This window comes from Centruroides vittatus, unplaced genomic scaffold (assembly GCF_030686945.1).
Source record: "Centruroides vittatus isolate TY-2023 unplaced genomic scaffold, ASM3068694v2 contig_357, whole genome shotgun sequence".
NCBI classification, from domain to species: domain Eukaryota; kingdom Metazoa; phylum Arthropoda; class Arachnida; order Scorpiones; family Buthidae; genus Centruroides; species Centruroides vittatus.
The window spans coordinates 1,076,890-1,199,669 of record NW_027122180.1 but is presented as its reverse complement, the minus strand read 5'-3'; the positions used below and the strand labels follow the sequence as shown (position 1 = coordinate 1,199,669).

General features: G+C 30.9%; 3 protein-coding genes across 7 annotated transcripts; 2 read left to right on the top strand and 1 right to left on the bottom strand.

Annotated features, from left to right (window-relative positions):
- Positions 1 to 14,932: 14,932 nt before the first annotated feature.
- On the bottom strand, positions 14,933 to 87,809 carry LOC136974823 (AP2-associated protein kinase 1-like). Of its 4 annotated transcripts, none has more exons than XM_067269775.1 (15): positions 87,479 to 87,809; positions 74,528 to 74,695; positions 71,381 to 71,499; positions 68,088 to 68,193; positions 60,672 to 60,811; positions 53,974 to 54,095; positions 53,327 to 53,408; positions 37,778 to 37,910; positions 37,531 to 37,634; positions 33,171 to 33,253; positions 29,827 to 30,002; positions 23,796 to 24,156; positions 21,499 to 21,701; positions 18,656 to 18,765; positions 14,933 to 15,534 (listed from the first exon to the last, which is right to left on the bottom strand). In XM_067269775.1, exons 2-14 carry the CDS (start codon positions 74,640 to 74,642, stop codon positions 18,662 to 18,664), a joined length of 1,848 nt encoding a protein of 615 aa, XP_067125876.1. In that variant the 5' UTR covers positions 74,643 to 74,695; positions 87,479 to 87,809; the 3' UTR covers positions 14,933 to 15,534; positions 18,656 to 18,661. The 4 variants fall into 4 exon arrangements, with proteins under 4 accessions (XP_067125876.1, XP_067125875.1, XP_067125877.1 ...); XM_067269774.1 differs by having other exon boundaries at positions 18,670 to 18,765; positions 87,479 to 87,753; XM_067269776.1 differs by lacking the exons at positions 74,528 to 74,695; positions 87,479 to 87,809 and having other exon boundaries at positions 18,670 to 18,765; positions 68,088 to 68,188; positions 71,381 to 71,504.
- An 8,103-nt stretch (positions 87,810 to 95,912) lies between these two features.
- On the top strand, positions 95,913 to 117,918 carry RpS24 (ribosomal protein S24). Of its 2 annotated transcripts, none has more exons than XM_067269793.1 (5): positions 95,913 to 95,960; positions 105,063 to 105,131; positions 110,550 to 110,759; positions 112,951 to 113,067; positions 117,845 to 117,918. In XM_067269793.1, exons 1-5 carry the CDS (start codon positions 95,958 to 95,960, stop codon positions 117,845 to 117,847), a joined length of 402 nt encoding a protein of 133 aa, XP_067125894.1. In that variant the 5' UTR covers positions 95,913 to 95,957; the 3' UTR covers positions 117,848 to 117,918. The 2 variants fall into 2 exon arrangements, with proteins under 2 accessions (XP_067125894.1, XP_067125893.1); XM_067269792.1 differs by having other exon boundaries at positions 117,633 to 117,918.
- Positions 97,064 to 98,448, top strand: LOC136974868 (putative nuclease HARBI1). The gene is made up of 2 exons (XM_067269847.1): positions 97,064 to 97,380; positions 97,458 to 98,448. The coding sequence occupies exons 1-2, from the start codon at positions 97,147 to 97,149 to the stop codon at positions 98,373 to 98,375; spliced, it is 1,152 nt and encodes a 383-aa protein (XP_067125948.1). The 5' UTR covers positions 97,064 to 97,146; the 3' UTR covers positions 98,376 to 98,448.
- Positions 117,919 to 122,780: the final 4,862 nt, after the last annotated feature.

Below are 122,780 nucleotides of genomic sequence, written 5' to 3'. Positions count from 1 at the left end.
AAAATTTAAGGGGTGATAGAAAACATCTAAACAAGCAATTTTCACCATACATGGGCGGAGAGCAAGCGGTGAACCGCTAGGACGGGTCGCCAACAGTTTTTGCCCCCGGGCCGAATTGGAAAGAAAAATTTTTTCACGGGCCGAACGAAATATTAAAATTAAATCATGTTAAATACAATACGCTGACCCAGGCGGCAGGTCAGGTTTGTTCGAACAAAGTTCCTGACGTATGCGCAATGTCATTTTACAATGCGAAGAAACGTACAAGCAAAACAAAAAAAAAAAGGTCGACAGGCAGGCGGCGCTGTGCGTCATACGTCAGTAGAGTACTCTACACGTCAGCATAGAGTGACATTGCGGAATGGCAGATGAGTTTCAGTGAGTCTTTCGTTCTTCAAATAGTGTAAATTTATAACAGACGAATACAAAAGTTGTAAATCTCTACAATGGAATTTAAAAAAAAAAAATGAAGTATCGCGAATCATCCATTCGACCAATTATTGGAAGTTTAGCAGCTAATATTGAAAAATTAATCGCGGGCCGTATGTTGATCACCCCTGCGCTAGGAGGTATCCGTTACTGTCACATGAAAGAACGAAACACCAAACGGATATGTATATCCGCCTTTTCCAAATGCATGTCTTCCTTTTCATGATTACTGTACGTCGCCATGCCTTCTGAAATCCACGGTAGAAATGACGATGTGTAAGAAAACGCGCGCTTTATGCTTTCCACTACAACGCCGTTTAGCGGTTCACCGCTTGCTCTCCGCCGATGCATTGTATGGTGAAAATTGCTTGTTTAGATGTTTTCTATCACCCCTTAAATTTTTGCCCATGAGTTTCGAAACACCCTGTATTTGTATTGGTTGTGACCCAAATATTTATAATATAAAATTTTTAAAAATCCTGGTAAACTGGAAATAAATAACTAAAATGAATGAAAATGAAATAATCGGCATTTTAATGATTCGTATTTTTTTAATGAATGTTATTTTCTCTTGACTTTTCGAATTTTATTAGGTATAATCAAGTTTATTAAATTGACTTGAAATAGTAGGATACGAAGACGACATGCCTTGGTCTTGATCCTGATATTCATGCTGCTAAAATACTAGCTTCCGTTTTTTTCATATAATTCAGAACTGTAGCTGATAAAAGTAAAGCGATGTATGACGTTGAGCGGCGAAAAATTAAAATTCTTAGAGGATTTTTCCCCCATTAGGTGTTGCAGAAAAAGGCCCAAGGAGTTAAAAAAGCAATTCCTAGTTATTTCGTACGGTTTCGAGTTATTTTCTACGTGAGACTTTTTTTTATGCGGTCCCTATTCACCGCATAAAAAATTTTTTTAATTGTGTTGCGAAAACTATTTTTTATAGCCACTCGTGAAGTTTCGCGCGATTTTTTTTATGCATTTTCTTTTATGCGGTCCCTATCTCCCGCATAAAAACAGGTTTGACTGTATAACTATAATCACAAATTTTTTGTGCATTTTTATAATAATTGCTTAGTTTATTTTTGTAACTTTAATTCAATATTATTGCCACATTAATTCATAATTCATATTAATATAATTCATTGTCATAAAAAAAAAATCTGTGGCACCGGGTATTAATGAATTGTCAAGAAATTTTTGGACAAGTGGTTGAAGCCCCCGGAGCAGGCGAATGCAGTGAGTGAGAGGCGAAATCCCTAGTACAGTATTTATATAAATATTTAAACAAACTTAGATTTGAAAGTTAGCTTAATTTTGCTTTGCCGTACCAGACCACGTGGAACGAATATTCTCATTAATGCAGTTACAGTATACCAAAGAGAAATCGCCTCTGTAGAAACACTTAAGAACATCCTCATTATCCAGCACAACTAGAAGAGTATGGCTTGAACACAATTTCACAAACAATAAATGCATAATAAAGAGTATCTTTTGAATAGGGTTGGGTCTTCAGAAAAGTTTTCATGGTTACAGAAACGACTTTTTAGAAATTAAAGTACAGTCAAACCTGTTTTTTGTGCGGTCTTTTTCTGTGCGATTTGTTTTTTGTGCGGTATATGAAAATTTCAATCAAATTGGAACATAATTGACTCCTGTAAAATTTTTAAAAACTCTATTGGTTGTTTTCTATGACATCAGCAGGTTTTTTCATTTTTTATTCAGTAAGATTTTTTTCTCATACGTTTATTTCGGTCCCCTCTTATTTTAATAGCATAAAAACCATAATTAATTTGTTATATTTGAACAGATGGGGTAAGTTAGCTCCCCTCCGGCTTTAGACTGCAGGTGTGAAATTTCACGCCTTGTTAAATGAAATAACACTTCCTGCAGCTATATTTATAAAATAAAATCATTATTTAACGATTATTTTTAACTTTTTAATGTTAGATTCGTATTTGAGTGGAAATAATTAATTAATATAAAAATTAAAATTTTTAGAGGATTTTTCCCCCATTAGGTGTTGCAGAAAAAGGCCCAAGGAGTTAAAAAAGCAATTCCTAGTTATTTCGTACGGTTTCGAGTTATTTTCTACGTGAGACTTTTTTTATGCGGTCCCTATTCACCACATAAAAAATTTTTTTAATTGTGTTGCGAAAACTATTTTTTATAGCCACTCGTGAAGTTTCGCGCGATTTTTTTTATGCATTTTCTTTTATGCGGTCCCTATCTCCCGCATAAAAACAGGTTTGACTGTATAACTATAATCACAAATTTTTTGTGCATTTTTATAATAATTGCTTAGTTTATTTTTGTAACTTTAATTCAATATTATTGCCACAATTAATAATAAGAACGATCTAAAGATATTTTTTATCACATTGAGCCATTAATAAGCGTCTACAACGCGTTGTGGCATTTTCAGATCGCATTCTGGTTGATTATTAAAATAGTCTGACACGAATTTCGCTTTGTGGTCTTATTGAATATGCCAAAACGCGTTGGGTGCATTGTTGAAAGTGTCACGACACAAAACTCGCGTTGTAGCTGGATCTGAGAAGTCATAACGAGTTGTGGTCGATTTTTTCGCTCATTGAGCCTAACATATACAAACCTAATATTTCTTCCCAATATACTGTTTAATAATAAAAATGATGATAACCATATTGTTATTAAGATTTATCATCATTAATAATATGGTTCTAAGATCTGAATAATATGGAATATTTGATTCATAATTTAAAACTTCATTGTCCAATTAGATATTTTTCCATTTGTATTATTTATATCAATTGCAATTATTCTTTGTTCTTTGCCTTATATCGTCATCCGTATTATCCGTCCGGTTTCTGTTTCGTTGAGACTTGATTCCTCATATCTGGTTACTAGCCATACGATGAGTAGTCCAGTGGTAGGACCAATCTCACGAATATATTTGTATCAGAATATATGTATTAAATAAGCAGAGAAATAGATCAGTAAAAAATCTGAAGATGCAATAGAATACAAACGCCACAGAGCAATTGCAAAAAGAGAAAAAAGGAAAAGACAACGACAATCATGGACAAATTATTTCACAACTCGAATCAAATCTTTATAAAATAAGACCAAATGCCTTTAAAATATTAAAATTTATGAATCAAGAAATTAAAGAACCCATTAAGATTAATTGTGGTGTGACAAACGACCAGTTTCTTAATTATTATCAAACACTTTGGACAGATCCTACATATTGTGGTAGTACACCAATATTTATTTGTATATTTCTAATATATATGTATATATTTCTATACTTTCTTCCTTCTTTGTTCTCGATTCTTTTGTCTTTCAACTTCTAGAAGCTTCTTAGTATGGGTGGTGAGTCACCTACTTCGAACACAAAAGAAAGGTGGTAACCCTGAGGGCAAAAGTAAGAAAGGATAAGCTACTTTTGGCTGGGACGTCGAAGGAAGAAGACGCAGGGTAGTGTTCTCCAGACTGTTTTAGCATCAGTTGGAGAGACATTAGTCAAGCTAAGACTGAATATTTTGATCTCAGAACTTCTGGAAAGTTATAGGAAAGTTTTTGATTGAAGATATTTACGTCATTTTTCCTCAACCCTCAAGAAAGAAATATTTCGGCCACCACCACCACCAGAGTGTTCACCAATTTTGGGTACCCTTCTTGTTTCATTCTATCGATATACTCATCCTATTCTCTATCCTTTTCCTTCTTCTCTTTTTATTTGTTAGCATAAGTAGTTTTTAGTTTTTTTAGATATAAGACTTCTTTGTACCGCGGTAGATTTATATTGATCGTTTATCTTTATTTTTTTGTCGCGGGAATCGCGTCAACGAGTTCTGTCTGGGTTTAGTGTTAATTGATCGTACAAGAGTACGAACGGACTACGAGGAGCATCGGAATCTATAAGAATCCTGATTATTGTACAGACCACGGGTGTAAATAAAAAACGTTTTTATTTTATTTCTTGGTATCTCTTTGTTAGATCATAAATCACCACGTGCGTGTTTTAACAATATACAAACAAGATTTTTGAAAGCAACAATCAAAATAGGACTTAATTATCAAAGGAAGAACTGTTTGAAAGTTTAACCAAAACAAAAAATGGAAAAGCAAGAGATGATGGCATAAATGGAGTTATACAATATGCTGGTGATAAATTCCATAAGAGATTATTAACATTCTTCAATATTATATATTAACAAGCCTGTATACCGCTTGAATGAAAGAAGAGTATTGTACTGCCTATTCATAAAAAAGGAGATAAACGAAAATTAGATAACTACAGAAGCATTAGCCTGTTAAATACCTGTTATAAAATCTATGCTAGAATTCTAAAATAAGGTGAAAAATTTCTTTTGGAATATCAAAATGGATTCTGAAAAGGCAGATCTTGTATAGACTTCTCCTTAAATTAAATTCTCTTTGTTTCTCTAGTAATAATCTGAATACACACTTAGCTTTTATAGATTATACCAAAGCTTTTGACATGATAAAAAGACCCAAACTTTTTGATATCCTACAAAACAGAAGCATACCAAATATTTTACTTCAAAATATATGTAATATTTATGAAAATAATACTATACAATTTAAGTTCAACAATGCCACTTCAGAATATAGAAGAATAAATTAAGGAGTAAGACAAGGATGTCCACAATGTTACCAACACTTTTTAACACCTATATAAATGACATAATACATCAATGGCAGAAAGAATATACATTAGGAATTCAGCTTCCAAACAATATAAAATTCAATACCATGCTATTCGCGGATGATCGGGTGGTAATTGCTAACTCTGAAGATAATTTACAAAAAGGTTTATTTATCTTAAACAAAATTTCAAAATAATACGGCATGAAAATTTCAGCTGCTAAAATCAAAGTAATGGCATTTAGAGGCACAGAGCCAATACGTAGCAAAATCGTAATTGATAATACAATTTTAGAGCAAGTTAATAATTTCCTTTATCTAGGATGCAATATTTCTTATGAAGGTGAGAATGACATAAATAATCTCACAAAATTTTTACAAATATTAGGAATAATAAATAATACTTTAAGGCCGCGACTCCACTAGCCGTAAAAGGGCCGTAAAAGCTTTTAATCACGTGACTATGATATTTTACGCCTGAGCAGGTCGTAAAACCAACGTAAAAGCAAGTTGAGCAGTGTTCAACTTTCGAAGTGAATACGACCGTAAACCGGTACCATCCACCAATCAGAAGTCAGTTAAATCTAGGTCATCGTGACACGGTGCGAAAATGGCGGAAAACGAGCTTTTGTGTACGTTCTCTCGTGGCTACTCTAGAAGATCTGGAAAGATTTATCGAAAACACCCGATAGTATTCGTGTATCTATGACAAGAGGTATCCCGATTATAATAATGGATGCACGCGATATGAACGGCCAAAGGAAAATCCTTCAATTTAGAGGAGTATATAATAAAAAAGCTAAGCTTATAAATGCTGTATATTATCTTAATAATATAATAATAAAAGTCAATATATGAAAGTAAAGATATTACTTTTACTATATTTGTAATTATAGTATAGAGAAAACTCATCAATATAAAGACAATAATTATATTCTACATATCACGTATACACCGTAATAGTACTGTCGCCGTAAAAAGCTTCGCTAGCCGGACCTCCACCAGACCTCGGATTGCCCGAGCGCAAACGCAAATAGGTCACGTGATTAAAAGCTTTTACGGCGAGGGGTTTTACGGCTGTTTCACGGCTAGTGGAGTCGCGGCCTAAAACCACACGTTGTACAAAAACATTCCAGTGAGTTGTTCTTTGTTGCAGAGGAAGGATTTTGGAAATAATTTATTCTTTACTCGGTTAAGGAGATAAAGATATCTGGAGGTAGAAAACCCAGCATTACGTACCGCCTTGTTGATAAGTCGTAATTCTTTATCTATTAGTGTTTGGGTGGAAGAAAAAAAAACATTCCAGACTAAAATTATATAAAACTCTGACTCTCCTGTACGGAAATGAAATCTGGGTCCTAAAGAAGAAAGATATCAAAAGATTACAGGCAGCTGAAATGAAGTTTATGTGCGGAACTGTTGGATGTATGCTCCTGGATCATCGTCGAAATGAGGATATTTTGGAGAAACTCCACATACGGCCATTAATTGAAAAACTCTGCACATACAAAGAAAAATGGCTACATGTATCTCGAATGTCGCTGGGTAGGATACCTCATGCAGTTTTACAGTATCAACCACGAGGACGACGACAATGACCTGGACGTCCACAAAACCGACTCCTAGACCCCATCTAGCTGAGACCGAAATGGGTCAACATAGCCTAAATTCGTGAATGGTGTATGATATTATTATTTATATCTTTTTAAATTTATAAATGCATAGTTTTGAAGAATATATTTTTAAAATAAAAAACAGCTATCATATGACATTATGTTTTATTTCTATTATATTTTTGATCATAAAGTTAAACTTGTTAACTTCAACATATAATAATTTAAATATAAAAAAATTTTTAAGGATAAATGAAATATTAAATTTATGGTTACAAAGTTACTGGCATGTTTTTTTCTTAAAAAAAATAAATAAAACAAGCTTCAAACAACTTTATCTTCTTTTTATGAATTAACTTAATTCACAATTATCTCATGAAAAATAATTATTGTAAAATAATTTTATAACAATTTATTTTAATAGGAATTTTAACAACAACAACAAATGAAATGTTCATCTATTTTAATGTATGTACTTAATTCTGTAATAAACAATATTTTATTACATAATAACTATGCACAACATAAAAAACACAGCACATTCATAACAACATTCTCTTTTTACAATAATTTCTTAATAACTAAAACAAAATATGTATAATTTGTCAAACATCATTCCATATGCAACTAATCTTTTTAAGTAACAATTTTTGCAAATATTCACATATATTTATTTACATTTATATATATAGTAAATTATACTTTATAATGATAAATGAAATTTACCTTAAAATATCAATACAATTGGAAGAATATTTTTAAAACTAATTATTATAATTTAAACATTAAACATATTTTAAATTTTCATTATTCTTAAAACAATAAAGATTCATTAGTAACAATTATTAATAAACTATACTGATACCTAATAAAATTATATCTAATCTTATTTTTATTTAAAATAATTTATATATATAGTTATGCAAAAGAAAGAAAATTTACAAGTTATAAATTAATCAAAAATTAAATTAAGAATTAAATAAACTAAGCATTTATATATTTTGGTCCATTTTGTAATATTGATATGATTCTTTTTCAATAATTTCATTACTAATTTCTAAATTTATTCAATTTTAATAAAATATACAATAATTCCTAAGGAAATTTTCCTTTTGCATAACTATATATGCATATAGTATATATTTAAATATTTGGCAAATTTTAAATGACTTCATTTTAATTTTATTGTTTTAACTAAAATTTAAAAATTTATCTATCATAATAATTATCGTCTTAAATAAACTTTTTGGGAAAACTTTTAAATAATTATTTTTAATTTTAACAGAATGTTTACAAACTAAATTAAAAGGAACTAATTAATTTATTGTAAATGGAATATCCAATAAACCAACGTTAATTGGTTATTCCATTTATAAAAAATGTGATAAAAAATTTGAGTTTTATATACAATATTAAAGTAGTGTGAAAATACAAACTTTTCACATTTTAATTGATATTTACTAAAGGCACTTGACAATATTAACATAATTACTTTCAGTGGAAACCTGATATAAGAAAACCTGATATATATGTAATGAAATATTTGACTATGAACATAAATCTTTATTATTTCATCATCTATATACGTAATACAGGCTTTATTTTGTTTAAAATTCAGTCATTTTCAAATGACCTTCATACATAAAGTCTATTGTATATACAAGTTAAAATATTTCTGAAATATGAAAGAATGTATGTGTATTTTGAGTAAGAAAATGAGATTTATTTTATTTGATAAATATAAAAAGATAAGAATATTAATTACTAATGCAGTTACTTTTATGATAAACAAAAATTTTAAACATGAAACACTTTCTACAAATGTTAAAGCCCTTCTTACAAATATATATTAGAAAATGAAAAACACAAAATAAATTATATCCAAAGGATATGTTTTAAAGAAACTGTTTTTTCATAATTACTGTTACTATTGTTATCTTTATATAATTAGTTCTATTTAATTCTAAGCCATATCTTAACTCATAGTATAAAAACAAACTTTTAATTTAAATTTATAAATATGATATTTTTTTATATTTAAATGTCAAAAGTTTAAATTTTTGCTTCTTACAATTAATTCTGTTTACAAAAATATTTTTACAATAATAAATAAAAGTATATGTAAAAATTCTAAAATAATAATTGCAGGATATGAAGATTATACAGAATACAATTAGCAAATGCTGTACAATCGAAATACAGAATTAAGTTTATATTCTAGTATATACTTGAGTTAATTTTATAGTGTCTAAATTTACATAAAATATAAAATAATTTTACTTAAATTTACACATTTATCTGTAAAAATAATTTTAAAATGTACAGGTTTGATGATAAATTAATCATCAAACTTTTACCTTTTAATTTTATAGAACAATAGAAATTTCTTATAAATAAAAACACGAAATTTCATTTGTTATGCATACAAAATAATTAAATATGAATAAAAAGAAAATATTGCATTTTATTTTTTAAATATGTTTAAAAATTTTCCATTTAAATTTAATATAAAATATATTAATTAAAAAAAAAGATAAATCAAAATCAACTACTATAATTACACATTTTGGCAAATTTTCTGTTTGAGTAGATTTGATCAAATATTTGTAATATGTGGCAGTTAAATATTTATTGGCATTTGTTAATAAATTTTTACATAATCACAATGCTAGTTAATATACATTGAGCTGTATAATAGAGAATTTCGTAACAAGTAACCTCATATCATTATATTATTAATGAAAATGGTCAGAGGAAAAATTATGAAGCTAAATATAATTACATAATTTTTTAGAACAGAAAACTGACCTTAGCAGTAATATATTGATTCAGATATTAATGTGTCTGTACATGCATGCTATAAATAATAGTCTGGTCCAAAATCAAAACAAATAAATTCTATGATATAGAAACAAACTTTTAACAAATAAGTAGACAGACTATCTAAAGTTTTAAACTATTGACCTACATTTAAATCCTGATAAAAGAATCAGAAAATATAATTTTCAATTGGTATGATAAAATAATTGGTGTGATCACAATGTTATTGTCTGTTATCATTGATATGTTAAAACTAAAAGCAACTAACTATTTGCTATCAATTTCTGTCAGTTTTAAATTCACGTCTTTCAGTTTCTTGACCAAGTTTTCTTAATCATCATCAAAATCTTCAAAAATGAAATAAAGTTATTCTTTTTTGGGAAAAGAATATATATACAGTGGAACCTCTATATCAGTAATATTTGATATTCGTCACATTTTGATGACTTTTTCCTCCCCCATATTTGTCAGTATTTTCTATATTCATCACCATTCCCAATACTGGTACTGATACTACAATCACACACCGCACTGACCAGCTAGTTGTGTTAGCTTAATGTTGCCAATTTAGCTAATTTTTTGCTAGATTTAGTGGATTTATGAAAAATCTAGCTATGCAAATTACCTAAATTATAACGGCCTAGCTACTTTTATAATGCTACCTAGCTATAAAAAAAAAAACAATTTTAATGGAAACAAAATGATTTGAATATTTTTATTAAAATGTCTGGCTATAAATTTGAATTTTGAGTTGGCAACACTATGTCAGCTAGCTATAGTTAATCAGTCTGCTTTGTGCGGTCATTGTATGTGTTCTTAGTTTCTCGTGTTGGTTATTTTCAAAATCTCAAGTTCCAATGGCTCCAACAAAGCACACTGAAGAAAAGGAAAGCTATTAGAACAACAATACAGATAAAATAGTTATTGCCAAATCTGAAAATGGAGAAAATAGAGAGGTTGTGGCCGAAGTTTTGATCTGTCAAATGTTGAGCACCGCCATCTTGTAATCCTAGAAGTTTGACAGTGGCATTTGGAACGTCATTGGAATAATGCTTGATGTTCCAAACGCCACTGTCAAACTTCTAGGCTTACAAGACGGCGGTGCTCAACGTTTGACGTTCACGTTTTACAGATCAAAACTTCAGCTGCAATCTCTCTAGTGTTTTCAACTTAGCCAAAGAATTTAATATGTCAAGATCATAACTGGACTTATCTAATGTTTTAATTGATGGTATGTCATCTTCTAAAAAATAATAACCTTACTCTTCTTCCTCTTTCTACCACTATATCGTTATTGTACTAAATAAATATAGTAAAGTTTTACAAACAACAAAATTTTTATTCTTTTATCTTTTTTTAGGTTGGGAACAGATTAATTGAATATCAGTTATTTATTATGAGAAAAATTGTTTCTATATTTGTCATTTTCCATATTCGTTAGATCCGGAGGTGGTGTTGACTGTCAAGATTGCTGGAATGTTTTTTGACGAAGCTTGTCTATAGTTTTTTAACCTACTATTTGAAATTAATTGTTTTGGATTCTGAACAAGTCTCATAATGTGGAAATTTACTAACTGTTTAATCCTAAAATTAATTATTCTAATAATTCTAATAAAGGCAATCCTGGTCCTTTCCCCTGTTCCACTCAAGTGATGTGCCATTCCAATATGCAAAAGAAGGGGCAAGGCCAGCCTCAGAAAGAAAGTGTAATAGAATTAAATACAGAATATCCAGAAGAAGAAATATTGAGTGAAGAATTTTTACAGCTTGAAGAGGATTCTATTGGATATAACTCTGAAACTTTTAAACCTTCAAAAATCTCTGAATATTTTGAACCATTATCTGCTAAGGAATCTCAGGTACAGACAGATTCACCATATTCCTTAAAATCAATTTATGAATTAATACAAAACAATTTATCACAGTTGAGCCATGACATACAAGGCATTAAGAATGAGCTACATTGTATGAAGGAAGAGAATAAAAGGTATCAAGGAGAAATGCAGAAATTATTGCAAGAAATGAAAAAACTAGATGCACTAGTTAAGTACAATAGTCATCTAAAAGGTATGTTGGAGTTTGAATTAGATAAATTGATTAATGAAAAACTAAAAAACAATATTATCATTATAAACTACCCTTTTACTATGACTGATTGTACAAACGAAATTAACCAATTTATTAAAGAGAAATTAGAAATTGAAAACTGTTAATTAGAGAGTTTAATTAGGTTAAATGATAAAGGTATTAATCCTATGGTCAAAATATCAGTAGATTCCAAAAGCAAAAAAGTTTACAACAATTTCGGAAGACAAATTTGACCTATTACTTGACGAAATATCTGCCAAACCAAAAAATATATAGAAATATAATTAAAGCCAAAAAGAAAAAATACTTTTCTACTATAAGTCACTCTTTAACAGGCCAAACGGATACCAAATTTTTTGGAAAGTTATAAACGGTTTTTGTAAATATCCAAAGGCAACTGACAGTCTAATAATTCCCCTGAAAATTGGTACAATTATTTTAACGATTTTTTAATTTGTTTTTCAACTAATAACAGAATGAGTGTAATTTATAATGATCAACAAAATAATCAACCATATGAAGAACTGTTTAATAGGGAACAAATTAATGACAAATATAGAGGTTCCACTGTATTTAAAAATACAGCCCAGATAAAAGAATTAGAAAATTAGATTATGCAAATAAAATTAAAGTAATTTTTACATACAGCAGAAATTATTTTTTACAAAAATCAGGAAAAAATTGTTTCAGCTGAAAGATAATAAAATATAAGTAAATATTATAATGGAAATATTAAGGATATATTCATATTAAAAAATATTAATTGAAAAGCAGAGGACAAAATGAAATTACAATATTTAAAAGTAAAAAATTCTATAAATTCATTTGTTAGTAGAGGAATAAAGTTTACTAATGGAAATTTTTTACTGTAAACAGTTAATAAAACCCAAAAATAATCACCAAGATTAAATGAATGCTTTCAAAAATTATTAAAAATTAAACTATAAAAGCATTTTTACACAAGAAATAATAGATAATATATGTATATAGGTTAGTAATTTATACAGTATGATAAATTAGCAAACTATCAAATTCATCAAAGTATGACAAAAAATTTGTTTATTCAAAAAAATAAAATCTTGTTTATTATATTAAAAAATCAAGAGAACAAAACAAAATATTAAATAATCTCAGATTATATACTCTACTAATTTTTATGAATTTTGTAAATCATCACTAATGACATCAATTTTAATATTGCTCTACATCAAGGGTGGCAAACCTTTTTGAGCACACATGCCATATACTAAGCATACCTAGTTTTAAAGATGTTTATGCACGCCAAAGTTTTAGATTTGGAATAATGATATTTAAATAAATTAAATGAATATTCTTTAATTAGAATAAATGTAAAAAAGCTGATTAAAAAGAGATGATCAGGTGATAAACTGAAAGGATGATTGAAAAAGACAGATGATAAATCGAAATTGTATAATACATTATGTGCCAGATGATTTCTCCTTATGTGCCACTTTGGGCATGTGTGCCATAGGTTCATCATCCCTGCTCTACACATTTGGATAGAAACAAAATCATTTATAAAAAAATACTTTAGAGTGAACATTCAATAATAAGCCTAATAAAGCTCATTTGAGAAAAAAAGCTCCATTTTAAGTAAAAACTGGTGAAACAATTTTGTGATAATATAATCAAAGTAAAAGAAAAAAAAAATGCATCTGGAAGACTGGATATCTTTTATCTAATTCTGAGATCGGTTAAACATTCTTTGGCATTAGTTTATGATCTTAAAATGAAAATTCTGAAAATACTGCAGTTCAATTATTAAATAAGAAGATTATACTTAAAATTTAAGAAATAAAGACAAATTCTTCTGAAATATTGTAAAAACAAGAGCACTTATAAACAGTGTTGACCCATATTTACAAGATACTCTTCAGTTCATTAATATTCTTGTTTTAAAAAATTGTATAGGTAATAAATAAAATTTATTCTCAAATAATTTCCTATAAAAATGGAAAAAAATATATAAACAAACCACAAAACCTGATAAATCTGTAAAGCCAAACAACAACAACAGGATTACATCGGGCTACTCTTCTGTGATTATATTTAATTAATTACTAAATAATTCATAACTAGAGGAAGGCATTAAAGCACCACCTCTTATTAAATTTAATAATTATAATTAAATTAATATTTATTAAATAATTTAGAATATTCTGAAAGAAAAGAATTGACCCAGAGTAGGATTCAAACCCACAACTCCCTCTTACCATGCAGATGAATTGCCAGTTATGCTACCCAAGCCTCCAGTCTGATCTCTTCCAGACATATGACAAGGGTGCTGAAGGCATCTCCACTCAGCACCATATGGATGGTTATATCATATTTATATATGTCTGGAAGAGGAAATCAGACTGGAGGCTTGGGTAGCATAACTGGCAATGCATCTGCACGGTAAGCAGGAGTTACAGGTTCAAGTCCTGCTCCAGGTCAATTCTTTTCTTCCAAAAAATTCTAAATTATTTAATAAATATTAATTTAATTATAATTATTAAATTTAATATGAGATGGTGCTTAATGCCTCCCTCTAGTTACAAATTATTTAGTAATTAATTAAATATAATTGTGGAAAAGTAGCCTGATGTAACCTGGTAGATGTTTGGCAAAACAAATATATTCTCTACTGGATTCATAACCCAAACGTTAGTACTAATTGTTAGAGAAATTTTTAAAAATTCACATTTAAAAAAAAAAAACTACAAATAATATGTCTCTTTTGAAATAGATGAAGGTATTAGAATTTAAAAATAATGACAATTTCCTTTAAATTCCTTCATTTTAAAATTATAATATATTTTGTATTATAATCATTCTGCTTAATTACAATTAATATCCATTTATTTATTTTTAATTATAGTTTGGTTATATTTAAGTTTATAATTAGGTTATTTAATTATAATAATAATAATTCAACAGATTTCCAAATCGTAGAAAATCCAATTCCAATTCAGATAAAGAATCAATATCAAATTTGAAATGTTCTTGTTCTTAATAATAAAATAACATTTGTTTTAACTATACAAACATTTATTGATTAAACTCCTAATTCTGGCTTGTGACTTAGAATTGTGAATAAAGAGTTAAAGATAAACAGATCTATTTGATCGTTTTAATTTGTGCCTTTTATCATTTACTGTAATTCAGCTTTAAGGGATATGTAACCTATTCAATTACTTCTTCTACAGTTTACTTAATTTAGTTAGTGAAACCTAATTTCTAAATTCTAATAATTCTAAATACACAGATTTACACACTTTTTTTTAAACTTTACATGTATTAATTTCGTATGTACTATGTGAATATCATCCAACTTACCACAAATAGTTGTAAACTTAACTTTAATTTTAGTATTTATTTCTGATCTTATTAAATTTATATACAATATGAAAATTTAAAAAAAAATCAATTCTCATAAAATTGCATAAAACCATAGTCTCAGTCAAATATGATGATATCAAATTAAGAATATAAAATACCTTCATCTTTCATATGTGTTAAACTTGTAACATTCAGTAGCCATTATAACTTTGTTTAAATTTGAAAAATACCATGTTTACCATATATATATCATATTTTAATAACTGGTAAATACAAAACTTTGATAGATAGACTAAACATTTTTAAGTATTTTGTAAGTATGAAAATTCTATGAAAATAACCATATATATATATTTATAAATTATTTGTTCTGTTTGTAATCAGTCTTAAATTTTAATGATAGTATGTTTCTATAGGATTTATTATAACAGGTTTCTACTGAATTTAAAATTAATAATAATACTTTTTTGAATATGTACATCATTATTATTTATTATGCTAGTAATTAATTTCACCTAAAGCTAAACTGATCTTGAGCCAAATCACTATTATGATAATTCACTATCTTCACTATATGATATATCTGTAAAAAGAATATAAAACATATCAGCATATCAATAATTTTTTAAATAAATTTTCAAATTAAAATTTATTATTATATTAATAAAAATATAATATCAAACAGTAATTACAATAATCTGATGTTGTTAATAACAAATTGATATTCTTCAATATATATTAAAATTGTAAGCAGCTATTTAGAGAATTTTAATAACAATGCTTATTAAAAATTTTCAAAAACATATTGCCATCATTAAGTAGTATAATTTTTTAAAATTTTAAATAATAAAATAAATTAAAGAGAAAAATTATTATATTTTATTTATTCATGATCACTTATAAGTATTGTATTTCATAGTTAATTTTAAAGCATCACATAATAAATCACTGTTTACCAAATTGTGTTGTCTTCATGTTAGATTGATTATAATAGGCAAATAGGGTGAGGCCCTGGAGGTGAGAATGTCTAGATTTAATCTTAACACCCCTTCCCTAGTAGTTTTGTAAATGAATGCACATTTTTTTGTTTAAATTATTTGCACAGTGTTATGATAGGAATAAACAAATAAATGTTCCTACTATTAGACCGACATTCCCAGTAGAGAATTTACAAACAACGTTCAGAGCTATGTTAATAGCTATGGATGAGAAAAATGAGAAGTAAACACAATGTCTGATCTAAAACAATGGAGATCCTAAGATCTGGCAAACATCTGTGATTGGGATCAAAGTGTTAAATTAATATCAACCTTTCATGTAATCTGAAATGGGTCTCAATTTTCATCTGGAGACAGATGAAGACTAACCAGATCATGGTAAAAACCAATTTCAATGTCTACTCAATGGACTCAATCTATAAAAACAGTTGTCCCAAGGACATTGGAATCTTTTTTGTTCAGTTCCTGTCCAGCCTGCTGTCTTGTTCTCTGTTAACCACTAGTTCTTCACTTGTTTGTGAATTTTACCAAGCCTCTTTTGTTGCTGACTGAAAAACCAACTCAAGAGTAGTGTGACAACACCTGATTCTCAGAGTTCCTCTACCAACATTGTGTCTATACCTTGAATATCTAAAACTTTCCTTTAGTTACTTGATTTTAAGACCTTCAGGGTTATCCTTATGAGAAAGATAAAAGTAGGAGCAAACACACCCATTATCTAGGAACTTTTATATAGGTTATAGATACTTTGATAACAGATATTGTACAAACCAACATTTCTCTCTCTCTAGAATAGACAATATTTTAAATGAATTTACAAGTCATTTCTCATCATGAATCCATGCACCTCACATTTGTGACATTCCCTTTAGATTAAAAAAAAATCCAAAAATTTTTTCTAATTTTAATATCTGGGGATCAAAAATCCTGTGAACTCAACAGTAATAACATAAATCATATAAACAATAATATGATTAATGTATATGAATAATATAAAATTAATGACAATTTATATTAGATTCAAAGAAAATTCAAATTCTGATTACATAATGATGATGCTTGATGAAAAACTATTATTAAACATGATGCTTTATTAACATAGAACATCCTGAACATAATTATAATATTATATCAACTGGATCGGCAGTTGCCAACTGGTGGTCTATGAGAAAATTTTGATAGTCCATGGAGAAATTTGGATATTGATCAAGTTAAAGTTACGAGAAGTATTACAAAAGGAATGCAAAATGCTTGGTTGCTTTTTCTCACTCATCGGGGGTTTTTTATTCAAATCTAAAACTAAACACAAAATGACTTATCAATAAGTAATAATGTCAATAAATCAATAAATAATGTTGTAAGTGCAATTGTCACCCTTCATGAGAAAAGAGCCAAGAGATCCATAAACTTATTTTAAATAAGCAGCAACTTGTTATAATTAAACAAGTGAATTTCATATTAATAAAGTAAAATGGAACTTTTGTGATCATTATTCTATAGATGTTTGTATTGTGTAAAAAATTCATGATAGTGGTCTGCAGAATTCAAAATTGATTTTAGTGGTCTTTGAGGTCAGAAAGGTTGGCAACTGCTGATCTAGATTAATCAAAAAGTATGTTATCTAAAAAGAACATTTTCAGATAATTATTGAGATTCAGTACTCAATAATATTTTTTAGTTCATAAACTCCTATCAGACTCCTGCTATTTATCAAAAGTCACTTAACCAGTTGTAAATTTTCATTTCTATCAAAAAAGATGACAAGAACAGATACATGTGCACCCATAACAATCCACCATTTTGAAAATGTATGCAGTGTGCCCCTCTCATTTTTTTTAAATTTTGCTACATTAGAAAGATGTAAGGAGCAATTCATGATTAACCAGAAATCCACTGGTCAGTCATGATTGCCTCTGTCAAGAGTTACAAGCATCTTTTGAGGTCCTAGTGAAGGGACCACCAGTCTTTCAAATAAGCTCCTTTTCCAATGCATGGTTAAAGGTCTTCCTGAGGAGCAAATACAATAAAATAAAAGAATAGTTCATAAAAAAAGAGCTAAAAGATTTAGAATAAATTTTAAAATTTAAATGAACAAATTCTAATATATTTAATTACAGTAGAGCGTCGATAAGTGGAACGTCGGTAAGTGGAATGACCGGAAAGTGGAACGATTTTCAGTCGGACTGTGTCGTGCTGAATCGAATGTTTTTGATACTAAATTTACTTCTAAAGTATAATTTTCATGTTTTTTATATTCTTTAATATATTTATTTTGTTTGTACAAAATGCAGAAATAATTTTTAACGATACGATAGCCTCGATGATTATTATAAAAATTTTTGTTAGGCTTAAAATTGGCGAAAATTCAACACGAAGCGACACGCAACGGAGAAAAATTCAACAGGAAGCGATACGCAACGGAGAAAAATTTGAACATCGGACGGGTTAATGTATTTTTTCGTACAAAGTCGGAAACTGGAACAAATCATTAACTGGAAGGACCCCAGTCCCCAATTGGTTCCACTTATCGATGCTCTACTGTATCTGAATTATACATTAAATGAGCACATTTCTATAAAGACGCTAAATAAACACATTATTATACTTACAATTAGTACTAAGTATCAATAAATATATTAAACATACAAAAAATAATATAATACATGATAAAAATTAAAGAACCACGAATTAGTTAACTAGAGCTCATTTATGTTAATTACCTTGTGGATTAAATGGCACAGCTCCAAACAAATCTACTTGTGACAAATTTGAAGTGCTCATGACTAGACGATCTTGGTTTTTAATGAAGTATACATCTAATGCAATTTAATATTAAAATGTGAGACAATTTATAAATTATATTAATTATGTATAAATAATAATGTGACGATCGGGATATTGTGAACTTTATCATTTAATTATATTCATATAATGTGAAAATGTAATTAATTCATTTCATTTCTCCTGTGAGTTACAAAAACATACTTAAATAGAATTATAACAGTTATATTTACTACAGTCTTTTTTGAGTGGATAAAGACCCGAACTCTCAAATGGATATGGATGTAAAAGAAAATGTTGTAAGATCCCATTTTCCAATTTTAAGAATTTTTATAATTTTAATTGGACTAACTCTGTTTTTTAAAGAACATTTTAATATTAGATGGCTAAGTAGCCTATAAAGGAAGGTCTGGTCATCTAAGGAAAAAAATTGTTCTAGAACAAAATAAAAAATGGAGATCGTCTAGGAAGGAATTTTTCCAGAATGACTGTGTCTTAGTTTTTTAAACTAAAAATTTAACATCCGACGGAACTTCAAAAAAGTTATATTTACATTAAATAAATTATTCATATGAAAAAATATACCAAATTCATCAATAAATTATATTAGGAAATGTTATTACATAAACATAGCATACAAAGTTATGAATTATGACATATGAAAGTATATGTATGCCAATAATGCTTGCAAGGTCCTACATATGAACAAATCATTTCCTGCCCTAGAGTTTACAAAAAAAAAAAAGCAAAAATTTATTAAACTAGAAATGTTAGTACAATAGAGCATCGTTTATTCGAAAGCTTTCCAGTTGGACTGTGTCGTGCTAAATCAAATGTTTTTGATACTAGATTAACTTCTAAAGTATAATTTTTTTTGTTTTTATATTTTTCAATATATTTATTTTGTTTGTACAAAATAAAGAAATAATTTTTAACGATACAATAGCCTCGATTATTATTATAAAAATTTTTGTTAGACTTAAAATCAACGAAAATTCAACATGAAGCGACACGCAACGGAGAAAAATTTCAACATGGGATAGGTTAATATATCAATTATCCAAAAAATCAGTTATCCAAACAACCCCAGTCCCAATTGATTCGGATAAATGATGTTCTACTGTATTGGACTTTCTGACTAAAAAACAATATATATACACTACAACAAAAACAACAACAGTTAAAACACTCAAGATCAGACAGAATGGAGTTTATGTGCACTAAAAGTATAAAATTAAAAATGAATAAAAAAGCAACAAGACAATTATTTTTGTTAAATTTATTTACTAATAAAATGTGTGTATGTATATGTATATGTTATATGTCAAAACCCATTTTTAGTTAGAATGCGTTTTAACTAGTTGAAACTAGTTTATACTGGATGTCTTTGTTAAAACCCGTTTTGTCTAGTTAAAACTAGTTTTCTCAAATTCATTTTTGACTAGCAGTAAATTCTAGTTTTAACAAAGACATCCAGTATAAACTAGTTAAAACACATCCTAACTAAAAACTGGTTTTGACTGCAACATATAAAGTGATTTGGGGTAAGATGGTAAGCGGGGGAAGATGCCTACTTTTTGATATTTTCAAACGGTGACATCAGATATTGTCATGTGTTTGTATAATAAATCGTTGGGCCAATATTGAGTGCAGAAAGCTGTAGTTGGCTACCGTTACCTCATTTTCTACATCTGAGAAGAATAAAAGCAAGATAAGAACAAAGTTTTTGTTGTGAAATGTTTCTAGAATCATTTTAAAACTAAAAGTTAAAATAGAATTTATTAAAAATTGCAAAAAACAATTAATGTGTGATGTACTTAAGGTTCCAAAGTTTCCATTGTGAGCTACCACCGATCCCAATCGGACATGCTAGAACACATGACTCCACTAGGCATCTTACCCCAACAAATGGGAAAGATGCCACATTTTTTCTTGGATAACATGCCTATTTTTTGTTAATTGAATTCCAATATGCCTATTTGTAATAAATTTTTGTTTTTTCGTTTTATTGCAGGATATGCACAGAAATTTTATAAGGACTTCTCAAAAAGGTTTTTGGACTGAAAAGAGCTTTCAGCTAGCTATAGAGCACTAGACTATAGTTTTAACTAGACAAAACCTGTTTTGTCTAGTTAAAACTAGAAGTTACTGCTAGTCAAAAATGAATTTGAGTTAAAACTAGTTTTAACTCAAATTCTATATATAATATATAGAATTAATAATATATATATTTATATATTTTATTAGTAAATAAATTTAGCAACCATAATATATGATATTTATATCATGTTGTTTGTTCCAGTCTTGCTATATCTTAGGCACTCATTACTGAACTTATCTTAAATTCTTTTTGATTCAAATTATTCTTTGACTATACAAGAAGATAATTTAAACATTTTGATATCATGTAAGTAAAATCTAAAGCAGTTTCAATATTAAGCTTCATAAAATACAGTTTATTAAAGCATCATATTTATTTATTAAATAATAATAAATTAGACATATTTCATTCATGTATATACCCTACAAAAAAAATTGCTAGAAATGAAACCTTTGCATAACCCACTCCACTGTATGCAGCAATGGCTGTTCCATAGGCAAGAGCTCTTAATTGCAATTTAAAACCAGTGTGTAACCTTTCCCCTCATAACCTGTATCCTCTTTACAAATTCTTTTTTAAATACACAGCCAACAGGTTATAAGTATTAAAATATAAAAATTACTTTTTACAATTGGATAATATAATTAAAAAAACTTAATATACTTACTATTATGAGATTGACTTTTAATTTTTTCTAATTCCTGACCTATAATATGTTCTTCTGTCATTTGATTAAATGGTACTTCATCACCAAATGGATTCAGTTGAGTAAGATTCTGTTGAACACAAGAAATACTAGTGTCTAAACTAGATTTCTTGCAAGGTAATCCATAAGGTGCTAAAAATTGTGATGTTTCCTGAGCAAATGTTCTGTAAATAAATATTATACTAAAATATTTTGATCTTATAAATTTGTAATTAAAAAAATATAGTTAATATTTAAATCTTGAATTTGCATAGAAGGTATCTTATTTTTTAATTATTTTTTTTCACATTTTAGTTTAATAAATTACTTGATTCTTAAATACATTGGACAAGTACAATTTCAATTAGATATTCAAACAACCTGATAAATATTACTAATCATATTAGCCTCACAGTAGCCCAATACAATCTGACTGTAATGTTTGTATTTACTTAATAACTGAAATTAATCAGTGAAAACTCAATCTATCATTCCTGGATATGTTGCTTTCCTTGAAATGTTTAATTTCTAAGGTCCCTGAACAAATCTTATTTTAAACTATGGAAATTAAACCAACATCAATTACTTCTCAATTTATTGTTTTCCTATATCTATTAATCATAACTTTAGCCCTGAAGAATGTTAATCTTGAACTCATCATTTTTAAAAAAAGAGAAACACCACAGACACAAATGTTAGTAGTCATCTGTAGTAGTAATAGCAGTTGATGATTTGAAGCATGGTGTAGCAGGTTGCAGTTTGAACTCTATACTTAAATTTAAAAGCTGGATGTCATGCCTATCTTTTTACTAAATTAAAAAAGAAACTTTCACAAAAAGACATTAAATATGTTTAAAATAACATTTTATTGTTGCTAGCACATTCCACATATTATAAGGCATCATCCTCAGGCAAACATAAATTGAAATAAACCTTTTAAAGCTGCTTTTTTTAAATTTAAAAGTTAATGGCATTAATCATTAGCTTTTAAATTTAGCTGGGCAACCTTGTATGAATCCAGAAATAGGTAACAAGCTGGAAAATAAGGGTGATGGTGGTGGTAGTTGTGGTGAGAGAGCATAGTCCAGATGGAAAAAAAAATATCTATTTGTGTGTAGTCTTGCCACATCTGATGACTAATATTTAGTATGAGATGCAAGATTTTAAATAATGAGTTGTGAACAAAATAAAATCTTTATGAAGAAAAATTTAAACTCAATAGTTTGTGTAATGTCCACTATTGGTCCAGATTCGACCAATCCTGTTGAGACACAAGTCGGCCATGACAATCTGTCTCATTCTTTTATCGTGTTATACGAGCCTCTTAGCGTGTTATACGAACACAATCACAATTTTTCCGCCGTGTCATACGAATTCGTCTTATATGAACCCATGTTATAGGGGGGGGTCTACTGTATTTAAATCATTATTACAGTCTCAGGTATTGTTATAATAATGTAATGATTCAAATATCATAAACTTAAATATATTGCAGAATTGCATCCCTTATTCTATTGCTTTGTACTTTGCATCTGAATGAAAATTTTTCTATTTTTCAAATACTTTCCATGTGTAGAACTCTCCATAACTCAAAATGGCTTTTTTTTTGGTCTCTTCAAGTTCAAGAAGTTTTATTGTATACACATACCATAAAATTCACATTTATATATTTACATACATAAAAAGAAATATTACATTATAATGTCATACCAGTATCATAAATGACTGATTTGTCACAAAGAGTTGAATTAATTTAAGTGTAAGTGTTTATTTTGATTTTATTTTAATATATATCTGTTAGCAATAAAATCACACAACAATTTTTATGAAAGGCTTTGATTTTACTTATAAATAATTACTTATAAATAGTTAAATAATACATTACTTTTAAATTTTAATAGTTATAAAATATCACTAAATAAAAAAAATTATTAAGATAATTATTTTTGTCAAATAATTAAATGTAATTCATGAAATTAAATGATTCTGTACATCATTTTAATCATTGATAAATTAGAACCAAATTTTGTGAATTAAATATATTATTAAATTTAATTTTTTTTAATTTTAAATATATTTTTTTAACAATACTTCTTACTGTAAACTGGATGAATTATAATTCTTTCTTCCACAAAAACGTTAGCAAGTTGTATAAACACCTAACACTGGATTGTCAAGGTTTTTGTGGAAGAAAGAATTATATATTTTTAAACTTTATAAATAGAATATCATCAATTTCAAGATTTACTGATTACATAAAATACTTTAAAATTACTTACTTATTGAAGGCAGAGGTATCGCTTACATTGCGCCGATGTATTCTATGTGAATGTGTAGGATTAGGTGAAGCTGGTGGAGTAACTGATCCCAATAATTTTCCTGAGTTTTCTCCAATAGTCATAGCTGATTTAAAACCTTGTGTAGAACATGGTACTAATGGTAACTTAAATGTTGTTACATCACAATTACCACGGGAGTTTGGATTTGAGTCAATAAAGGGATTGAAATTAGATGAGTGAGAAAGTATAGCTTCTAGTGATGCAGTTCTATTAGTAGAAGTTGATGGCTGAATTGTAAAATTAGCTGATTGTTGACTTGGAGTAACAACTGTTGAACAAGGTGCAGAAGCTGATGAAAAACCTGAAATTATTGCAACTGTTTTGTATAAAATATATTTAAATTAAAAAATTAAGTAAAAAAATATATATTTTAGGATAATTTTATTATTCTTATAGTGGTTTATTCACACTCTAAACCAGCAAGCTTTGAAACAAATTCAAATAGTTGTGCAAAAATCTGCCAAACAGGTTTTCTTTGGGATATATAAATTTCCTTCACTGTTTTTGATCTTTTGGTAATTGTAACACATTATAATTTATCATGTTATATTATGCTTGCGGTAGATATATGTAGCTTCTTACATTTTATTTATGTAACCTGAAATATAATCTAGCTGATTCATTCCTGAAAAGTATACAATATAAAAATAACAAAATAAGGGAATTCCTAAACATACAACAATGAAAGCAAGGAATGTTATGATCAGAACAAAATTTTGATTTTAATTCTAAATGATACAACATTGAAAAAAAAGCAAACTAGAATAATATACAGGCAGTTTAAAAGTTCCCAGAATTGCCCTCCAGATGGCAAAGGAAAGATAAGATTGTATGTGCATTGTTGTGGGGAAGACAATTACAATGTCTGCTTTCAGCTACAACTGGTCTGGACATGTTCCAGTGCATGGTGGTATTACTGTTTCATTTTATTTTGATGTGAGTGTTTGTCTTTCAGTGCCAAGTTGCAATTTGAACAATGTGCCAACATCAAGTTCATGTGCAAATTGGGAAAATCTGCTTCAGAGACACTATTGGTCCTGTAGCAAATTTATATTGAAACTGCATTAAAGAAATTTACAGTTTATGACTGGTTTTAAAGTTTTAAAAAGATAGGAAACATTGCAGGATGACAAATGCAGCAGGAGACCATTCACATCCAGAACCAAAAAAAAAAAAATTATTGCCAAAGTGGGACAATTGATTCATTTTGATCTATGAATAACCATTGTGGAGTTAAAACAAGAAGATGGTATCTCTCATGAATCTATTCATGCAATTTGACAACTTGAAGTTGAGACTTTTGTTCCAAGACAGCTAACCATGGATTAGATAGCTGTCACACACTGCTCACTGCAGATCTATTTGAAAAAGTACACAGGACTCAACATTTCTCACGAAGAACCAAGATCATCATTGATGATGAGTCAAAAATGTTCACTTACAACCAAGATCAGACTGGCACACAGCATTGTCTCCCTGACCAAAGAAATCATGCCTTATCAAATCCAAAGAAAAAATGATATTCATTGCATTATTTGACATGAACAGTATATGCACCATGAGATCATAATATCTGGACAAAGTGTTAAAGGTCACTTCTACATGCAAGTTTTGCATAGGTTATAAGATGCAGTTTGGAGAAATAGTGAGACAAATGATGAGGAAGATTGTTTCTGCACCATGATAATGCCCTAAGCCACTCATCACTTGTTGTGCAGCAATTCCTTGCTGACAAAAGACTTCCTCTCATTACCCAACCATCATACTCATTGGATCTCATTCCAAATGGCTTTGGATGTTCTCTAGTTGAAAATGGGTCTCCAGGAGATATATCTTGCAACCATGGAAGACATCAAATCTAAGTTGATGATCAAACTCCTGAATATTCCAAAAGAAGTCTTCCAATGGTGCTTCTAACATTAGTAGGATCAATGGATCAAGAGTGTGTGTGTGTGTGTGTGTGTGTGCACGCACGCACGTGCATGTTCTGAAGAATTCTACTTTAAAAGTGATTAGGTAAGTGTTCCCATATGTCCTACCATTAAAGTGCTATAACTCAAACAAGCTATACACTGCTATTTCAAGAACTTTTTTGACTGTGTTCAAAATTAATCTTATATATTATGGAAACCATATTTGATTACAATTCTACAGAAAATAATTAGATTTCCATATATAGACATTTTCTAATTTATGATGGTCTAAATTATATTTTACAAGTATGATGATCTGCAAAAATTGCCAGAAATTCATAAAGCAAAAAACAAAAGAAATTTTACTTCAATAATTCTAAAACTATATTTACAGCAAAAGTGTATAATTCTCTCAACAGATGTCAAAGCAACTGTCAAACAAAATCAATAAAGGGGTCTGACAGTAGCTACTACAACACAAGTGTTCTAATTTAATTTCTGTTACTTTTAAACAATTATGGTACATATATTTATTAAAATGTATATTTATGTAAAGAAACTATTAAAATATTCATGTACAGTTTTAATTATCAAAATATTATAATTAATATATAAAAATATTTTAAAGGCTGGAACATAACTCATACAAATACATTATAACTTGTATTCTATTTACAATGAGTTCATTTATAATACTTTCTCCAGGATATAATCCATCATAAATCAGGAGCTGTCTGTATTTAATTTTTCATGATGGTATAATGATTACATAATTTTAAAAAATACATCTACTAAAATTATAATAAAAAACAAGTAAAATGGCAAAGCCATTCTTGGATGAGACTATGTCTTAGAGAACACGAGAAATGCATTTGCAATTCTCGCACTCGTGCCTGTTTGTAGAAAAGTCTAAGCATTTTGTATTTTATTTTGACCCAGTTCTTGGTCCCCTGACTACCTACAAGTCTGGTTTATTTTGTGTGTGCATAATTTGGGCACAAAATACTCTGTGCCAAATTGCAACTTCCGACATGTACCCCTTCATACCTCCAAGGTGTGCAGCCATTGACAGCGGTGCAATTTTAGAGATGAGACATAGTCTCGTCAAAAATACAGGAGATTATTTTACAAAACAAAAGAAATTACATTCTGTTCATTAATTTTATTTCATTTTTATTCATTTTTCCAAATAATGCCTTAGATATAAGTTTATAAGATATATTAGATATTACCTCTATAAATAATATAAAATACAATAAAACCTCTGATCTCAAATTCCTCCTTGAGTTGAGCTAGATTATTGGTCCTGGCAAATACCCTGTACTAGTGATGTGCAAACCATGGTTGAGACCCCTCTGGGGGTCATAAGAGAAATTTTTTGGGGTCACCAAATTCAAAGAAATTTATTTGACAACAAAAAATATAGGCTTTTCTTCAACAAGTATCAGGTACCAGTATAATAGTGAAATAAAAATTATATTTATTTTATTTAATTATATTTAAATTATAGAAATCCCAGAAAAAATTTCACTTTAACTACATTGATGATTAAAAAAATGTCTACTGTCTATCCAGGGGTCCCGACAAAATTATACACAAAATGGGAGAATCAGAAATGAAAATAGTTTGCACACCATTACCCTATACAATATGAAGTATTTTTCTAAATTAAACAAAATTTTACATATATCAACATCATCCCTTCTTAAATCAAACTAGTCAAACTCAGCAAGAACTGGCCAATGTATTAAGTTTTGTAAATTTTTTTAACATGTTGCCTGGTAAAGCAGTTTTAACACAGCTGTAAGCCAATAAGAGCCATTCCATTTGAAATGAACTTTGCCATTGGTTTACTTATCCAGCTGTATTAAAGCTGCTTTACCATGCAACGTGCCCTTTGTTCATGAGTAAGGATTGCCAATTTAGCAGAAAACCCGCCAGATCTAATGAGAGTATCAAAATTTGATGTAATTTTTGTTAATTTTCCACTTAAAAATAATGAAATGACACATTATTTTTAAAAAACATGACTTAATTTGTTAGACAAATAGATAAATACATTTAAAAAATTTATAAAGTATCTATTCTTTCTTAATTTATTTAACTCACCAATCCAAACAATCCTATACAATAGCTAGTTTGAATAAGTGAGAGTGCACTGTAATCTCTGATATTTAGAAAAAGTAATATCAGAAATGTCTTACACAAGATATTTGTTATTATATGAAATATATAATCTCCACCAACCTCAGGATTAATACAGCAGGTATCAATTTTTCTAATGTTTTCAACCTATATAAACATCCTGAAGCCTGATATTTTAGTAATATGCCAAACAGTGGATTAAATCTGGCTACTTTACTGCTATTATTACCTCTAGTACCAAATTATTTAGAATTTAATTAAAAAATAATAATGGTAAAGTAGCCTGATTTAATCTGGCAATTGTTTGGGTTTTCAACCTACTCTGAAAGTCTTGTAGTTTCAAGAAAATACGAACATATTGTAATGTTCAATAAATTTTCAAACAAGAAATGTAATCTTGGATCAAACACAAATCAAAAGACCTTTGGAGTAAATCAAAAACATTAGAAAAGCAATATTTTTGATGCCTGCTGGATAAATACTGAGGTTGCTGGAGATTATATATTTTATATTACATTTCTCCAGTTCAGACTTTGAAAAATTGTTACTATACCTTGCTATTATAAAATCTTAGTCTCTTTAAATTATCATTCTGATGATAATTTTTTAAGTTAAATATAAAAAAAAGAGTAATTAATAAAATAACTAATCTACTTTAACTATACAGTGGGTGATCGGTTAACGAACAGTTTGGATAAACACTTTCGTGAAAGATTTTTATGTTCAGACAACAAACACATGTTCAGATAACGAACACTTCACAAAACATACAGAAAAAAAAGCAACATAAAATAGTAAATACTGATTGGTCTTCCCTTGTCTCCAGGTGACAATTTGAAGCTTTTTGGAGCTTTGGAGATGTCGACATCAACACTCAACCCAATACCGATTGGATAGTATTCCTCCAAATTTTGGAACTCTCCCTTTTAATTCCAGCTTTTTGTTTACCTTTCTGACAAATAATTTTTTATAGTCTTTGCGAGACTGTCGGGTGGGTACTCATTAAATTTTGCATCGGTTTTTATTTATGAAAAGTGAGAGTTGAACTGTCCCATCAGATGTTTGTTAACGTTTTAATACCAAATTTCAAATTTTATCTGGGCCTTGAATTTAAATAATTTTTTGTGCACTAGTGGATTTTTGTTCTCTGAATTTTTGTAAGTGCTTTTCTGAACTTATTTAAAAAAGAAACTGATAATATTATGGAGCATAAAAAGAGTGGAGTATCAAGAACTGTGCTCACCGGAGAAACCAAGCAAGATATAATAGCCAAGGTAGAGAGTGGGAGGAAAGATGTCTGATGTTGCTAGGCAGTATGTCTTGAACAGGTCTATGGTAAACACAATCTTAGCTATGAAAGATATATCAAGAAGTCTCTAGCAATTAAAGATCTTCTGAGGATGTCAGAACAACAGGCATCCAAATGGCATCCAAACCAGAATGAGATTAATAGGCTTGGAGATCTCTACAATTACAATGCTATTAATTACTTCCGAAAAATCCTGAAGAAGAGAGAAAAGCAATCAACGTTGGACAGATTATTTAACTCCCACAAACGGAAAAAAATAAAGGATAAAAATACATATATATACAATATATGTATTTTTATTATTACATATATACTTCCTTACTACATTTATTTATATTTTTTATTTTTTGGAGTCTCCAGAATGAATTAATCAAATTCCCATAAAAACCTATGGTAAATTGATAATCAGTTAACGAACAATTCGGATAGCAAAAAAAGTCTTGAAATGGATTATGTTCCTTAACCGATCACCCACTGTTTACTAAATAACTTAATAACTAATTAACATTATCTATGAAGATAAATATAGTATATAGGTAAACAATTATAAATAATTTCTAAGAAAAAATGATAATAAAGTAATTAAACTGTCTTTCATATTTACCTTTATTAGATATATTTGCTTGTTGACTTGGTGAAATACTTGAATTTGAAGGATTTAAAAGATTTGCTTGCGGTAATAATGGCAAACTTCCTACTGCAGGTAATACTTGATGGCCTTTAGGTCTTTGCCTGGGTGCTACTGATGTTCCTTCCAATATTGGTGTTGATGTCTGAAGTCTAATTATAATTAAATATAAAACTTACCACTATTCAATATAAAACAAGTTAAATATCTTGAAATTGATCTATAAATAAATAAGATATTATTTATAGGATAACTTGATATTGTCAATCTTTTCATGTCTATGTAATCAACATCATGTGATGGATGAATTATGAACTACACCAAGCTCACAATAGTAGTGCTGGATAGGACAGTTCATTATGTACAGTACCTGTGCAAGGAGCAAGATCGGTCTGCGGAAAGTTGTGTGTCAGTGATATGTTTGAACATGGCAGTGTCTAAACAATACATATAACATGTTATGCTTTATGCATTCCATTGGGGACATTCAGCAACCTTAGTAGCACAAAACATCAATGCTGCATATGAGCATAAAATCCTTGAAGTTCACAAATGTCAAAGATAATTCAAAAAATTTTGGGTAAGAAACACCAGCTTACTGATATGCCACAACAAAAAAAGACCTGCTAACTGGTGAGTAGCTGTTGAGGAAAATCCACTGCAAACAGTTGACAAATTAGCCACAGAACTCCATTGAATCCCTTCAACTGTTCGACACCTGTATGACCTAGATTGTGCGTCCAAACTGGGAAAATGGGTATCCCATGTATTGACACCAGAGCAAAAGCAGCAACATGTGAACATTTGTAATTCCCTATTGACCTGTCATAGAAGAGAGCCATTTTTGGACAAAATAGTGACATGATATGAAAAAATGGATCCTGTACCACAATGTTAAATGCAAATGCCAGTGGGTGTGTAAAGACTATGTTGAAAAACAAGAACTCCACCCACAGAAAGTAGTAATGTGTATTTGATGGGATACGTATAGTATCATTTATTTCAAATTGCTGCCACCAAACAAGATAATTCATGGCAAACATCTACTGTCAGCAGTTGGAACAGCTACAGGCTGCATTGCTAGAGAAACACCCTGCACTGGTCAATCATAAGGGTGCTGATTCAGATACAATGCTCACCCATAAACAACAAGAATAAACAGCACAAAATTACAGAAATTTCAATAGGAGAAAATTCCCCACCTACATTATTCAACAGACCTTACACCAACAGATTTCAGTCTGTTTCATAGTTTCCAAAGCCATATAGACAAGAAAACACTAAAACATGGAGAACATGTGGTAAACAATGTCCAAGATTTTTAGGTCAAAATCCAGAGATTTCTTCCACAGATGGATTCAAAAACTGGTTGACAAATGACAGAGGGTTGTGGCATCAGGTGGCAATTATTATGCTGATTGAGGTTGTGTTCCAGATATGTTTGCATTCTTCCTTACCATCAGAAAAGAATGTTACTTATGGGATGACCTGATATTTAAAAGTGCATTTGTTGTTTACATTTATTTCTTTATATTAATTAACAAATAAAAACCTAATATTAAAATGAACAATTATTTATTGTGACTGGGGCTGGTACTAAAGTTTATGCCACCCTGGGCAAGACATGCATTTGACGTCCCTTATCTCCCTACACTAGGTATTTTCTAGGAAAACAAAACTGAGCTCTGTGTCATAGGCTTTTCTGTTTTGGTTTCACATGAAAACACACATGGTGACATGCTTCTAAGATTCTGTCTAAAGCAGTTTAAAACATGCAGGATCTGGAAATCAAAATATATGCATATAATGTAAATTGTCAATTTTTAAAACCCATCTTTCAAAAATTTCAATCATTATCCATGCTTCTGTGCTCGACTGATATTCAATTGACTTAGTTTTAACATTTTTGAACCATAGTGGTTTGTTGCCTTCCCAATCATCATCAAATTAATTTTTTGGATCCATCCATATTTGTTCAAATTAAAAGCATTGTTCTTTCCTTGCTATGTTTACTTCCACTACAACACCCATCTTTAAAAACCAATGTTTTGTCTAGGGTACATTTATAAAACAGTCCGGTTTCATCATCAACATTAAAAATGTCCTTGGCATATCTATCTTGAATCATTTCTACCAAATCACTTTTCTACCTATCAGCCACCTTTAGATTAACAGCTCTATTTTCCCCACAGACAGATTTGAAAGAAATGCTATTTCTTTCTTTAAATCCATAAAGTCTACCAGTGCTGGTTTAAAAGCACTCCTTCCCAGGTCACTAGCAAATTCCTCAGCTTTTGCTCTAAGGATGCTCTTGCTTTATCTTTGTCATTCTGTTTAGTCACACTATTCAAAATTTTTTTAAAGTTTGAGTGAATTACACAAAATACATTATATTGGATAATGTATTTGGTGTAATTCTAAAGCCTTTTTCAATCTGAGATTTCTTTTTTAATCTCTTTCAATTCATGTATAACTGCTACTCTTTTGGCACAAGTTAATGTTTTGTATTGCATATATTTTGTTTTTGACAAAGATGACAGGAAAATTCACAGAATCCAATAAAAACTGCAAAGTAAACTTACAGTAGCAGCAAAGCAATACTTTTCATCTTTGTTATACACAATGAAATAGCTCACTAATACTATATGCAAAAATCACAAAAAAGGAAAAAGTTTGCAGCAATAACTAACTACTTCCCGTAAATACAAGGGTAGACTGATCAGCCACAGTGACAAGTGGTAAGACACTAACATAAACTTAGAAATATCTCCAGTTTGGTAACAGTCATTGTGTAATTTGTAACAGTTGTAATTTTAATAGTCATTTAGTAATTGTCACATGTAATTTAAACAAAAGGTTTAAATTACATGTGATTTTTTGCACGTTTTTAATAAAGAATTAAAGGAACCAAGGAAAATTAAATTCAAATTAAACAAGTTCAAATTAGCTATGTTTAACTGTACTATCAAAATATAATATCAAATTTGCAAAGCCTCTAAAAGCACGAAACCCTAGGCATTGCCCTTTTGCTTTTATGTATGGTTGCCTCTGCCAATCATTGTTCATTTTCTTGATAAAACAAAAAACTGATCAGGGTCTTAACTATGTTTAAATTAAATTATATTGATTTTGTAACAAAACTTAATGTGTATCTAAAATGTTAGCATTTTCTCAAGATCACATATCAAAATACTATATATGCTAAAACTCATTTACTCACTTGAGAAACTATTAAAATATTACATGCAGATTATATAAAAATGAAAACAAGACCCAATTCTTAACTAATATACATTGAAAAAAGTAAATTGAAAAATTACCTTTGTTGTGTTGATATTGATTTTTTAGATTCATTTTCAGAGAGGGGAACAGGAAGTTTATTTAAATCAGGAGTAGGTGTGTTCTAGAAAAATATTATTATTAAAAAAATTAATATTTTAAAATAATATATTTATGTTTTAAGACTAACAGTATGTATTTTTAAAAATAAATTATGGAAGATCAATAAACAATCCATCTTTTACTGCATCAAGTCAAAGTTTTTTCTTTCAGGAAAGAAAATGTTACTTTATATATTTTGTTTTTGTTTATAAATTACATTTTGGACATATTGGGTTAACTTAGCAGTGGTATCTTATTTTTGGAAATTTTCCAATGAACAGTGCAAAATATGTATTATACTAATCATCAATGCAACAATAGATGAAAAATTTGTTTCCAATAGAGTTTTTACAATATATACTCAATAAAAAAGACAATCTGAAAATTTTTGGGTTGTGCAAATCATACATTGGTTATGCTAGGAATGGTTTGGTTTGTGTTGGCAATCTGGACAAAAATGTAGGAGTTGAAGTTACTCAAATTTTGATGAGAAGTTTTCACAATTCTGGCATGAATCTAACAACACAGTTTTTTTCACAAGTTCTCTCTAGTTACCTACTTCAAAAAAAAAAAAAAAAACATTATGTCTATTGGCAAATTGAGACAAAATAAGATATTTCATAATAAATGAAATCAACATGAAATCATTTGCAGTGAAACCTCCATTAACAGACACTCCCAAATAGCAGACACTGCTACTTAACAGACATTTCTACAATCTCCATACCCTTCAAATAGGACATCTATTATATTTATCTCTACTAAGTAGCAGACACTGTCATCCATAACAAACCTCACAAAAATGCAATGTACAGCCTTCAGTATTCTGAAACAATTAATTATTAATACATATGAAATATTTTAAAATGAAAACAAAAACGTTGGTTCAAATACTCTTTCAGATGACAAATTTTGACCATAGGTGTCAAATAAAGACCGGCCAAAAATAAGAATAGGAGAGGAGGGCACATTGTGAAAAGCTGAACAATACTATTTAACTGTTATAGAAGACTAATCTGGTTAAGTTGTCAATCACTACTTATCTTCATACATATTACTTGATAACTACAAAGCAGACAAATCACTATATCAATTTTCATTCATCACTCTATAAATGCAAAAATACTGAATACATTTCCCATCTCTTGAGGTGACTGACAAATTGCTTTCATAACTTGACATTCAAACTGTCACTGCTAAACTGACCTTCGTTCACTCTTCTGTTCATAACAACTGCTTCATTTTTCTTTTTTGTTATTTCCACCCATGTCATTTTTGATGAATTAATAATTAATCAACGTTTATGTTTTGTCATAATTTTTATGTTCCATTTAAAGTATCCTGTCCAATTTATTTGCTATTTAGAATTCAATTAAAATGAGATTTTTACAGCTAAAAAGAAATAATATACTGTATATATATTTTAATTATATACCCTACTTATACTTTTTGGTATATTCAAATTTCTAACATGAATTTGATGTTTTCATAATCCATCTTATTCTTCATTATATGATGAACAGGTTAAAATTCAGTATAGCATGTACCTCTTAATAGCAGACAAACTACTTGGTCCTGATGGTGTCTACTATTTGAAGGTTATACTGTAGTTTATTCTTCAATGTTATGTTTTCAAAATAATACGTCCATTATCAGTCCAATTACACATACTGAAGAGAAATAAATGTTATTTTATTGAATACTACGCTTTATGACACTCCATCAATGATAACAAGAAAACTGCAGGTAATCCTATATTATAACAAACAAAATTTAATGTATCAAAAGATAACCACATATATGTGTAAACAGCAAACTAAGCATTGGTCCTGGTATTCTTTACAAATATCATTGACAAAGCTTCATTGAATGCATTTATTGTATTTACAAAATGTAAGGTCTGAAACCCTCACTTGGCTTACATGTTTTTTCAGCACTCTTTCTCTGTGTAAATGGTAATTCTCTGTGAGTTGTAAATGGTAATTTATGTCAAATTCAAAGTGGAAGAGACAGCGTCATGGTAAGAAATTAAGCTGGGAAAGTAGCTGAGGAAGAAATTGAAATTCATAAACAGGTAGCTTTGAGTCTAAATACACATAAGAAAAATGAGGAAAGCACTTTACATGTCAATTATGCAATTGGTCCAGATGGCTTAACTCTCAAGCAATAGAACACCTCCTTCCCTAATTATGGGTTATTATCCCAGGGAGTTTGTAAGTACTGGCGGAAGTGATAGCTTAGCTTGGGAGTGAGGAAGATACCCATCCCTTCCAATCCAAATTCGGTTCCTAGCAACAGAACAGGAGCCAATAATGGAAAAAGAAGAATCAGATAGTGACCAATTGAAAATGGTGATTTGAGTCAGAGACAGATCCCCAAGGACACAGTGGTGTGCATGTGTGTTTGTTTCTCATCGATGGTTATTGTTAGTGAGTAAAAGGCTCACACACTCAGTAGTGTCATCACCTCAGCTGCAAGGCACTTTAAACCAGTTAAGCTGAATGAGAGATCAACTATCTTCCAATTTTCAGCCCAACTCCTCAAGAGAGAGATCAATGACCTCCATCGTGTTGACCCACCATCTGCATTTCAACCACCAAGCATCTTCCAATTATCAAGTTCAACTTATATCAAGCCAATGTCACCTCCTACCTGGACCCCAAAATACTTTGGGTGTCAACTTTGATTGTTTATAAGACCTTTTTCCTTCAAAATAAATGCAATTATTTTTGTATGTCTGTGTACATGTCTGTCTGCCACCGCTACCCCCTTAGGTCTTCATTTTCTTGTGTCATACTAACAGAAGCATGAGAGTGGTAGGTAATCCTACTTTCTAACTTATTGTAGGGGCATTTAACAAACAAGTCATTGTGTATTAGCTCACAAAAAGAACACTAAAATTATAATCATGTATCATAGATTATTTCTTCATGATTTGGCAGAACAACTGATATTACTACTAATGCAAAAATCTGCAAATCCTACATTGTGGCATGGAACTGTGAACAAAGCATTTTATAGAATTTGCTGGATTGTAACCAGTGCAGAATGAGAATCAGAAAAAAAAAATTGTTCTATGCACCTTTCAAATAAAAATCAAAAGTAAAACAGTTTACAAATTGTGTAAAAAATAAAATTTGTCATGAACATTCAATAAATTATGTCTAGCATGTTACAATAAGTAATAAATTTTTAAATAATTGTTATTTACAAAATAATTTGTTAACCAAAATATATTATAAAAAATTTCATTGTTTGATTTCATATTTTAAGTCTAATGTATTATTAATAAAATATAAACTAGTTTGGCCTATAAAGCCTGGCTTTTGTGAATCTTTATACCCAAATGCTATCTGCATCTTGAGGTTAAAAATGTTTAGTTTTAACAGCTCAAGATGATAAAAGTCATTTTATTAACTAATCACCATGATTACAAATTCTGTCAACATCAAAAAGAAAACTGAAAACTGAATAATCAAAAAGTTTAATTATTAATTGTAAGGTATTAAAAAAAAACAATTTCTTTCCAGAAATGTGTTAAAGATATTCATTTGTTTCTAAAAATCTTTAAACTAATGTTTTCCAAAGTAGGGCAATCATTTGTTTTAATTGCCATGATTCTTTGTTATTTAAAAAAAGAAAAAAATTGATTAGTTCAAAAGAAGCTGCTGTGTAGCAATAAGCTTATTCTAATAAATTTTTCAAACTTTTTATGATTTCAAAGTTATTAATCAAATTGAGTATTTTTGATTCCTTTCTGCTAGTGATAAGGTGAACTGATATTAGCTAGGCAAGCAATTTGCTGTAACAAATTATTTTGCTTGTTATGAATAGCAAGAATATTCAAGAAACAATAAGCAAGAACAATTATTAGAATAAAATGCTTACATTTTAAGGTTGCATTGCAAAACTGATAATCAATTTTTTTTAATACCTACAAAGGAGCTGAACTAATTGAGCATTAGAGTACATAAAACATGGCAGTATGATAATGATAAACTTTAGAAACAAAAATGCTTTCTTAAGGACAGTTATTTATTTTGGAATGTTTAGTCTCATTTCAAGCTATCTTCAGAATGCTATAAATCAAAATGAAAAGTAAATCAAAGTTAAAACAACAAAATAGAATATTTACTGTTCTGTAAATATTTTATTTTGTTATTCTTTGATTTACTTTTATGCTCAGAATGAGATAAAGTGAGGCCAAAAATGTTTCAAAGAATTTTTTTTCTGTCCTGAGCTAACAGCCATTTTATAACATTTATTTTAAAACTTAATAAAATTTTATAAATTTCTTACATTAACATTCTTGATAGGACAATTTCTATTCATCAATTTAAATGCTACATATGAAACTTGAAATATATCTGGTCTCAAAGCAGGATCTGGTTCCAACATATATCCTGTAAATAAATAATGTGAAATTTTATCCATTTAGTCACTTTATTTTTAAATATTAATTAAATTCAATATTTATCATTTTTTAAAATATTTTTGTAAAATCTATGTACTTTAATATAAATGTTATTACGAAACAACAACTTACTTATTAGACAATGTAACTTAAATGAATATGGCGAATTATTTGGAATAGAAAATGTTCCAGTTTGAATAGCCAAGACACTTTCTCCAAATGGAAGAGTGAAAAAACAAAGTTTGTATAGTAAACACCCTAATGCCTAAATAAAATATAATAGTATTATGAACTGAATTTTACATTTTAATAATGAGCAGAATAATAAAATAATGAAATTTACAATATAAGAAGTCATTCATAATATTTTGAATGTTTATATTATTGATTTAATTTTTACATAAATCAAAATTTAATTAAGAATAATTTTAAAGAGTGCTGTGATCAATCTTAGATACATTGCTTCTTTGATTTTTTAAAAATTTAACTTGGTCCTACTGGCTTTAAGACAATATTTTATCATATTCATCATGGATTTATTGAAACCACAATATGGGTAATTGGATCTGAGAAATGGAGACCAACCTAACCAAGAAGATTCTTAAGATAAGCCAGACTCAAATCCAGGCCTGCAGAATATCAGAGGAGTGCTTTACTATCTCAACCATCTAGTTCTGCTTTTTGAACTGATGTGGCATAGAATGGCAACTATCTCAAAACTTAAGATCATTCTAATGCAACTACCTACTAAACTAATTCAGAAATTATTCTCAATTTATTACATTTATTAATTGAGGAATTATCCTGGTCAAGATTTTTAGTATTGAGCAAGATTATTTTCACTGTACAGGTATCCCTTGATTAGCACAGTTAATCAATCCCTCAATGCTACCACATATATCAAAATTGCATTAATCAAATAAAACGATATCTCATAATCAACCGAATAATCATGCGAGGATCCGAAACACCCCCTTTCCCCCTTTTTTTTGAATAGTATCGTTCTTTTTATAAACCTTTAATTCTATGGAAGAATGTGAAGTAAGAAAGTTAAAGAGGCCTTCCAAGGTTAACAACCGCAACGATCTTTACAAAATAGCTGTTAAAAATATATATAAACAAGAAGGAAATAATCATTTGTATTGCAGTAATTCGATAAACGATAGAATCAACAAGACGGGAATAAGCGATGTTCTCATCCCCCTTTTTTGTTGCACGTGACACGTGCAGCTGCAATAAATCCCATAGATCGTCGTCGAAACCAACATTGGACATAAACAATATCGAAATTGTAGACAAGATTGTAATAATTATTGTCAGCTACACGCTAATTGATGGGTGAGAGCTGTCATGTCAATAGAAATTTATATTTTAAGTTTACCTCTGCGAAGCACTTAGGTCTGTAATTAAAACAAACATCTCAATTCCCGGCATCCGTACCAACAAAATCCAGACATGACCACAATAACAGGTGTGCAAATAAATCCTGGCTATATAACAGTTCACACCCCTTGAATTACAGTCCCTGGCCAAATTATTAGACGCACTACAGATTTTTCATAATTCAAGGTTTCATACCCGGTTTGGTGTAGGTCTATCTTATAAATCATAATTTTGATAAACGAAACTTATTTTTTAATGTCATTGTATACCTATATTTGTTATATTTCATTACAATGTTAATATATTGGTAGATATCAGAGCTTAGACATTGAAGTATAGCGTACAAGTACGAACGTGTTTCAGTCGCGTTCTCGCTTGCTACTGGTGTGAACGTGTTTCTGTTCACCTCTTGTATTTAGGTCATGGTATACAATTACGCAAGTGTTTGTTTTCTTCGATAGTAGTATTTTTACCAACCAGATATAATAAATTGTGATCTTTTGACATGGGGAAAAAGGGAGAGCTTTCACCACGTAAAAAAGCTGAAGTCAAAGCCCTCGTTAATACAAAAATGTATTCCAACTGTGAAATTTCACGAAGGTTGAATGTGTCTGAAGCTAGCGTACAACGTATAAAGAAAAAAGTTGAATCAGATCAAGATCTGAGTTCGAAAAGAAAAAATAAATGCGGCAGAAAGCCAATTTTCAATCCAAGGTCAGGAAGATGTCTTAAGAAAATTTGCTTAGAAAACAGATTTGCTACCACTAAATCAATAAAATCTCAATTGGAAGATGCAAAAGTGAATGCTTCTGAGTGCACTGTTCGCAGAAAATTGAAAGATCTGGATTTTAAGGCTTACCGTCCAGCAAGAAAACCCAAGTTAACAGTTGCAATGAAAGCAAAGCATTTGAAGTGGGCCAAACAGTGGCATGATAAGGATGTAGACTTCTGGAGATCGGTAATTTAACATTAAATAGATTATTTACTATAAAATAGACAAATTAACAGTAGATACTTGATTCATAAGATATATTTTTTTTGTTTTCTCAGGTCTGTTTCAGCGATGAAAGCACATTTGAAATTTTAGCCAACGAAGCTCATTTTGTCCGTCGTCGTAGAAATGAAAAATTTCATTCTGACTGCATCATTCAGACTGTTAAGCACCCCACGAAAGTAATGATTTGGTCTGTCATCAGTGGCAAGGGCACTGGGCACCTGTACGTAGTAAAAGGCACCTTGAGGCAAGACCAATATAAAGAAGTCTTGCAAAATTGGTTGCTGCCACAGGTTAGAGAATGGTTCCCAAATGGAAAACCATTTATTTTTATGCAAGATGGAGCTCCCCGCCACACAGCCAAGTCTGTGAAAACATATCTACAAGAGCAAAATATCCCTCTGTTGGATTGGCCGGGTAATAGTCCTGACATGAACCCCATAGAAAATGTGTGGGAGCTCATGAAGAGGGAAGTGGCCAAAGAGGTCATCACAACCAAAATGCAGCTTTTGGAAAAAATCATCCATGTGTGGAATCATCATCCACAAATACAAGAGACAGTCCAGTCTTGCATCGACAGCATGCCGTGCCGGATTGAGGCTCTCATAGCTGCAAAAGGTGGCTCAACAAAATACAAAATTGCCATTTAAATTTTGTATTTTTTTACTATGTTAATAAAAACAAAAATTTTCAATAAATATAATGATTTATTCATGTTAGCACCTATGTAATAAAGTAAACTGTACATTACAAGTTAAATTCATTGGTAATAAATATTCAAAGAACAAATTGTAGCAGCTGATAATTAAAATTTGCATAAAAACTATAGCGCGTCTAATAATTTGGCCAGGGACTGTAGGTATAAAAAGGTGTTCACACCCCCACTAGTGTGTGTGACGTCAAGGATCTCGAATAGAATTAATCCACAATCTTCCTCCGTGCCCTCCACTCGAATTGACGCCGACGACTTACGGATAGCAAGGTAATTTTTGACCTTTCATACGGAAATCTCTCTCCCCCCTCAGTTGGTCGAGGTTTAGTAATAATAGACAGAGGAAAGGGTTATAAATCTCTCAGAATGCGAGTACGAGCATCAAACCCCCGCTAGCCACCTCATTTGTTATTCCGTGAAGGATTATTGTCGCGTCTAAACTATTATTATTAGTATAACCATTACTGTCATTTTTAGTAATGTATGCATCTTTTATATAATATCCTCATTAAATATGTTTAGAATCTTAAATAGGTGTGATTACTCGAACGCAGCCAACACCTTATCGACTTATCCACGACCTCCCACTTGATTTTTGCCCTCCTAAATTGCCATCCATTGACCACGTGAGCGGGAATCACCTCCCCGTTGTCGGATAACGGGTTAGACCTCATCGCGTAACCCCCGATTCTCACAATCATGACCCACTAGAACAAATTATCGGTTAACAGCAAATATTTTAATTTTAATTTTGTCATCTGTAAAGAAGTTTTCTATGATAAAAATGAGTAATTAATTTAAAATGAAATTTCAGAGCTATCTAACTTTGTCAGACAAAATTATACTTGATCCAATTTGTTTTTTCACTTAATGCATGTGGAACACAATCATCATGTAAGTGACACTAAGATTTGCTGCAAGTTCACAAGTTATTTGTCAATTATAACAATTTCTTCCTGAAATTTCTTTGTTAATGACATTTGGGTGCCCCATACATTTTATATCCTTTAGATCAAAATTTCCCAAACAAAACTTTCAAAACCACATTTGACATGTCTGATGTTTAGGAGCACCTTCCCCATACATACTACAAATATTTTTTGCTGTTTGTATAGCATTACATCATTTACAAAACCTAAAAAGCATACATAATATGCTTTTTATCTGCACACATTTTGATTTGATTTTACACAAACAAAATGAAGTAAAAAGTTTTAAAATAAGCTTCTGAACACAATCTTAAATTAGCAGTAACATGTTAAATTTTACAACTATGGTAATCAAACTACAAATCTATGTTAAGTAAAGACAGCTGTTAAAGGTGCATTAATTAAAACTTCTGCTGCATGTAAAGGAATTGTTGTAATTAATTTTGCATGTTAATCAAAACCATGTTAAGCAAGGGATACCTGTACATGCAATATTTTTGAAAAATAAAGACAACCAATATTAAATAATGAATAGCAAAGAAGTTTTATATGAAAAATTTGTTGTATGTAGTACTTAAATTGTGAGTGGCTAAGAAAATAGTCACAAAGTTACAAAAAATAATAGATGACATATGTAAAAAAAATATTTTTGTTATAATTATGTAAGTGACTAAAAACAAAGATTCACAAACACAAACTATTTATCAAAAAAGATAACTTGCATATAAATTCTCATATCATAAAACCAATTACAAACCTTTTTAGTGAAAATCAGCAATAGGCATTGAAAACTTCATACTAACTGAAATGATAACATGCACTCAATTTCCTGAATGTCTGCTCCCATATGCTTTATATATGGGAAAAATTTCTTTTGTGGTTTCGGAGAAAACATTAGAAGATAAAATAATTTCTTAAGTATTTCAGTTCAAAGGTTCATCAGTTTATTCAGGAAATGTGAATGCATGTTGTCATTTCAGTTAGTATAAAGTTTTCATTGCCTGTTTTTGGGTTTTCATTGCAAAACAAATTTTAAATGTTTTATTATATAAAAATTTATTGGTGCATGCTATCTTTTTTTGATAATTACTTTCTGTGTTTACATGTTTATAGCATGTTTTTTGTGTCATTATTATGCTGAAAATTATGCATGCAAATATTTTAAAGAAAATTGAAAGAAACAAGAACCTGTAGTATATCAAAATTCACAGTATATCTGATGCTAATTATAACAAAAAAGTGATATTATAGGAATTTATTCAAAATATTAAAGATATATTAAATTTTTAGAAGCAAGACCCTTAGAAAACTGCATTACAGAAGAACACTCATAATACACCATTAGTCTGAGAGCAATTAACTTAGTGAAAATATTCTGTGTTCCTCAGAAATAAGTAACAAAAAGCAAATGTTAAGCAACTTCTCAAATATTTCATAGAATGTGTACTAAGTATCAAAATGATTAATGCATTTTATATTTGGATCTGTAATTGAGTTATAATGAATCATGTTATAACAATTTCAATTTTATATTAAACAAATAATGAATAATTTTCTAATTAAAGACGAATTAAACAAAAAAAAATCTTAAGAGTTAGAAATACTATCATCACAACTTTGTTATTTTGTTGCTTTTATTGATGTATTTCAAATTTACAGTATATTTTATAAATAATGCCTTGGAAAAATTTTCAAAAGCTTAAAATTATCCAAGAAAAAAAAATCTGGTTATATTAATTTGCAATATCTTGTATATATGTAGTATATTTTGTAATATTTGTCTAATACATTAAAACTTATAAAAATATGTATATGTATAAATTGATTTGTATATAAATAATATTTAAAAGAATTTCAAAATAAATGTATAAAATTTTTTAGAACAAAACATTCAAAATATTATTTTTCTGACAAGTACGGCAAAAATTTCTAAATTTTTTCTCTGCAGTTTAATTAAATAAATTTCATTAGAACTTTAAATATTTTGAAAAAAGAGATCACATGTCCCCTGCACTTAAAAAGTTTTTTGAAAACCATTTGTCAGGATTGTGGCCCTTCCCTATGTCATCATTAGCTTGATCAACTAATGTTGCTCTTTGTCATAGACCAGATAGAGCAATAACCTAAAAAAGGACCATGAGTTGAACTCTTTCCAACACTTATCAATGAGCCTTTCCAAAATAAAAGAAGTGTAAATAAACAATATAATAACTTCATGTGAAAGATACCTGTGTGCAAACTTAATGTCTTTCTTAAGATTGTTTGAGGCTGTGTCTGTCTGATCAATTGTTATCGATACCATTTGAGTCAAAAATGTAAAGAAAAGAAATTTGTTTTTATGAAGAACTGATCAGTCCCTTATTTGGGGTAATTCTTATGTAGTTATTATGCTGTATATATACAGTAATACCCCAAACTTATGCGATAGGTGGGACCGAGCGATAACTGTGCAAGTCAAATTCACGTAAGTCAGGGTATAACTTCACATATAAATACATACAAATTATTTTTAATTGGGGCTGGAGACTAAAGAAAACAAATTTAGAAAAAAATGTTTAATAAAGTCTTAGATAACATTGTTTCCATCTCGGCGATAACACCGTGACGTTTACGAATGATGCTTGTATTTAAAGATTGAGCATTTTTCACAGCTTCGAGAATTTTTTCTTTACTTTTACAATTGTTCTGATCGTTGATTCCAGTAGATCAAACTTCTTTGCCAATTCACAAATTTTCATTTTTGTATCGAAGTCTTTAATAATGGTAACGTTACATTCCAAAGATAAAGTTTTTTTTTCTTTTTTGATGCAGAAGAATCAGTTCTACTTCATTTGGATGACATAGTAGAGTCTCTCAAGTCTCTACTATGTACAAGTAGATAAAACAAACACAAAAATAAATAACACAAAATAAATTGTAGCTATGCGTCAATTCCGTGCGACACATCCAAACATGTAAGCTGAACAATAATGTGGGGGGAGTGAATAATCAAGAGTTGCGTGGCCTCAAACAAAAGACGAATCATCGAGATTTAAAAATCGCATAACTCCGGGTTCGCGTAAGTCGGGGCAGCGTAAGTTGAGGTATTACTGTATTCTTTTTTTATTTTATTTTTACTGGATTTTTTGTTACAAAAGACTACAAAAAGAATACAAAATATATATATATATATATATTTTGTATTCTTTTGTATTTGTATTCTTTTGTATTTTGTATAAATATATATATATATATATATATATATATATTTTTTATCTTCTAATCCTAGAAAAAATGTATTGCTTATTTTAGTTAATTAGACAAGCCTCTTTGACAAAACCAATAACAGTTGTAGAAAAATGCTCTTCTATTCTATATAATGGTGGAAGCTGATGATGGGAGCTAATATCTCAAAAAATGTTTAATTCGTAAATAAAAATGTCTGTGGATACCTTGAAATTTTTTTTTTTTAGCATCAGTGTTATTCAGTTTATATTGTGAAGTCAAATATTATAATGAATAATTTGTCTTCATTATACTTTCACCTTTTTTCAAATATTAATTTATATCACATTGATATTAAATGGTACTGTATGTGTTGTTAATGTAAATTGTAAATAAACTGGCACTATTTGCATTTGGTATTTTTAATTTATTCAGCACCCACTTCAGTTTGTTAGAATCACTAATTGTTTCTTTTTGAACTGTATGATTGTAGGTGCTTCTTACTATTTTCACTTTGCAAAAATTTAATCTTTATCACTCACCTTTACCCATCAACAGTGATGAGGATGAAGCCTCCTACCCAACAACCCACCATAACTTTTGTCACTTATTGATTGCCCAAAAATTGATAAATAATCATCTTGCTTTCTATTAATCTTTCTTAAATACATGTATATCTCACATTTATTTTAATGTTTAATATCAAAGTGTCTGAATCTTTATTTAGAAATTTGATGTCAATAAGGTACCTTACGAAACCGATGACCAGTATGCAAAGAAAATTGGAAAACGAAAATTCACCATGAATGTTTTTGAACTCCCCAGAGTTCTTCAGGCATTAAATGGATGTCTGATAGAACATAAAAGCTTTGGAATACAACCATTTGAATCAGACATGAGAAATTTTTTAAAGAGCCATGTTGCGCTTGATCATTCAGATGCCTAGCAGAGACCAACATTCAAACATTGGTGTCAATCAGTGCCTGCCAGGCCATCGACAAAACCAACTCCTCCTAATAATTAATGATGTAGAAATGATGCTAGATTTAAATATGTGCATGGCCTCCAACCATCTTAGGTGTTCAGTGGGGGTGAAGCGAGAATGAACCTCGCCCGGTTGAAGTTTGTCTCAATGTCTGGATCCGTGATGAATATCTCTCAGCATGTCAACCGCATTGACACACTGAGAGATAATCAACCCAAGGACAAAGAACAGGTCTCTATTACATTTAATCCGTACTTAAACTCGTGTACTGAGATTGCCAAGAAACACCGGGTTCGTGTCACGTACAGGAGGTGCCTAACTATTTTTGACATCCTCTGCTATGGGAAGGACCCTCCTAACCCAAACAGACTCCCTAGCATATACAGTGTCCCCATTAGGGACAATAGGTACAACAGGGACCTAGTTTACATTGGCTCAACTAAGTGCTCCTTGGGAGTTGGATTACAGGAGCATATCGCAGATATACAACATGTGAGAACTACCACAGCCCTCACTACATATGCTGTGGATCCAGACATTGAGGCAAACTTTAACTGGATGAGGCTCATCCTTGCTTCACCCCCCCCATCGAATACCTAAAATGGTTGGAGGCTGGGCACACATTTAAATCTAGATTCATTTCTACATGCATTAATTATGAGGAGGAGGTGGTTTTGTCGATGGCCTGGCAGGCACTGATTGACACCAATGTTTAAACATTGGTCTCTGCTAGAATCTGAATCTGCAAGTGTGACATGACTTTTAAAAAATTTCTTGTGTCTGATTCCAATGATTGTATTCCAAAGCTTTTATGTTCCTTTGGACATCCATTTAATGCCTGAAGAACAACTCTGGGGAGTTCAAAAACGTTCGTGGTAAATTTCATTTTTTCTTTGCACACCAGTCATTGGTTTTGTAAGGTACGTTAGTGACTATATCCCGGTGTTGTGTGTTGTGGTTTGATGATATCTTTGTGACCAGAAATATACTGTAAGAACATTCTACAAGCATTCAGATACAACTTTACAGAACAGCAGAAATGAACCTTAACAGTATATAAATGTTTATGTTATTTTACTGAAGCTGTTACTCTGTATGGTAGGAACATAACTCTTGTTTGTATCAATTAGCTTATGATAAAATTGGTTTCATTATACATTGTTTCAATAAATAAATAAAAAAAAAAAAAAAAAAATCACAGTTTCCAAGAAGTATCAACATTAAGTAAGGACTTACTATTTAAGAACTTACTATATTCGCAGTTCTAAACATTTTGTGTGAGAAAATCATAAACTGTTTAAAAATAACTTAAAATAACAGTTAAAAGCAAAATGAATGAGCTTATTAGTCTATGAGTAAACTAGTTCTTATTATACATGATAAGAATCAAAGAGATAATGCAATATGTTTTAAACCTGTAATTCTATTATGCGAGATTAACAAATTAAATTTTAAAGCATTATATAAGTTATATCAAAACAAGAATACTAGTTCTATACTATATCAATCAAAACATTTTAAAACAAGAAATCTTTGCTATCCAGTAGTCTTTTCATTAAAAATTGAACAAACATTTTCAACCATCTTAACTATCTTCAGGTTCTAGAATAGAGGGCCCCCAAACTTTTTTGATTGTCAACCACTTCAATGATGATGATGATAATGATGATGATGATAATGTTTAATGTTAATAATAATAAATAGTTGTGGAATGTATACTTAATATTATTATTATTATGTTGGGTTAAGTGAGATATACTCGGTTAACACCGGTGGCTGTGTACTATGCCGGACCAGAGTCAAGGCATAGTAACCAAAACAAAAATTAAAGAAGTGTATCAGTGTGTGTGTCTGTATTCAGGAATTTTCTCACAATATGACATGTATTCAATATAGTGGCCTTCTGTAGTGTGATGTATGTGTTTCTATTCAATTGTAATGTGCCCAGGCTTTTGTGTAGTGTGTGGGGTATGACACCTGTAGAGGAGAGAACAACAGGTACAATAAGCACCCTATCCATCCTCCACAGATGCCTTATTTCCTGGGCGAGTTCTGTGTACTTGCTAATTTTTTCAGTGCATGCGTTTTGTATATTGTGAGTGTTTGGAATGGATATGTCTATAATGTATGTGATTTTATTGTGTTTGTCAATGAGTGTGATGTCTGGTCTGTTGTGGTAAATTGTTTTATCTGTGATTATGGCTCTGTCGTAGTACATTTTGTGCGTGTTGTTTTCCAATACTGTCTGTGGAATGTATTTGTAGTATGGTTCGTGGATGTCTACTAATTTGTGTTTCTTTGCAAGCTCTTGGTGTATTATATTTGCTACTTGATTATGTCTGTGTAAATAATCTGTCTGTGCCAAGAGCTTGCAACCAGAGGTGATGTGTTGTATAGTTTCCGGCATGATGTGACATTTTCTGCATGTGTCATTTGTGAGTGTTGCATCTTTGAGTATGTGTTTTCTGTAGTTTTTAGTATTTATGACCTGATCCTGTATGGCGATCATGAATCCTTCCATCTCCCCAAAGAGGCATCCCCGAGCTAACCAGCTGTTTGACGCAGTTTTGTCAACAAAATCCTGGGCCAGATCATAAGGATGCCTGCCATGGAGTGCCTTTCGAGCCCACGATTGCTTAATGGTGTCTGTGCTTTTTATATGTTGCGTTGTGTCCATATGATGTGAATGTAAGTTTAATGGTGTGTTATTTGAGTCTGCTAGAGTTACTGCTTTATGTAATTGTGATGTTTCTTGTTTCTTGTAGAAAAACTCTCGCAGTGATTGTATTTGTTTGTAGTGAAGGTTAACTATGTCAATCAGGCCACGTCCGCCATCTTTACGTGGAAGGGTTAATCTTTCTGTGGCAGATTTAGGATGATGTTGTTTATGCTTAGTAAGTGTTGTTCTTGTTTTCCTTTGGAGTTGCTCAAGATCTGTGTGAGTCCAATGTATAACTCCAAAAGAATATGTGAGTACTGGGATGACATATGTGTTTATTGCTTTAACTGTGTGTTTTGCATTTAACTGTGTTCTGAGAATAGCATTTAACCTACTTTGGTATTCTTTAATTAATCTTTGCTTTATTTGTGCATGTTCTGTTAGTTTGGCCTGTTGGAATCCTAAATACTTGTAGAACTCGCCCTCTTCCATGGATTCAATAACGTCTCCATTTCCAAGTGCAAAATCTTCTTTCTTCAGGATTCCTTTTTCTATGTGAAGTGTTTTGCATTTATCTAGGCCAAATTCCATTTGTATGTCCTTGGTGTATGAATGTGTGATTTGTAGGAGTTGATGAAGTTGTTTTTGTGTGGATGCATAAAGTTTTATGTCATCCATGTACATGAGATGTGACAGTGTATAGTGTGTTGTTTTTTCATGCCTGATATTGTAGCCATATTGCGTGTTGTTTAACATGTTGGATAATGGGTTCAAGGCTAGGCAGAACCAGAGAGGACTCAAGGAATCTCCTTGAAAAATTCCTTGCCTAATAAAAATTTGGTTTGTTCGTATGGAAGTGTTACTAACCCTGAGATGTAGTGTTGTTCTCCAGTGCTGCATAGTGTTTTGGAAGAATGCAATGAGTGATGGATGTATTTTGTACATGTGTAGAATATATAGCAGCCAACTGTATAAAACACTGTTGAATGCTTTTCTGTAGTCTATATATGTCATGTGTATGTTTCTGTGTTGTTTATGTGCTTGCCGTAGAACGACTGAATCTATGAGTAACTGTTCTTTGCATTCCGTGGTTTCTATGGCAACCTTTTTGTTGTTCTGTAAGAATGTCGTGTTCTTCAACATGTTTGTATATTTTGTTTGCAATACAGGATGTCAATGATTTGTAGAGTGTTGGAAGACATGTAATTGGTCTGTGTTGTGTGGGGTCTGTGGTATTGTTGTTTTTAGGTTTCATGTAGGTGATGCCCTGAGTAAGAAAATTTAGCATGTCTTGTGGAATGATGATAATGTGTGTTAGGTGTTCAGCTAGTTCCTGGTGCAGTGATGTAAACTTTTTGTACCAGAAATTGTGAATGTTGTCTATACCAGGTGTCTTCCAGTTGTGTGTTCTGTTAACAGTGTATTGGAAATCATGTATGTTTATTTCAGCACAGAGCATAGTTGGTATGTTGTGCAAGTTTCTGTTCTCCTCCTCGATCCAGCCTGCATCAGCATTGTGTGTGACAGCACTGGACCAAAGAGAAGACCAATACGTTGTGAGTTCTTCTTCTGTTGGTGTGCCACTGTACTGTGTATCAGTGTTTGCTATGTTACTAATTTGTCTGTAAAAGAGTTTTTCATTGTTTGTAAATAATTTATTTTGTTGTTTTCGTAGTGTACATGTTTTGTATCGTTTGAGTCTATGTGCTTTGGCAGCAAGTTTTTGTTTTAGTGTATCAATGTATTCTGTGATGCGTGTGTTATGATGTTCATGTTTTGTGTGTGTTTTTATTTTCTTGAAAATGTTTTTGAGCTGTTTCCTTAATTTGGGTGTTATGTTGTTTTTAGTGTATTGTGTCAGCCTGCCTAATTGCTGTCTAATGTCATTTATTTGTGTTTCTATTCTTCTCTGCCAGGCAGGCTTGTGATAGTATTGTGTTTTCTGTGTATTTGTCTGTGATTGTACTTTCAGTCCATGGTGTGTCACTACTGTGACTGCCCCAGCATAAACTAATGTATGAATGTCTGCGAGTGTAGAAATTGAATGAATGTAGTGTGGTAGTAAGTGAGTGTTTACATAATTTAGTGTTTTTCCTACTTCCTTTGACGTGTTGATTTTTGGTATTCGTGGTCTTTGTGTGGGATCTGTACCTGTATATTTAGTGAGTGTTTCCTGAAATATAAGTGAGAGAGTATTAACTAAATCCATGTCTATGTTATCAGTGATGGATGAGGAAGTGTTTGTAGTATCATTAATGGTAATTATTGTATGTGTGTTATTATCAATGCTTGTTGCTGGATTATCCTGACAGGTTACATGATCTTCATTAATGTTAGATATTTCTGTCTGTTGATGTATTTGATCAGCAACCTGTTGTTTGATAAGTTCAAGTGTTGTTTGTGGAATAAGGTTGTTGTGTATAATTGTTCTTTTTTGATCAATAACCCTTTGTTCGGTCACAGTAAGATGAGGATACTGTTGTGTGAATCTATGGTGTAGTTGTTGTCTGTATGCTGTCATGTTTGTTTCGAGTTTTGTGATGGTGTAGTAAGTACGGATGATAAACTCATTCATTTCTACTGTCCATTTCATCCATTGGCGTGGTTTTCCAGCCTTTGTGGTCTGTGGATGCATTGCCACAGAAACACCAAGGCTGGGTTAATTCCTCACATCTGTTGAGGGCATTGCAGTAGCCATGCTTGGGCCGGTGCTGCTTTCGCCACCGGTAACCAAGGGAGACTGTGGCCTATTTTTCGAATGTGAGCCTCTGCCTAAGCCACGAACGCGGACCTTGTTAACCCGGGCGACATTCAAGCCAGTATCATATTTAGATCTGGTTACTACCATGATAAATATCTCCACAGAATGTGGGTGTGGTCACTCTTAGCTTCATTTCTTCCCATAGACCTTACTGGCATGGGTGTCCCTACCAGGAGCTTGTGCTCCAGCCTGCATTGCCCTATGGATCAGTAAAATTACTGGGCTCTCCCACCACGACCAGGTAGTGACCACAGGAGAGTTGTTATTGTTATTATTATTATTATTATCAAGTATGTTCCACAAACTATCCTTGAGAATACAACACAAACTGTATTTTGACAGAGTAATTACAACAGAAAACAATTCATCACAATAGACTGAATATTATCCTCATTGAGAAAGTGCACAAACTACCTATATCATTGACATCACTATACCAAATACACAATCTATAAAATAGCAATAAAGTAAAATGCAGCAATGAGTTGCTCAACTATCCTGGCAACACTTAAAATTTTGATGCTGCCATCTGTTATATTTTATTATAAAAAACTTTTTATATTTTTAATTATTATAAAGTGGCAAAAATCTTAATTTTGAGGGTAGGGATGGTTTTTATAAAAAATGCTAATAATGAGTAAAATCATCATTAAGTTTGACCCTACTCAAGATATAACACATGACTCCCATTTATTTCCCTATCCCATTGACCTTTAACCACTAAAATTTAGTAGCATTAATCCCTCAATACACAAACCTCCCTGCAAAATTTCAGAAATTTTTGACAAAGTACAGGATTTATTAAGCTTCAAAAAGGGTGAACAAAATTATGTGCCCCACACATAACCATCCATACATACAAAAACCTCCCAAATTTTTTTGCAGTTCTTGACATTTCATAGTCCTGAATCCAAAAATGTAAAAATCTTGGGGGTCATTTTTTGATCAATTGCCATACTTTCTCTCTGTTATATATAACTGAAAATAAGTAAATAAACTGAACTCTCTCAAGAAGTAAAATGCTTATGAAAATTAAATAAAGTCCATACCATACCAATAGTTTTCTCTGCCACGGGAGTTATCCCACATTCTTTACATGAAGCATGAAGACCATAGACATTTACTCAAATTTATATACATCTTTACAAAAAGTTACCATTCTGGCAACTTGTCAGAAAATTTTTCCAGGCTGTTTAAGGTTTCATACTGGTCTCACCAGCTTAGCTCTTGGGCCTGTCTGCGAGATTAATACCAGACAATCTGAGAATAGTAAAAGTAATAATATATATTTGTACATAGAAGCCCAGGATTATTTTGACAAATTTTCATTAATATATATATATATATAAATTTGGTTAGCCAGTATTAAACAACACCATTTTCATAGAAAAGATCTATTCAGTATGCAAATCCACATCATCCTGAACTATCATACACATAAGCCATTGGACTAATAATTTTTAATGAATGGTTTTCAATTAAACCCTAATCAACTTCAGACTAATCTTCAACCCCCAAAAATGCTTTAGTGACTCCTGGAGTCAATACTGACCATGTTAGAAATCCCTAGAAAATAAACAATTTAAAATACAGAGCTACATAAATATTCCATAAAACAAAGAATTTTTACATTACCTTAAGTGTAAAAAATAACAATAAATAAGACAGAAATTTTTGCATTTGCATTTATTATTTTTATCTTTTTATTTGTTTATTGTTAATTTTTACATTTAAAAATTTATCTTTGTTCTCTTAGTGTTTTTGCAACTATATTTTAAACTTTTTACATTCTAGAATCTAAAGACAGCTACTTAAGATGATTAAAAATGCATGTTCATTAACAATTTTAGGATTGCAAAGGTTTCTTATTTTGAAATGTTTCAATTTGATTCTTGGTCAATAGAAAAATCCACTTGTTTTAGCTGAAAGAATTCACTTCTTTTTTTAAAATATATTTAAAAACATTGCAAAAAGAGGTAATTAAAGCTATGTGATACTTATCAATTCTAGCATTATGTAAAAATGACTTAAATAACAATTTTTTAAATATTTACCCAGATATCAGCTTTTGTTGTAATTGGATGACCACTGTATAGATCAACCATCTCAGGAGAACGATATGATATAGTTGTATATCTAACAACAAATTAAAATCAAAATTAGAGTAAAAATAACCATTTTAACTGGAATAATGTGAATAGTAAAAAAAAAATATATTTTAATTAAAAATAATTATAAACTTTATACTTTTTTTTACATGAACTTTTAATAAAAAAGACATATTTAGAATAAAAAGTCTGTTCAGTTGTAAAATAAATATAAAAACTGATAACAAAACACTTAAAATCACTATAAAAATTGTGATATTTAAAATTTAAGTAATTTTTAGCAAACATATTGTGTGATTATTCTAATTATTATAACTATATTAAAAATATAAAATATTAAGTAGTTTACATAATAAAATTTGAATCCTTCAAAAATTTTGACAATCTTTTAGTGATGATCGCAAAAAAGTGTTCCTATCAAATAAATTTATACAATATCATCTATGAAATTATGATATTGGGAACCACACCATTTTATATTTATAATTTACTTGAAAAATTATGCAATTTTAAATATACTTTAAAAAATTCAAGCATACCTAGTTGACAGTTCTTCACATTTCTTACCATGAAATATTCAAAACAACATTTACCTTCTGATTTCTTCTTCAATTGCAGGAATTCCTTGGGCTTGGGGATCCATTATATTTGTTGCACAACTTCCAAAATCACAGAGAACATAATGACCACTATCACTCACTAAAATATTTTCAACCTATGAATTGAAAATTAAACAAAAAATTAAGAATACCAAAGTTCAGAGAAAAATTTTTATAGGACTATATTAAAAATTTTCTGATGCAATAATGTATTTTCTAAATATAAATATTGTTAGTTAAATATAGAATATCAATATGAGAAACCGGACTTCAATGTAAACAATTTAACATTGTAACATCAACTTTCACACCTGGGAGTAAAGAGTTCTTGGCAGTAAAAGCAATGCTTTCTCATAACCTTCCGATCTACTATCTCGATTTCTCCAAGTCAATATAGCCAGAAATTGCAAGTTCAGGCAGTCATCGCCAGCCCCTCAATGGAATATCATCCCTTATCTAGTGCCTACTTTAGTGCCAACAGATATATCTAGTTCTTGCTGATACTTCAAGTTCAACAGATACTTTGTCTACAGGTACACATTTTAAAAATGAATTCTATCTCAGGGGACTAAGATACACTCATACTCATATTTTATTTTTCAACACAATGGTTACAATGCATTCTGGGTGCCACAATAGGTATAACCCAGTACAGTCGCAGTCAATTAATACATAATGCAGATCCAGTACAGTTAATTGATACATTACAATTGGAATAAGTAACAACTGATTCAATAATATACATAAGTTAGCAAGAGAAGAGAAAAAAATAACATACATATAAAATTGGGTATATAAGAAAGTTACATAAGATTCTATACAATAATATACAGAGTAATATACAAGATAAATATTTACAACAGTAGTATAGTATACATACACGTGAGGATAACTAAACGCAGTCACATAATGATTCACAAATGTCATGAGGGAAAATAATCAAAGTAGAATAGATTCATATCCAAGCGTATGATTGTGGACAGGTACAATTACACCAATTACATTTACATTCATGATACAAATTACAATTACAGATTGCAGTTATAATTATAATTACAAATATCAATTACAGATTACAGTTACAAATTGCAGTTTCAGTTACAATTCAATTACACTTACTGTATCAAGGCCAAAGCAGAAGGTGCTAGTTGAATGCTCTTACAGTGGTTCTTTCAAAATACATGTTAATGAGCATCATAAATGCATCATGAGTCTCTCTGTTATCGAAGACTTTGTCACAGTTGGTTGGCCAAGCACCAGCATAAGCCTCGATTGTTGTCTTTAACTGATGTCTTTCTGACTCCAACATGGGGCAGTCAAAGATGTAGTGCTGACTGCCATCAGCAACCCCACAGAGGGAGCAGTTGAAGTTGGGCATGTTCTTGAATCGTGCTAGATAAGAGTTGAAAGTTCCATGGTTGGTCAGGAATTGACTAATATGCTGACCGGGCCAATACCAGCGACAGTCCAGGAAGTGTGCAACATTTGGCATGAAGTTACATATGTGGGGTGGCTATGGATATGTGTGTCCCAGTCCTGCTGCCAGGACACAACCAAGTTCGTCCAGAGAATATGCTTCACAGTGTTGATTGTCATTTGCTTATAGGCGATAGGGAGATTTTCATTTTCCCCAGCATTCCTTGCCAGGGCATCAGCCCTCTCATTTCCAGGTGTACTCTGATGGGCATGCCTGGAAATGAGACACTTGTTTATTTAATAGTCAATGAAACCCATCTTAGATACAGAAATCTGAAAATTATTCTGTGATTTTATTCTCTAATGTAGAAAATATATTGCTTGTTAAGCACGTATACATACAGTTAGTCAATCCAAAATATTTAGTTCTCTAAATTAGTGTACACAAGAGTAAACTAAATGTTAAATGAATACCTACCCTGTATTATTTTCTTAATTTTAAGAAATATTGCAATATATATTTAACAGATAGTTAAATATTAATTGCTCCACAATGTTAGAATTATTCTTTAGAATTGCCTGATTTTTCATCTTCAAAAATTATTTTATCCCACTTTTGATTCTTATATTAACATAAGACAATTCTTGATTTTCTATATTTTGTAAATCGCTGAATCTAATTCTATATTAATTTGCCTGTACAATTAGAATGACTCATATTTACACTTATTATCATTTAACATATTAAAGCCAAACAATTACAAGATTAAATCAGCTGTTAAATTAAATAACTGCTACTAATAATTATTAAGTGCCAAGTAATTTAGCACTAGAGGAGGGCATTAGGTACCATTATTATTAAATTTAATAATTATAGTTAAATTAATATTTATTAAATAATTTAGAACATTCTGGAAGAAAAGAGTTGGCCCAGAGCAGGAGCTGAATCCCCAACTGCTGCTTACCCTGAGGATGCATTGCCAGTTATGCTACCTGGACCTCCATCCAATCCTTCACTTCCAGACACATTTAATTTAGATATAACTATACTCGAACGAAGGAATTACGAATTATGAGTATAAAATATCGTCACCAGGGGGAAACCTGCTTAATCTACATTTTCCAGCGCTCATTTCTCTGTGGATAAAAGGCCGAAAACACCCCCAAGAAGGTATAGATGGTAACAAGAAAGACGTTCGTATAACACCAGTTCCGATTTTAGAAAATCTGTGTTTTTAATTGGAAATTTTTGTGTTTTTTAATGACTTTTTTAACATTTTGGCGGCTAGTAGCCTAAAAAGGAAGGTCGGTTGCCGGAAATGTATCGTCTAGAACGCAAAAGTAAATGGTGATCCCTATTTTGGGCGAATTTGTCTTTTAAAAATTATTTTAAAAATAAAAGAACCATCGGATGAAGGAATTACGTATAACTATACTAGTTACTCACGGTGCCAACTGGGGACAATTCAGTTCCTACAGCTTGTAATCACCCACTATGGCACTCAGCTGGCTATTGCTATACTATGGAATGGTGTATATACACATATACAAACATCTCAAAGCCTACTAACATCATTACATCTAAATAAAATATGTCTGGAAGCAAAAGATCCAATGAAGGTCCAGGTAGCATAACAGGAAACATATCCACACAGCAAGCAATAGTTACAGGTTCAAGTCCTGCTCCAAACATATTCTTTTCTTCCAGAATTTCTAAATTATTAATAAATATTAATTAAATTATAATTATTAAATCTGAGATGGCACCTAATGCCTACCTCTAGTGCCAAAATTATACAGTATTTAATAATTATGGGTTGATGCAAAAGTTTGTCCCGTTTTTAGCACCAGATGGCTTTGCATTGCAACACTGAAGTGTTATTTCCTTCACTTGTGTAAAATTTTGATGTTATTTGACAAAAGGAATCTCAGCTAGTATTTGAGAATAAAGTTGTGTTACTTAGTTGTGTTTTTTAAATTTTATTAAGCATTAAAAATGACAGAAAATAAGAAGCATTTTTGACATATTATGCTTTTTTATTTCCGAAAAGGCAAGAATGCTTATCAGACACAAAAGAAGATATGTTCTGTGTATTGTGAGGGAGCCAGTGATGATTCTACGTGCAATAAATGGTTCAGAAAGTTTCATGAAAACAATTTTAATCTTAGCGATGCACCATGTTCTGGACGACCAGCCAAGGCTGATGACAACGAAATACTGTCACTAATTGAAAGTGATCAACATAAAACAACTCAAGAGATTGGAGAAATTCTTGGAATCAATCAGCCAACAGTGTCAAGGTGATTACAGCAACTTGGAATGGTTAGCAAGGCCGATGTATGGGTGCCACATGAGTTAACAAAAAAAATTTGATAGACCAAATTTCAGCCGGCAATTTTCTATTGAAGTGCAATGAAATCAATCCATTTTTAAAGCGAATAATTACAGGTGATGAAAAATGGATTGTGTATAATGTTAAGCATAAAAGATCATGGTGTAAGCACAAAGATGTTCCTTCAACCAGCACAAAAGCCAGTTTACATCCAAAGAAGGCTATGCTATGCATTTGGTGGAATTGGAAGGGAATCATTTATTATAATCTGTTATCTGAAAATCAAAACATTAATTCAGAGAAATACTGTTCACAACTAAGTAAATTAAAGCGAGCAATTGACCAGAAGCAACCTGAATTAGCCAACAGAAAAGGCATTGTGTTCCATCAAGACAATGCTAGACCTCATGTGTCTTTGGCCACCCAACAAAAACTTGTACAACTTGATTGGGATGTTTTGGTCCATCCACCATACTATCCTGACCTTGCACCCTCTGACTACCCACTTCAAAACAGCTTAGATGGTAAAAACTTTACTTCCTTGGAAGCCTTGAAAAATCACCTGGATCAGTTTTTTTAGCCAGAAATCTCACAATATCCACTTTTTTTAGGTCCCATAATATTATCAGTTTTTAAATAAAAAGTTCAGAAAAGCACTTATAAAAATTCAGAGAACAGAAATTAACTAGAGCAAAAAAACTATGTATACAACTATGAAAGTCTTGTTCCATAAATCATGTATAGATGGTATTAAAATATAGTTTTACAAATCTTAAACAAAGCCTTTCTTCTTCTTTTGTTTGTTCTGTGAGGTGTTTGTTATCTGAACATGTGTTTGTTGCCCAAACATTAAAATCTTTCACGAAAGTATCCGTTGTCTGATTTGTTGGCAATTCAAACTGTTCATTAACCAATCACCCACTGTATAATAAACAATAATAATATAGTATAATAAAAAAATTACAAAAAATTTTAAATTTATAAAAATTACAATTATACGAGGGCTATTTTTTAAATAAGGTCCATTTGTGAATAAAAGTGAGAATAATGCGCAATCACGGCAGTATGCATATGCTTCTGCTCCGAGCAAGCTTGGCGCGCGTTTTGACGCCATTTGCAGCCATATCGTCTGTCTATATGCTGAGCTGTAGAAGTTTAAAATGTTTAAGAAAATTGAGTCTCCCGCCGACTGTGAGATACAATCTGTTATTCAATTCTTGAATGCAAGAAACTTGGCAGCAGCGGAAATTCACTGTCAGATTTGTGAAGTTTACGGTGATAATGCTATGAGTGACAGTAAAGTTCGAAAATGGGTAAGAATGTTCAAGGATGGGCGAGTTAATGTGCATGATGAGCCACGCCCTGGTCGACCTTCTCTGATTTCTGAAGATTTGGTTCGTGATGTGGATAACAAAATTCGAGAGGACCGACGATTCACGATTTAAACGTTATCAATTGAATTTCCACAGATTTCAAGATCAGTTTTGTATACCATTGTTTCGGAGAAACTGAATTATCGAAAATTGTTTTCTTGGTGTGTTCCAAGACTGCTTTCTGACGATCACAAAACAAAAAGATTAAACAGTGCTTTATCGTTTTGACTCGATACGATCATCCACACAGTCCAGACCTTGCACCCAGTGATTTTCACTTGTTTCGATACTTAAAGTAGTTCCTTGGTCGTCAACATTTCAACGATGAAGGAGAAGTGAAAACTGCAGTCGTGGATTGGGCTTCTTGACAGGCGGCAGATTTCTTTGAAGTCGGAATTCAAAAAATTGAGCGGTATGACAAATGTTTAAACAAAATGGAAATTATGTAGAAAAGTAGATAAAAGTATGTGGAATATAGGAAAAAATATATTTTAACAATATTTACAATATTTTTCTTCTTATTAAAAAAACGGACCTTATTTAAAAAATAGCCCTCGTATAAAACTGAAAACTCAAGTGATCATTAATGTCAAATACAAAAGCAATAAAATACAATATGTAACGTACAAGTAATGAATGCTTATATCATATAAATATTAACAAAATTATTGTTATAATATTTTGTAAGCCTACTTTTACACTCCTAGAATTAATCACTTTCCTACTTTTAAGTTTGTAACACAATAATTAATTAAATAAAAAAATTAATATTTTTATTAATGAGTAACATCAAATATAACTAACAAATCTAATAGCACTTGTCACAATCAAGTATACTTGTTTACTTCCAATACTCAATCTCAATGAATAAACAAGAAATTTAATGATTGGCAAATTTTAGAGATTCACTACATAACAACACTATCTAAATATCAACATTTAGTTTTCATGTAGTAATTTTAAACATATAAATCAGATTTAATTTCAGATTAATCTACTAATGTAAATTAGTAGAAATTTCTGCAAATAACTGCTTACAAGATTCAAGTTACAAATACAATAAGAATTCATCATTTAACTTAACAAATTAATTTTTAAATATATTAATATAAAAGCTCATATGAAAGACAAAATCTAGTGTAACAAAATAATTATCAGATAAAAGTTTAAGATCACTCTCTTTCAGTGTTAATAAGGTTGTGATGAGTAAAGCACAAAAATAAACACAAAATATCTCGCAAGCACTTTCGACATATTAGCATTAATGTTAACATTTATATCAACGTTCTAAAATTTGTTTTTGTTTCGCCTGAAGACATTCTGTACATATCGAAAGTGCTTGCAAGATATTTTGTGTTTATTTTTGTGCTTTACTTGTCAAAACTTTATTAATGCCAAAAGACAGTGATCTTAAATTTTTTTCTGATAAAAGTTCATAAATAAATATTTATAAAATAATAAAATTAGTTTTAATACTGCAATCAAAATTATAAATAGCATTAAATCTCCTCTCATTCAATATCCAATTTTAACAATAATATAATAAAACAGAATAAATTATTATTCTTACCTTTAAATCTCTATGAATTACTGGTTTAGCACTATGATGTAAACATGATACAGCTTCACAAATATCACAAAATATCCTAAGAATATCAGTTTCACTAAATCCTGACTGTAATCGTTCATTCATTAGCTGTAAAACATGACCTGGTTTTTGGAAAAAATTTTATATTCAACTTTTATAAAGTGATATACAAAAATAAGAAAAACATTTACTTAGTAATTTTAATTTGTAATTTCAAAATTATTTTTTTATTTTTTTTTAAAATTAATTTTAAAAAAATAAAAAACAATGTTTATTAATTTTAAATAAACATAATAAGCAATTTAAAATAAAAATGCCTATCACTAAATTAAGAGAAACTTGTAGTCATAAATCACATTTTTCTTTAAATTTTAATGTCAATAAACTAAAATTAATTTATAACAATGGAAAAGCTTCAATTAAAATAAAAAAATATCAAATCTATATGTATGTTTTGAAAGCAAAATGTTCTGTTCCCATCAAAACTGAAACCAACACTTTACATGTAAGTAGGTTACACCAGGTCGCCTGTGGAATCTACAATTCATTTCTCAAAAGGACCACCCATTAACTTCCTCTTTGGACTCAGCATGAATTCATGGAAAGAGTCAATTAACAAAGGGGAAGGAAGGTCTTTGAATAGGGATAGGAGACATAAAAAAACCACTTTTGACTCAGAGTTGGAATGGAAGAGATGGCTATTCCTTTGCCTGCATAAAAACTGTACTTTAAGTTTATTTTTGCATAACAACCTTTGATTATATACAAAATACATATAAAAACAAACTAAATTTGTATATATTATTTTTATTATTATTTATCTGTATATATATTAAAAGCAAAATGTTCAGTCACCACCACAAACAAATAACGTAAATTTAATTATTTATTTGATTTACAATTTGAAAATTTCAAAACTTTTAAATGGTTTTTAAAAACGTTTCAATTTTCAATTGATTTTATTTTTAATTTTTGTTTCGGTTTCAAGGCCAGATTTTTAATTATTTTATTATTTTTAAATTTAATTATTATTTTCAGTTTTAATTAATTTTTGGTTTATTTTATTTAATATTAATTTAGTTTAAGTTTTTATAATTATTTAATTTTGCCTGCATTTTTTGAATGCTTAATTACAATTTTTTTTAATTAATTGCAACTCTCTTTTCTTTTGTGACGTAACTAGAAAAATTGTTTGAGTGTTGTTTCACACAAAAGATAATCAAATTTAAATTTATTTTAATTCTTTTAGTAATTTCATTAATTTTTGTTTTATAAATTTGCCTGCTTTAAATAATGTTTTTTTAATTTTAATTTTAAGCAAGTTAACATTAATTGAACTGTCAGCTACTTAGTTTACATTTAATAGAAAATATTAGCTATGCAATAACCAGTCAATCTAAACAACTAATTATTAAAATAATTTAACTATACATGAAAGTCCTCAAATGTGTAATATTTTAATGAAGTAAATAAATACAGTTCTTCAATCTTACAATTTTTAAATAAATCACCATGTTTTTAAACACTCCAGCAAATAATTTAATATTGTAAAAACATTTTCGATCGTCTTTAATGATCTTCGTCAGTTAAACGATTGCTGGAGTGTTTAAAAAGGTGGTGATTCATTTAATTCTTTCTAATTCCAGTATAAGTTAATATTTTACTTACAATTTTTGTACGCACAAAAATTTAAAAACTTGTTTATACAATGTCATATTGTGAGAAATTTTACATAAAAAATTAAAAAGCACTCTCTCTTTTAAAAATACAACCAAGTTACAATATAAAAACAAGGAACAGATACATTGTGTTGCATGATAATGCCTGACCACATATTTTATTGTGAATCTTTCTCCATTCTGTTTATAGTCTTGACTTAGCACTTGACAACAAACTTCCATCTCTGTTCTCCTAATTGAAGAGCCTTTCAGGCCTTACATATCCAGTTTGATGATGCTCAAAGTGATGTCAAATATTGGCTATATTTGCACAATGCATTTTTCTACCATCGAGTCTTCAATTTCTTGATCTAAAGCTATGATAAAAATCTCAACAGACAAAACAACTATGCCAAAAATTAAACTAAACATAAGGATCATTTCAATAAAAGAGATTACTCAATGATATTGTCCACTGTTTGCCTCTTGTAGCAAAAATAAATCTTGCATCATTTGCATAATTCATTTTGTAACAGCCTCATTTCACCTCTACATGTAAAATGTTATAGTTCTGCAACTGATGTTTGGTAGCAGCACTGTGCTGATTGTTGCCTTAGTCAGTAGTATACTCTAAAGCAATGTTCTTGCAAAAGAAACAAATTTCTTGTCACTAAAATTCAAATGACATATAGAAGGAATGCTGTAAAATGGCACAGAGGGCTTGTTGAAGCTTGTGGTGATACAGCACTTCCATTTCCATTAGTGGTTTGGAGATGTTTGCCGTCTGTTAAGATTGTTTCAGTACCAAGCAACAAAGCAGATCTGGGTTGTCCTGTTAGTGCCATCAACCAAGAACATGTCTGTCAAGTGGAGGCATTCTGCAGGAAGATTGTCAGTGGACAGTTTGCAGTTGACAGTACTAACAAGATGACCAGATTTGCTCTGCCATTCTGTACTGGAACTTCCTTGACAGATGGTAAAAACACCACTGAACCATTGTTGGAAATGGATGTGCTGCATCACTACACGCTTCAGCAAGTTCTCAGTGACTAAGTTCTAGCTTTCTATGCATAGAATTCCTCTGACATTTTACAGCAATCCTTCCATATACCACTTGAATTTTGGTGAAAGAAATTTGTTCCTTTCTCAAGAACATTGCTTTAGAGTGCATTACTGACTATGATAACAGTCAGCACAGTGCTGTTACCAAACATCAGTTGCAGAACTATGACATTTTACATGTAGAAGCAGAGTGAGGCTGTTATAAAATGAATTGTGCAAATGATGCAAGATTCATTTTTGCTACAAGTGGAGAATAGTGGATGATATCATTGAGTAATCAATTTGTTAAATTGGTTCTCATATATACCTATCCAATTTTTATTTAAATATAGTTACTTGTTTGCATTCAAAATAAAATACTGCTACTGTCTACCACTTCATAGCATTAAATTATCATTTTATTTCTTTTATTATTTCATTTAATTTTTAAGAGTTGTCATTCCCAATTTTTATGTGATGCTTTGTTATCATTAAATTTTCATTATAATATGAAAATTTATGCTTTTCATTATTACATAACAACATAAACTTTTACATATTTGGACAGTTTTTTGGCAAGGAGTCTTCAAGGAAGAGGACACAATAAAAAGTACCTTTAATGAGTTTCTGGCTTCTCATTCTCACAATTTCTCTCAAAAAATTCTGAAAGATATAACTAGTAAAATCATTTTCTTTTAGATAAAAGAGTGATTTTGTCAGATTACTCCTGCTTTTAATTCTAATACATATTTCACTTGTCTAGATTCTTGTTTCAAAGATGTTTATTTTCAAAGAAAAGCTAAAATGGAAAAGGAGTAATTACTCCTTTTCCATTTTTGTAATTTTATTTTTACTTGCACTAACCTTCATATTCATTTTTACATAGATAACTTGAAATTTATTGAAAGCATCATGCAATGCTAATTCATTTACTTTATTCACTGTTTAGAATTAAGTGACAGAAGACCAACATTATGTCAATAAGCATATTCAGAATAACAACTATATTGGGTTGTTGCAAATGAAATAACCGTTTTTAAAATTTAAACTTTCTGGTCTTCTAGTTCAACTTTTTACCATGTGAACAGTGCTGTGTGTTTGCAATTGGAAGAGCACACACATAATATGTGAATTTAAAATGTAATCTCATTTATATTGCGAGTTCCACATGTTTAAGAGTACTTTTTCTAACTGCATGAAAAAAAGGAAACCGAATAATTTTTCTTTGAGTATAAGCAGGGACATAATACAGCCAAAGTAACCCAAAATATTAATAAAACTTTTGGTGAAGGTTCTGTGAGTGAGCAGGCCACCAGACATTGGTTCAAACAATTTTATTCCGGAAATATAAATCTCAAAAAATCAGAATGTCACCCAATTGTCTGAGAAATTGAGAAAGGTGGAACATACTAGACATTCACCCATTTCTCAACATCTAAACATTTTAGGGAAAGTCAGAAAGCTCAACAAATGATACAACACAAACTCATTGAGTGAGATAAGGAGCATCATATGGGGTTTGCTGTTCTTTAATTATTTGTCACAGAAATGAAAGTATTCAAAAGAAATTCTTCCCCATCCACCTTATTCTCCAAACTTTTTGCCAACAGACTATCACTTTTTTTTTACACATTTGGACAGTTTTTTGGCAAGGAAAGTCTTCAAGGAAGAGAACACAATAAAAAGTACCTTTAATGACTTTCTGGCTTCTCATTCTCACAATTACTGTCAAATTGGCATTAATGCATTTCTATTGCATTGGGAAAAGTGTATTAATGTTGGCAGAGACAATTTTGATTGAACAGGTAAGTTCAAAGTCAGAAGTAAAAATCAGTCATTTCATTTTCAACCACCAAATAATTTCAATCACTAATATAAGATATAAATTTTCTTTTGAATTGTTACAAATTACAATTATAGCAATTATAGTTTAATTTACACATGAAACATCTCAATCTTTCTCAAAGTAACGAAGATTTAAAATTTATCAAGAGAAATTTTATTGTTTATATTGTTGTAAATTTTTAATGGTAATTAAAAAAAACAGCTTCTCTTGCTCAATTTTCTGACACTTGAATAGGAGGTTAATAAGACCATTAGGAAGTCTGATAATTTTCAATTATACTCTGATATAAATTTTAAACAACAACAAATGCTTAAGAAGAGTAATTTTAATGAATTGTGAGAAATTTATTTACAAAAGTATTTATGTTTAAGAAACACTCAAGACAAATTAACACAAAGTTTTAAAATTGTGTCTGGCATTATCTGTTAATATAAAAGTTATTTTTTAATAACATCTATTATTATTTATTACAAAAATGGTGAAAAAGCTTAATTTTCAGAGTAGAAATGAATTTTAAAATTGTAAATGGCAAAAATGTAAAATTTGCATTAAGTTCAACCCCATTCAAGATATGACACAACCCCCTCTATCTCCCCATCCTCTCAACCTTTAAGCACCAAAATTTAATAGCATCAATGCCCTTACATACAAGTTACTATATCAAATTTTGTTTCTTAATCTTTACACCACCTGCAATATTAAATAAAATAGATGCCAACACAACAGACTTTCCTTTTTTGGGTTCAAGAGATCTCAAAACATCAAAATTTGCAAAAAAACCCAGAGGGTCAAATTTGACATGATTACAATACTGTCATTTTACATACATTGGTTTCCAAAAATTAAGGGGGGGAAAAAAATCACAAAAATAGCAAAAATTCATTCATAAATAAACCAATTGCTACAAAATTTGAATATGTTGTTAAATAAAAGATGCTGAACAAACCTGCAATAAGCAAAATAGTGGCACTGCAATCAGAATGTATCATCTGCAAGTAGCATAAAAATGCATGTTTAAGAGTAAGAACTGAGTTATGGTTTCGATAGTGACATAAGAAATCTGGGATAGACAATTTGTTAGAATGACTTCAAGGCATCATTTACCAGAATAACTGTGATGGAGAGCCATTGGGAGATTAGAGGCAGATCAAAATCAAAAGGAGATGGCTAGATGGTTAAATGTAAGCCCTTCTGAGGTTCATAGACTTTGGCAACAATTTCAAACCACAAATTCGGCATCCAGAAGGTTCAGCCAAGGACAGTCAAGAGCTATGTCAAGCCCCAATGACTGATATTTGTAGTTATGCACACAAAGCAGTAGAACCTCAACTCCAACCCAACTTAGGTCATCTCTTGCTACAGCCACCAGAAGGATAGTGTCAATGTCTACTGTGCACAGAAAGCTTCATGAAAGTGGTCTGTATGCAAGGCAACCAGCCATTTGTGTGCTGCTCACTTCTCATCATAGGAAGGAGCATTTGATGTGAGCATTTGACGTCGACATGTCCACTGGACTGCAGATCAATGGAGGACTGTTCTCTTTACAGATGAATCCAGGTTTAACTTGCAAGTGATAGCAGACATTTTTTGATTTTGGAGACAACCTGGAACATGTTATCATCCATTAAACATCTGTAAGATTCATAGGGAGGAGGCAGTGTGTGTCTGAGGTGGTATCTCTTTGGATGGACACACAGACCTCCATGTCTTCACACAGACAAGTGGAAGTGTGACTGTTCAAAGTGTATAGAGATGACATCCTTGATGCATATGTGCACTCTTATGCTGGTGCAACAGGCAATAATTTCATCCTTCAAGATGATAACGCTAGACCACAAAGGGCTCATATCATGGAAGGTTACCTTTAGCAGCAAACAATTCAGCTCATGGAGTGGCCAGCTCAATCTCTGGACCTGCATCCCATCAAGCATGACTGGGATGCTCTAGGGAGATGATTTGCTGCTCTCAATCCTCTTCCTCAGACTGTTGCCAGGTTTACAGCAGCTTTATAAGAACAATGGCTCTTACTTCCTACTGACCTCATAAAACACATAACTGACATTATACATTGCTGTATATGCTGTATTGCTGCTTGAGATAATCACACTCCATATTGAAGATACTTTTCGTATACCAACTGACACAACCAACTTGTTAATTTCTAACATCTGCTAATTACTATAACATCATAATTGTCCTGTAATTTGTTTTCATGTTATTTTACACCTTACTATGTGTTGTATACTTTTTCTCGAGTTCATTAAAATCAGCATGTTACTTTTTGAGTTATCATCATTCATAAAGAATTTGGATTTTATAAAGTAAATTATATATGTATATGTACCATATTTATTCTAAAACAGCAAGCTATCTATAACTTTTTTGCTGTTGCTATTTATTAGATGCTACTTATTAGATGATACTTACCATTAGAAAATGTATGTTTATTAGAAAATGTTTATACGTAATGTGAATTTATTAAAAAAAATTTTAGCTACATGTTGTTCATTCATTTAAACTCTTATCCAATTATAATGGCAAAAGTATATATAAATAAATTATGTAAAAAATATCTTACATGAAAAATAAAAAGTAATGTTACTTCTACTTATGTATATTTCTATAAGGAGTAAAAAAAATCATCATAAAAAAAGCCATATAGGATGGCTTTTTTTATGATGATTTTTTATGATGATATGCTAAAAAGCCATCCTATATCCACCAATCATCATCCTGTGTGTTTACAAAATATAACTGACAAATTTAAGAAAATCAAATAGGATCCAATCCACATAAATAGGCACGTTTAAAATATAATTAGAATTTTAATAAATTATATTATTAGCAACTTACCCCTATAATATTGCATCAATAATAATATTTCATAAACTTCACCTCCAATATGACAAATAGTAGAATCAATATATCCTACAATATTTTTATGTCCTCTTAAGCTACTCTAAATACAAAAACATAGACTAATTAGTATGAAAATTTTAAATAATACATTTTCTAATATTTAATTTTAACAATAAACATAACTGTAAAATGTTGTAAGTGATATCAATAGTAGTACAGGGTTAGTAAAAATACTCCATGGTGACATCTGGAGAGAAGACATTTTGTGTCCTGCAATTCCATGAAACCAACAGGATGGAACCTCTCTGCACTTCTACTGTCCAGTATGGGTGTACTTCAACCAAACCCTCCTGTAGAGAGAGAGATCAGATGTGTGGCAGAGGAGGATAGCATGCTGATGGTATGGCCTCCTACATTTCCTAAACTGACACCCTGTGATTTCTTTTTGTGGCACTATGCAAAAGATCATGTCTAAGTGCAACCATTACCAGCCACTCTGAATGAACAATGGGATCACATTAACACTGCAATTGCCATCATTGAAATCAGAGATGCTGCATCATGTTTTTGGAAATGAATTAGAATATTGCACTGATCTGTCATATCATGCAAAAAAGTCACATACAGCATCTCTGTATGTGGAAAAAAAAAAAAACACTTTCAGCGTTTTCTAGAAATATACCTTACATTGTATATTAGTATTAGTTTGCAATAAACAGAATAATTTTTTGAAATCAGAAAGTTTTTTGAATAACCTGTATAAAAAAAATTGTTCACTAAAAACTAAACTAACTGAAAACTGTAATAGTTACTGGCATTACAGTAAAAACCTCTCTAACTTGAAGCTCCAAGGGGCAGGGAAAAACTTTGAGTTAGACAATTCAAGTTAAAGAACAATAGCATAAAAAATGCTGATTCTGAATAGATTTGCATTTTTGCTCTCTTGCATTATATAAAGAATCTTTTATAGTTTGTTTTAAACAGCCCGTGTAATGCCTTTCAGCAAAATGTTCAACATAACTAATGTAATTGAACAGTTTTGAAGGTGCATCTTGTTGAGATAAAGCAAGACCTCTTGCTTTGGACTGGAACATTGTCTGAAAATTGGTGTTGTAGAGTAGATACAACTAACTGTATGAAAATTTCATGGAAATCTGATAATTAGGATCACTTTGGATAGAATAAATATTAAAATTAGAGTCAGGGAAGTTGAAAGTAACATAAATTAGTGTCAGGGGACCATTAAAAACTTCAACTTGGAGAAAATTTGAGTTAAGAAATTCAAATTAGAGACATTAAATCCCTATGCTATTTCATTGAGACCTACCAAGTGCCTTGTTTTCTTTGAATTACAGTTAGAGAAGTTTTGCTGTTTGCTGTGTATATATATATATAGCCAAACTCTTCACATTATCATAGCTATTTTTTAACAAAGCTTGTGCAAAATAATTGATTAATCCAATCAAAATTTTATGCATGTAACTATATACAGTATTTCTGAGTAACTTTGAGATGTACTATTTATCATTAATATTTCAATGTAATCATACAATTAATTAATACAGAATAAAATCAATATGTATTTTTAAAATAATAGATAACTTATTGTAAATGCCATTTCAAAATATTAGAAAATAATACCAATAGAACACTTGTATACAGGGTGTCAATACACTATCAATTTATTTACTCACTCTTTTTTTTTTTTTTTTGTTTTACAAGATTTTACAAGATTAACAAAACAAAAACATCAAACAGGTGGTCATGCCAACCAACAAATCATCTCAACATGGTGGTGAAACTTTAAATATAATTATTGGTAAATAAAATTCGAACATGGAGTGTTAATGTAATTGAACCATACCATAAATTTAAGAGATTTTAGATTGCTTCATAAAAAAATGAAAATCTCATCAACCTAAGGTCAAAGATTGACAGAATTATGACCCACAGAAATTTTAGGTCACTTCTGACTGGTAGGCAACATTGTCACACCTCTACAATTACCACATCTATCTTAATGTGTAAATTTTAGGATGAAGATTACTAGATATGTACAGTAAAAAACGCACATGCGCACATACATACACAAAAATGGCAATAGAAGTCTGACCTCTTTAATAAATTATTTTCAGGACAATGGAAAGAATAATTTAAAATGAATGTTTAAATTGTTAACTGTAAATGGAACAAGAAGAATAAAAAAACACAGTAATTACACAAATAAAATGTTATAAAATAAAATATACATGTTAATAAGTAATAAAGATGTAACTGATACCAATAAATCAGCATATCACAATGTTCCTGATATATAAGTATCACTTCATTTTACAAACTGATATTCTATCTTAGGCCACCATTAGTTTATTTATACAAATGCTCAAAAAATGGACCATCATTACAAACTTATCACATATCAAACAATTTTTAAATAAAAACTCATAAAAAATAGTATTTCCACTTAAAATTTAAAATATATATAAACCTAATGATAAAACAAACAATTTAAATTAATTTTGAAATTAATTTAAAAATGCTAATTAATAAGTAGATCTAAAAGCAATAGTTGATAGTGTTAAATGATGTGTTTAATAACAAGAAAGTGGTAAATTGTTTAAGTTAATTAAATTTAGAAATAAAATGTGCAATGAAATTGACCAAAGTTACTAGTAAATGATTTTCAAGTTAAACAGTTGTAAAATAAATTTTTGTGTAATCTTTCCTGAACAGTAATTGGATAAATAAAAAAATTTTAGTATCATATTAAAAGTCTTTATCAAATAAGAAAGTTCATCTTTAGTCGAACACAATTATTTTTAACATTTTCAATACTTAATGCTGTTTAAGCAATTTAAGTCTCAAATTTCCTTTTTTTTTTTATATTTTACTTCAACTTTTACTTAATTACATCACAATAAATTGCTAACAAGAATAAAAAAGTAGGAAAAAACATTTGAGAGAATACTTTCTAAACTGCAACTGGGTTAAGTGACATGTTTTAAAGAACTTCAGGAAACATGGGATACATAGTAATACAAGTATATGCAATATTCTTTTTTATTTTAGCAAATTTCTGTAGAGTATATATCAATGCAGTATGTATGAAGCAGTATGGTTACATACTGCTTCATATAATATGTAGGAAATTACAATACTCAAAATATTTACAAATAAATTAAGTAAAAATTCTCCAAATGTTCTAAATTTTTGCCGATACTGTATATATAAATCAAAATTAAGTTTAAATTGATTAAGCATTGAAATCATCATTATTAAATACTTACACAAATTTGGATTTCTCTTCGACTAACGTTCAGATCATGTTCATTATTTACAAACATTCTTTTCAAAGCATAATTCTGTCCATTATTTGACTTAACAAGAAACACAAGAGCAAAACCACCTGCAAATAAATTTTTAAAATAAATTTCAGCTATTAGTTTAAAACATATTTTAAATTTTATACAAATATTTTTAACAAAAACTAAATTGATTTTAATTTTTATGTTTGTGAAGAAATATTGAAATGGTTTTAATTTATTAGTACATGTAGTTCAAAGGGTTTAAAACTTAAATTATTAAACTAATTATAAAATTCTTAGGATGCTATTTTGCAGATTAATATTAATTTTAAACAACAACATTTAACTAAATATTAGCTTCCTTGAAAACTACTTCATATACATTAGTAAAATTGAACACATTTAAATTTGATCAAATGTATTATTAAAAAAAAATTAAATATCGAAAATTGGATATAACTGTTTTAATTGTTTTAAATATATCAACTAGGTAAGAATTAGTATATAATTAATTATTATTATTATTATTATTAAATGATTTAATATGATAATGGTTGAATTTTTATACCGACAAGCAGACAGCTAGACGCTTGTGTCTCCGATTCAAAAATGAAACTTGGTGAGCATGCAGTCCTAAACACAAATAGTTCCTTGTCCAAATAATAGGACCCACCTCTCAAGCATTTCTGAAAAATGAACCTCTGAAAATTGAGTGTGTATATTATGAATCTAGAAGTTCTATCTATCCTAGGAATGGCAGTAGCCAAATTTCTAGCAAAAAATAACTTGTTCTCATGCAACACTAGTCCATTACCCACATTCTTTACAGATCACGGTGTTAGCTGGGTCAATCTGTGCATAGCCAACAATTATGCCCAACACCCGATTTCTTACTGTGTTACCTCGGAAGAAGTTAGCGCAAGTGACCATAGATACATTTGCTGGATACTTGACAACACAAATATGGAACCTGCTCCAAACACTCAAAAGAAGGTTACAGATTGGACTATTTTTGAGGAAAAATTCAGCCAACTTTGGCTGCAAGGCAATCCTTACAAAGAAGAGGAGCCTGATGCACTCGTAGACATTTTGACTAATACCATTAAAATGGCTTATGATCATGCCACAAACATTACCATCATATGGAAAAAACATGCTGCCTACTGGACTGAGGATTTGGCTATCACATGTCAAAAAGTAAGGACTCTCCTAAAGAAATTTAGGAAAGAAAAAAACCCAGTAATTAAAGAGGAAAAAAGAATGTAATATGTTAAGCAGCTGAATAATTACAAAACCAAAATTAACAAGACCAGGACCTTGAAGTGGAGAGAATATTGCACTGAAATGGGCAAAAAATCAGCATGGACAGACCCCTATTATATTGTATGCAAACCCAGAAAAAAGTACTATAATACCAGCAACCATTCAAAAGGAAAATGGAGAATACACTAACTTGCTAGAAGACACACTGAAATTACTTATGGAAACACATTTTCCCAAAGATGACTCTAAAACCGACACTAAGGAACAACAAGAAATTCGTAATCAGGTGGATAACAATCCAAACACAGAAAAAGATACTCCATTTAATTTTACTGAAGTTTCTAAAGTAATTAAATCCATCAAAAAAAATAAAGCTCCTGGACCAGATGGGATAATGCCATGTGGAAATAATACTCATATGGAAGTGGTTGAAGGGGGACAGAGTTTGAAAAAGCTGGCAGAACAATTCTAACAGAGATTTAATAAGACAGCACCAAATAATACAGTTATGCAATCTATTATGAAATTTTGCTATTCTGGTAGTGTACTGTGTCAATGGAAGAAGTCTTGGTGATCAGTTCTGGGATATGTTTGAGAATCTGCATGAACAATATGAACACTGTATACAGCAAGGCAGTGCACACTTTGAACACCATGGTAAATCAACATGATGATAATGTATATGTTAGTTTCTTTCAGGAGAAATAAACTCACAGATGACAAGAAATTATTGTTCATCTTTTCATTTCAATACTGTATACAGTAATACCCCAAACTTACGCGATAGGTGGGACAGAGCAATAACCACATAAGTCGAATTCGCATAAGTTGGGGTATAATTTCGCATATAAATACATACAAATTATTTTTAATTGGGGCTGGAGACTCTTTAGTCTCCGGCCCCAATTAAAAATAATTTAGAAAAAAATACAAATATAAATAGAACAATAATTTAGAAAAAAATGTTTAATAAAATCTTAGATAATACATATGTATAACAAATTATATTATTAAAATCGTAAACCAAAGTTATTTTGATGTAGAAGGCTTCATAAAATCTAACAGATTTGTCTGATGGCTCAAAGATTTTTTTTCTCCCACAAAATTTCCTCATAGCATGCTAATAATTTTTTAATTTCTCGTTTTGTAGAAGAAATGTGCTCTTCATTGGAGTCTATTTTCTAAAATTTGTAACCCCTTTTCAATTGAACTGAGGCCTTTTGTCAAGTTTTCACAGCTTCGAGAATTTTTCCTTTACCTTTTATAATTGTTCTGACTGTCCATTCCAATAGATCAAACTTCTTTGCCAATCCACAAATTCTTTTCTTGTTTGATGCAGAAGAATCAGTTCTACTTCATTTGGATGACATAGTAGTCTCTCAAGTCTTTCATAGATATAACAAACACAGAAATAAATAACACAAAATAAATTGTAGCTACGCATCAATTCTGCACGACATGTCCGAACATGTAAGCTGAACAATAGTGTGGGGGGAGTGAGTAATCAAGAGTTGTGTGGCGCTCAAACAAAAGACGAATCAAAGAGATTTGAAAATCGCGTAACTCTGGATTCGCATAAGTCGAGGTATTACTGTATTTGGCACATACTGTATTATCATCTAACTACAGTAATAATTTGAATAAAAAAAACTTGAATTATGTCAGTAAAAGAAATAATTCATATTAAAAATATATTATTATTCTATGAGTAAAAAATAAAACTATTAGAATATTCTAAGATAGAGATTACTGTTATATATATATGTAAGTTTAAATAAAAGAAATTAATACACTAGCAAATCCCTGAATTAAATCTAAAAATAATATAAATATAATTAATATATTTATTAAGATAATTTTATAGACCTTCAGCAATGACATCATCTACAGTTACTGTATGTCGACCAATTACAAAGGTTTTATTCACAAATTTGGAAATTTCTCTGGAAGACGGTTCTACTTTTGAGAAAAGTTTCTTCATCGTACTAATTAAAATGGAAATTATCAGTAAGAATGATTCACTTGAAATTCTTCCTGAAATATATATTAAATTAATTAAAATAATAGAATTAAATAAAATTTAAAATTACACACACAATTTTATCATATTGTGACTTTGTAAAGCAGCATTACTTAATATAATAATACATTATAAAGAATTTAAAAATACTGATTAATGCAATGACATTATCTATATTATAGATATTTTTATGCCAAGTGTTCTTTAAAAAAAACACTGCAGGAGTGCCTAACAAAAGTCATACAGTATAACAAAAAAGATTCATGTATTTTGTGCTATGTAGAAAAGTTTTGACCATTGTGCATTAATTAATGTCTTAAAGAATCTGTCTTTTCTATTAGGAATTGTCTCTCTTCTCAACAACATAGTATCTGAAGTACATTGTCAGTAGATGTGAGGTTTTGTGATGTATTCTATATTATGTGATGTATGGTCCAGTTAGTGTTTAGAAAGTTATGTAAAATATAGAAACAGCAACCTATATACCAAAAAATTAATGATTGAGCAACACTTTCCAGGTTGTTTTATAAACATTTTATTTGTTCAAAGCTTCTTCACTGAAGTGTAGTAGCCCCCTATGATTGCTATTAATATAATTTAATTATGTAGCAATATTTGATTACATTTTTTGTTGAAATGAAGAAAAAAACTCTTCTAAATGAAGAAGTTATTTACAAGGATATTTTATTTCACTAACAAGGAGTACTACACAGCTATGTTTCCAACCGATTTTAATGAATTTTGGCAAGAAGGTAGTGTTTGATATGATAATGTAGTCATCCAAACCATTTCATTCTATAAGCCATAATGAGCAAATTATGACTAATTGAATGTGGAATTACTTCTCATGTCAGATAAATAATACAATTAATAATACAATTCAGTCACAGGAGCACTATTCAGTTTGAGAAGAGAGCAGTAGCATGAGAAGATTGATGGTATATTGTTATCCATAGAGTGATATTGTATCAATCATTAAAATACTAACACAATTGTTATCTAGAGCAAAAGTAGTTAATATCAACTGTGGTTAAAGCTTTAAGTATCACAAATAATTTTCACATTATTTACATTATACTAATAGTTATATAATATCCTTAAAATCACATCAACATTTTAATGAAACTTATAAATAGTTATATTAATATTTTAATAAAACTTGAGAAATGAAGTCTAACCAGTAAATCAAAGTCATTTCATGCAATAAGCCTATTTTATTTATTATCTCAACCAGGACAGTAGCATCTAGTATATTCTCAATAGTAATTACATTAATATTAATATATTGATACTTTACTCAAGAAAAAGTGAAGCAGTGCAGAAATAATAATGACTTTCAGTCCATAAATGGTACACTTATGTGTGTACCATTTATGCAGTTATAGCACTTATGACAGTGGGCACATTTTATAAATCTAGTTTGCTCGCAATCTACAGTATCATAGACAATACTGTCACTCTCTAAATTTGAAGCACACTCACTTCTTTGACACAGGAATTTTTCTCTACCAGTCAGAACCCAGAACACCACAAGCAACAAATCATAAGTTAGAAAATGTTAGCAGATAATTAAAAGTGATAACATCTTTGATCATTCCAATTATCAATCTTATGTATTGAGGAATACCTCTAGGCCTGTAAGAATTCATTTGGTAAGGTGTTTTAACTGTAAATTAAAGGTGATGTCAAGAAGGTGCAGAAAAATACAATTTTCTCTTATGATTTTGAAGTAATTTCTGGTGTATTGGAAGCTTAACTGAAGAATTCTGTATATGAATCCATAGACTATACTAGTGTCTCTGCCTCATGAATCTATCACAAGAAGAAAACTTTTCTTTACATTTCGGATTTGTCTTTCCAAAAAGAATTCATTTAGAAACATGCTCATTTTGTCTGATGTGCTACAAGTAACAGTAACATTAGGTGTGAAACTTTCAATCTCTGCTTGCACTTTTGCCTGAAGCTCTTCCCACATTCTTGTAAACATAAGAAATGTTGCCATCACAAGCCCTATTAATAGCATACTGTACAGTACAGCAGTGTATTGCCAGAGATTTCGGTGATTGAGCATAATAAAAAAATCACCTCTAAGCTTTTGGATTTCCAGTTCTGTTTGAATGTAGTAATTAAACTAATGTTTTCGATTCTTTATCCAGAATCTGCTTCAGGTTCTTATAGTTCTGATTGTGGAATGCCATGAATTTCAAATGTTTCAAATACAAATTTCTTGAATCAATTAAATGCATTGATTGTACAGATTTGAATGACAGTACCCCCATAACTGTATTTTAATGCTGTGGCTGATCACTGAGGAAATAATATATGATCCACAATTGGAACTATAAGAACCTGAAGCAGATTCTGGATAAAGAATCAAAAACGTTAGTTCAACTACTACATTCGAACAGAACCGATCCAAAGGCTTAGAGGTGATTGAGCATACCCAAAAATTAATTTTTTACCTTTGAAAGTGTAAGTCCTTGTAGGTAGTATTTCATATTGGAAACCACACTGGTTGGTATTGAATATATGGTCATTGACCAAGTTCTCTGACTGGATTTTATGTCAGCCTTAAAGGCCTTTGCTGCCCACATAATATTCTCTGCTGACTGTAATTACCAGTGTTATTTTTCATCTACCAATGTTTTAGTGACTCTTAAAACAATGTAACCATGTATCACTAACCTTGAAGTTTAAGTTAACAATGTTAGACTCGAGTTTCCATACTGACTTAACTTTAATAATAAAAATTTCCTCTCATTGTCTGTCTTTTTCTGTGTGTTCCCTAACTATCAACAGATGAACCTCCAGTCTCCAAAAAATGCCCTCTTGCCTCCAATTTCCTTAATTTCCAAATATGAAATCATCATCTGCTCTTAAACTCTTGAATAGGAAAACATATCAGATATGCATTTATTTGTAAATATTCATCACTCAAAAGAATAAAAAAAATTTACAATTGAAACATAATTAAATGCAAAAATGTCTGTGATAAAGCAGAGCCTCTACAAACTAGCCAATAACAGCAAACCACATGGATGGATACCTTAATTTTTGAACCTCAATAATTTGCTAATTACAGCCTATAGAATAAAACAGTTTACGGAATTGAATTATATCAAAACTACTTTTGTGTCAAAATTCATGAATGGGGGACATAGGTGTAGCATCCTTGTAAGTATTCAAAATGGGCACCCTGCACCACCTGACAGAATGCAAGGCAAGCTATAAATTCTTTCTCAATTCTCAGAGCTAATCTGACCTTATCTGTATGAAAACATCAATTATACATCAAAAGAAATTAAACTCTTTAAACACTAAATCAGCCAAAATCAACGTAAGAGATGAAATTGGCTAAAGGGAAAGTTGTTTGACTGATTTTGCTATACAAATTCCACTCGTAGCCTAGGACAAAAGCAATTTCATCTCCAGGTATATAGAAAGAAGAATTTTCAGAATTTAAAGAATTAATGATGTCAAATCAGAAGAGTGGGGAGGTCATCAGCATAGACCTCCTCAGTCAAATTCAGTCAAATAGGCATCTAACCACTTTCTAACTTGAATACCCCAATGGGCAAATGTTCCATCCAGTCTTTTTTTTCTGCAGTTATTGCAACATACTTCACACACATCTTCCATACTGTTGTCAAGAGAAATAATTTCTAATAGAAAAAGATCCCTAAGGTATTGATCCCTAAGGTAAGGTTCAGTAGTCAAAATTTTTCCACATACATATCAAAAAACATGACAAAAAAATCCATGTTTTATACTGGAAAGCATTTTTGCTTTGTCAGAAGCTCCAATGGTGTATTTTTTACTGAACATCCAGTATATGATATTAAACTAATTTTAAATATTTTTATATTTTCATAAACATGTTACTAAATACATTAGATAAACTCCAAAAATTGCAAAATTTCATATTTTTATTTGTGTAATTTGATTAACATTAAAATTACAATAGGTTTTTTTTAAAATACAAACATGATTATAACTCTATTTTTTAATCAAAATATAAACTAGAACATTTCTGAAAGCCAAAATCTGTGTAAAATATTTATGTAATGTTTGATACTACATTCAGATTATCAATTATCATTTAATTCTTTTAAATTGTCTTAAGATGTAGTAATCTTCATTTTTAAAATACTTTTGGTTATTTTTATTTTAATGAAGAATTACTGTAATTATAATAATTCTTCATTCATCAAATATGATAATTTATTGTGCAAAAAGTACATTCAGTCATTTACAAAAATGACTCAACAAACAGTCATTATTTGATTCCTAAAGATGTATGTAACCCAAAAGTGCTTAAGTAATTTTGTAAGTTTTTGTTCAAGAATAAAATATATTGTACTAGATTACAGAAACAATAAAAAAAAAAATCTCAATTTTTGAAATTAAAATAAATTTAAATATTTATATTTTTCTGGCTTCTTATAGGATCTAACAGAAAGAATGGTGATTGGTCAAATTTTTACTCCTCATTTTGTTTGTATTTCTTGACATTTTGACATTGAGAAGCACAAAAATGTAAAAAACACCTTATAAAGATGTGTCTGTATGTGAGTGTCTGTGTTTTGCACTATATATCAGGACTGGATGAACCAAAATTTTGAAACTTGGCAGGATTATTTCTATAATATGAGGCATTGATAATATTAAATTTTAATCATTAAAGATTAACAGGAAGGGGAAATAGAAAAGTCCTATTTCATATCTTGCATGGGTTAGACTTAATGAAAATTTTACTTATCATTAGCATTTACAATTTTTTCAAAAAAATTCATCTCTACCATCAAAATTAAACCTTTTGCTTTTTTATAATAAATAATTAATTATTTTTAATAAATCTCATAATAGATGTTGTCATATGGTTTTAATTTTGTACTAATATGTCTTAGTGTGTTTTAACCTTAAATATTCTTTTAAACAGAAATCTCTCATAATTCACAAAATTACTCCTCTTAAGCTTTTTTATTATTTAAATTTTATTTAAAATCATAGTATAACTGAAAATTATGGAATTTCTTTCCTGTTCAAGTACTGGGAAAGTCAAGCAAGAGCCTTTGCCAGCTTTTTTAAAATTAAAATTGTCAGCTTCTTATCATATAAACTATATTTCTTTCTAATTTAAAACGGCTCTTGAAATCCTACTATAATTTATTAAAATAAGATGGAGTACTTTCCATACTAAAACTATTTTTTGTTTATGTTCCACATTCAGATTTGGATAAAGGAAAAATATCATTAGAGACAAATTTGAAGACCAGATTAAATACAAAAGCTGAATATTTTGTATTCAGTTACAATTCAAAAATATATTTAATGATGAATAACTGTATTGTTGAATATTTTGAATTAAACTGTAATATACAGCAGAATGTCACTAATCTGGCACCATTAAAATGCCACTAGTGCAGATTACTGGAGTGCAGGGAGTTGGGTAGGTAAATAAAACATGTACATAATACATGTAGGTTGTTTTAATCTGTATTAAATCTTTTAATGTACAGTAATTTGTTACAGAAAAGAGACTCTATCAAGAGACATAGCAGTGACTATGCAGTAAGTAAAAGTCACTGACTGACTATATACAGTCAAACCTGTTTTTATGCAGTCTTTTTTTGTGCGATTTTTTTATTTGTGTGATTTTTTTATAGCGATTTTTTTTGTGCGGTATAGTTGGCGACTAGTCTCGTGCGATTTGTCATGTCTTGCGTTGACTTATTATAGCTAAATAAACTTATTATAGCATAAATGAACTTATTATAGTAATATTATTGCATGAATATGCGAAAAATGAGATAATTTATTTTTTAAGTCAACAAAACACCACCTGGACAAAAATATATAAAACAGACGATAGACGAGACGATGCAGTCAAGTGCTGACATCTGTTGTCAATAAATTCTATTTCGTACGGTTTAGAGTTATTTTCTATGTGAGACTTTTTTTATGCGGTCCCTATTGACCGCATAAAAAATATATTTTTAATTGTGTTGCGAAAACTATTTTTTATAGCCACTCGTGAAGTTTTGTGCGATTTTTTTTAATGCATTTTTTTTTATGCGGTCCCTATCCACCGCATAAAAACAGGTTTGACTGTATATGTTACCATCAAAACCCGTTTTTAGTTAGAACACGTTTTAACTAATTGAAACTAACTGGATTTATACTGGATGTTTTTGGATGACTTTTATACTGGATGTCTTTGTTAAAACCCGTTTTGTCTAGTTAAAACTAGTTTTAATTCAAATTTATTTTTGACTAGCAGTAAATTCTAGTTTTAACTAGACAAAATGGGTTTTGTATAGTTAATTTACTGCTGTACATGTTTTGATTTTAGATAAAACTAGTTTTAACTTTTAACATTAGTTAGAACTAATTTTAGCTACATAAATATGTTGGGGGAAATAAATAAAGTTATGTATAGTGATTCGGGGGAAGATGCCTAACATTTTGCTTATGAAGGAAATTATAATGATAATTTGGGTTTTGGAGGACTCTAACGAAAATATCATATTCTTGAGCATGTTTTTCAAATAAAACTTTGGAGTATATGAAAAATAATTGTATATTGTGTTTGCAATGACAACTTTTTTACTGTCTGGGCAACATTTTAGGCATCTCACCCCAAGTATCCGGGTGAGATGCCAAATGTCATTAGGGTAAGATGACAAATATAATTGCATTAAATTAATTTTTGAATATCTTAACCAAATTTAATTTATTGCATATGTAGTACAAAGTACTTCATAGTAAGTATAACAGCGCAGTATAAGTATTGTTAAGTTTCCGCTCGTTCTAACGTGCTCTATAGCTAGCTGAAAGCTCTTTTCAGTCATAAAACCTTTTTGAGAAGTCCTTATAAAATTTCTGTGCATATCCTGCAATAAAACAAGAAAACAAAAATTTATTAAAAATAGGCATATTGGAATTCAATTAACAAAAAATAGGCATGTTACTCCAAGAAAAATGTGGCACCTTTCCCATTTGTCGGGGTAAGATGCCTAGCGGAGTCACGTGTTCTAGCGTGTCCGATCGGGATTGGTGGTAGCTCACAATGGAAACTTTAGAACCTTAAGTACATCACACATTAATTGTTTTTTGCAATTTTTAATAAATTCTATTTTAACTTTTAGTTTTAAAATGATTCTAGAAACATTTCACAACAAAAACTTTGTTCTTATCTTGCTTTTATTCTTCTCAGATGTAGAAAATGAGGTAACGGTAGCCAACTACAGCTTTCCACACTCAATATTGGCCCAACGATTCATTATACAAACACATGACAATATCTGACGTCACCGTTTGAAAATATCAAAAAGTAGGCATCTTCCCCGCTTACCATCCTACCTCGAATCACTCTATATGTTGCAGTCAAAACCAGTTTTTAGTTAGAACACATTTTAACTAGTTGAAACTAGTTTATACTGGATGTCTTTGTTATAACTAGAATTTACTGCTAGTCAAAAATGAATTTGAGTTAAAACTAGTTTCAACTAGTTAAAACGCATTCTAACTAAAAACAGGTTTTGACAGTAACATATATATACAAGAATCAGAGTTGCCAATTTTTGGACATCAAAATCTCGGTCCTGGACACCTATAGTAAATCTGGAAATCTCATTCAAAAAATCCTTGTTTTTTTAGGTAGTGTGCAAAATTTCAGGTTTTTCTATAAAGGAGTTGCCAAAATACAGTCAAACCTGTTTTTATGCGGTGGATAGGGACCGCATAAAAAAAAAAAAAAAATCGCACAAAACTTCACGAGTGGCTATAAAAAATAGTTTTCGCAACACAATTAAAAATATATTTTTTTTATGCGGTCAATAGGGACCGCATAAAAAAAGTCTCGCATAGAAAATAACTCAAAACCGTATGAAATAGAATTTATTGACAACAGATGTCAGCACTTGACTGCATCGTCTCGTCTATCGTCTGTTTTACATATTTTTGTCCAGGTGGTGTTTTGTTGACTTAAAAAATAAATTATCTCATTTTTCGCATATTCATGCAATATTATTACTATAATAAGTTCATTTATGCTATAATAAGTTTATTTAGCTATAATAAGTCAACGTGAGACATGACAAATCGCACGAGACTAGTCGCCAACTATACCGCACAAATAAAAAATCGCACAAAAAAAACCGCACAACTAAAAAATCGCATTAAAAAATCGCACAAAAAAAGACCGCATAAAAACAGGTTTGACTGTATAAGCAATTAAAAAGTGCAAAAATCACCAAAAAAGCTGTATTTTCTTCTTTTCTTCATCCAGCATTGCAAAAGCTCCTAGAGAAAAAGACTACTAGGTCTAGAAAACTCAAATTTTAAACTTAAGACCTTCCCATTATCAGTGAGGTGCTGGCATAACTTCCAGATCAAGTCAAAGTACACAGGGATTCTCCCATAGAGTTATTTTACTTTTATCGTTTAATTTCATGCTTGTAAGGATAAAATTGGATTGAAATGAACAATTTTTCATTTAAAATATTAACCTGAATAATAAAAGCTCAAATTTATGTAATTAAAACTTTTCACTCAGTCAGCAGCCATCATATCATGTCACCATGCACTAGAATTGTATTGTATATCACCTTGTTCTTGATGTAATAACACAATCATTAACCAAAACACTATTTATATCCAACAAAAACATCTCAGATGTAAAAAAATTGCACCAAGTAAAAATTTATGACAATTTGGATAATAGTCGAATTTTTTATTAGTTTTTCTTTAGTAAAGATAAGCTTGGCATTTCAAAGCAGTATCCACAAAAGGAAGTCTGGCAACATTAAGTCTATAGTCTATCTCAACACAACATGCTGACAATATCTGTATTAATTTTTTTACATTTTGCTTTGAAGCACAAAGCTTATCTTTACCAAAGGAAAACTCTTAAAAAGATTTTTACAGTAATCCAAATTGTCAATTTTTTATTTGGCACAATTTTTTAACATCTCAGATACTTTGTTTAGCTATAGTATTCTAATGTTAAGTGTACTTCTATATGATATTATGTATTTGGTATCAAAAAAATTATTGCTTAAAAAAATGCTAGTAGTTTTCAATAGGTGTTTGTCTTTATGCAACCATCATAGACTTAAATATTTTCTCTCATAATCTTTGCAAAAGCATTGCTTCTTTGGCAGAAATTCCATTCCATAAAATAAATAAAAATATCTCCAGCTGGGCCCTGCACCTTAATACAGCATGATGCTAGATTACTGGACATGCCAGAGAAATGAAATGCCAAATTCTTGAGTTTCTACTGTATTTGCTATATCAATTAACCTACAGGACATATTGGAATATTCTATATTATCATAGCTTCCAACTACTATTCTTTCAGGCTGAGAATCTGCCTTTGGAAGCAGTTATATGTCTGCCTGAGCTAGAGGTTTCTCTGCCTTTTTGAGATAACATCTTTAAATGCATTGTTTTCACAAACATGAATTTATGATCAAGTTTTAGCAAAAAAAATCCAAGTTTTTATAGCAATTTTTTTAAAGAAAGTGTCCATTCTCCAGCATTAATACTTTCTTTCAATTTAATATAAGATGTATTTCAATGGAAACTTTAAATTTCTGATCAAATTATGAAAAATTAATTTTTTTTTCTAAAAATTTGTCTCAAATGTGGTAGAAATAAAGATCTGCTCTTTGGTAAAAGAAAGCTGATCTGGAAGTCTGACAACATTGAGTCTATCTCAACACAACATGCTGATAATACTATACCCAGTGTGGATGGCAAAGTAGTTAAGGTATGATCCTACCAGTCTGGAAAATCCAGGAATGAATGAGGATAGATTAAAAAAAAATTCAAGAATTTTTCAAGGTTGGTCCCAGATATGTCCATCCCTACCCCTCACAACCCAGCCACTTCATTATGAGCCTTTGGACTTGATAAAAAAAAAAAAACCATAAGTGTCCACAGGGGGAAAAGAGTAAAGAAAAATATCCAGTGTTGCCAATTCAATGCTTTTGACAAGTAGGTATTTTCAATTAGTTGTTTGGTATCCTGTTTGTTAAAATTTAGTTATGTCTGAACTTTTTATATAATACTTACGTCCACAACAAACCAAAAATGGTGCGTAACTCAACTATACAGCTTTCACTAACGTTTTCGAACCAACGTTTCTTCTTCAGGTGAAAAAATGGACAAAAGAAATAAAATTTGATGGAACAGTTCATTTTTGAAAGAGTTTTGAAATGGAATTCGGAGGAAACCCATGCAAGCGTCGTCATCGTTTGGGCATGCGCCTTCGTCAGAAGTAGAAAATTCTGTCTTGTCATCCATCATATATAAGAGTTTGCCACACTACTGATAAAGACAACTCATCTTTACTGTTAATCACTAAGAAGAGATAAGTCACCATCGTATTTAGAAAATGTCCTAGTGTTTTTCAGCTGCTCCGTAATGCGAAAGATACTTCCCAACAAGACGTGCTATCTGGGGTATACACCATCCCTATTAGAGATCATAGATGTGATAAAGATTTAATATATGTCGGCTCCACAAAATGATCTTTGGGAGTGAGGCTTAAAGAGCATAAAGCAGACATCCTTCACAAGAGATTTACAACTGCTTTTGCACGTTACGCTACAGATCCAGGTATACAGCCATTATTTAAGGAGGCCAAGATCATCCACACCATTTGCACTGGATGGAAGTGATTTATATACACAAAACAGCCCAGGGTAATAAGTGTATTAACAGTAAGGATGAGTTATCTTTATCAGTAGCGTGGCAAACTCTTATATATGACAGATGACAAGACAGAATTTTCTACTTCTGACGAAGGTGCATGCCCAAACGATGACGACGCTTGCACGGGTTTCCTCCGAATTCTATTTCAAAACTCTTTCAAAAATGAATTGTTCTATCAAATTTTATTTCTTTTGTCCGTTTTTTCACCTGAAGAAACATTGGTTCGAAAACGTTAGTGAAAGCTGTATAGTTGAGTTACGCACCGTTTTTTGGTTTGTTGTGGACATAAGTCTTATTTATCGCGATGTGCTTTTGATGTGTTATTTTGTTTTTATATAATATTTTTATGCATAGTACAATGTACTACTGTACCTGTATTACTCTATATTCCACTTTATTACTACTAGTAATATATCTAGTAGGAAAAGTCAGTACGAATACACTACCAAACTTCCAGCAACTGATGATCTGGCACCTCTTTTTATCAGGACAAAATTATGAAGATTTGAAATTCCCTCAGCCATCATACTAGCCACAGATGATGTGTGTAGGGTATGCTTACTTACATTATTTACATCGCACTTGTGGTGATACTGCAATTTGTGATATTGTAGTTTGTTTTGCTTAAATTTAACTATCTATAGCTTCAAAGAGAGAAGAGTCAGTGGTGATGTCAAATGTAACCTAATTTTAGTAATTATTTAATTCAAGGTTCTAGCAACCCATGATATAGTTTAGACACAGGACAGGTGTATTATTAGTTGTATTAGTTGCTTAGAGGAGTGTTTATGAATTATTATACATGACCACGATTGGTCTGGAAAAATAGTTAATCTGGCAAGGCTTTGGAACTAAACCTGACAGAAGTTTAGTGTACCTGTACCATAAACCTATTATTGACATAAAATGAAGATTAAATAATTGCTTAAAGTGTCAAGTTTTATCATCAATCTTTCTATAAGTTGCTATTTTTTATTTCTCAGCCTTTGCATTCCAAAATCTCTCTTTCCTATCTATCAAGTCAGCCTATCTATAAGATTAACAAGTATGTATTTTCTTAACTATTTTCACAGCTAGTTCTGATACACATCCTCTTAATTATTTCATAATTCAGTGGTTCCCAAACATTTTTGATTCTTGGCACCCTTGCTAAATCCAGATTTTCCCAAGGTGCCCTATGTCAAATTCTAACAAGTACAATTTGCAAAATAGTGAAATAACCAATAGTTTTTAAATAAAGTAAAATTATAAAAATTTTATAACATTTCGTGGGACTGCACGAAATGCCCTGTGAGGATGCTGCAGCACCCGAGGGAACTGCGGCACACACTTTGGGAACCGACGTCATAATTGTTTATTCTTTTGACTTTTCTTTAATCAATCATTTTTAAATTTATCATTTACTATTTTTTTAAATTGATTCTAAAAATTAACCAACAACTTTGTATCAATTCAAGTTTCAATAACAGTTATGTTATATACTTCATCTCTTTTTAATTCGGTATTTGTTTTTGCACGCATTTCTATTCAAGAATTATAAATCTCTTTAGTAACTTTTTCTAAACATGTTTTTAATATATATCAATCATTCATTAAACATTAGCAATAGTTTGCATAGTATGTGTAATATAAATATTTTCTCTTCTCTTTTTTTCCTGATAATTCAATTAGCTTACTCTTCTTCATTGTAATATATTTTTAATTTAGACATTAATTAGTAATTTTAAGAATTTAATTTTGTAAAATATGAGTTTATATATGAATGAAATCATAGACATCGCTAATTGTTTGTATTTAAGTATTAATTGCTGCAGTACTAACAATTAGAGTGATGTCTTTGATTTCATTTATTCAATTATTATTAAGAGAAGTATATAAGAAAGATATTGACGGTTATTTCTAATGAATATAAAGGAAGGAAATGCAGCTATTTCAGTATGATTTATAAGGATTAATGTATTCAGAAATTTGACCGAGAAGCACTTTTAAATGCGCAGCATCTACGTATTGAAAGAAAATTATATTTGTCAATGATACAATATACATTACATTAGCCTTGTTCGTTCAATACTTACATTTGTCTGATGTATCACTCGAAATTATTGACATATTAGTGAGAGTTTGCCGGAAACTTTATCACTTCTATTACAAACAAGTATAGAAATGTTGCCATGGCAACTAAATGTCAGCAATAGATAGGGGCGCTAAAATCGTTTTCTCTGCGAAATAATATTACAATTCAGCATTTTCTAGTAAATTTGTTCATTTTTTATTTGAAGAAATCTTTTATTTTCGATTATTATTTTTAATCGATTTCAAATTCAAATTAATTATATTATTGCTGCTTTCACTTTATCTTTAAAGGAAAGTTCCTTAAACTTCCTTTTGAGATAAACGTGTCATATTTAATAATATCCGTACCAATGTCTCTCTCCGTCAGGACTTAATTAACTTTTTTAATTAGAATATACGCTAATTTCTATCAGTTTTATATTATAATTATTTCTATTTAAATTTATTTTTTAATTTTTTGAAATGTAAATTCTTAAAGCCTAAATAATGTACATTTTTACGTCAAATTGACGTCACTCCCAGATTTTCTCATAAGAAAACTATAAAAGTGATGTCAAATTTACGTAACCATATACACTATTCACATAAAACAAATGCTGCACTTTAAATATAATAAATTACAACATAATATTCCTTAAAATATCTTGGGAATGACCTGATTAATTCAATAATATTACATACTTTGCATAATCACAGTTTAATTAATCATGTTAGTGTTGCAGTTATATTAATTTTTTTACAAATTAATATTGGAATTGATGATGTCATCAATTTCATTACTTAGTAGATTACGTCATTGATGAAGTAACGTGCGCTGTTATTGGTGTTAATCCTCAGTCATCATAAAACATAAGGAATCGACGTGACAAAATTTACCGTTATATTTCTACAGGACATTAAAAGGTCACAGCGGTGGAAGACAATACAATCACCACATGAAATACTGTTGCGAAAATGTCTTTGTGCATTGCTCATGCGTTTAGAAAAATAATGGAAAAACAAAATTTATATCATCTAATGATTAGAAAATTTTAATACTTTATTTAACTTTTTAATGTATTTCATATATCAATTGTTTGAAAATCGCGATACTAATACATTGATATTTGGAAAGATGTTAACAATTTAAATGTATTGTGTACAAAACAGATATCAGACGTATAAGCACTTCGGACACTTAAATCTTATCCTGTAACATAGCCTTGAAATATATTTAAGGATTTTTATCTCCTCCTCAGCCACCATGTATACCATGATCTATAGATAACTATTATTTATACAGGGATGGGCAATCTTTTTCTATGTAAGAGCCGCATTTCAAAACTTTTGAACTGACGCGGGCCGCATACAAGAGGGGGAAAAATGCCGGTAAATCACATTTATTCATGTATAATTATCAATTAGCATAAATATATTTAATTTAGTTTCTGGAACTGATGTGAATGTAATATATCGGAAATATTTGGTTAAATATTAGTCACTGTTAGTTTTAAATTAATTTCGATGTGAGTCTATTAGCCGATTTCTTGTTTTAATTTTTACTAAATTCATTGCGAGAAAAACTATTCACATATGTAAGTTGTAAAAAATAACGTTTGTATTTTTGCTGCATACTTCCTTAAGCTGGGAAATTCATATATTTATTCATATTTTACGCGACGCAGGCCGCAAGAAATATTAATGCGGCCCGAGGGCAGCGGGTTACCTATCCCTGGATAACAGTATGGTTAAGCCACTAGGCTTTAAAATCGGTAATATACCCCTTTCTGCCATAAGATGGCGTTTGATCGTATTTATCCTATCAATGCTTTATTAATAATGGATTAAAACTATTTTTCCAGAACAGCAAAAATAATTACTTAAGACTTAAGACTTTATGAATTATTTTTACAATTATTTCCTGCTATTTTATTTTGTATAATAAAAGGCCCACCAGTGGCCAAGTGGTCTTCGTTCCCTGAACACTGGAAGTTCGGTCTTGGATTTTCGCCTCGCTCGTACGGGCTGGCCACGAGGAGTTTTCTGGGTTTTCTCCATGTCTGTAACGCCTAAATAGAGCCAATTTCCCCTAAAAAGACCTCCCGGAAGGCATCCCCCTAGGCAGATCGCCCAAGTATTGCGTTGCCTAACTTAAACAATTGTAGAATAAATGTCAGAACAAAAAATTATTAAAAATAAAAAAATGGCAAAAACTTAATATTTTGTTTAAATATTATTATTATGCAGTCAACGGCATGCTCCATTTATACAGATGTCAATTAAGAACAAAACAGAAAAAAAAAAAATATATATATAATAAAAAATAAAAATATTCATTTTAAAATAATTTCAAAGGTATATTAATTAAATGGGACAGATGTAATACTTTACAATCAAACTTAAATGAGACTACAAGATGGAGACTAGTGATGGATTTATATCTAGTAATCATAGATAAAGAGCTAATTAAGTCTTTCAAAAAAATTTATTGGTAATGCATTACAGGTTGTGAATGGTAACAATATGAGGCTCCACACCAATTCCGAATCCCTCACTAAATGAAATTAAGAACGTTTATTATAGAAAGGAATTTATTAAACAAAATTTGTCGCGATGATATTAAATGAGGTAAGTCTCGAGCAAGAATCGAACACGTTTCGGAATCCGTTCTATGAGAATCAGAGTCGATTCTCATAGAACTGATAAAATTTGGGAAAACCGGGAAATAATGATCAATATCATCGATAAATCGGGACGAATATTTTGTAACCGCTGAATCTGTCTTCGTATTCGTCACACCCAAATACGAATTTCCACCTCTTTTCTGTCCGGAATAGGGTTCACAATTCAGATATCCCATATCAGGCTACCTTTCTTCAAACTTATAACAGTATGGGCAGGGTCTTTTTATCTTAGATAAAAAGACCCTGCCATACCCTAGAGTCTTTTTATGTAAGATAAAAGGACACTAGTATAGGTCTCTCCTATTATTCTAAAGCAATGATTCTCAATCTTTTTGAGGCCGCGGAATACCATTCATATACTTATTACACGACGGAGAATTAGTATTAATATATTAAAAAATTGATAAACAATTCCATGTTTACTATTCTCAGGAAGCAATGAAGCAATAACGTAATAAACTTTAATATAATGAATAAAATAAAAACATGGAATTGTGTACGAATATAGCGATGGGAATAAATTTGAATAAAAACTGTAAATCTTTCGTTTCGTGGAACGAAACGGAAAGATTTTACAGTTTGATAGGTTTGCGGAACACTGGTTACGAACCACTGCTCTGAAGAGTAATAGCTCATATTAGAGTAAAACAGGAGCGCTATTAGGAATTAATGTTTTCGTTTTTTTTCTATGTTTTTTGCCCAATAATACATTTCTCGATAAGCATACTTAGAGATTGTTGCTTGAGAATTTCTCGCCGATAAACCGCTCTCGCATCTGTTCACAGAAGAATCTAATTGCATTTCACATGTGTTTCCATGTGATGATTCAGTTACTATAAAATAAACAGAATTAATAAACTATATAAATTCTGTTTTATAAAAGTTTACCTTTTGTATCAATATGTGTAATTTAACTGGTTTGTGTTGTAATGATTGAAATTTAATTATTATTTTTTGTTTTGATGGTGAAGTTTTTTAGTAGGTAACTTTTTACATAAGTAAAGCGCATTATGAAATTTATTGGAAATCGATCAGGTGTTAAATCTCACTTCCTACAAAGAATCTTAACAACATTACCGTTTATTGTGTGCTTAAATGTTTTCAAAAACCTGTCTTCAAAATAAAGGTCAAATAAACTTGACTTTGTTGTTAATTTTCGATCAAATAGCGGTATGTGATGATTCCATATCAATCCTTTCCATATCAATCCTTAACTTTAAAAAAAATGCCCCTTTTCAGATTTTTTAATCACCTTTTTATACAATGTAGCTTGACTTCAGGTGCAAAACATCTGGGTATTATCTCAACTTGAACTAAAATATAAATTTACATTATTTGTAGTTTTGGATACAAATATTTTACTTCTCGTAGTATCGTAGTAATTTGTATTCTCTTTAGTTAAATTACTGTGAAAAAACAGCAGAAAACCATGCTAAATTAAAGATAAACACTCGCTTATATATTACAAAAATTGGACGACATGCGATCGAAGCGCTCAAAAAGTAGCATTTTACCGATTTTAGCTAGGCGAACGAAGGAAGTGTCACGACAATACTGTTATCTACAGATACATACTATCCCTGTATCAAATCATCCCTAAATACATAACAAATCTATATTGTATAGCAAGATCCAATGAAGTATCAGGAGGTGCCTATACGTGCCTGTAGCGTCTGGTGTCTTTTATACATGACCAACAATATTTTAAAATATTAAATTACAGACGATGTTCTATTTTATAAAAGATTTTAAGAATTTAATCTGTTTCAATTTCACATTTTCCATTTTAGAATTTATTGTTTTAATGACTCTTCATAATAAAATATCAAGAAATATTTTAGAAATAACTTCTGGCTATATTTTTTATTTGAATAAGTTGATTAATTTTTAAAAAAAAGTAAATTTACACAAAATATAATAGATAATTGTCCACTTACTGCTAGATATTGCTTTAATTTTTCAAAAAACAAAAAAAAATTCTTATTGTATAATCAGTGGCGTAGCGTAGTGGGGGCGGCAGGGGCGGCCCGCCCCGGGAGGCACTTTGAGGGGGCGGCAAAATTTCACAATAAATACACAATACACAATACTCTTGTACAATACACAATAATGATGATTGTTCTTTGCCGAAAAGTTCTTTAGAATTACTGTATATTTTAGTCTTTTGAATTGAGATACCTAAATAAGGAGGCGGCGAAATTTTCCTCCGCCCCGGGCGGCTGACACCCACGCTACGCCACTGTGTATAATTTTACAGCATAACTGATTTATTAATGTGAGGCAATAGAATCTTAACAGTTAAATGACTAGTCACAATTTTGTTAAATTGTAACTAGTCATTTAACTTTAAGCAGCAAAATTGCCATCTTATCGGCTTGAAAGGGATGACAAACGAAATCCGATCAATTAGACCGCTCGGATGGCCAAGGCGTTAGCCCATTATTCTGGGGACCAGGAATTGAGTCTGGGTGGATCAAAAACCCCCAGGAATTTTTCGGGAGTGGTCCATCTCGGATATATCGTCTTTCACCAACCGACCGTCTCATTGTGGGTGTGAAGAAAGGTCTTCCTAATTTCCATAAATGTTTGCTGCAAGAGATTGCTGTAGCAAAGATAAAGCAGCTTTTACGTCCGCTACACGTGTAAAGCAAAATGGACGCTTGTGTGTTTAATACGGTATTATGCTGTAAAAATAAAAAAGTCGAAGTGACTGTTGATAAAAATATTATGTAGAGATTAAGAAGAATTAAATTTTATAAAATGACTCTGAAAGTCAGCTAAAGAATAAGAAAATATTATATTTTAAATATAATTATACATCTTCTATCTCTGTACTTCGTTCACATTTTCGGAAAGAGAAATGCTCAATTCTTTATATCTATTTAAATACAGTGATGCTTCGTATAACGTACAGATACAGTACGCCTCGAATAACGGACGCTGCGAACAACGGACTTTCCGGCATAATTGGTGACTGCTCCATGGGTGCGTTCTTTAATGCGTCTCCGCTACTACGGGAGTGCGCTGCTGTTTGTAGGCATTCAGAAACGACGGTGAAAGAAAGAAAGATGGCGGCGCCCGCACTATCGATAGTATCGTGATGGAGGAATCTATAATTCTAAAATATGAGCTTTAGAAGGCAAAAGGAGGGTCCCAATTGTAAAATTTAACCATAAAATGGATTATTTGTTGAAAGAGCATTCAAAATAGCCTCGAAAAAACTTCGTAAAGACACTTACATCACCGCGTGCGCTAACTCGCGCTTTCACAATTTCTAAATTTTCATTCATAAAACCACATAATGGACCCGGAAACGAAACTATCTTAGCCATGGAGGACGCCATGTTGCTTTCCACCGTAAACTACTACTACAAGCGGCTGTTTTCGCCGTTCGACGGCGCGCATTCCCACCGGAATTTAGGAACGCGTTCCTCAGGAATTTTTAAACGGATGTCGCTCCCGCAGAGTTACGCGGAAGAATAAAAGAACGCGCTCCATGTTTATTTTTTTATGATACAGTACGGTTATTTTATGCTGCGGAACGAATTAGATGTTTTAACATGTATTTCTATGGAAAAATGCGTTTCGTATAACGGACGTTTCACTTAACGGACGTGCACCTGGAACGGATTAAGTACGTTATATGAGGCACCACTGTATGTATTGTATCAATAGTTTTTTAACTAAAGCACTACTTTCGGCTGTTATTGAAATTAAAGGATAGATTACGGCGTCCATGTTTCGCTCGAACGGAAAGCGTTTCTAAACTATGATGCAACGACGTGTAGCATAGCTGCTCGTGACGTCATTTTCGCTACACTCTCACTGCATAAAGAAACGTGGCCTATTTGATTAACGCGATTTATATATACGCGGTAGCATCGAGAGATTAATTAATCACGCTAATTAAGGGACACTTGTATATACAATATATATACACTCGTATGGGCAGGTATTTGTTATACAGTTTGTATGTATATATTTATTGACGGCCAGATGGCCGAGCGGTCAAAGCTGCAGCCTACCGCTCTGGAAAACCGAAACCGGTACCGAATCCGAACGGGTCGAAAAAATTTCCAGGAATTTATCGGGGGTGATCCGACCGGATGTGTCGATTTCCGTCTCTCACTACCCATCCGCTCTATTGTGGCATGGCCGAACCCATGATGGCCTTGACAACTTAGTGCCCCAGGGTGAAAAGAGCAAAAAAAAAAAGTATATATGTATATTTCATTGTACTGTATATTTTATTATAAGCGTGTATATACAGTATATACATATACTTATTTCATTTTATATAATGTATGCACAAAGCTCTTTTTTATAGCTGCCTCCATTTTTTTTTATAGTATGTGGGCGCCGCTGATGACGTGCTTACAATGCGGCATGTCAATCGATTTTACAATTGCTGTTAATTTACATTGATCTCTACGACAACTTTCTATTTTGATTTTATAACTTGCAATTTGCACGATGTCGTAACGAAATTAACTTTTGAAAGGTGACGGCCGGATGGCCGAGCGGTAAAGGTGGCAGCCTACCGCTCTGGGGGACCCGGGATCGAATCCGAACGGGTCGAATAATCCCCAGGAATTTTTCGGGGGGTGGTCCGTTCGGATATGTCGGGCCCCGTCCCTCACCACCCGGTCGCCCCATTGTGGGCCTGGCCGAACCCATAATGGGCCTACTAAAAGAGGCCCTCTTAGTGCCCACAGGGCGGAAAGAGTTTAAAAAAAAAAAAAAAAAAACTTTTGAAAGGTTTTTAACCAGTCGCTGGAGTTGGTAGGCTACTGGCTACACACAGCGCCGGATTAAGCATCTAGCGGGCCCTAGACAAAATTTAAATTGGGGCCTCATTTAAATAAGTTGCTTCTAAACAAATCTTATATAATGTGATATTAGCGTAGCTAGCATGGGTGACACCCGGTGCGGATATCGTAGTGTCACCCCAAGTCACACCGTAGTGTCACCCTTTTTAACTCTTATAAAACACTATTGAATTGTAATATCTTCGCACTCGAGCAACTTGAACACTATATCGAATATGCGATGTCGCGTTAGATTTAGAAAATAAATCATAACCATACATCATTACTACCACGAGAGGCGGCCCTAGGAATATTTCTAGATGGTGCGAGAGATCCCGTAGCGTACATTACTTCTGACGCACGGATGGCTGTTGACTTTTTTTTTTTTTTTTTTTCTTTTTTTTTTTTAGGTAATGGCTAGTCGAGCGGAGCTTAGTAGGAATTGTCAAATACAACCTTTTCTGTCCTATCGAATTTCTTAAATAATTTTTAACTTGTTTTGAAACAGAGAAATCTTTTGCACTGAAGCCGGGCCCCTCCGAATTACGGGCCCTAGACATTTCTCTACTTTGCCTATTCGATAATCCGGCCCTGGCTACACATATAGCTGTTTGAAACTTTTCTTGACGTTTTTGTCGGCTATGTCTATGGACATGTCCCGTAGCTGCGAGTTTTAAACTATAAACTGCTTTAGACAGAACGTTAGAATCATGTCACCAGATCCATAGGCATGCCGAAACAGAAAAATCTACGCCGTGGAGTTCCTTATACTAGAAAATACCTAGAAGTATTAATGATACTGTAATTTGAGTTGACACAAATTTATAGTAATATAAAAATTGGGAAAATTTTACAAATAATAATAATAGCAATTTTAATTTAATTTCTAAATGAAATGTTTTTTTTATACATCGTTAGAACAACTTCTGTGTTTCTACTTGGCAACACTTAATATTCGCTGAGATCTTTTTACAAGTCAGTCGCCATATTTGCAATAGGGAGCAAGAAACATGGTAAGTTTGCTCATATATTAAATCCAAAAGCATCCGCAATTGAATTGTATATCACATAATTTAGATCGAGTAATTTTTTATATTTTGATCAAATGAAATGATTCCAGTAGCTACGTTTAGTTCAATGATAATTAATAACGTAAAGCCACATTGATTTTGACTTACTGTGAATGAAAAGTAAAAATATGTTATATAAATGATTTTTAACTTGTTTTGATTACTAAATATTTTACTGAATTTGTATAAATAACATCTTTAGACATTTCAAGAATAAAGAACAAAATCTGCTTTTATAACAAACACTAATTATAAATACATAAGTTACACGTGTAATATACGTATACACACATACATATACGTTTGAAGCTATATTGAAATAATTTTATTATTTCACTTGTGATGATTGATTAAACTCTGATGTTCATTTTCTTAGTATTATAATTCAGCTTTAGTAGTTGATACAACACGTTGGTATCTTCCTGAAACTTTTTGTCGAAAATTGTTATGTTGTATTTTGGTATAATGAAAATGATATTCAAGTTTTATTATTATTAGGAAAAATCAAAATAGATTACATATTATGTACTTGCCAACATTACAGATGAGACTGACTTGGTAGCTAAGAAAGGCTGATTTTAGAATGCAAATGTGAAATAAAAATAAAATTATGGGTGTACTCAGTGGTGATATTCCAAATATTTAACAAGGGGTTCGCTAGCAGAAAATTTTTCCCTAACGTAACAAGCCATGGGCGAAGGCCAGGTAACGATAGTGTTTTACAGCTGTCGACCTTTTTTTTTTTAGGCAGAGGAATTTCTTACTGCGAAATGGCGCTTCTCGAAATAGAAATAGACACGTGTCATCATCTCTCGAGATACATTATACATTTTCTTTCGCTGTCCATAGCCCAACACGTGTTCCACAGCCATCTTGTATTATCTCACGCGCGTGGCATTCTGGGATCTCTCTTATGACTGGATCTACTTTCAAGAATTCTCTTGAATTGATCGCAATTAAACCTCATTTTGGTCGAGATTGAAACGGTCGAGAGGGATCGCACCAAGACATACTCCCTGACCTTGCTCACAATGGCCGCGTTTTTTTATGCAGCGAGAATGTAGCGTAAATGACGTCATGAGCAGCAACCGCTGCATGGCATTTTACAAACGCTTGTCGCTGAAGCAAAATGGATGCCGTCCCTTGTTCGTTAATTTCAGTTTTAGAAAGTAATGTATTATTTAAAGAACTACAACAGAATAAAAAAAGGATGTATGAAAGTTTAATGATCGGCATCGCTGTTTCAAATGAAGGTAAAAAATCTAAGCGACAGAAGATACGAAATTACGTTGAAGAGGTCGTACCTTCATATTCTATGGATGACTTCAAATCTCATTTTAGACTCACAAAAAGTTCAACAGAAGTAAGTTTTTAACTTAAAATAAGCTAAATTTTCTATTAATTTCTAAAATTAACTGATAATGCGTTTATTTTTTATAGGAAATTATAAAATTAATAAATACAAAGAGAGAAATGAGAGTAAAAAAAGGACGACCTCTTATTTCTTCTACAAAGGAAGTACTATTAAGTATTTGGACTCTTGCTAATCAAGAATCATTTAGAGGTATTGGAGACAGATTTGGTGTCAATAAAGGTCACGCACACACAATCTTTATAGACTTCTGTCAAAAAATGTGTCGCATGATTGGCAAGTTTATCAGGTGGCCAAATGATAACCTGGAAAGAACAGTTCATAAGTTTGAAGAACTCCGTACTGTTTCATTGCCTGGAGTAATTGGGTGTGTCGATGGAACACACATATATATAAAAGCTCCAAAGGAAGACAGCCAGAGTTACTACAACAGGAAAGGAAGGCACTCTATCCTGTTGCAAATAATTTGTGATTCGGAAATGCGAATTATTGATGCATTTGTTGGTTGGCCTGGTAGTGCCAATGATTCTCGGGTTTGGCAGCAGAGCCCTATTTATAATAAATTTTTAAACGAATCTTCAAGGTATTTAGGAGATAAGTATTATTTACTTGGAGATTCAGCGTATCCATTAGATACATTTTTAATCGTACCATATAAAGATTATGGTAATCTTACTGTGAAACAGAAAAATTTTAATAGAAAGCACAGTTCCATCAGAGTTGTGGTAGAACAAACCATAGGTCTACTAAAAGGGCGATTTCGTCGACTAAAATATCTGGACATGGAAAACATTTCATCGATGTCAAAAGTCGTAATGACATCATGTATATTGCACAATTTGTGCATTAATCAAGGTGATGTTGACTGTATAGAGGATATATTTGTTGATGATAATAATGAACCTGCAGAAGACCCAATTTCGAGGAATCGTACAGCTGCGGAAGTAAAACGTAATCAATTAGCAGATCTATTGATGCAGAATTGAAATGTTTATTAAAAATATAATTTACAATTGTCTTGTTGTTAAATTAATAAATGTAGAGAATAGTTTTATACAATCTGTTGTCAGTGTTCTTAATAAGATGTTTATCACAAATTCACTCATCTATCAATTGAAGGGCTCCCTGTAGAAACATCACAACCAACAAATGTCTTTTTACCAAAAAGCTAAAAATTGTTTCATGCTTTTTCTACATTCATATTTTAAAATTTGCTTATTTACACTTGTTGACTAAGATTATTTAAATTCAAAAGTAGGGAAAACTCAATTACTTTTATTGAACATATTTTTCCTTATTTTGGTCTAAAAACAAGTATATCCTTATTGAATTAAATTTTTGCAGAAGTATATAATGCATTTGTAGTTTTACACAGGCCATTAAAGACTAAATTGGGCTAAAATTCAAAATACTCGCTCAACATTACTGTCATTCTGATGATCAAAGGAAGAAAATACAAAACGAGGCATTTTCTAAGGCTTAATTAAGCCTTAGAAGTTACTGGTTTAAAGTTAAAACACACAGAGCCATTCAGAGCTTGTATGGAGTCTGAGAATAGAGTTCCTCTTGCCATTTTTGAATAAATTAAACACAATGCTTCTTTATTAATAAAAAGCAGTTTTAAAGATTTATTTTCTGTTAATAAAAATGGCATTAACTTTGTAAGGGCCCCTAACTTTTCTCCTGACCCAAGGAAAAATTGCATTTCCTATTGAGTCCTGTACAAAAAGAAAGGAATCAACAATGAAGCTTTCTGTAATAGAAAGTTTGATTCCTTTTTTTTTAAAGAATAATATGTAAGTCTCAGAAGAGTAATATACAATTCAACACACAAGAACCTTATTATATCCCAGTAACAACAAATTTTAATTAAAATGTTTTTGTCCATAATCATCGTTGTCTTCAGGCTTTTGACCAGTACAATTCGAATACGGAACGTGTCAAACATTTAAAATTATTTTCAAATTCTGAAGCATTTAAACGTTAGATAATTTTTAAGTGTACATGTTACAATAGTGATAAAAATATCCTTACTAATATACAAAACTGATGGTAATTCTATCATACAAAAAAAACAGTAATTCTTCTTTCAGCTGTGTACTTCAAATTAAAAGTAACAAACCCATTTGGAAACTACAGTGAAAACTAATTTACTGTAAGCTATGAAGGATGTGCAAACACACAGATATTTACAAATTTTTAGTTACTGTATTTTAAAATATAAGTTGTACATTAATTTCTAGTTTACTGAAATATACTTTCCTTTTATGTTTTATGATTTTTAAATTAATCTCACTGACAAAACTGTGAAAGACAAAAATTTAATAGTTTATTTCTTACTATATTCAAAAAATATTTTTATTTCAATAATTATTATGTAAAATTCAAGTAAAATGACAAAAGTTGTTGACTGGATAACATTTAATATATTTCTCACATTATCTTTCAGAGATAATTAAAGTGTAACTATGGTAGACTTACAAGTTAGATAATTAAATTGGGAGGAGATAAATCTAAATTCAAAATTCAGGTAATTCTATCATACAAAAAACAAGGGTGTAAGAGAATATAAACCTAAAATATCCTAAAAATTTGTTTTTAGTCAGGATATGATGGGATTAGGGAATAGATGAGAAATTAGCAAAAGAACTAGAATTACATTTAATCCTGCCTATGGAAAGTTGAAATGATTATAATTGAGTCTGATATATAAAACCAGTTTTTAATTAAAATTTAAGACACAAGCACATTTGATTATAAACATTTATTTAAATTTACTTTTTTTCTTTGTTTTTTTGAACAATATTTAAAATATTTTTTAAAATGTTTAATTTCTCCACTTCAATTTCTTCTAATTTCTTCCAGCGTTGTTCATCCGCTGCCTCTTGTTTTTTTATATATTCCTGAAACCATTTGGGAGGCTCATCTTTGGAAGAACATGTTCTTTTCCTTTTTTTGGTTGGTGGTGCCTGTTTGTTCTCCAGGCAATCGTCTGAAGTACAGGCATCACCAATTTCCTCAGCATCATTTTCCTTAGTTGCTGAGGATAATGATGATAATAAGGTATCAGGAGGAGGGTTTATATTTGCTTTTGAAGCGAGGAAAGTATCTAATTCCTCCTGAAATTCCCAAAAGGGAACTTGGCCACCTCCAGACCGTTTCATTTGATCCTTTCTCCTCCTATATGTCAGCATTAGATTTCTCCACTTTCTGTCAGCCTCTATTGCCGTTACGTTAATACCTTCATTTTTTAGATTTTGGCTTATTCGGCCCCATAATTTTATTTTTTTACAACTTGGACTCTGAAACTGCAAGTCCATTTCTCTGCGAAACTCTATAAGTTTTTTTATAGAGGAAGCGGTCCATGTAGTTTCCTATAAAATATTACATTTTCATTAGCATGTTGATAACTATATAGATTCTTTAATTAAGTTTTCAGAAACTTACTTTAAAGACTATTCACAAAAATATTCAAACTTAAAGTATTTTATCATAAATATGTTAAATGTATAAATTAATAAAATGAAGGGTTTTATTTAAGGATAACAGATCATGTTTTCTTAGAAATAACTGCTTCATAATGTAAGCTATAATTTTTTAACTCATAAAATATAATACTTACAGAATCCAACTTGTTTACATTCTTCCCTGATTCAGTTTCATTATTCTGACAGGGTGCAGTTTCAGAGAGTGTTGAACCTGTGGTGGAAAATTTCAAATTTAGAGATTTCAGCAAATACATATATGAAAAAAATTTTATAGTTTATTTTTATATATTTACATCAGTATTACAGTTTTATCATAGTTGCCTCTAAGATGCTTTAAATGAATAATAAAACATGTCTCACCTGTGCCTTCAACATTATTAGATGAGAAGAATACTTCGCAGTACTTCTCTCGAAACGTCTCATCTGAAAAATACATAGCATATTTTTAAAATTAAACATCTTAAATGTGTACAATGTGATTATCACTTATTTGGTATTATCTTTCCTTAGCTGAAATTAAAAACTGATTCTATATTTCCATTTAATCATATCAGTATAACCTAATTCAAAGTAAACAATACCAATAACGGATTAAATTTAAATTTATTATTTCAAGAATGTATATAAAGATATTTACCTGTACTTAATTTTTTCATCGTATTTTCGTCTACGGAAACGTTTATTTGTTTTTCTCCGGAGCACAATACGACGTTAAACATTTTCGATGTGGAGGCATCCATTTTGCTTTATACGTGTAGCGGACGTAAAAGCTGCTTTATCTTCGCTGCAGCGACTCCTTGCAGCAATCATTTAAAAACGGTTCGCTACATTGCAGCGCTGCATTTACAAACGGGTTTCAGAGTGTTCGCTGTAAAGCGCTTCTCGAGCGCTGCATAAAAAAACGCGGCCAATCTAGATTGAAATGCTCGGTACAAACGGGGTATAAGTCCCTAGTTTAGTAGTATTACAGAGTATAATACGCATATTTTAATATATTTAAAAAAAAAAACAAACCCACTGAGAAATGTTCCGTGTGTTTAACAAGGTTCGGGAAACTGAAAATTTTAACAACGGGTTCGGCCGAACCTGTGCGAACCCACCAAATATCACCACTGGGTGTACTATAGATTACTATCTATGGAATTTCAGGACTTTGATTATATATTGGAACTCGGGACCGAGACGAGTTCAATGGTACCCTATTTTTGGACCGGAGACGAAAAATAAAAAAGTTATACTTTTTCACTTACCATACTTTTTTAATGCTCTCATGAAGACGGCACCATAGTTGCTAGTACTGCCATCTTGCGGTAAAGTTTGCAAACCATGACGTCGGACTATGGTCATCTCCCGGAGGGTTAAACACGCGATACGAGAGCGGAGAAAGCGACGCGACTCCCTATCATCGCGCGATCGCCAAAAAAAGTATGATAACTTTTTTATTTTTAGTCTCTGGTTTAAAAGTAGGGTATCGTTGAACTCGTCTCGGTCCCCTCAGTTCAGATATATACTCAAAGTCCCGAAATTCCATAGATAGTAATCTATAGTATCCCCAAAATTATAGAAAAGATGGCACTTGTGCAGTTTAGGGGGTATAGCAGGTTTTTTTCCATAAAAATAATCAATTCTAAACTAATCTGACTTGATCATTTTCAAAACATGTATATTTTTTTTTTTTAGAATGATCCATATAAAATAAGCTATAAACAAAAAATTGTAGGAATACTTACCAAGTGTGCATTATTCGAAGACGCCATTGCTTAAGCTTGTTTTCATCGTGGAGTAACACATTGGACAGCTGATGCGTACGAAGTGTCGTGACGTTTCTTGGGCCATTTGGTCATGTGACTATTTGCTTGTCTCAGCCACACCTCGCATCTCTGACGTGTTCCTGATAACGTACTCTTCTCACAGAAGAATTCACTGAACTTTGGAAACATCATTAATAGAAATATTAAAACATTATTCCATTTTAAATATGGATTAAAATCAACATATAACAACATAATGATTTGATAAATAACTAATAATTCTACTCTGCTTTTAAATGGCCTAATCTCTTACATGTCTTAAGTAAAATTGAGTTTTATTTATTCACATCAAGACATTAGACATCTTATGTTGCATCCGACTAATATTTATCATCATATCGTGATAGAATATGTTCTATCACGATATACTGTATATCGTGATAGAATTATTGTCATTAGAAGTTTTACCTTTGTTGTTTCATACAGTCATTCATTATTTATTATTAAGTTATCAGGAAACATATCAGATATATAAGATGTGGCCAAGATGAGCAAGTAGTCACATGACTGGATAGCACCAAGAGATGTCATGTGACACGCTTCGTATGCTGTCCAATGTGCTGCACTGTGATGAAAACAAGCTTAAACAATGGCATATGGATCATTCTCAAAAAATTGTGTGTTTTGGAAATGATCAAGTCAAATTAGTCTAGAATTGATTAATTTTATGGAAAAAAACCTTTCAAACTGCTGTACCCCCTAACTGTACAAGTGTTGAAAAGATTATAAACAAAACTTTAAAACATTTATTCAATCTTTATTCTCTTTATTATGATAATAGGTTTGTAATATTGTAGGTTGACCAGACTTTTTTTTTGGCAAATCCAGGGACACATGTCAATGGTCACTTTTTTGGGTATACAGTAGCAGCCTACATGTACAAGTACTGTTGAATGGGTACTGTACTGTACATATGCATGACTGAGATCTAAACATTTTAATTTTAATTGAGCTCATTTGCTTTGATCAAATAACTTTTCTCCAATAAGGTTTATAGCTATTTACTTTTGGTGCTTTTTTTTGTCTGTGTTTTAAAATTTGGTTCCTTTTTTGGCATTCCCTCAAAAAAGTGGTTACTTCATAAAAAAATTACCCTCAACCATGAAGACATTAAACATATTCTCTGGCAGAAAAACTGACAGCAACAATATTACAGTAACCACAAGGAAACAAAAACGGGGACAAGTCTCCTTTCTTGGTGCAAAAACGAAAATTGGGGCTGTATGGCCACCCTAATATTGGCTTTTCCTGCAAGATAGATTACTAGTAATATAAAAGTAGAAAAGCATTGGTGAAACTATTAGGTAGTACTATAGAAGCAACACTTTCTCTCTCAATTTTTTTTTTTTTTAAAGAGACATTTGATCATCATTTCCAAAGAGCATAGAATTTTTGTGGGCAAAAAGTGCTATAAACAAAAAAAATCATAGGACTACTAATCTAGTGTGCACGGTTAAAGACGCCAGTGCTTAAGCTTTTTTCCATTGTGGAGCAGCACATTGGATAGTGGACGCATACAAAACGTGTCACAAAACCTTCCTTTGATGTCACTCCATCATGTGATTACCTAGAAACTTCACTTGCTAAGCTGTGTGGCATCTCTGATGTGTTTACTGAGAACTTTCTTTTCGTGAAAGATTTTGTTGTTTCAGGCTGAACTTTGGAGGAACTGCATGATAGAGCATCAATGTCAAATTTCCTCAAACACTATTTATTTGTTTGTGGAAATTGTGGAAATGCAACATTTCCCTATGCACCCCTAGGCAGAGTGCAACACTTGGGCACTCTGCCTAGGGGAGATGCTTTCTGGGAGGTCTTTTTAAGGGTAATTGGCCCTATTCAGATGTTACAGACGTAGAGAAAACCTGGAAAACTCCACATGGCCAGCCGATCCTGGCAAGGCATGAACCCACGACTGAACTTTCAGTGTTCAGGAAATGGAACCACTTGGCCACTGGTAGACCTAAACATGATTCACCTCTTTATGAATTCTGAAGTCTGTGGATTACAGTTTGATAAACATTGCATTAGTTACGTTTCTGGTAATACCATAATATTTTACAACAGTTTCAGTTTCTGATGCATTCTAATTAGAATGCATCAGAAACTGAATAGAACACTAATCACACCAGAAAAGGCTTTTTCTAGAACTCCACTTGAAGAAGGTTCTAGATGGACTGAAAATGTTTGTGATACATTACAAAACAACTGAAAAGCATTATTAAAGTTAGTAAAGTGTATTTATATTGAACACTTTGTTTATTGGATGGATTTTATTAGTTAATGATAGTTTTTGCATCAATAACAAATAAGATATTTTGAAAAAATCGATATGTATTTCAATTGATCATATACATCTTACTTTTATTTATAGAGTGACAGTCAAGTTACGATTCGTACAAGAAAGTTTATGACTAATAGACTTTTATGTAGAAAACAAATGGTGAGTAATATGTATTATAAAATAATCCATTTGCAATTGTCTTTCTTTTTTTCAATTTGCAAACAAAGTAATTTAAGTGTCATTATACCAATAAATTTAAGGTAATTTACTTAATAAAAAATGTATTATTTTTATATACAGTAAAAACATGTGAGAGGTTGACCTCACTAAGTTGAAAACTTGTGAAAACCAGAAAATTGCATTTATTTTGGCAATACCACTAAATTTTTTTTCACAGAATAGCCTGTTTAAAGTGGAACAAGTGAGATTAAATGGAAAGCTATGTGTTATACCTTTGTTATTAATTTACATTAGAATCTGTCAGACTGATATTTAAACAAGTATTAAATTCAAAAATGACAAAAAACAATTAGGAATAAACTCAACTCTGTCAATATTTGTTTCTTACATTGTGACATAGTTTAGGGAATATTTTAGTTAAATAATAATATAATTGATGTTAGAAGTTTGAAGATAGTTTGGAAAAATATAAGTGATTTAGGCCTAATGACATCAGGACACATGAACTACAGTTATCACAAAGTACACAATAAAAACCCTAAGTCCTACCAATAAGAACATTTTAATGAAATATAGACATTTTTGACCTCCTCAGATCTGCATTAGGTTAAAGATACAAGCTCTATAAAGGAATGTATCAAATGAAACATCTGTAAAATTTGAATTTTTATATCATTAAATCATCAAATAGATTATTAAAAAATTCTGCAGATTTTTTTAATAATCTATTTGATTATTTAATGGAACTTTATTATAGAACTTGTATCTTTAAACCTGATGCAGACCTTAGGTCAAAAGTGTTCATATTTTGTTAAAAATTTGTCAATGAAAGGACTTAGATTTTTTGTTATGTATTTTGTGTTACCAAACAATCCAGTTTGCAGAGAAGTTTGTTTCTATTTAACTACAGTTAATGAGTGAAGAGAACCTAATATCAAACAATGAACTGAAATATGTTAAAAACCAATCAACTTTAATAAATAGTTTGTGCATTAAATCTTAAAACAAATTTAGATTTAAATGTTTTTTGGTATCTATGTACCATTTTTGAGTCAAGATAGACCTCATAACTAGAGTGAGCATCATGATGAGATTTCATTTGGTTGCACTTTGTTAGGAAATTTTTCGATATTTAAAAAGAAGAAACTTTCTCTACTTAAAATTTTGTATTTCATTTTGGCAGAAACTTAAGAAAATATTATTTTTTGTTTTCATCCCCTTTTATGCTATTTTAGCATCTGTGTTTTTGGTCTAAGTCTACTTTGGTTTTATAATAGTGAGATTGCTCTGTTTGCCTGATGCATTGACATGTTAAAAAAACAAAAACATATTACTGAAAATGTTGAATACTTCTCTGTTAATGAACACTGTATATGCAGTTTCTTCTTGCTGGATATTGGTTATAAGAAAGCAGATGTTTTCATTCGTGTTAAATGGATTGTCAGAGACTATTAAACACTGTTTTGACTGAGCAGGTCTCCTACATAACACCTCCCAAAGAATGGCAAAGATATTTAGAACAATTAAAAATTTACAAAGCTGTGAGAAAAAACATGGCTATCAACTTTAGAGATGTTGACTCCTTTCTTCTGCATGGAAGTCAATCTACAAAGTTAATCTTGCAACCCTCTCTCCCATGTCACCTTTCTTATAACATGTGGACAGCAATTGCCAATTCCTAGTAACTTTTCTGTTTGTTTTAATAACTATGAAGGTCAGTTAGCCTGACAATGTCTGTTAAACACAGATGAAAATATTTTCTTTCTCAAAGTTTCGTCTTGCTGGATATTGGTTATATGTGCAGTGTTTATTAATGTATACCTGGAACATTTTAAAATTATATGAAAACTCAAATATATAAAATTTGTACAAGTGTATGTAATGTGATACAAAATAATATAAATTCTGAAATACATAATAAAATATACAAGGGCTATTTTTTAAATAAGGTCCATTTGTGAATGAGAGTGAGAATAATGCGTAATCATAGCAGTATGCATGTGCTTCTACTCTGAGCAAGCTTGGCACACGTTTTGACGCCATTTGCAGCCATGTCGCCTGTCTGTATGCTGAGCTGTAGAAGTTTAAAATGTTTAAGAAAATTGAGTCTCCCGCCGACTGAGATACGGTCTGTTATTCGATTCTTGAGTGCAAGAAACTTGGCAGCAGCAGAAATTCACCATCAGATTTGTGAAGTTTACGGTGATAATGCTGTGAGTGACGGTAAAGTTCAAAAATGGGTAAGAATGTTCAAGGATGGGTAAGTTAACGTGCATGATGAGTCACGCCCTGGCCAACCTCTGATTTCTGAAGATTTGGTTTGTGATTTGGATAACAAAATTTGAGAGGACCGACGATTCGCGATTTCAATGTTATCAATTGAATTTCCACAGATTTCAAGATCAGTTTTGTATACCATTGTTTCGGAGAAACTGAATTATCGAAAATTGTGTTCTTGGTGGGTTCCAAGACTGCTTTCTGACGATCACAAAACAAAAAGATTGGACAGTGCTTTATCGTTTTTGACTCGATACGATCATCCACATAGTCCAGACCTTGCACCCAGTGATTTTCACTTGTTTCAATACTTAAAGGTGTTTCTTGGTGGTCAATGGTTCAATGACGAAGAAGTGAAAACTATTGTCATGGATTGGGCTTCTTCACAGGTGGCAGATTTCTTTGAAGTTGGAATTCAAAAAATTGTTGAGCAATATGACAAATGTTTAAACAAAAATGGAAATTATGTAGAAAGGTAGATAAAAGTATGTAGAATATGGAAAAAAATATATTTTAATGATATTTACAGTATTTTTTTTCTTATTAAAAAAATGGACCTTATTTAAAAAATAGCCTTTGTAAGTATAAATGAGAATTCATAAATTTTTATTTTTATTGACTGTCCTTTGTTGGGTTTTGAGAAATTGAATTTACTTCTCTATTAATTAATTATAGCTTAGAAAGCAGAGGGTGCTTTGAGAGTATTGCATTAGAGCAAGTAAATCACTCAAGATGGTGTCCAAAAGTTACAATTTACAATTTCAGTGAGATAATATGAAGAAGTTTCATTTATAACAAATATAATTTTGTATTCTTAAATAAAGAAGAAATTGTACATGAATATATATTTTATTTTCTTCGTGCTTTTCCTTTTTTGCGGTTATTTTAACAAATGTAACAAATATAGTGAAATTCCGTTAACATGGCATCCGGTATGCCAACAAACCCAATAGCTGGCATGTCCAGCTCATGTTTGGGAAAGTTTCAGTTCACTGGGTATTCATCTGTATTTATACATAACTAGGTAGCCAGTTTATTAAAATTAAACAGAATAATTAAATTAAAATTAGAAAATTTAAAACTGGCCAAAATGAAACAAAAAATAAAATCAAAATTAATTTCAGTGGAACCTCACTTAACGAGCATAATTCGTTCCAGAGTCTTACTTGTAATGCAAAATACTCATTAAGCGAAACAATTTTTCCCATAGAAATTAATGTAAAATACGATAATGCGTTCAACGCCAAAAAAATACTCAAATATTTTATGTATAATACTTATTCAAAGAAAATTATACAATTAACATTGTTAAGGAGCGTAAATCATCATCTTTTCTTCTAGCGCAAATGAACAAACCTGAAATGCAAATTCCATTTGCAGAAAACAAAAAAAAATCACAGCTAATATGTTTGATAAACACTACAAACAATATGCCAAATTCTTGGGCTATGTAAAGGCTATAATTACATATAATTACAAATTAATTAATTTGACTAGAGATGGGTAGTTATGTTTTCATCTCGTATTAAATTTAATAATTATAAATAATTAATTTTTAATTTAGACATTTTTGGAATTTAATTTGGAATCAATCATTAAACTTAATACAAGATGGAAGCATAACTGCCTACCTCTAGTCAAATTAATTAATTTCTAATATGTAATTATAGCCTTTACATAGCCAAAGAATTTGGCATATCGTTTGGTGTGTTTATTATATAATGGGCTATGGTTGTTGATGTTTATACGTAATATTTGTGAACACAAGTTTGGAAAAATGTATGATCACAAGCGACACTATGATGCTAGCTGAATGAGTGCTAAACACAGACTGATGGAACATGTGCATATCTGGGACTTCCCCTCTTCTTGCCACTCATTATGCGAAACGTTGCTCGTTAAGCGGGTCATTTTTTCACAATTAATTTTGCTTGTTGTGCGAGGTGCTCGTTAAGCAAGGTTCCACTAATTTGAATTGAAATTAAAAATAAATCAATTAAAACAGTATTTTGGAAAGTGTTGATAAAGTACTTGTTGTCTTGATTGATTTGGTTTTATTTTATCCAGATATAGTTGAGTCTATTTATAACACTTCTTTATAGTGTTGGTTTTGATTTTAGCTGTAACAGAACATTTTGCTTTTAATATGTAAAATATATAGAATGTAGAGTAGATACAGATAAAAGTGTAAAAGCACAAAGTAAGATTCTAGTTAGTGTGTTCTTGTTTCAAACTAACCAAGAATAGGAATAATCTGGAAAAATTGAAATGTGTTAAACGATCATAAAAATCAGATTGTAAAGTTTACATGCAAAGCTATGTAAAATTGTGTCTAAGGAATCAAAGAAAACAGGAAAAAATTCTATCATCTGATAAGTTGGCATATTCGATAACCTGCACCAATCTTGACTGACGCAGTTGGTCCTGAAGATGCTAGGTTAATGGAATGTCACAATACTCTGATTAGATTGTCAATTAGTGAAAAGTGCATTCACATTTTGAAGCAATGTTGACTTTCTTGTTCTTATCTGCCTAAGCTGGAAAGTTTGAGAGTTCTTGAAGTTCTGGCTTTAACAAGTTTTTTTTACTGTAATATAAACAAAAATTGAAATCTCATTAATAAATGTAAATGGCTGGATTATTTCAGGTTACATTAATGCTTATTTTAACTAATTGAAATTTAACATAAAAGTAGATGATGGTAGGCATACAGTTAATTTGTACAAAGATTAATTGAATATTTCATCTTAAATGATTCAAAATACTTCTCCTCTCACAATTTCTTCATTTTTGAATTTCTGAATTATTTGAGCCAAAACAGATGAACAAAGTGGATTATATGGATATATTTCCTAATTCATATTCTCCAAAAGCTTAGTCACTTGATGAGGACAAAAGTGTAATAACAGCATAAATACAACAATTATAAAAAATTTTTAACAAATTAACTAAGAAGAATTGATTTTGTTTGCAAAGAAATATTGTAATTAATGGGGATTGGATTACAAACATAAATAAGAATTGTAGAACTTTGTAAAAACTCCTCATATGTATGAACAAAAATATATTTTGTTTTGAAAAGGACGTTTTAATTAATATTAAAAAATTGATTTTATTTAGGTTGTTGATGTACTTCATCCAGGAAGAGCAACTGTATCTAAAGTTGAAGTTAGAGAACGATTAGCAAAAGCATACAAAACAACACCTGATGTTGTGTTTTCTTTTGGATTCCGAACTCAGTTTGGTGGTGGTAGAACTACAGGCTTTGCATTAATCTATGATACACTAGATTTTGCTAAAAAATTTGAACCTAAATACAGATTAGTAAGGGTAAGTATGACTAAAATTTATCTTATTAAAGCTTGTTTTAGTAAAAACATGCAACATAAGACATATTGTTTGAGAAAAAATGTCTAAAGTTTAAATATTTAACAAAAGAAACATGAAATTCTATGATAAGATGTAACACAATAAAATTTGGTTATTGTAATCTTAGATATAATTATAAATTTAAAGTACATTTACAGGTTCTGTATAGATCTGGAAAGTCAGGGAATAAGATTTTTAACAGAAATAGTCAGGGAATTGCATTAAAAGTCAGGAAAATTGCAAATACTGTGGAGTCTCTGTTGCTCTCACTCCTTTATTATCTGAACACATCTTTAAATTCAGTTTGATATAGGGATGTCTATGAAAACTGGAGCAACCAAACAAATGGCAAGATTTGTCACTCATATCTTGTAAATTATAAATGATAATCTAATGATTTAAATTTTGTTGAATAGAAGGTTTATGTCCATATTTAAAATGGTGGATAGGAGGGATGTGCAGCTGTGTGGGGGTAGTGGTTGCATGTGACACCAAAAATGGTGACAAGGCATTTGGGCAGTGAAACTTTGGATCACAAAGGGTTGGGATGTTGAAATTTGTGTTGATTTGTACAGAATAACATTAAAATTATTTAGCAATAATAACTGATAAAGTAGAATTTGTAAAGTTATAAGTTGATAACTGTGAATTGAAGATGATTTTCATAATGTTGACGAAATTGCAAAAGAAATATGAACAGAAATGTAAGAAACATATGTCATTGGAAAGAAAAAAATTTGTTTTACTTATCACTCAAAAAACTGCTGTGGAAATTTGTCACCATGTGTATATGATCACTAAGGTCTGGATTTTTGGGTGTCACACCCACTCAGTTTTTGAAAGGGCTGAGTGTAAAAAGCCAAACTATGTCGGTTATAGTGCAGTAGGCCCACTCATTGCCAAATTGTTTAGCACCCAAAACAGTGACTAGCACCTAAACTATATATTTTTTACCCAGCTTCTATCCTTTTTACAGATCAAGCATCTTACATGTCAGCATTCTCAAATTTGAAGTGTATCTACAACAACTTAAAACATGTGACTTGCCTTGCCCATGCCCTACACCAAGTATGTGAATGTAAGCATGTAGAATATAGCAAGGCCAACGACTTTATTTCAAAAATGAAAATGGTTCTTCTCAAGTGCCCTAGTTGAGAACGCTTGTAACCAAGACTTAACTGGACTGCCATTACCACCCAGTCCAGCAGTCACCTGCTGGGGGTCTTGGTTAAACAGTGTGGTGTTCTACTGCGAGAACGTCGAAAAAATTAATGCGTTTATCAACAAACTTTTTCCTGGCGATTCTGCAGCCGTTGACAGCGTACAAAACTGGTTGCTGATCCAGTAGTGACCACAGAGCTCTTCTCTGTGCATACGTACAAGTTATTGGTGGATAAAATCAATGAGCTGGAAAGACTTGGAATTGAAATGCAGGATCAGTGAAATGTTGTAAGTCAGATGCTTGATGTACTGGATGGTTTTGCCCTGGACAAACTCAGATCTAGTTTATCAAAAAATCCCAATTTAAAAAATATTTTGGATTGCACTGAACTAGAACTCCAAGTAAAAGTGAAACATACCCCCTTAGTCTCGGTTGATGTAGAAAAATCTTTTTCCTCATATAAAGACATTCTATCCTCCAAACAAAAAAACTTCACTTTTAAGAACATTGAAATGGTTACTGTTGTAAATTACAATGCTCATCTTTATGTCTAAATTGCGATAAACAATTATGTAGTTTGTAAATATAATACCTGTTGGTTTTTGTCTTAATAATACAGCATTTAAAAGCACCCAAACGAGCACCCAATCCATTGTAAAAATGCACCCAAAAATCCAGACCTTAGTGATCACACAAAATTATTTATGTGATTGCATGCATACACAGTGTTTTTCTGTTCTGTTGTCATTTCTGATGACATGGTGTCACTGAATGGCATCCATGTGATTGACTTCTAAGGTAACAGCATGGAATTTTTATAAGTTATGTATAATGCAAATCAGCAGTTACTTGATCTCTTTTAATATGTGATAATATTAAAAACATTAGAGTGAAATAATAATGATGCTTTTATTTAGGTTTAATCTTTTTTAAATTCACATGTGATATGAATTTAAAGCAGTTTCATTTTTTAAAAATTACACACTACAGAACGGTCTTGCTGAGAAAGGAAAGATGGGAAGAAAACAAAGAAAAGAAAGAAAAAACAGAATGAAGAAAGTTAGAGGAACAAAGAAGGCTAAAGTTGGAGCAGCAAGTGGTAAAAAGGTAAAATTAAACATCATTAATAATTATATATATAATAATCATTTAAAACTTAATTTATTACCTTTTTTTAATTTTTGGAGATTTAAAAATATTAACAATAGCAGAGCAAAGTTTTAAATAAAACAAAATCTAACAGTTTTCCATATTGAAATCTATCCTAGATTTAGTAATACACTGGTGTTCAAAATTAAAATCAACAAAATATGAGAATTTGCACATTTTGTTGATTTTAACAAAAGGTAATGAACCGAAAGTACAAGTTATACCACCAAATAAGAATGCAAATTTTTGGTGTTGAATATGTAAGCTTACATGTGTGTAGGAAGAGCTTTGACAGCTGAGGGCAAGAAAAGCACACGTGGCTTTTTCTGCAATTAGTTCACTCCTACTCCTTGGCGACATTCTTTGTTTTTCTTGTAAGAGTTGGTTCAATTTCGTAAGCACTCGGGTAAAATAAGTAGCCATGAATGTTTTGAAGACAGAATGAGGTGGAGAATCATTGGTTGATTGGAGACAGGGCAATCATAAGTACAGGTTGCTACAGAGACCAATGTAATGCCCAGTGCAGTCTACAATTTGTGGAAACAGTTTAAAGACACTGGAGTCATATTGAGAAAACCTGGGCAAGGTCATCCAAGAGCCATGATGGCCAATAAGATTGTTATTTGGCACTTTCAGCGAGGTGCCACTGGAACCCGAGTTTCAAGGTTACTGTTTCTCAGAGGCTTCATGAGACAGGGCTTTTTTCCAGAAGATATGCTGTTGGCATCCTACTCATTTCAGCAGGGTACTGTTCTCTTCACAGATGAGTTGTGATTCAGCCTGGACACACATTCTCAATGCACCTTCATCTGAAGAGAGCCTGGGACTAGATTATTTTCCTCCAACATCAGAGAAAGGGACTGCTATGGCAGCAGAGGTGTCATGGTCTGGGCAAGGCATTATGTTGGACCAGTCCCACAACTCTCCATGTGTTTGACAAAGGCTCTCTGACTGTGAGAGGTATAGGATGAAATCTTACAGCCCTATGTTTGACTTTTTAGGGTCACAGTTGGCCCTCTGTTCATTTTTATGGATGACAACACTTTACATTGGGCTTATCTGGTCGATGATTATCTTGAAAGTGAGGATATTCATTGGATGGATTGGCCAGCTAGATCTTCAAACAGATCTAAATCTTATTGAATATGTCTGGGATGCTCTTAGGAGGGAAGTTGCAGCTCAGATTCCCCCAATGAGAACCATCCAGGAGCTGAAAATTGTATTGCTTCAGGAATGGGACCAACTGCCACAGGGAGTTATCAGCTGTCTCGTTTCCAGTATGACATTGTGATGTGAAAGCTGTATGACTGTGAGAGGTCCCCATATTAGTCATTTTATGCTTAATCTTGCAATGTAGGTTTTGGACATTCCTGTGCTGATGAGGTTTACTGACAATCATGAGTGCATATCATGATAAAATGATGAATTTGTTGTGTAGTATAATTTTTTCTCTTATATAACTCTGTATCCACACCAAATTTCATTAAAATGTGTCCATTAGTTTTTCAGAAATTTGACAATATGTGCAAATTCTCTTAATTTTGAACACCAGTGTATATTAATAGTTAAAAGAATATAAAAATAAACTAATAAAAGAGAATACCTTTAATTCAATTTTTTTTCTAACTGGTTATTAAAATATTTGAAAGCTAATAATTAAACTATATCATTATAAAGTGACACAAATAAACAAATATAAGATTTCATAATATAAACATTTTATTACTGTAATTTCACAATGATAATCTGTGGCAGCATACAACTTGCAGATTTTAAAAATTGGTAGAAATGAAATACTGAAAAAATAATAATTTCATTTTATTATTTATTGCAGAGTACATATTGAATTTTAATTTATATTAAATATTGATTATAACTGAATTAAAAAACCATAACTAAATTAATAAAGATTTCTTTAATGCTTGTTACCCTCATATAACTCATATACCTTTCATCTCTGAAGTAGTCATTGAAAACACAAAATAGAGTTTTACTTCATTTTTATCAAACTTTTTTCCATAGTATCTATATCTTGACCTTGGTGTGTCATAATACCAAACACCAATATCAATGAAGTAGGACACAAACTATAGCAAATAAACTCAAAAAACTAATGTTGGTAATATCTAATGTATGGATTTGAGAGTTGATCACTTAGTTTTTATATGATATTGAGAGATAACATATGACAAAGTTGACATTCAATTTCTGTTCTTAACTAGTTCTCTGAGAATCATTACATGTAAAGGAGAGTAAATATTAGGAATTACCAATTTCCAAGGATATTTGTTTAATGAAGAATTTTTTAATATTGATAGCAAAAATAATAATAAAAATAATTAAAGTGTTTCTAAATTCATGTATGTGCAACAATTTAATAGTAGTATTAAAAATTTCAAATTGAATTTTTAATTATATAATTTTCAGGGTTCAACTATATTTATGTTTGGCAAGATGAGAGATTGCACTTGGTCAATACTCTCTCTCTCTGCATGCCATATCAGAAATCCTGACATCGGTGAGCACCTGGCGCAGGTTAATAAGTGGTTAGTAAGGAGTCAAGGTGTATCCTGGGGGAAGTTACAACCAGAGTGGTTCCTTGTTGCCTTCTCTGGTGCACGATGTTACGCAAGGGGAAATGCCTTCCAGGAGGTGTCATAAGAGAAACTGGCCCCTATTCAGGTGTTACAAACGTGGAGAAAATCTGGAAAACTCCACGTGGCCAGTCTGTCCGAGCGCAGTGCAAACCCACGACCAAATTCCCAGTGTTCAGCAACAGAACCGCTCGGCCACTGGTGGGCTGGTCAATACTAACAGTGTCTATTTTAGAGGATATAAGGTGACAGGATGCAATGGTACTCTATGTCAAAAGTTTTCTCTACTGGTTTTTTAAACCTTTTCAGGGCTTTTATTAAACTTGCTTTGAACTTGAACCTTGAATTCCCAAGACTCCAGCAAACAGTCGTTGTAAAAGTAAAAATGTGTATGACTATTAAATCCATAGATTACCTCTCTGGACTCCCCCACTTTTCCAGTTATCATCTAGGCTGCAGAGGGTTTACGTTTGTTTACACAATTGCTCTTTTCAAAGAAAAATGGCTTATTATAGCTGATAAAGTTCATAGAACATACATACATGCAAGTGTAACAAAATTCCCACAGAATATCCCATCCTGTCACCCTATTGCCCCTAAAATAGGCTCAGTTAGTATTGTCAAAGTGAATTCTCTTATCTTGCCAACTATTGTAATTATAAATTATAAATGATCACTAATATTTAAATAAATTTCATTACATTTATTGTAGAAAGAAAGTATAAAATACTTCCCAAAACATTACACATTTATTTTACTATTTTAATGGAAAGTTAGTAACTCTAATTCTATGGTTAAAATTTATTTGGAAAATAATATATAATGAAATTGAAGATTGTGAATATGGAGTAGCTTACATAGAAGAAAGTCAGAGATAACATTGTTAAATGCTTAATTCATATAATTAGTTTGTACAAAATGAAATTCTACATAAAAAATTTCACATATGTTGAGTTTATTAAATTTTAGAGATGCAGAATATTTCTGTGTCTCTAAAATTTAAATGAGACCAAATGTACATCAAAAAACAAAGTAATATAATTGCAAATACATTGTATATGATATGCAGTGTATTTCTGATAGCCATTTATATGTAACTACTGGGTTTTATAAGTAATTAAAATAACTCAATTCTTATCTCATTTTTTGTTTGTTCACTATGTTATGTATAAGTGATTTTGGAAGATTTAAACTAATGAAAACATTATAATTAAACAAATATCTGTATTTCTCTGTCTTTTTCTATGTATTAAATATTTTAGTTTTGTGCTCCACAATATTTTTGTATCTGACTTGACCTTATAATGAGAAAAATCGAATAGTATGAAGTGATATATTAAATTACTAGATACTGTTTTAATTTTTTTCTCTCAAACTGTATTATGGATGGATAGTGGTTGAAGTGGTTAAGGCATCAACATACTGCTCTGAGTGACCTGAGATTTGATTTAAGCAGAAATTTTTCAGGGGTGGTCCATCCCAAATATGTCCTTTACCAACTGACATGCCCTATGGACACTAATAGGATCTTTTTAATCACATTCATAAACAGAGTTATATAAAAAAAAAAAAAAAAAAAGATCATCTTAGTGCCACAAGATAGAGTTAAAAATGGAATAAAAAGGTTATGAAATTATATTGAAATAACCAAATTTGGTTTTGTTGAGTAACAAAGTGCTGCAAGATTATTAATATAAATTAGTTTACATAGAAGAAAGACAGAGAAGACTGTTAAATGCTGAATTTACATAAGTATTGTTTGTTTTTTGTTTAAATAATTGTTAACTATGTGCCTGCATATAAATTAAACATTTCAGTACATTTTGCATAAAAAATATTTATTTTAGTTATTATTTGTTTATCATTATTTTATAATTTTAAATAAGCTTCTTTTATGTTTGTTTCTAATTTCTTTTTATTTCACTTCAGCGTCACTAAATGATGTCCTTATGTCATCATCTTTTTTCTGAATACTACTGGGTTTTTTCTATGGAATCTTGTCTTCTTTTTTTCTTTTTTCTGCTATTTCTGTGAAGATTTTTTATTTTCTGTAAAAAATTTTTGCAATATTGTAATTTTAAAACAATCATGCCTTGATAAACTATTTCAAATGAATTTATTTTATTTTTTCTCTTCTGCAGTGATCAAGTACAGCATTGTTTTATATGTATGATGAAGTTGTCATCCAAATAAAATAATTCAAGAAATTGTTGAAGAGTTTTGAAGTTGTTAGCATAAGTTAAACTTTACTTAAATTTTAATCTAAAGTATATATTATCTCACTTTCTTACTACAACTTTTCATTGTTTTTTATTGATATCATATAAAATATATACTTGCACATTTCTCAACATTACTACAACACACACACTTATATATATACACTCTGAAATATCTAAATATATGAAATTTAATTTTTTATGAATTCAGAATAAAATAGCTCATTCTACAAAAATCTTGTTAAAAAAATAATTAACTTTATTACAATTTAATAAATACTAATCAACCATAACACATCTAAAGGCTTTTTATAAAAATTAAAACTCTTTTTAATTCAAAAATTATTCAAAAGGTTACAGGAATATTTTATAGTTGAAACTTGTGATTTTTGATTAATTCCCCACTTTTGCATTTTTGAATTAAATGATTAAAGAGAACTTATAGTTTTTATTTAAAAAAAAATTAAACTGAAGTGAATGTCAATGTTTGTAGCAATATTAATTTGATAGTTTAGTTTATGATACAAATTTAATTAAACATTTTTAAAATATATTGAGTAAAGAAATATTAGATGTGAAGATTTTGCAAAGCAGAATTTTTAATATTTATGTGAATAACATAAATAGCTTACTGATATGACAAGAATTTATAACTCAGCAATATACAGAGTTCTTACCCACCAGGAAAATTGGATTTTCATTAGTATTCAGAAAGTTGGAATTTGCTGGACTTGTTGAAATTGTTTGCTGACAATATGGCTGACCAAGTGTATCTATCTTCAGGCACTACAAAGTAATGTGGTGCAATGCAACTTACGAGCAGGGATGTAGAATATTTTCAAGACCCAAAATTTCTCCCAATATACATAATTTCCCCAAAAATTATTGCACACGAAATAAAACCATAATTTATGAATCAATTAATAATTATTACTGCATATTTGGAAAATTCAAATTAAATCATACTTATTTGTATGATTTAATTTGAATTTTTCAAACTATGCCAACCATACAATTTGCCATGCAACACTAAACTGGTAAGTTAACATAAAATATTTAGATTAAACAAATGTTTTAATTTAAGCATATGTCATCATCATAGGATAGCATATACAATAATAAACTTGATGCAGTATGTTGATCAATAGAAATAAAATTGAAGTCAATGCCACGAATGATTATTTTTATTTTTTAGCACACAGTAATTAATGAGCTTTTTGACGGTGCAAAAGTGCAAAATTTATTTATGATGATGATTTCAGAATAAACTTTTATAAGGCTGAAAAACTTCAGTTAAGGATGAACTTCAAGTAATGAACAACAAAAAATACTTTACAAAGCAAAATTCCAGATTTGACAAGAAATTTTTATATTTTTCCACCGTAGCCACTCAGTTTCCTGTAGAAAGTTGTCCTGGGAGGCATCTCTCTTTATCCAAGTGTTTCATTCCCTTCACCCTTCTATCCATTCTGAGATACTTAACCCCACTCGGCAGTGAGCGATGGATGATCCGTCAAGGGCGATCGCGTGGCACTGGTAAACGACGTCAATATCCGCAAAAATTTCCTATAAAATACCTGGATCATTTCGTAAAGTAGTAGAATTTTCACGATTAGTTGGATTCTCCAACTTTGTTTTGCAATATCCTTTAATTCTCGAGAAATTACAATAAAAGAGAAAATTAAAATATGAAATTTTAGAGGACCATCTATCGACTTAAATCGAATTTAAACCTCCCACCATCAATCTGATTGGTTAAAAAAATTAATATTCCTAATTGGTTTGGGTCAGAAAAAAATAGGTGTGACTTCTGTAAATTACGTTATCGCGAGAGCTCCGGTACAACCCGGAAAAGCCGACAGTACGTCGTCAGTCTAAGGCCGCGACTCCACTAGCGTAAAAACGGCCGTAAAAGCCTTTGATCTCGTGACCTTTGCGTTTGCGCTCGGATTGTGGAGGTCCGGCTAGCGAACTTTACGGCGACGGTGCTGTCGAAATTATGCCTGTATGGTTGTATACGTGATATATCGACATAAAGACAATGATTATATTCTACGAGATTTTTCTGTACTATAATTACAAATGTAGTAAAAAAAATATCTTTACTTTCATATACAGTATTAACTTTTATTATCGTATTATTAAGATAATATACAGCACTTATAAGCTTAGCTTTTTTATAATATACTCCTCGAAATTGAAGGATTTTTCTTTGACCGTCCATTATAATCGGGATGGATACCTTTTGTCATAGATACGTGAATACTTTCGGTTGTTTTCGATAAATCTTTCCGGATCTATTCTAGAGTAGCCACCAGAGGACATACACAAATGTTCGTTTTCCGCCATTTTCGCACCGTGTCACAATGATCTAGATTTCACTGACTTCTGATTGGTGGATGGTACAGTTTTACGGCCGTATTCGTGTCGAAAGTTGAACACTGCTCAACTCGCTTTTACGCTGATTTTACGACCTGTTCAGCAGGGCAAGATTTACCAATCCAGGGGCCCTGGGCACAAATTCGGTGGGGGCCTCCTTTAAAAGTAGGCAAATTTGATGATTTCGAAAATTTACACAAAATACTGTACTTTCAACTAGGAAGTTGTAAATTTTATTTAAAAATAAGGTTATTGTAAACATACATATATTTTATTGTGTAAAACTAATTATTTTAATTTAATTGAAAAATACCTATGTAAAATTTTTTTCCGATGTCTCAGGTTTTTTTCCCGGGATTGGTTTCCTTTGCCTGTGGCCCTCATGATTAGGCCACACTAGGCTGTCGCAATAATAGGAAAAAAAAAATTGTTTAAACATAGTTTTGTAGGGGCCCTGGGCACCGGCTCCAAATGTCCTTATGCAAATCCGGCCCTGCTGCTCAGGCATAAAATATCATGGTCAGGTGATCAAAGGCTTTTACAGCCGTTTTTACGCTATTGGAGTCGCGGCCTAAAGCCTGGTACTCGCGTGCGGCAACGGACGACGGAACGGCAAAATGATGTCACTTGCCATCGAAGCCAATTGAATACGAAGTTGAAAAGTTTCAACTTTTGCCGTTGCGGAAAGTGGAACGGCAAAAATTAGAACGATAGGAAGGCCGTTTAGCAATGTTGTCATAAAGATCACGTGGGATAGCATTCGAACTATGGCGGTCGGAATGCTAAAAAGCTTTATTTGTACACTAATACGCTAATATATTTCATTTATACGCTATATTACTATCCGATTTAAATATTAATGTCAAATAGACGTACTTATTGCGTAAAGTATTGGGAATGACGTAATCGAAATTCTGTGACGAAAGCTAACTTTCGACGATTTTGAATATTTTTCCTATCCAAATTACGGTAGAGCGTCATTTATCCGAAAACCGGTTATCCTAAAGAGCTCCAGTCGGACTGTGTCGTGCTAAATAGAACGTTTTTGATACTAGATCAGTGGTTCCCAACCGGTGCTCCGCAGATTTAGTCGCAAATCGGAAAGTGTACAATCGTATTCGAGCCGCCGAATATCAAAAAATTAAAATCAAAATTTTCATAAATATATATGTACGACTCGTACTTATGGAGTGTACTACTGTTTCGAATAAGATAAAGGCAATGATAAAACTGAATGAAATATGTAAAAAACATCAGGCACAAGTTTCCCATTAAAGTTATTTAGGTATATTTTTTCCTGTCTTAGAATTGGCATTAATAATATAAGTAGAGATTTTGAATTATAACTGCTCAATTCTAATAAAATGACTGATGACAAGCTTATGTATTTCATATTAACTTAAGTAGTGTTCCGCTAAAGAAAATTGCTCACAAAAGTGTTCTGCATCCTAGAAAAGGTTGGGAACCACTGTACTAGATTAACTTCTAAAAAAAAAAAAAAAATTGGGGCCTTTTTATACTCTCTATGAGTGGTAAAGGGCCTAAAACCACAAATAAATAAAAAAAAACATTAACTTCTAAAGTATAATTTTTTTCTTTTTATATTTTTCAATATATTTGTTTTGTTTGTACAAAATAAAGAAATAATTTTTAACGATACAATAGCCTCGAATATTATAAAAATTTGTCGTTAGGCTTAAAATCGATGAAAATTCAACACGAAGCGACACGCAACGGAGAAAAATTTGAACATCGGATAGGTTAATACAGTGGAACCTCGGTATACGTCTGCTTTAAAATACGTCCTGTTTGGACGAAACAAATTTTGCTCGGTATACGACTTAATTCAATTATACGCACCATCTATGAACAAGTAGCACTATCGGTGTACTAGACCAGACTAGACGTTCGCGGTTCCACGGTTTATAACTTTGTTAAATTTCTTCTGATTTTAATTTGTAAGTACAGTAAAACTATATTATTTTTATTAATCATGAATTGCAAAAAGGAAAATGAAAAGCAACAGAAAACTAAAAAAAAAAAAATCACTAGAATCACAATGGAACTGAAAAAAGAGATTGTTGAGAAATATGAAGGTGGCATGCGTGTTCGAGATTTAACTGTTGCATACCGTATTCCGAGAACGGCGATATCGACAATCGTGAAAAATAAAGACATTATTAAATCTGCTAACGTTGCGAAAGGGGTTTAATCAATTTCTAAACAGATTATTTGTATTAGGGAGTTTTTCGGGGGGCGGTCCGTCCGGATATGTCGGGCCCCGTCCCTCATCACCCGGCCGCCCCATTGTGGGCCTGGCCGAACCCATAATGGCTTGCAAAAAGAGGCCCTCTTAGTGCCCACAGGGCGGAAAGAGTTAAAAAAAAAGAGGGAGAGTTTGATTTAATGATTTAAATAATATAATACAATATACTGTAATAACTTTAAAAATCTATAATAAAATCAATTTTTTTTATTA

Bases quoted from the DNA above. Each gene is read 5' to 3' on its own strand.
- LOC136974823 (XM_067269774.1), bottom strand. From the start codon at position 74,642: ATGAAGAAACTTTTCTCAAAAGTAGAACCGTCTTCCAGAGAAATTTCC. The intron at 33,254-37,530 runs GTAAGAAATTTA...ATATTTTTCTAG, and splicing joins GTCCTATCAAGAATGTTAAT to AACACACCTACTCCTGATTT. The intron at 21,702-23,795 runs GTAAGTAATTTT...ATTTATTTACAG, and splicing joins GATACCTCTGCCTTCAATAA to AACATTTGCTCAGGAAACAT.
- RpS24 (XM_067269792.1), top strand. The intron at 105,132-110,549 runs GTGAGTAATATG...GATTTTATTTAG, and splicing joins TTTTATGTAGAAAACAAATG to GTTGTTGATGTACTTCATCC. The intron at 110,760-112,950 runs GTAAGTATGACT...TACACACTACAG, and splicing joins CTAAATACAGATTAGTAAGG to AACGGTCTTGCTGAGAAAGG.
- LOC136974868 (XM_067269847.1), top strand. From the start codon at position 97,147: ATGGATGCCGTCCCTTGTTCGTTAATTTCAGTTTTAGAAAGTAATGTA. The intron at 97,381-97,457 runs GTAAGTTTTTAA...TATTTTTTATAG, and splicing joins TCACAAAAAGTTCAACAGAA to GAAATTATAAAATTAATAAA.